Below are 144,179 nucleotides of genomic sequence, written 5' to 3' on the forward strand. Positions count from 1 at the left end.
TGTGTAGTAGCCTACAGCTTTGAGCATGCTAGTCACACACTCTACCACTGAACTACATACCTAATCTCTGGACTGAAATATTTACCTCCCAGAATAAAGATTTTTGTTCTAGTTTCTTTCTTTCCTTCTTTCTTCCTCTCTCTCTTTCTTCCTTCCTTCTTCTTTTAACTATAAAGAAACATTTTCAATTAGAAAATACAAGAAAATATAAGATTCTTGCTGCTATTTGGTTCTCTGTCATGCCTAAAGCAGATACCCCTCAGTCAAAAGGTTAACCGTCTTTTAATGACAAAACATACATGGATCAATAAACACAAATGATTTCCTCTTTAAAAATATAAGGACATTGCTAATAAAATAAGAACCGAGCAAATGTATCATGAACATAGGCTTAAAACTAAAATACTAACAGGACTTCTTCAACTAAACCAGTTGATCCCAGGGTGAACTACAGAAAGGCTTGAGAAGCAATGAAACCAAATGTCCTATAAATCTAGATGACTACTGACTGCGTGATGTTAGCAGTGTTAAGTGTAGATGGAGTCAGAATACATGCACATAGTAAATGGTCAGAAAGAGCAAGAGAATCAAAGTGCCCAGAGGGTGAGACTGTAGTGCCGAAGCTCACGTACCCATCACCTCAGTACTTGGGGTGGGTGAGCTGGAAGTCAGCATGAAGTACATGGTTACACCCTGTCTTTAAAAACAAAACGACAATTAAAATCATAGGTGGAGGCAGGGTTTTGAATGTGAGACCAGTTTGGAGAAGAATAATAGCACAGCCGGGCAAGGTATCTTCAGTACAATCCAGAGGACCTGAGTTTTTACCCACAGCATCCAAGTGAAAAACCAAGTGGGGTGGCACATACACCTGCATACTCCCCAGCACTGGAGAGACAGAGACACAAACATCCGGAGATCTTGGTGGCCAGCTAACTCAGTCAAACCAGTAAGAGACTGTCTCAAAAAGAAAGTTGGGGGCAACTGAGGATACCTGCTGTCAACCTCTGGCCCCTTATGCAAGCACATATATGTCCAACCACATGCACATGTACACTGACACATATACACCTATATATGCACAAATGCTTGGTGTTTTAAGAGTAAGAAAAAAGAGACAGATATAAAGCAGGTGGGAGAGAAGATGAAGGATGAAAGGAAGGTAGAAGGAATCACATTAAAAATTAAAAAGCCAGGTGCGGCAGTGCACACCTTTAACCCCAGCACTTGGGAGGTAGAGACAGGAGGATCTCTGAGTTTGAGGCCAGCCTGGTCTACAGAGTGAGTTCCAGGACAGTCATGGCTACACAGAGAAAACCTGTCTCAAAAAAAAAAAATCAAAAACAAACAAACAGACAAAAATAATTTAAAAGCAGGTGATACAAACATCAAGGAAACAGTAAGATAATAGATAAAACCAAACACATTAGTAATTATAGTAAGTGTAAGTATATCCAACACCCCGTTAATGAATACCTCCTTGTGTAGATACCTTACCTATATTCCACAGGTGAAGACTCCCAGGCACAGAGAAGTTGAGTAACTCGTCCACACTGTCCAACCATCAACTCACAGTAGCAGGGCTCAAACCCAGCAGCAAGCCTCCTCTGCGCAGGTCCTCCCCACCCCCATCATTCTAGGTCACCCCTCCTGCAGCCTGCACCCAGCAAGCTCCTCTCACCTCTCAGGTGCCACATTGTTGTCATGGTGACTATGAAATGGCTTAAATTGGATCTCATCTCTTCCCCGAAATTAAACTCTTCCTAATTGTCATTTACTTGAGAACAAAGGCAGCAGGTCATATGAGGTTCCTGTAGAATGATTACATCTCCCTTGTTCCACTGCTTCTCGCCCTGGAAGCCCTCCAGGGTTAGCCAGGGTTAGACATAGTCCTCTGTCACTATGGTTACAATGACAGCTACTGCTCACTGGACATTTTCTCTATGCCCAGTACAGTGGGGCAACCTTAAAAAAGCATTATTCCCCTTTAACCTTCATGATTCCACCCCACAGACAGGATGATTGACTCAGACAAGTCAGTCAGCCAGTAGTTCAAGAAGTCACCACCATGTGCTGTCCTTTAAGAGGAAGAAGAGTTACCCATCTCCCTCAAACATGCACGGCACCAGCTGATTGAGTGACATGCAGAACACAAGATAGGGAGGAGGTAGCCTGTAACGTGGACTGCAAAATTTCAGAGGGTGATCCAGGAGGATTCTGAAGCAAGGTGGTGTTTGGGAGATGATGTGAGGGTGAAGAAATGGACCATTTCGGTGTCTCAGAGCTGGCAGGCAGAATGCTCTGAGGAACAGTGTGAAGGGTAGTAATATCACATTAGCTACTTCGACCCTGTGACTCGACAGACCCTATTGCTGGGTCACAGAAGATAGTGCTACAAGGGACCTGGCTCTGCCTTGGAATGATAGAAAACTGTCATCTTCCCCCACGAGACATTGTATGCCTCAGAGGCTGATGAGGCCCATCCATATTCTACACAGCACAATCTCTAGAGAGATCTCCTATTCTAGGAGACAGACCAAGTCCTTGGAATTGGATCTGAGTCTCTATTTTTTTTTCCCCCCTTAAACACAGGGAAGGCCTAGGAAATATGACCTGTCTGATCTTAACTAAATATTGAAATCTTGTATAACCTTCAACTCAGGAATAAAATGGGGGAGTTGGAGAATTGACTCAAAGGTTAAGAGCACTTGTTGCTCTTGTAGAGAACCAAGTTCAACTCCTAGCCCCTACATGGTGGCTCACAACCACCTGCAACGCCAGTTCCAGGGGGATCTCCATATCTCAGTGGGCACCAGGCACGTACATGAAGCACTAACACTGTAGGCCAAACACTCATAAATAAATAATTTTAAAAAGAATGGATCTGTTTAATCCAAAAGAGCATGTCAAATTACTGACACAGCCTCGGAAACTATAAAGAACAGGGTGATGGTCATTGGGCTAAATATGCAAAATTTGTCTCCAAGAGAGGAGATCCCTTATTCTTCAGGTATAGTGAATGTTGACAGGGAGAGAAAAACGTGATGGCGAGCCACCATCTAGTGAAGACAGAATCTCAAAAGGGCTCCGCAGGAGATAGACCCTAACCACCAGATCAGTGAAAGTCCTGGACAACCCACACAGAGATGCCTAGAAAAGGGGAGAGCCACAGGCAAAACCAGACAGACATCTGCTCGAGTCTGGAGCCTACTTGAGGAGGGCATTGACTTGGGGTGTCAGGTTTTCAACCTCTCTTTATGGGCTTAGGCTTCAAATCTCTCATGGGGGGTTTAACACAAAGCACAAGTTGACCAGGTCAAGGGGCTTTGCCATGCCTTTGCTTTCTTCAGGAAGATTTAAGAGGCCAAAGCATTTATTGTTCATATATGTATGTATATATGTATACATGTATAATATGTATATACAAATACTGATAAATAAAGTGTTTTGGAAAAAAAAAGAGGCCAAAGCATGTTGTGGAGACACTAAGCAGTCAAGTATTGGAAAAAAATCCTCCAAATTAGTGGAGACAAAGTGGTTCTTAAATATTTCCACAAATATTAGATCTATATATTATATATGAACATGTATACTCATGATGAAACCTCTTTAGTGTGCTGTGGTTAAGCTAAAGGAAAAATTTTACCACTCCAAACTAGAGGGGGAGGCAAGTGCTGTTTTGGATGACTGGGCATGTGGTCTACCCCAACCCTGCCAGGATGCTGTGCTTCGGAGTGGAAAAATACCTGCTTCCATGGTTCTTGCCAGGAGCAATGGCTGGCTGGAGTAATTACCAGATGAGGAATCCCTACTCAGAGATGATAATCTCAATTCACCTCAGGCATCTCTACCCTCAGAAGAGAAGTTTAAAATCGGTAAACTGGACTTAAAAATACATCGGAGAATGCCGAGCTCTACTGCCCCCAAGTGGTCAAAAGTGATATGACAGCCCCACTAGAGTTTTTCTGTTGGCAAGACAGCTAGAGGAAAACAAAAAACAAACAAAAGCACCTCAGAAGTCAGTTACTGGGGTGCTGGAGAAATGGTTCAGTGGTTAAGAACACTGGCTACTCTTTCAGAGGGCCTTGGTACAGCTCCTAGCACCCACATAGTGGAACACAGCCATCATTAATTCCAGTTACAGGGGAATCAGAGTTACTTCTAGCCTCCCCCTAGACCCTACCCACCAGCACATAAGTGGTGCACTTACATACAGGCAAGCAAAACATTCATACACATAAAAAATAATAAAGCAGGTACTGTGTATAAGGGGTGAGAGAAGGCTGATGAAAGAATATTTTTATGCTACAGTTTCCTCTTAGGACCAAAGAAGAGCGTCTTTGAGAATCAGCTGGAAACGGGGTAGAATGTGAGCTTTCATGCCCAGCTCTGTAGCCCAGGACAAACAGTCTCTTATCTCTCATATAATTTCGGACTGGGAACATTGAACAAGTATGGATGTGATTTTTTTACACAGTAATTGCATGGGGAGTTGGCCAAACTGCAATGGTAGCATCTCGTAACTTATGTTTCACCTGAAACACTGCAATCTTAAAGTACTTTGTTAAAGAGACCTACGCAGTACGAACACTAGTCAACATTTGAAAACTGGTCTGGCAAGGGGGAGGAAAGAGGAATATGTCTTGAAGAAGGCATCATGTAATAAATTTATTATGTTTTGTTACATTTTCCAGTTTTCTCTTAATTCCAACTGTATACTATACAACCAACTGCTGTCTCAGAAATAAAACGTTTTCAACATAAAAATATAAATTCTGCTTCTTAAAAGTGCGTACACCTCTAATAATAAAATATACAAATAAATAACAGAAGGCAGTGACACACCTCATGCACTTGGCCTAACATAATTTAAAATGTAGGATACACTTTCTTCCAGCCTGCAGGAAGGATGTTCTGCCGTCCTTTTACTGCAAAATTAAATTTATACAGAGCTCACTGATGATGGCTCATGAACAACACCAAAGCATTTTGTGTACAGTGACATGACATGCAGCTTTTAAAACAACTGGAGAAATACACATTGGTGCAAAAACACAAGAGAACCAAACCAAAACAAACAAACACATTTTGGTAACGGGGCCTGAACTCAATTTTAACCAGTGGTGAGAGGCACAGTTGGTGAGCAGACCTACACACAACACAAATGCCTACAGGAAAAACCAACAGAACCGCAAGCACAGAAACACAGTCCCCCAGTCTGGAATAGCACCTAGCAAAGTTCACGCTGCAGAGTTCATAGCAGCAGAGAGCTTGACTATGGGAGGCTGTGCCAAAGCTGTCCCAGCTCTGATGTTTTCCTGATAGCCTTAAAATATGGACCATTTCAGATAAACTTTTTGTAGGCAGCCTGAGGCTCAATGGGATGAGGACACAGCACAGTGATTATTCCAAAGATAGCGCACCTGGTCACCACAGATTAAAACCAAATTTCATGTGCCTCTGTAGGTAACATATACTACCAAATTTCTGGTATTACATGATTTTTTTTTTTAATTACATGAAAAAAAACATCAACAAGGGCTCTAAAATAATTGAATAAAATGTTTCACATTTGTTTTCAACTAAAAAGGATTCTGGAAACTATGTTCTGAGTGGGAAAGACCTAGAGGGGAGTGAACCTGAGCGGGAGGCCCAGTGCTGCCTGTGGTTCACATCCATGCTGTCAGAAGCAGGGCAGGGTTTACAAGGCTAGGCAGGAAACTTTCTACTGTCTTCTACCACATTCTTTAACCTGGAGTGACTTCCCTCTCCTGCATGGGTCGGTCTCAGCCCCACAGCAGAATCTGGAGAGAGGCTCTGGGAATTGATTCAGACCCCTCAGGGCACTCTGTCTGCCACCAGCAAATAAGAACAATCCCTAAACACATCAGGCATAAAACACTTCACACTTCCAAATCGGGCCTTGAGTTCAGAAAGCCCCCCAGCATACACACACACACACACACACACACACACACACACACACACACACACCGATTCCAAGCCAAGGATTGACACCTTTTAATTTTCTTGTCCAGAACAACTGGAATTCTTCCCGAGTACCCTGCATGGCAGTGATGATTCTCACCATAAACTGTTGGCAAAAAGATGGTGTAGCACATCCTTCAATTCTGACTGCAAACAAGAGGAGAAAGTCACAGAACCAGGCAGTGCTAATTGGCATCCAAAGCCTGGGAGCCACCCAGGCATTCCAAGTCCCTTGGTGATACTAGTGACCTCAGGTGAATCCTCCAGAATAGGCCTGCCGAGAGTCTAGGTATGAGACCTGGAGACACCTCTTACACGTGCTATGAAGCTCCTATCCCTGTCCCTGCCTCATGGGAAACAATGGTTTTAGACAAATGTGAGCTGGGTCTGTACCCGGATCCACTGTACAACACTATCGTACATTCCACATGCTTTATCTTACTGACACCAGTAGGTGGGAAGCTCCAAAATCTTCCTTAGCAGCTCCAAGTCTCTACAAAAGCACTTAAAAATAGCACTGTGTAAAGCCACACCTCTCCATGTGATGATGAAAGAATACTAGAGGATATAAAAAATTAAAATCTATAGAAAATGGCAGGTTATTTCTTAGAACAAAATACTTTAGGAAAGTCTTCAGGCTAAATACAGTATATACACCAGTGTATGTTCAACATGTCCAATCCACTCCTGCTTGCAAATACTATTTTATACACAATCTCACCAATGACTAAGGAGATTGGCAAAGAAACAGATGCAAAGCAACCTAAATTTCACATTCATGTTCACCCACACTGATGATTAAGCCACATTTTAAAAATTACAAGTTCAAAAATAGAACTCCAGAATCTAAGAGTTGTCCCTTTTCTAAGACTCAATGTTGAGTGTAGTTTCTCTGTATGCTTTTAAATCAGTTGCTTGCATAGGTAGTATGAGCATGCTTTTTGAGTTGGATGGTGGGCATGCACAATTGTTTTCTTTACTCAGGGGTAAAAACGATTGGTCATGCTCAAAGGCAGCTGCAGAAACAGCTTGGGGTCTGATCAAAAGGCAGCATGGGACACCAAGCAGTCACTGAAATAAAAGCATCATGTCCCACCTGAAAGGTATAGTCAGGTTAAACAAAAATGAACCCTTTATAAAACTAAAGCAAAAGCAGCCTGCACACTAGCAGCTAAATTGTTTTTATAGTAGGCACTGGTTTGTCAGTACATTTTGCCTTTCTCAACTCCAAAATATGTTATCAATGCACCTCCAAAAATGTGTTTTAAAAAAACTGTGCTTATGGTTTTCAATCTAGCTCAAAATCCAACCCAGAACACTAATTATCTTTGTATTCAATGACAATCTACAGAGGAAACTGTAACTCCAGTTATTTAGTAATCTGTCAAAATGAAATGTGATGTCACATGTCCATCTACTTACTCAAAGAGGATATGTGAAATGAGCTTTGTTCATAACTCTTTAATCCATATTCCCTTAAGCTGCCACTACTGCTCCCTTCACATATCAACCCTATTAGTTTTATTATGGTTAATTTAGAGGGATTGACAATTCCTCTCATTGATGCAAAGTGACCACGTTCTGCATTTAACCACTGCACAGTACAGACAGTTCAGTCTGAACCAGTAATGAACAAGGACGCTTTAGATTTCCAGACTTTAGTTGGCCAGAATTTACCAGCTTGTTTCTGTTGACTATCACTCCTTGACACTGATTCGGTGTCTTCCAGGACTCAGCTACAGCAGACTGCTGAAGCTTTCTGCTTGCCTCTGTATGCAAAGCAGGCCCAAATGAATGAATGATTAAAGGAGGCTTCCACGTGTTCCAGGCCACCAGATGGCTATCCTATACTCCTCTATAGGTCTGGCACAGCACTACTTACTCTCAAGCTGCTTTCACTCCAGCAAGAGAAAACACAAATGAGGCTGGCCAGAGTCTTAAGTGACAAAAACATATGAGCTTCACACTTCCACATCACCTGAGGAGTTGTGAAGGCAAGGTGGAAGGGTGATTAAGGAATGGTGAAGCCTCATGCACACAATGTTTACAGGAAAAGAGAGCAATAATAAAAAAGATTTTATTTAACAGCAAAACAACATTACCAATGCATCACACTGTTGGTTGGTGCTGTGCGCCTCCTGGGAATGACTACCCTACCAGGCTAAACGGAAACTCAGGCCTACCATCTGAGTTTGACCCCAAAGTACACATGTTCCTCCAAATCACTGGGAGATAGATTTTAATAACCAAGTCCCTACCCCTGCCACAGAACTGAATGAACTAAGTAATAATATTCTCATAAAAATTTCACTGCAGGCAGCACCTTCAAAGTAGTATTTTCTGTGTCTTAAATATATCCCAGAATTAGATTTTACCATTTACCAACCTCACAAGTATAACAGCTTCACATCCTAGACAATGCCATGACACTTCCTGATTTTTTTCTATTGAACTAAATATGAAATAAGCACTAAACTCCATATGCATGTAGCTTTAAGATTTTATTATATTATAGAAAATGTATTTCTAGCTCCCATGGAAAAGTAAAGACCAATAGAGAATTTTTCTGTTTTGTTTTGTTTTTAAAAACATGATATGCAAGGAAGGGAGGATCCATTCCTACTGCATTCAAGAATAAAACGATGTAGTACTATGAAAATTAAAATAGTTTCTATTCATCATAATTATGGTAAAACAGCTTGTTATTAAAATCCTTTGTCTTATCACACTATAATTCTAAGACTGTTTCAGAGGCTCAAATCATATAAATGCTCAATTCCTGATAATGATGGTCTCAACATCTGGTGCTTTTTCAGAAAATACAAATAAAACAAGATTGGTGGCTAAACACTGATGGGGCTCACCTTGTGCCACTGAATAAATGATGACAAGCAAGGCAGCTGTCACCTCAGTCACACCAAGGCAGGACAGAGAACTTCAATGCTTTGGGAAGCCACAACAGAGAATGGGGGGTTGGGGGTTAGAAATAAAAGCAGCGAGTACAGGACTAAGTGCTGCGGGTACTGGCTCCCACACACTGGACTGGGTATCAGCGAGTGCAGGACTGAGTGCTGTGGGTACTGGCTCCCACACACTGGACTGGGTATCAGCGAGTACAGGACTGAGTGCTGTGGGTACTGGCTCCCACACACTGGACTGGGTATCAGCGAGTACAGGACTGAGTGCTGTGGGTACTGGCTCCCACACACTGGACTGGGTATCAGCGAGTACAGGACTGAGTGCTGTGGGTACTGGCTCCCACACACTGGACTGGGTATCAGCGAGTACAGGACTGAGTGCTGTGGGTACTGGCTCCCACACACTGGACTGGGTATCAGCGAGTACAGGACTGAGTACTGTGGGTACTGGCTCCCACATACTGGACTGAGTGGAGAGCAATGGTGATGCGCAAAGGCTGAACAAATACAAGAGCTGAAAACTCCAGCCACCCTCACCTGCAGGCTACCAGCTAAGTTCCACATTAGCAGCAAAATCAACTTAAGCAAAATCAACTTAACCTACTGGAAATATTTCCCAAGAGGTATTCATAAAAAAAGAAGAACAAAAAGACAATGTAGAAATCAAAACTGCATGCACATATGCACTGCAGTTACTTCACAAAAATACTGAAGAGGAGGCCTGGGAACCAGGAGCCTTAGAATTTAATAACTACAAACTCTACATGCTATGTCTAATGACAAAATGGCAAATGCTATTCTGAGAATCACGACCATGATTCCCTTGATATTAAAAAATAAATAAAGAGGATACTAAAAACTGAGCCGCAAAGTATTTCCAAGAGACTTCCACAAGCCTTGGAAAACTGTGTTTTCTTTATCTTTGAGAATTCAGTGAGGTTCCCCTTTTCATACAGAAGAATGCAATTTGCAACTAACTACATGCCAGGGGGACATATGCCAGACTCTGCTTCTGAATTCTGGGTCAGAGATGGCCTCTTCAGAACAGACTAGACATAAATAAGCTACTGAAAGCAATGAAAACAAAGACTGACACCAGGACCCACAGTGCACGTACAGCGCTCGGCCTCACCTCACATCAACATGCCAGCAATGGTTGGTTCCTGGCAAAAGGAAACTTCTTTCTTTTCCAAGCAACAAGACAAGGCAGTGAGCATGCACACAGGGGCAGTATGAGATCCTCAATTTCTAACAGAAACAAGCAGCATCAGGGGGAAAAATGGTATCAACTCAGGCTTCAGGCTGGAATACATTTTTTTTTTCCCCTCTGGGAATCTTTCAAAGGCATTAACTATTCTGCTATAGTTAAAAATTCCAATGGCCTTAGCTAGCAAATTGAGAATGAAAAAAATTAGTGACTGGCTTTCTGACTATTCAAAATTTGTCAGATCTTAGAACATATACAAGGAGTCAAGACAGGCTATCACTTCAGGTAAGAAAGTAGCAAAGATTTTATGCCTACTTGTAAAACTTCTACCTGTGGCAGTAGGACACAGTCACCACCCCAGGTCACCTTCCTCTTGAATCCACTTATTAGTAATGTGCATCCATCCTAGACTAGCTGAGTATATATACCTGAGAAACATTAGTGTTAAGATATTGCCCTTACAAAGACTGGTAGATGGGGCCAAAGTGCAGAAAGCAAGTTTTCCCTCAGTTTATTTTATTGTTAGCATCAGGTTTTGTTTGTTTATTTTTTAAGCTCCTGATGCCACTCGACAATCCACATGAAGATAAATTCTGCTCAGATGAAACCTAAGTCTGACAGTTCATCTGTCTATACACTGATAGCTTAATTGGTTCACAGGTCTCCAAACCCTAGTGTCCCAACAAAGTCATTAAGAGTTCTCTAGAAAGAAATAGGTAGGATTGCTAAAGGGACTATCCAAATTATTTTCTATAATTATTCCAGTTAGCTTGGTATCAATGCTTTGTCTATGGCTGTTATTTGGTTCAACGGCAGAATAAGGCGACGCTTTTAACAATTTGAATTCCACACACACTCACACTCTCACACAAGTCAGGCACATGACCCCAAAAAAAATACAAAATAAAAGCATAGAGGGCTTTGGTGTGGAAGGGGAAGGATTCTAAATAAATAAACATCTGTACAGATAAAACACCCGATTGCAGAAGATCACTGAGGTTTTTGAGAAGGCCGTGCAGAGGTTTGCATGCTAGAAGACAGCTTTTTGGAGCCTTTCTCAGTGGTCGACCTGCTACCGGGAGACAAGGGAGCTCCGGAATCTAGCTGGGAAGACTTGGATCTGCGAGCAGATAGCAAGGAATGTTTAGCAGAAGCAGGGTCCTTAGAGACAAGCTGTTCCTTTCCAACTGCATTTGTGTTTGGCTGCTGTGAGCCCGGGGGCTGATGGCCTTTCTCTGCCTTGTCATCTGCAGTGTTCTTACTGACTGACTTGACAGAGCTTCCACTAGCCTTTTTGGATAGCAAGGTTGTCTTGCCAAGATCAGTTGACCGGCGGGTTTCTTTCTGTCTCAAGGCTGACTTAAAGAAGGACAGTCCCTTATCCTCAGACTTGCTGTCCCTCTTCAACCCAGAGCGCACACTTGTGCTAGGTGAACGCAAGCTGGCCATGGATGAGCTCCGAACATGTTTGCCATCAACTCTGCTGTCCCCTGCTCTGGCCTGATTCACCCGAGGGGAGTTGGGTTTGGATGTGGAGGTGGAGGTGGAGGTGACACTGGCTCTGTCAGAGCCTAAGCTTTGTCTAGAACCCTCTCTACTCAAGCTCCGGTCAGAAGTCCTGCTCTTCCCAGAAGGAAAGGGGCCCCTGGTGGCAGGGCCTGGGGCTTTTTTGGCAGATATGGACGAGGAGGAATAAGTAAAGGCAGAAGCCGACTTTTGCTTCTGCGGTGAAGGAGATGACATGGATTCCTGGGATCTGGGGGATGATTCTTTTTTGGGTTGGGTAGAGGCAGAGGATGAATGCCTTCCACTTGTCCTGGAAGAATCTGCTTTGCTCCGACAGCGGGCAGGTTTCATAGAAACCTTCACAGGAACAGGAGAAGAAGGGGATGGACTTGAAAGAGAAGATTCCTGGCTAGCCAAGGTTGGCCTCCCCTTCCGCATGCTCTTCTCAGGCTCAGAAGTGCCTTTGGAACTAGGGGATCTCTTACTTGTGCTCTCTGGCTTCTTCGTGAGGGAATCTGAGTGGCTTGGAGGTTTTACCTCTTTGACTGGAGAGCTGTCAACAGAATCACTCTGGTCCACATAAGCAATCTGGTTATTATTATCAAAAGGATCAGAGATGGGGGCCAAGTGATCCCCTTGTGCTCGGTTTTTGCTTGGTGTGTCTACAACACTGGAGTTCAATTTTCCAGAGTCTGAGTCATCTTTGAACACACCTTCCATGACAGCCAGTGGGGCCCGGCCCACAGCCTTGTGCTCTCGTCTATTGTGACTGTCACTTGGCTCCTGGTGGCTACCAGAAAGGTTCCGCAGACTACCAAAGCAAGAGATGGAGACTTTGTCATCACCTGCCTCTCCAATCCTTTCCAGGGTGGAGGCAGATCCGTGGACTGGAGAGTCCCCTGAGAAGCGGGAGGGAGAGCTGGAGCGCATCTGCAGCTTGGCAGACAGGGACCAGGAAGGCCGCATGCAATTCTCATTGACAGCTAAGGGGCTGGTGACAGAAGATCTGGATGACAAGCTCTGACGCTGTACACTTCTCACAAATGGTCGAGTAGAAAAGCCTCCTGCATGGCAGAGAAAATTCTGTGAGACTAAACCAACAAAAACATTTAGTAAGACACTGGAGACAAAGCGAAGGCAAGCCTGGTATAATGAGAGGACCATGACCTTCAAAGCCAGCCTATGTGCTAGAGTCAAGAACAGCTGAGTGCTTTCAATCTTTTGAAGATCAGTTCCCTTATCCACAAAACTAACTTCATCTAACTCTGAAGTCAGCAAAATGTTTTCCATCTATGCCATCCTACATTAGAGTCAGCAAACTTTGTCAGAATGTTAGGCAATGCTCAGCTCTGCCATCTTAACATGAAAGCAGACACAGGTGGCACACAACCAAGCATGAATGGTTATGTTCTAAAAACTTTGGGAAACCCAGCTGTCCACATATGGCCTGCAGACTGCTGGTCTAATTAGAGAGTTGAATAAAATCTTAGAAGTTTGTGTCCAACAAAGATCCTGGCACTCCCAGGTGTTCAGTAAACATGGGCTGCTAATCCAGCTTCTTTATCTTCCTGAAAGACACCTGGGCTCACAAAATAAACTTGAACAAAATGACATAAGAACCCATGACCCCCATTCACTCCCTATGGAAGTAAGTCTGCAATAGGTAACAGTCAAAGGATATCAATGGAAGGAGCTGGAGCCTAGGATATAATATGTGCTGCCTTGAGTGACTGGCAAGTAGTATTTCCAATGACTTAAACCTCCCCAAGACAATTCCAAGCTGAATTCTGTATGTACTTGTTACTGTAGCTATGGTCTTTGTGACTCCTAAGAGTCAGGTTCTGTTCTATGTGACCACTGAGCATGAACAGATGATGATGATGATGATGATGATGATGATGATGATGATGATGATGATGATGCTTACGAAGATATTGATTTTACCAACTAGAGTGTTTAAAAATAGATTAAGGCAAACCTGCTGGGGGCCAGTCCCAGCGTGGGTGAAGGGGGAGAAGCAGCTTCTTCTTTCTTCTCCTCCTGTGGGTTCTTCTTGAGGCAGCCCTATGCTACTGTAGCTGACCTACAGTCAGTGATCCTGTGGCCAGAAACTGGCACTTGCATCCCAGCCCTAAGCTGGAGTTAAGTAAATAGCCTTGTACTACCCTAAAAACTTCTTCTGAGGGTAAGAGACTGCAGGCTAGGGTGATCAACACTGGTAGCCTAACAGCAGAGGATTAGGCAATGTGGCCTTTGTTCTATCTCAGCAGGAACTGCTGGGCTCTAACTTATGCTGGGTGGCTGGGTCCCAGGAAGAAAAAACACTTTAAAAAGTTGCTGTAGATTTATTTAAGTGTAAAAGGTATCCTATGCAGCTATCTGAGGGGAAAGGTGAAAAGTCCTGAGTGGGGAAGAAGAAAAGATTCTAACAAAGTAAAAATTCTAAGGTAGAAAAATTCTAGGCAGGGGGAAAAGAAGAAAAGGACGAAGGGCTCCTAACTAACTCACTAACTAACTAATTAACTCACTCACTCATTCACTCTTTGTCTTTAGTACTTATGCATCTTTCAGAGTATATGGTCACATGTTACAAAGTTCATCACAAGTTCATACCAAAATTCAAATCATAAATTGAAATAGAAGTTTACAACACAGAATGTTTACATGAATACCCATTAGGAGTAATTATCTAACTAGACATTCATCACCTGTCTAGCTCCACAGGTTCAATGAAAGTCTGAAACTATAACTTAAGAAATCAGTGAAGTTTTGTATAGATAAACCCAGGCAATATTTTTTCTTCTGTCCTGGTACCTATAATAAATTGTGGATTCCCTCTTAGTGACCTTGGTTAATTGTTTTACAACTTCTTGGAATGTGCTCTGAGCAGGAGAAGGTCTAGTTACTATCTCTCTAGGGGCAATTAACTGATAACACTCAGGAGACTGGCAGAGTTCTCATTACAGTTTCGACTATGCCTGAGGGACTTAATAGCAGTCAAGTTATAAAAGAGCTTAGTAATCATTGATGTAATTTTAGGAATTCTTATAGGATCATCATTAAGACTTAAGAAGTCATCTATTTGTCTATATAGTATCACTACAAGACAGTACATCTTTATGGATCTGCAGAGATCTGCTCCAAAAGGGGTGTGCTATTGCTTAGAGATTGTTGTATATGAATAATAATAATAATAATAATAATAATAATAAATAATTAATAATAATAGTAAAAGCATATTAATAGCAGGAATCTTTCCTAAAATCACATCTCCACAGCCTTGCTGGATGGAGCACACTCGTCGCAGATTATATAATAATCCGAGGTAAGCATTACATCTGCTAATTATCAGCTTGTCCCATTATGGCTCCTGACACAAACCATTTCTGGGTTTACTGTTAAAACAACAAAGTCCAAGCTTACAAAGCCGTGATGAAAACAGCGTCCCTCTGAACAGGCATGGGCTCACTAGTCAGCTTTTCATAAAGACTAGGAGGAGAAAGGGCTTAGCACCAACAGTCCAATTACCTTCTTGCTTCACAAGAAAAAGAAGTAAAATCTCAAAGCAGATAGAGGCAGAGCCATGCCACAGTTCTCCTAGTTTGGCTTAGTTTTGGCTCCATTTCATTTTTTCAGAATTATCCATCGCCCCTAGAAGCAGACTAAAGCAACTGAAAAATTGGCAGGAGAGTGAGCCTCACTGTAAGGTGAGTCACTGTCTTCAATAGAGAGTCTGAGCTCACCCTCTCCCCCTTCCAGCTCTTAGTACTTTGGCTACACAATCCATCCCATGCCACCTGGGGTTCCTTAGAGTACTAAGGGCTATCCTGTCAATACTCAAGCAGTAAGTGAAAGGTACCAAGAAAAAAAACAAAAACAAAACCCACTTCAATATTTAATCATATTTTGTCCAGAATTGGTAATGTGACTATGTTTAGAGTAGAGGTCAAGCTGAGCCAATGGTGTCCTCATTAAACAGAGAACAGCAACTCTATATGAGGCAGTCCCAGGCACGGGAGAACATCTGAGTCCTTACAACCAAGTTTAACAAAAAGTATATATTACTAACAGTCAAAGCTCTAATCTGTAAGCCAGAAATAATAAACTGGAAGAAAAAAGCCTTGAGTCACAGGGAAGCCACAACTCAGTTCTGTACCCCAACTCCTTTGAGCTCTCCAATCTCCATGGGAAGACTGTTTTCTGCCTTTAGACCTGTGCTTTATCTGTACATTACCACTTTGGATATCAGACACCAAGACCCACACCCACCATCGTCTTCACTCCTCTCCCCTGTCATCTCCACAGACTCAGACAGTGAAGCCAAGGATGTGCGTCTGGAGGAGGCTGCAGAAGTCACACTGGCTTGCTTGCTTCCTGGGAGCCGGCTCACCCAGTGCTCACATAGAGAAGAACTTGTGGAACCTACAGAAGAGGAGACAGTCCTGAGGTTAGCTAGGGTCCTGCACTGCACACATTCTATCAAGGTGCTGCCAGTCCAGACAGAGACTTATCTCCTCACTCCAGAGTTAAGACAAACCCCTAGAGCTGAGTATCCCTAGTAAAGAAGAAGAAACTTCAGGCAATTCCTACATAGAGAAAGGTCGTGGAAACAAAATACAAAACTAGAATAAATGTTTCCAAGAGCAACACCTAGTCCTGGCAAGAAAATAATAGAACAGGGACATACATCCACTTACTCTACAAGGACTCACCATGTACACAGCTCTGAACACTGGCAGTACTACTGAACCACCCAAAGGAAGAGTGATAATACAGACATTATTTTTCTTAGCTTTGATGTCCTTTAGACATTTTTAAGCTATTATTATACTAATAGCGCACGCATGCGCGCGCATGCACAAACACACACACACACACACACACACACACACACACACACACAGTGGCATGGTGGGAATATAAATGTGCTGAATGTCAGTATGTCCTGTCAATTCCAGGAGTAGCCTTATATTGGAACAATAGATAGTGCCTCTTGAAATTGACTATATGAAGCAGGCTGTCTCAAACAGACCTCATGAGACTGCTATTTCTGAGTACATCTGAGATACTGGAAAGGCCCAAGAGTATCAGAGTTCCTTCATCCAGTTAAGTGAGCAGCCTACCCACTGGGTAGAGCTTGTCTACTGCAGGGGTGACTCTGCTAGAGTGAAGCTTCTGTCAGCTGCTTTGGGCATACCCCTGTAGAGCCTTGGAAAGGGCCATAGCTCACCACTTCCTGTCTTCCCGATTGATATATTAGCACATTCCAGGCTACCCTATTTTTTTCCATACTCTGCAGTAGGAAGTAGGAAGCATGCATAGATGCTGTGTGGGATTCATTTCTACATTTATTAACATACTAAATTCCATCTCATCAGGAAAACTAAATCCTCAATCAGTTAACAGCCATCAATGTGTACCCTAACAGAAGAGATTACTATTACTGTAGAGAAATAACTCTTTTTTTCTGATGGTCCTTTACTGTTTACAGAATGCTTTCACAAATCTTCACAATGTTAAAACAAACAGCAGCCCCACTGAGTGGGTGCTATGACCACATCCACATCAGAGATGATCATGTGGCTCAGATGGGACATGTTCCAAGATAAACTAAACAGATGTCAGCACAGCACCTCAGGCTGCTGCTGATACTTCCTCCGGGCACTTGCCCAACACATAAACACTGTGAATGGTTTGGCTGGGCTCTGCCCCACCTCTATGTGAACTCTGAACTGCTGCTGGTCCACGGCAGTTCAGAGTCCACCCTAACTTCCTTGACTGAAATTATATAAGAGCCAAGATAAAGTGGAATTGTAAAAATTAATCTCATTAAGCTTTTAATAATGAAGCTTTCTGAGGCATCTTCTGGACCATGAATTATAACCTCCTGCTCTGTGAAAAAACATCCAAGAACTAAGTTACCTGCCACCGAGCTATTGGCTGACCATGATGGGATAGCTGTCCGCCTCTGGTAGAAAAGGATGTAAGCTGTCTGCGTGCACACCTCATCTTCTGACAGCTGCTGCACATCGCTGTCATCGAAGCAATACCACAGACCATCCACGGAGTTCTTACAGTATGCTGCCAAAAAGAGCCCACTGTCAGCACCAGCAAGGCTGCACCAGCTACTCTATCCACAGATACCATCCTTTATATTTTATTTATATAATTAATTAAACAGCATTTTAAATTGCCCACGGTAACAGAAAGATATTAAGAAAAAACAAATCCAAATTTCAATTTATACCCAGGCAGAATGTTTTAAGAAATTCCTAATTCCAGTTTCATAACAGTTTCATCTCAAGAAACTCATTATCACCAGGAACATTTTTTTTTCTGCTAGAGACATTTAACAATGAATGAAAACACTTTGATTGTCACAAATGGGTGGGGTGGGGCCAAAAGCATCTGGTAGGTAGAGACCAGGTATGTTCACAATGCATAAAAAGCGTTATACAACACAGAATTATCCAGTCTCATTGCCAAAAGGCAGGGTAAAGAACTTTGATTTTTGTTGTTGTATTACTTTAACGTTTATTAGGGATATAAAATAATATGAAAGGCCTACCAGTTGATATCTAAGACCTATCATAATCTAAACATCTCATTTAATCCTGAGATTTATCATTACTACAAATTATTCCACAGTAATCTGTACATTATTATATAGGCTCAGAAAGACTATTTATGGGGCTGGAGACATAGCTCAGCTGGTAAAAGATCAGATAAAGAGGAAGCCCTGAGTTTGATCCCTAGTACCCAACCTAGTCAAATTAGCAAAACAGAAACAAAAAAACCAGAGTGGATGCACCCAAGAAGAACCCCTGGCCTCCACACATAAACTCCACAAATACATCCATATTATCCTGCATACAAACACTGCCTAGCACATGGTCTTGCAACTGATAAAGGATGAATATATGGCATTTTGTATATGGCATATGAGTATATGGCATCTAATCCTTTGGCTTGTATTAAAGCCCTACCACACCCCACTGTTTTCCTTCAGGGAAAGCCTAAACAATCTATGTGAGTTCCCTGGCAAACTTGAGAACACAGAAATTAAGAATACATACATGGAGTCTTCTCTATAGTTGCAACTCTAAGTCTTAGATAAAAATAAAGACAATTCAAATACCACCAAGAAAAACAAAAAGAACCCTCAAAGCCAATAAAACGTAAAAGTCTGGGGCTGAGAGTACAGCTCAGTAACAGAATGTGTGCTGCTTATTTAGCATGTCCAAGAACCTGGGTTCAATCACAAACACCACACCCACCCTAAAACCAGCAGGTCATGAAGCCAAGTCAGACTATTAGGCTAAATCAAGGGAGCTTATGACGCTTGATCTGGAGAAGCACGTTAGTATCGCATTTCTAAAAACATCCACTGACTGAACAGATGAGGGCTGGAATACTCAGTACATGCTCACAAACTAAGGACGGCCTTCAAGGACAGGGCACATACAGTTCTAAGAGACACGATGAGTGACACCCTCGTTAGGCCACTTTACTTTCACAAGTATGGAACCACAAAGATGAAAGGGACCCAGGTGAGGAATTGCTGCTAGCTAGACAGGTCCCAAAAGAGAAGCAAAGGCTCCAAATACAGAAGGGAGATCATGCTCAGCTACCGGAAACAGAGAGACTGAAGTGGAGACATCATAGCAACAGCACTGGCTGGGCCAATGGTGCCAGGCCAGGCTGATATACAAATGGCCCATCTGGGAGAAGGCTGCTATTCTGGAGAGGTGAGTGGGAGCAGAACTGCACAGCAGACACACCCACCAGGAGAGAGAGAAACCTTGCTCTAGTTCAGTCTGCCTCCTTTCAGGATAATCTGTTCTTGATTGTGGCCTGGAAAAGCCACACAGTAACTAACTAATACGCAAACTATTTATTTTATAATTATAACTGCTTTTCTACCTAACACTGCCTTCCAAAGTGTTTTCGAGGCCAGAGCTACTCAAGTTATGGCTCAGACACTGGTATTTGTTCATAAAAGGAGGCAACAAAACAAGGATACATATTCAAAAACATCTAGCAATATGATACAGCAATAACATTTGTGTTATATTTTTACAAAATTGGCTGATGAAGGACTGAAATGCTAAAATAGAAAATAGCAAGGCCTTTATCTAGAAAAACTGAAAGGCTCTGATCTAAAATCCTTGCACAAGTTAGCCATACGTATGTCATGCAATTACAGCAAGAATGCATCAAAGACATTCTAGTAAAGACTTAAAAAACAGTACCTTCAGCTAAAAAATGCTATGAGGTGGCTCAGGAGGTAAAGGTAATTATAAGCCTATTGGATCTCTGAGCCCTACATGATGAAAAAAGAACCAGCTCCTCACACAAGCTGTCTTCTGACAGCCACATGAATTGCCATCCCTGAACACAAACAAATAAATTTAACTTAAAAAAAAAAAGTAATCCCAAGGATTGATTTCTCTAAACTTGAACTGTAAACATTTAGAGATGACACAAGCAATGGTTTACTTTAAGAACAAAAAAAAAAAAAAAAAAAAAAAAAGGAGGGGCTTGGGGAGACCACTCCATGTAGCACTTGGTGGTACCCCATTGCTGAGAAAGCAGAGTCAGACAGATACCTGAGGCTTAATGGCCATCCTAGCCTAACAGGTAAGCTTCAGGTCAGTGATAGACTGTCTCAAAACAAGGCAGACAAAGCCGGAGGAAGAACACCCAAGGTTTTCCTCTAGCCTTCAAACACACACCCAAATACACACATAGGACAGGAAAAAAGAAATAATATAGTCCAGCAGTTCTCAACCACTGGGTCATGACCCCTTTGAAGGTCGAACAACCCTTTCATGGGGGTCACCTAAAACCTTTGAAAAACACAGATATTTACATTATAATTCATATCAGTAGCAAAATTACAGTCATGAAGTAGCAACAAAAATAATTGTGGGTAGGGGTCACTACCATGTGAGGAACTGCATTAAAGGGTAGCAGCATTAGGACAGTTGAGAGCCACTGATACAGACTATATGAGTACCTCTTACATAAGGGGCAATGAGCAGATACACTCTCTAATGTGCTTCACAGGCCCTAGTTAAGTTATTTAGCCATGTTCTCAGAGCTAAGAAGAGAGGTCTATAATCTCACCCAAGCGCCTTTCACTAAGTTACACTGCTTCCAAGGGTTTCACGACATTTCCATAATCTGTTCTAAATAAAGAACAACACAATACTCTGAAATCTTGCACTGCCCTATTTTCCCCTAGCAATTTTTTGCCTATACAGTATGTAGTAATAAGGACCTATTTTGCAAAATGACTTCTTTACCAAAGCTGAAACAGAATAACTATTAACCAGGAATGCTGGCAAAGGTGTTAATACAGCAAGAAAATAGTAAATTTCAATGACTTCTAAGTCCTTCCATTTTAATAGTAAAGAATACATAACCCCATGACTATTCCATGTCTATGTATCTAAGAACATAGATATCACTAGCATTGTCAGAGAATCAAATATCCAACTAGAAATACAATCATCACACATAAAATACTATAAAAATAGATAAAAAACAAACATTGCATTGCTATCTAAATAGTGTTTAAACAAAAGTACAAAGTTAAACATATTTAAGCTATTAATGTCTTCTGTGATGCGAAAGCACTGTGGGAGACTCTTTTTTCCTTGCAACTGCTTCCTAGACAAGCAGAAGCCAAACTGTTTTGTCAAGAACACACGCAGAGGCTGTGTTGCTCCTCTCAAAAATAACTACTGCCAGCAGAGTTAAGCTAAAAGGGTTTTAGGAATGAGCGATTACAGCTCATCATCTCCCTGCCCTCCTGCCCTCCTGCCCTCCTGCCCTCCTGCCCTCCTGCCCTCCTGCCCTCCTGCCCTCCTGCCCTCCTGCAGTGGTAGGTTGGGAGTAGGCTGAGAGAGCATGCAAGGCTGGGAAGGCCAACAATCCCTACTACCTTGCCAATACACAAGGGAGCCGGTAACTAACTGCTAGGAGAAGAATCTCAAGGATTTTAAAATACCATCTGGCAGATACCCCAACCCCACTTCATCTCCATTCACCACTGTAAGTCAATGGCCAGTATTAGAGTGTCAGGGTCTTGTTATGATAAATTAAGCTCGTAAGAGGCATGTTCATTAAATATATTGAAAATAAAGGACACAGCAATATGAGTCTAGAGATCTATACAGATAACTAATTAATGGTATTTCCTTTGCATCAATCCTTATGTAAACAGATGTCTAAGTACGAAACCCTAAAATCTGTCTTTACATGGTTCATACATTCCCACAGTTCATATATGTCCTTAATTCAAGACTCAATCTCAAAGAAATAAAGAATTAAAATTCAGAAAAAAAGTAAGTACGTACAAGGAAGAGTCATCAATATTAGATTAAGAGTTTAAAAACAGAAGCAATATATGTTTAGCAATGGCAATGATTACTAGTCGTGTCACTTAAGAGACATACGTTCTGAGAAATGCCATGTTAGATAATTTGTCATTAGAACATCAGTGTAACTAACCACACCAGCTAAGATGTTACCATGTCACTGAGCACCATCATCTTCGCTGGACCACCATAAAGGTGTGCTCTCACTCTGAGAGCACAAACGGGTTTCCAATCTCAGGTAGCTCTTCCTGCCATGCCCCTCACCCCACCCAGACTTACTTCCAATTTCTACACACACTGTACTGCCCTTAAATTTTATTTGTATCTACATCTCTGCCTACTTGTTTCTACTCCTAGAAGACACACGGTGGGATCAGTCACCTCTGACGTGAGTCCACTGCAAGCTAACTACCAAGTGTTTAATATTTATAAGTAAAATATACCAGTATAGTCACATCAGTGTAAAAATAGCAAAAAACTATGAAAAACACTAAACATATATTTCATGTACCAAAGCATTACTATGGCTGAACTTCAAAGACACTATGCTCAATAGAATACTGCAGTTACAAAGAATAATACTGTGTGGTCCACATTCAAGAGGCACTTAGAGTAAAAAGTTCACTGAGACAGATTGTAATGGCTGTCAAAGGCTGGAAGAAGGGAGCATGGAAATTACTATTTAATAAGTTTCTGTTTGAGAAGATGAAAAAGTTATGGGAATGGATAGTGATGGCCAACAACGTGGTCTCAATGCCACTAAACTGGACACTTAACACTGACTAAAATGCTTAATCATGTGTATTTTAACCATGATTTTTTAAATGTTAGTAACTTTTATCTTGATATGCCTGATAAGCCTATTTCACAATGGCATTCTTTCCATCTTTTTCCATATTTCACATGCTGAACAGAGTTGCTTTTATAATACAAAGTAAATTTACCCCTAAAAGAACAGATGCCATGAAAGTGGCTCATGATCATTCTAAGTTAGGGAGATGCTAGAACCTCAAAAGCATTGCACAGCTCTAACGGGGAGGGAGGCAGCCGAGTAAACAAGAGTAGCTCCTCAGCTGTCTTCTACATTCTCCCATCACGTCTGCTTACTACTAGATGAATGGACTCAGAAAAAAGAAGGAGGCTCATGCATTTGATCTTGGATAGAGATCTGGAGGATGAAGCTGTTTTCAGAGCTGGCAAAAGGCACACTGGAAGAGAAAAGGAGGTTGGAAGTTCAAAAGCTACAAGCAAAGAGCTTGAAAGAAGCGTAGGTACAGACACGCAGCCTCTCGCACTGCAGACCTGTATAATGCCCCCCTTGCATGGTGCCATGATGATTGCACACAGCATACAGGTCATAGATGTAGTCCTCAGGGTCCCTCCCGAGTCCATAGGGCCGTCTCCATGGGGACCAATGAGATGGCAAGCTCCAGCTGCTCTGGCTTCTCTTAACCACATGAGGTGTCATGTCCAGGCCAGTCAAGGGGAACTTGACCATGTTCTGAAGTTTCATACGCCTGTCTCCTTCCTGTTGCAAGAAGAAAAACAAGTTCTGATGACATTTTAATGCAAGCAGATGAAAGATCAGTTTAGCATGAAATGTGGGCCCTGTCAGTTAAATCACTTTGAATCACCTATCTGATATTTCTCAAGACACATACTAGAGAAACAGATTAATAGTGTGACTACAGGACAAGCTTTAGTACAACTTAAGTAGAACCAATGAGGGCCAACCTGAGGGGAAGGGACCTCTAGATTTTCATTTCTTTATCTGTCAAGGCTTTCTTTTTTTGAGGGGTGGGGGTCGGGGGGCAACTTAGAAGCAAAGTGACAATTTCAGGTGGTTATTCTTACACCCCTGTCAGATGTCTGAAGATTAATAAAGTTTAACTATGTAAAGGGCAAACCCCAATACCTAGCATAGGAGAGGCATTCAATAAACAGTGACCCTTTCCTCTCTTCTTTTCCAACATGCACATTTACTTGGCTGAAGTTAGCTATTTAGCCAACGATCTGAATAATCTGAATTTTCCACTAAACCCTGTGGAATAGCCTTGAAACATAGAAATCTGTGGAATGTTATTATTCCTGTTTTCTATGTCCAGGAGAAGATTTTAAAAGTAATCAGGCATGGATGTGGCAATCCTAAGGATTTATGGATCTATTAAAGGAAAATGCACATTCATAGGAGAAATGCTTCTGAATAAGGGCCAGGCTGAAGAACAGGGACTTTATTTTATAGTATAGAGAGAAGCACTGAGGTTTGTAGGGAAAAAGTGATGTCACCAGAATTGTGAGTGAAGAACTGTGAGCAGTGTGTAAAACACATAGGAAGGACAGAGTTATAGAGACTCAGAAATCAAAAGACTGCAACTGCATAAATCTGAACAATAAGAGAAAAACATTTAGTGGCAAGGTGACAGCAAGCAGGAGAAACACACAAGAAATCCATGGAAAATCCAAGTCAACTTGACCAAGTGGCTACCTAGATTAGAGTGACAAAAAGGAATGCCCAAGATGACACTGAAGTTTTGAGTCTGGGATTCTAGAAGGAAAAGGGGAAGGAAATCAGTTAGCATTAGGAGAAAACAGAGAAGGCTGGACTGGAAACCTCAGTCGATTTCCACCTACAGAGCCCAAGCAGGATGCCCAAGGCAAATGCCATGTTTCATTACCACAGAGGCCCAACTCTGAATCTAGAACGGTTTGGTAATTTGGGATAGTCCCTAAGTTCCACCTTTGGTGCTTAGGAAAACCCAAGACTAGGTATATATCGCCCTTGCCACCCCTGCTCCATCTTAGGTCTTCACGCCTCTCCATCCCCATTGCTATAATTCTGTCCTAAGCCAGTAGTAGCCTCTATGATGCCCACAAACTTGCAACTTTTCATCTGCTAACCACCCAGCAGCTGAAATGTTCACTTCTGAACATGTATTTGGCAACTGCAACTTCTATTCAAAGCTCTTCACTAAAACCTGACTCTGCCCACAAGGGTTTGCTTGAACAGCTGTTCTCTACCCACCTCAGCTCCCACCACTAGAGTGTTATCCCACTGCCCTGCTTCAGCCTCTTCAGGTCCCAGGCTCAGCATAACTGCTTCCTCTGTCACATGAAGTCACAGTCCTGCTTCTCCTCATCTAGCAAACATCTGCTCATTTTTCAGGCACAAACTCTCTTAAATCCAGGCCACAAAGACTCACTAAGGCTCAGCTCTCATTAATCTCTCTCACAATGGGGCTGTACAAGACATTCTTTACCTCAAGTAATAGATAGACTTTTTGGGAAAGTGACTCATAAAGCAGTGTAACAAAAACACATGTTTGCTTCTACGTATGACTGACTCATCTCCCCAACTATATAACAACTCCTTGTAGCAGGACAACACTGCTTATAACATTAAGTAGAAATACAATTCTACCTCTTTCACAAAGGATCACTTTACAATCCTAAAGTAAGCATACTAAAATGTAAGCAAAACATTTACAAGTCTAAAGCAAACCCTCAAGAACGAAGTGAAGCATGTGCATAAAATACAGTGTTCAAGACTTAAAGGATCACAGGATACCCAAAGTTTCCTTTAGAAAACATGACCATGGATAGGGTCAGTCAAACATGTATGGACCTATTCAGACAGCATAAGTGGGTGAATCCAAAAGAGCCAACCAAGAACCCACACAAGCCACCAAGAGGAGTCAAGAGAAACAAGGTCTCGCTAGCTTTTTCCAGTGACAGGATTTTCTCACCTGGCGGAATCTCTTGAGGTGTATAATAAGCACATCAGGCAGAGTCCACAGGCTTAATGTGATGCTCCCCTGCTGCAGCTGCTTGCAGTGTGGGCACCGCCAGGCATCATCTGGAGCAAGCTGGAAACAAGGAACAGGACTTCCATTAGGCCTCACATAATGAAAGCCTTTGTCATGGCATTCAGCTGGACTACTTTCTTGCCAGGGCCTGGTATCACCTCAGCATCTCTCTGAAAACTGCACAGAAGGGCAGCCAATTGGATAACACAATCACAAGTAGCACCTGGCTGGTGTGGACACTGGATGAGTGCTAAACAAACCTCTCTCAAAGAAGAATGACTAAATGCCCTTTTACAGATGCACCCCAAGCCCAGCATTGCCCCAAACTATAACTTATCACCTTTGCATCAATATGGACTTTCTTGGTCTAGGCCATCTTACTTACTATCATACTATTGCCCACCAAGGTGGAACACAGGGGACTATCCCAGGACCCAGATCCCTCCCATCTTCTTCTTCCTTTCACCCCACCTCCCTCCATTTCTGAGCCTGTCTCTTCTCCACATTAACCTCGCTGCACTCCAAGGTCTTACTCACTCTTAGCCACACTTCCTGTGTCCTAACCCTTCTCTCCTCTAGCAGCACTGAACTGCTCCATGCAGTCTTCCCCCATATGCTCTTAATAAGCATTTCCAAACATCAGTCCAATAAATACTCTATAGCCAAATATAGCATCTCTAAATGGGAAAGTTGGAGAACATGTCAACTTAGAGGTGTCAAATGCATGAAAAGCCCAGTCTAGAAAGACAACATCCAACCTGGGATCACACATGGGATGAATGAAGTAAGGAAAGCCTGGAAATAGTAGACAATTCCCACCAGAATGAAAGAGAAAATGTCAAAGTCAGAATCGTTCGGAAAATGTCTATTTTAAGAGAAATACCCAACCGTAGAAGCCACCAGGTTCTAAAGATGCAGCTATAAAACTAGAAACCAGAAACATTCCCTTTAGGTAAAGCAAGAAAAAGTGATGAGAAATATAGTCATTAGTGCCATGCACCATAAGATGCTCAAATGGAGCCTGAGCAGAGGCCACTGAGAACCTCAGAGACCAGCATCCACACTTCAAACCAGATAAACAAGGAAAGCCTTTGGGGGACAAAAAGGCTACCAACAGCAAATTTGGGTCAAATAAAGGAGAAAGACCATGTTGGTAACTTAAAATGGGAAGCACAATTAATGAGATCTGCTTTCATGATGATGCAACTCAATCATGCTCACAGAAAAGATTGGGAGACAAAAGGGCAGATACTTAGGTAAATAGGAGTAATCAGAAAGTCAGATGAGGGCTGGAGAGATGGCTCAGTGGTTAAGAGCACTGACTGCTGTTCCAGAGGTCCTGAGTTCAATTCCCAGCAACCGCATGGTGGCTCACAACCATCTGTAATGGGATCTGATGCCCTCTTCTGCTGTGTTTTTGAAGAAAGCGACAGTGTACTCATAAATAAAATAAATAAATCATAAATAAATATATAATATTGCAGAGCTATAAGCTTACATTAAGGTGAAATAAATATTAAAAAAAAAAAAGAAAGTCAGATGAAAGGGACCCAAACTATCACCTAGTAAGCCCACCTATCATGTGGCATATCAATACTCCCCTTATGTAGCTATACTGTCTCACACTTGTATCAAAAGGTTTCTGTCCATTTAATCCTAATATATTATGTGAATATAATATATTCATGAAATGTAGTATTAATGTCATAATATCTAATCACTGATAGTTTCTAAGACATTTCTCTGGTTTCTGTACTGACTATAAACTGCTGGAAAGTTTCTAGGCCTTGTGTGATTGCACTCTGAGAATTCTTGGCCTATGAAGTCTTCCTGGCAATGAAGGCACTTGCACTACAGGAATACAGACTTCCAGTCAGTCTTCTACAAAGGTCTTCCTCATGGCAAGACAAGATCACTCTCTTTGGCATTTCCAACCTTTAGATTATGTTCCTTGTATTTGTCAGTGTTCTCTAGAGTCATAGAACTTATGGAATGTCTCTCTATATTGAGGGAATTTATTGTGATGACTTACAGTCTGTAGTCCAACTAACCCAAGAATGGGCAGCTGTGAATGGGAAGTCCAAGAATCTAGTAGTTGCTCAGTCCCATGAGAATAGTTGTTTCAGCTGGTCTTCTGTAGAAGTGGGTTCCAACACATGTACTGGCTAGTAAGTGCAAACAGGCAAAGAGAAGTGATTCTTACTTCTTCCAAAGTCCTTATGTAGGCCTCCAGCAGAAGGTGTGGCCCAGGTTAAAGGTGAATACCACCATGCCTGGATCTGGAATTTGCTTTGTCCCAGGCTGACCTTAAACTCACAGATCTCCTTGACTCCTGAGATTAAAGGCATATACTACCTTGCCAGGGCCCAAGCTTTTCAGGGCCACTAGGCCTCAAGATCTCCATGCCAAGATCCAGGTCAGAAACTTGTGTCTTCCAGCTGAAAGAGCTGGATCACAGGTGAACCCTCCAATTCTGGATTGTAGTTCATTCCAGATGTAGTCAAGTTGACAACCAGGAATAGCCATTACATTCCTTACATAAAATTAACCAACACCTCATTCACAGGACAATCCAAGTGTCCCCAGTTAACTATCAGATCCCCATCCCCTCAATGCCTCCTTTATCAAAATCTTGGTGCCTCATGACTTCAGATGTACCATCCCCATCCTCTCTGTCTCACCTGTGTCCTATGTGTTGTCCTCTCATTAACAGTACACATCTGAGGTGATGGAGAGAGCAGCACCAGCACCATCACAGTTCTAGCAATGTTTCTAAAGCCTCCACGGACAGAACAGTGGCTCACACCCACATGATGCTGTTCATCTGTACTGAGCCTGAAGACAGCTGGACCCCAAACAACTGTCACACAACCGTTAAGTTCCACCTCCTCCTCTATATCTCTACTGTTATTTTTGGTCCCACACTGAACTTCCCAAGTACTACATACACACTCTAGTACATATTTATTGAGCACATCCTATGGGCCAAGCACCTCTCTCAGATAGAAGGATATTTAGTGAGAGATAGATGAGTCACAGCTCTAACTGGGTCTCAAACTATCCTAACTCTCTCCCTTAGCTCTTGTGCTCCTGCCACACTGGTTACACTTGTTTCAACCATGCCAAGCTTCTTCCTATCCTAGAACCTTGTACACTTGTTTTCTTGCTCTCTGGTGCCAACAACCTGAAAGCAGAACCACTATTTTGATCCCTAAGTTGTCAGACTGCCTTGTGCAGGACCCAACACACTATAGGTACTTGACAAACCTTTAAGAGAATGAGCCTCTAGAGCAACCTCTCTTGCCATCACAAACTCCTCAATCCAGGGCAGCGAGTTGTTTTGCAGATCCAATGCTGCCATTGGCATCTGCTAACCCCTAAGCTGTGTATTGGTTCCAAACATCTCTCAAGTCAATTTTTAAACACAAATAATGAAAAAGACAGGATGAACCAAAAGTTTTCAATCAACTAGTTCCAAAGCCAACTGGCTGCTTTATAATTAAGCTAAAAATCGATAAACATAAGTCTTTTGATAAACTATTTTTGAAGGAACTTGCTACAAACAGGTTAGGGGAGAGAACTCAGTGAATCTAAAAATTATTTCCCAATATTTGAAGAAAATTACTATTTGTTGTAGTGTGAACAGAGGCCCTATTCCAGGCTAATTTCAGTTCCTATCAGACCTGAATGAGTGCCAGGACTTATGTAGGTAAAGTCCTCATAACAGAAGGCACTCTGGCAGCTGGAACAATCATTCATTTTAAATCAAGTAGAAGAATAGAAAAAAGAAGTTTTAAAGTCTTTCTAATCCTAAGGTACCTAATTCCGTGTGTACAAGAGCAAAGGGTGAACTAATGGTCAAAATTAAGATCCTGCTATGGCTTGATATAAGTGCTCCCCAAAGGCTTAGGCACTCAATATTTGGTCCCTATCTGGTAACACTGTTTTTGTAGGTACTGAAAACCTTGGGAAGGATCTGGCTGGAGGGAGTAGGTCACCCACCATAGAACTTCGGGGGTATCTTTTTCCTGGCCCCTTCCTATCTTTTGTTGTTGTTGTTGTTGTTGTTTCTCTACAACCCTGAGGCAAGTAGCCTTCTCCTCTACATACTCCCCATCTCCAGGATATTCTATCTCCTGGCAGACCCAGAATCAACAGAACAAAGGACTATGGCCTGAAACCAGGAACTAAAATAGATCTTTCCCTCTTAAGTTGTTTATCTTGAGTATATCAAGTGTTCTGTCACAGCTATAGAAAGTCAAACTAACACAGATCATGAACAGCAACAGAAGACTGGATGAACTCTACAAATACGGTCAAGACCTCTCATAGGCCTAGGCCCCACAGAGATTTATCTATCCATCTACCTGTCCATTCAACATTTAAATATTTACTGAATCCCTACTCTATGTAAACCACTGTGCCAAATGGTCCAGCACACTATTCTATGTGTGCTGTTCTGTACTGGAACCACAGTCAGTAAAGCATTTGAGATGGAGTTTACACAACTAAGAAACTTAATTTTTCATTTTATCTTAATTACTCAATTTAAATTTGATTTAGAAACTAACACCTGTGATTATGGTACATGTGTCCTAAGTTAAGAAAAGCTGGGTTGTGTTAGCAGCCATGCCTGTAATCCCAGCACCCAGGAGGGAGAGGGAGAGGACTGCCTTGAGCTTGAGACCATGCTGGTTTACACAGCAAGTTTTAAAGCAGCTAGGACTACATGATGAGACCCTATCTCAAAAACATAAAACAAAACAAAACAAACAAACAAAAAAAAAAACTGAGAAAAGTTTTCATTACTAAGGAAAAATTATTTAAGAATTTCAAATTGAAATGAACAAAAACCATGTCATTAAAAAGAAAACAAATAATTACAAAGGTTTATTTCTAGAGCACTCTGATAGTTTGTATATGCTTGGGCCAAGGAGTGGCACTATTAGGAGGTGTGGCCTTGTTGGAGTAGGTGTGTCACTGTGGGTATGAACTTTAATACCCTAGTCTTAGCTGCCTGGAGGAGAGAATTCTGCTACCAGCCTTCAGATGAAAATGGAGTACTCTCAGCTCCTCCTGCACCATGCCTGCCTGGATGTTGCCATGTTCCTGCCTTGATGATAATGGACTGAACCTCTGAACCTATAAGCCAGCCCCAATTAAATGTTGTCCTTATAAGAGTTGCCTTGGTCATGGTATCTGTTCACAGCAGTAAAACCCTAACTAAGACACACTTCAAATACTCAAAAATTTAAGTCACTCCTTGTAATAGTTCTAAAAGAACTAACACTAAAAATGTCCACTTAACTGTGTGGAACCTGTAGAAATGCAAATCCCTGGGGCAGAATGAGTCACCTCACTGTCATCCTGCAGGCCCTGCATCTTACCCGTTCCTCTTTGGTGTAGAGTTGGAAACACTGTGATAAAGTGCAGGTTTGTGGTTGATGATGCTGCTCCTTCTGCAGACGGACACTCTCTGCATCAGGGATATACTCATCTTCTGTGTTTACAAACAAGCTGCAATTCAGGGGAAAGCAGCTTTCAGAGGATGTCTTATAAAAACATCCACAGACACAACAATGGCTTTTTAAAGTAGCTATAAATTCATAACCCAATAGATCAATTCAAAGAATATGGTCATTCAACTCTTCTACATTCCAAAATGTTCTTGGAAATGTCTCCATCTGCAAAGTTATTTCAAAAGTTGACTCTGGAGTTAGCTTTTTTCAACTGTCCATATTATGCTCATAGTTTTAAATTATTATATGTACATGTATCCATGTGGGTATGCACATGTGAGTATAAGTCCCCAAGGGGGTCAGGTGTCAGATCTCCTGAAGGTGGAGTTACAGGCTGTTAGCCACTTGACACAGGTGCTAGAAATTGAACTTGGTTCCTCTGCAAGAGTAGTATGTGCTCTTAACTAGAACTACCTCTCAGTCAGTGATGCCTAAATCATTCATTCTTATCCATGGTATCTAAGGACATGTATTTGATGCAGGCTTACCAGTTTACAGCCATACAATCCTGAACACACCTGATCCTCTCTGATATAAGTCTACAAGAGCTGATGATCCTATAACAAAAAATTCAAAGTAGACTAACCTACATGATAGTTAATGAACATATGACTTTCCCCTCAGCAGCAATAAGTTTTCTAAAGTTTTGAGCCTTGGACAGAAGAAGTGGTGAAAGAATAATAAATTGCTTCAATAAAGTATTAAAGCACACTTAAGATATTCAGTTAATGGTAAGACTTGTATGCTCCAGTTAAATAGAAATATCTACATGCTGTTAAAATGGCAATAAAGTTGGAAGGAGGGAGGGAGGGAGGGAGGGAGAGAAAGAGAGCACAGTAACTTACAAATCTTTTGTCTCCTTGTCCCACTCTACTACCAGTTTCACATGAGCCGTGCCGCCTGGGCCACAGGACTTTAATGCTCTAAAGAATGAGAGTGGAGCCACATATTATTTCTAAACAAAAGAATTTACTTAAATATGATTATATTCTATCTAGAATCTTGTATTTATAGGAAATCTTTATAGTTTCCCATCAGAAAGTCTTTAATGAGACCAATGTAGCCTGATTTCCTAACTAGTTTACAAGCAGAATGAAAAATCATAAAACATGCAATACAGAAATAAGAGTAGAAGAAATTTAGTATCACCGTACAGGTTTGCTTGTACACTCTCAGATTTTATGTATTATCTTTCCAACTTCTGTCCAGTGTCTGACCACACAGTAGATGCAGTTTCTTATGAACAGTCTACTGTCCCACTTGCTCAACCCCACCCCAATATGCCAAACTTATGCCCATGTCAATTCCCCTGTGCCTTCCTTCTCCATAAATGCACACTAGCCAACTCATTGGTTATCATCATTTTAAGACACTCATCATTAATGGTTAATATAATTCATCTTTTATCTTTTGCATATGGTGTAAAAGTTTAGATTATTTATTTCACCTACTTTCATGCCTAAAACCAAACAAAAGTATGTTGTTTAAAAAAAATGAGGGGGTGGGGTAAGACAGGATCTCATACACCACAGGTCTCACTCAAATCACTATATTGCCAAGAACAGCCTTCAAATTCTGACCCTCCTGTTCTGGAATTATAGGCATGTATCATCACGTGGAGCTATGTGCTTTTCAACAGTATGTGTTGAAAAGAATCATCACAATAAAAACAGTACAATTTTTTCCTATTTATGTAGTTACATATGGATAGTCTATAGACATATATCTGCTAGTACGATAGACAGTATAAAGGTAATAGAATAATAATATGTGTAAAAGCACAGGAGTAGCAAAGTAAAACAATTAATTCCATCAGAGGAGTAGGAGCAATAAAGGTTTTCTTAATAAAGAAATTATGGACAACAGAAAAGATCCATGCAAAGTACATAAAAGACAATGTTAAGTGTTCAAGCACTCATCAGTACAATGAAGACAAAGACAGGTTTGCTGTAATAGAGAAAGGACTAGCAGCGTTACCTTCTAGACCACAAGTTACCAGGTAAAAGTAATGACTATGATTATGAAATGCCCAGAACATTAGCCTGAAACACTTCAATCTTGGTGAATTAAGAGTGTAATTTCTTTATTTATATTTATGTATACATGCATATGTATATATATATATATATATATATATATATATATATATATACACATACATATCTCTATATATGTATATATACATATATTTATACACACACCACACATATGTAAATGTATATGTGTATATGTACATGTGTGTATGTATATATACCCCCCACCTCCGTTCCTAACATGAGCTACTCTAATTTCAAGGAAGAGCAGAAAATACTTCTGTGCTGGCTAGTTTTATGTCAACTTGACATAAACTAGAGTCACTGGAAAGAAGGGAGCCTCAGTTGAGAAAATGCCTCTATAAGACTGGGCTGTAAGCAAGCTTGTAGAGCCTTTTCTTAAATTAGTGATTGATGTGGGAGAGCTGAGGCCACTGTGGGTGGGACCACCCTGGACAGGTGGTCCTGAGTTGTGTAAGAAAGCAGGCTGACAAAGCCATGAAGAGCAAGCCAGTAAGCAGCAGTCCTCATGGCCTATGCATCAGCTCCTGCCTCCAGGTTCCTGGCCTATTAGTTCCTGTCCTGACTTCCTTAAATGATGAACATAATTTGGAAGTATAAGACCTCCCAACTTATTTCTGGTCATGGTGTTTCATCACAATAATAGTAACCCTGACTAGGACAACTTTGTACCTACTATGAATCAAAAGTAAAACAAGTTCTTAATTTCTATGTGAGCTTAAAGAGCTTGAGACACTTATATGGAAATCATAGCAGACATTACTTTAAGTGGCACATGTAAGGTTCTTGAAAGTGGTTTTGTGTTTGTCTATTACCTTTCTACTGTTGGGTGGCACAAGGGCTGTTCTTCCTGAGGCAGCAAGTAAGTTATTCCCACAACACTGACCACACGCAAACTGAATGGGCACACCTGTATCAAATGTCAAATGAGAGTTAGGCTAGACTTAGTCAAGGGCATGTTTCCAAGTAGCATTTTCAAAACAGATCATAGGAGCAGCAAACAGCTCACCTTGCAAAAAACTTTTCCACTTTGAATACATGGTGCTCAAAAGCAACTTATTTATCTAGTATATAAGCATGCTGCTTTCACCGGACACTGATTTAATGGTTTGCTATGAATACCTTAACACAGCAATAGTAATTTTTTTAAATTACAGAAGTTCTATAGTGTCTTCAAGCGGATCATATGGACTAGATTGGCCCCATAAGGGAACACAGAGCAATTCAAGGGAAACTTCTGCAGTGGCAACTCCTTTCAGAAACTGGAGATAACTTCTCAGTTTTAAAAATCCCAACAAAAGCAATTTTACTGCACTAACTGCTGCTTCTGAATAAAAATCCTGCTCTACTGGGATATCAAAGTGCTTACAAACCTGGATGTTGACAGTAGGCCTCAAGAAATACTTCATCTTCTCCAGGATCTCTTTCTGTAGAAGGTCCCATGCTACTGTCTTCTCTAGGTGCAGGACAAAGGGCAGTCCAAATCTACAACACAAATAACAGGGTCACCTTAAAATACACCAATTCCCTTAGAGTTGCAATCTCCCAGTCTTGGTCTTTTTGGATTAGATCACAATCTAACTGGTTTTAGCACAGTTCTCAAACAGAAAAAAAAAAAAAAAACCTAACAATGGTAACTCTCAGAAAGAGACAATAAGGTCAAAAGAACTGCCTAGATCTCTCAGGTGAACAAATGGTTTCTGTGGAGCAACAAGGAGGCAGAGACAGTGAACAAGAGGCATCAAAGTGGACAGGAGTGTGAGCAACTGTGCACATCAAGACAGAAAATGTCAGGAACAGGTAAGGCTAGAGGGTCCAAGAAGCAGGCAGCCACACTCTGGTACTGACAAGAGAGGCATTGGCAAGCAAGTTAAACTTGAAGACAACTCCTAACTAGGGTAGAAGCCAGCAGGGCTCTGCCAGATTCCTATACCACATAAAACCAGACACAGTTCTGTAGTTCTCAGCCTCAGCTACATATGAAACCATCAAAGAAACATCAAAAATGACTGTTGCCCAGGCCAGCTCCAGAGATTCTGGTCAAGTCTGCAATGTGATCTAGCACTGAGGCTTTTCTGAGGAGGCCCCAGGTAGTTCTAATACACAGTTAAAAGTTAAAGACTGTTCTGGCTTCAACTTTACTCATGCCCTAGTTGTTCAAACCTATGCACTGATACCTGAATGTCTCCTCTACACATCCAGATCAGTTGCAGACCGCACTCCCTCAGCATGGAATTCCCTCTCCACCTTTCTGTACTCTCTCCTGCTCATCTACATGATACCCTCATTTCCCACAAACCACAGCACTAGCCACTGGTTATAAACACTGCCTGACTTTCCATTTGCTTCCATGTGTTGGCTAGGTTTATGTCAACTTGATACAAGCTAGAGTCATTTTGGAAGAAGGAAATTCAATTGAGAAAATGTCCCCATCACATTGGCCTGAGGAACATTTTCTTGATTAATGAGTGATGTGGGAAGGTCCAGCTCATTATGGTCCTGAGCTGGTGGTCCTAGATAGGTGCCATAAGAAAGCAGGTTCAGCAAGCCATGGTGAGCAAGTCAGTAAGCAGCATGCCTCCATGGCTTCTACTCCAGACCCTGACTCTAGGTTCTTGCCCTGGCTTCCCTCAGTGACAAAATATAACGAGAGTTGTGTGATGAAATAAACCCTTCAGTCCCCAAGTTGCTCATGGTCATGGTGGTTTACCACAGCAATAGAAACCCTAAGACAGCAACAGACTGATGGAGAGAAAGAAATTTACTTACCCTCGTGGCCTAAACACCCAATAAGTAGAAAACAGAAGCTGCTGAATCAGTCAATCAATGCAATAATGAGAAATCTAGCTAAAAGATGAACTCTGATGAAGACTCAGACTGATGCAGAGTTGTAAAAAAATACGAAAAAAAAATCATTCCTAATGACCATCTAGTGGTTTACTCACCGAACACTGAAGCCATTTGCCTGAAAGCCCCCATGGATCAAATAGTTTCCTATCCCAAGGTAATGACTCTGTTCTTAAGAGCCTGGTGCCACAAAAGGGTTTTCATAGCTATCAATGCAATGAAAATATCATGAGCTCCCTTCCACTTTGTACCTTAACCACATCATACTTTTAATCTGCACTGGGGCCTCCTCTATACAAGGCCTCTCCTCAGAGGCTACCACAGCTTACTCCTTCTCCTTGGGGCACCGTCCTGTTCGGGTTCACATGCAGACTCAGAGCCTTTACTCATTCACACCCTACCATTTTAGTCAGTATCATGTCTTCAACATGGTGACTACTACTTGAGGTTAAATATATTTACTTGTTTGGGGTTAGCCTGTCCTAACTAGGATACCAGCTTTGTGAAAACAGGGAACCTGTCTATATCCTCAGGGACTGTAAGCATCAGCATTTTTGTTGATACCATTAGTACAGGTGGCATCTTTTATGTTTATATTACCACCCAAGGAACTTATCTCAAAGTGAAATTAATGGCTAGTTGACTAGTTTAAAACACACACACACACAAACACCAAAACCCAAGTCCTTCTCCTGAAACACATTCATCTGTTATCAGGTGACACTTCTGTGATGAAGCTACTCTGAAAGATATTCTATAGTTCCCATAAATTCTTAAAGAGGGCAGCAGAGAAATTTGAGAGAAATTTTTGACTCCCAACTTTCTGACTTACAATGCTGAATGAATGATGGTACCACTTGCCAAGACAGGAAATACTGAAGAGAAAGATAATGAGTTCAGTTTGGGACATAAGTCTGAGGAGCATGTACCATCCAAACAGACACAGTAAGATATAAAGTTTTAAGATACAGGTTCAGAATTCTAAGAATAGCCTTACACAGAATATAAGCTCTCAAAAGCTACCTAAGTCTTAAAACATGTGTCTCTTATTCAGAATCTAACAGATTTTGTAGTCTTTCCCTTCCCAATCCAACAAACTCAATCCACTTATACAAAGATTCCTTCTGAATATCAGAACCAAAAACTAACATGCCTGTACTTCCAGCATTTGGGAACTGAGGTTGGTGAATCGGGAGTTCATGGGTAGCCTGTAATACACAGGGAGTCCCTACCTCTAAACAACAAAATTCCCATTAAAAGCAGATTTTTCATCCCTGCTTTCAAAAAAGACTTTAAAGCATTTAGCTCAAAAATGTCAGTACTTATTGGGAAATAACTGGTTCTTACCTTTTCCCTTGCTGCCCAGTGCAGGCCCGGTTACAGACAAGCAGAACAATCTTGTCGCTTGCCACTCTGGTGGGCAAGTCTACTCGCCCTTGTTTTGCTGCTGTTGGTGCTGGAGAAGACAGTCTATGATGATCCAAACCAAATTTCAAGTGGTTTAGATTGTTATTTAAGTGAATGCCTGGAACAAAATAAGAACAGCTCGACTTAGCTCCTCAAGATTCTTCTCATTCATTCAGTACAAAGAATAAAAATATAATTTTAAAAAAACTGTCATTTATAATTTAAACTACAATTTACAATAGGGACACTCTCTAAGATCACTCATCGACAGACTAGGTATCAGCATTCACTATTTCCTTTAAAGTAGGCTTCCCTATCTTTTAAAACTGGAAATCAGAACTCTCTAAGTCAGACATGGTTTTGAAGAACCAGTTTACTAGAATGACCCACAAATACAATCTAAAGTTAGATCCAGTAAACTAGTAATCAAATGCATTCCAGAAGCAATACAAGGTTTCACTAGTTCACAGGTTGTCCCTGATTATTATAAACAAGAGATAAAACTATATTTACTAATCAAGAACTGTTGTGAGAACATAGCTAGAACAGATCAACCCATATTAGCAAGAACAAAAATGCCTAACAGACAGCACAAATCTTCAGTGTCTTACAGCAGAACTTCCTGTTATTTAGGGCCATCCAGCTCTCCAATGCTATCACAAGGCTCTGTAGCTAATCAATGGCAATATCTGTTAATTCCTTTCAAAAGTATGTCACCTAATGAAATTCACCCCTCATAGGGAGAAAAGGTTTTTCTGCCAATAACACTAATAACAGTAACACTAGAAGAAAAACATAGAACAGCTTACAGACAAGCATTCACAGCAGAGTTCTGGCAATACCTAAGCAGCCAGCATTATAAGGCTTGCTGTTAAGATGCAGTAGCATTATAACAATTTGAGTGACAAATACATAGCTAATATCAAAATAAATTTCAGATAGTTATAACCGTTTTAAACTGTGATGTGAAAAAATAAAAGATAACAGAAATCAAATCTGAAACAACAAATTACCTCATTCCTGAGGTTCTTGGCAAAGTAAGTGTGGGAAGTGAACACAATTCCTAGTGAGATAATGGGATCTGTTCAACAGCAGTGGACAAAGGTCCACTCTTCAAATCACAGCCCTGTGTCCCTAGCCAATGAGAGCTGGGGACAGAGAGCTATCCTCTCTAATTCACAGCTGTCATTCACAGGGTCTTTAGATCTTAGACTAACACATATTTGCAAATGATGTACCTTCCAACAGAGACATGCTCTAGACAGAGTATGACGTTAGGACATGAAGTTCATTAATGCATAGGAACTCAGTGTATAAAATAATCCTTAAACAATCATGGAGCAGAGACAGAACTGAGGAAATTTTCAGTTGAAAAATCACTAACTAGACTCTTGCTGCACATTAGAAATGACTAGGTATAAAAAGATGGAAGCATAAGCAGCAGTGCACACTCAAGGAACTAAGGCTTCACTAGAGGAAACAGTCACTGGGAACATGCTGCTACTCACTTACTTGTCTGTCTATCTTTGTTGGTATCTGATTCTGTCCAAATGTATTTTTTATTTAGTTACAAAAGAAGTTAGAACTATTCTTTCAGTTATGTATTTTTTATTTTTAATAATTATTTTGAGATTTCTCTGTCTTTGTCTGAAATTTATTTATATTTTTATTTATTATTGCGCACAGGAGTAAAAATTCCTGTGGCAGTAAGATGGACACAGAAAAACAACAAAAAGAGAATAAAGTATGGAGCTGATTTATTAGAGATGATGATATAAAAAGAAAAAAATCTACTTGGCTGAATGGGAAGAAGGTCATCTAAGGATGCAAGTGCAGATTCATGCCCAAATTAGAAGAACTCAAATAAAAAGGTTGTTATTAACACTTAAAAAAAGAAATTAGCCTTGTTCTCTGAGTAATGTGAGGAAGGACATCTTTACAATGTGTTCAGTAGTTTCCAAGAAATTAGGAAAAGGAACAGAACAGAGATATTAAAACCCAAACACACACACACACACACACACACACACACAACTAGAGAATTGAAGTGGGTTAAAGTAAACTTGTAAAAATAGGGAGAAAAGCTGGTGAGATGGACCTCTACATAATGTGAAGGCACATAAGAAACTGTGTATAACAGGCAGGTGAAGAGTCAAATGCTCAATACATAGAAATCAGATTTGGTGTTCAGAAGGATCACTAGGAGCAATAAAATAGATTTTATTGAAAACAAAGTAAAGATAATAAAATCTAAAAATCACAGCAGTATGTGCACTTAATCATAATTTTTTAAATTGTATACTATCGTATAACACATCGATGCCCACAGTGGTCAAATCTGTAAACTCAGGTGTATTATAGAACATGACCATTTACCTCTTTGACTGAGAATTCCTTCAGGCCTAAATATTTCTGGAGTCTCAAAGGCAAAAATGCAATCACTTTCATGAACTGTCTCCAGGTCATCTGTGTCACTAAAGGAACGATGGAACCCATCATAGTACATTTCCGTTAACACGATCTAAAAAATGAGGAAAATGTGAATAGTTGTGTCACTGGAAATTAATATAAAATGATCTTCTACTCCTATGCTGACCTTCAGAAACCATCATGTTGAAAATGTTCAGTGAGGGCTATTAGATAGCTTCTAGGACCATTTTATTTGCTGGTAATGAAAGACTCTTAGAAGCATATTAACCTCTGCAACTGTCTAACAATACACTCTTCTAAATCTAGACCACTTATGGCACTAAATCCAGGGTTCCTCCGAGTTTGGGGATATGTGATAACAGAATCACTCATTCTTCTGTTTCTCAGGAAGAAGAAGGCAACAGAGACCGGTCTAAGGTTCCACACGATCCATATAATCTCAGCCTAGGAGAGGACAAGCTACATCTGAATCTAAGACATTCTTTCATATCATTTCTCTTTTCAGATTAAAAATAAAAAGTCAAATCACCATGGCTATCTATATTGGAACACATAAAATCAACTCAAATGCCCAATGTTAGAAACTAGTTAAATGCAGCCCTACTGGCTCAGAAAGCTACTAGAAAGGATGACCTGCATATTATCTGCATTATGAAGTCAAACCCTATGTAAACAAAAAGTAAAGCTAAGAAAGATATGTGCAAATAATTCTACTTTTAGAAAAGATTGTAGGATACTCAGGGGGAAAAATCTAAATACTATATAACACAGCACTAACATTAGTGACTTTCTTGCTTGCATTGATGCTTAAGATACTTTCAATTTCTAAGTTATATTTTTATGATGAAACAGAAAAACAAAAGGCAGGGAAGAAAACCACTGCTACATTTAGAGCTTCTGCTACAAGTTTAGCAGTGCAGTCCAGGGCAAAAGTACTAGACTGGGAAGAGAAGGTTCCAGGTACCACCATTAAACAAGTCCATGAGGTAGAAAGGCCTGTGGTCTGTTTCACAAATGGCCCTGGGCAGGGGGAGCTCCTCCCAAATTTCTTTCTAAGGACTTAATGCTTATGCTGTTTTTCTCCTGGTGAGCATGGAAGTATAATTCACCTCTCCAGAAAGCCGAGAGAGCTAAAGCAAACTAGTAATTATATCACCAATTTATACCACATGTGAAAAGAGGGAGACAGCGCTGAGGCTTTAAAGACACAGCTGCGTCTGCCTTGGATGCCAAGACCTCTCCTCTCTCTGCCCTCCCCTCATCCTTGATAGAAAAATAATCACGCAGCAATTTAAAGAAAGTATCAATATTTTATCATTGTGCCAGAACTCAGCCTATGAAAATAGAAGAAATCTGCTACATTAAAGCAACACTGCTTTAAGTGTAATTGCCCAAATGGGGCCAAATGAGGCCAAAGAACAAAATACCTTTATCAGTCAAGTGATTAATTACATAGAAGTTTCCAAAAGCTATCCAGGGAAAAACTATTTCACTGGTAAATCATCCTTCCTTATAAATCCTAGGAAATGTTTCCCGTGATGTTTTTCCAGTAAAAACTGTGTGTAAAATATGTTAAGTCACCACAAGTCAAAAGTATTTTCTGGTCAATTTAAACATAACTACTTACCAATGTGTGTCCCTTTCCCCTCTCCGAAAAGGGGAAACCCAACTTTCCCCTATTATGTTACTTAAAGACTCTGGTCTTTAAGTAAAAAAACAAAACAGGCTGGCAGATGTACCCCAGGTACAGTGCGCTTGTTTGCAGGAGTAAAGCCCTAGGTCCAAACCCCACAACAGGGGCCAGAGAAGAAGCACAGCAAGCATATACTATATACAAAACAAAGACACCATACTAGAAAGATGCCCATTCTCACCACCAAAACAGGCAGGAGGGATTCCTAAGCCTCTCTGTTAAATGCTACAAGAGTAGTGTGAAAGGCTAAGTAATTACACTTTACAAACAAAGCCACAAAGTCTTATATAAAGCAGTTTTTCCTTTTATATATACAATTAATTGAAGCAGGAAAGTTTTCTATACATTGTATTCTTTGAGTCTGGATTCCCTCCATCTATCTGCCCCTCAACACTAAATGCAACTGGTTTTAAATTTCAAACATGTTTAGCAGAAATGGGGGCAAAAAAAAAATCATATAAGCAGAATGCAACACTTTAATGACTCATGTGTAGTTTGGTCTTCGAAAGTTTTTACCTGATCAGTGGGGATCTTTGTCTCCATAGACACGGCTTCCCGAAGTCTGGCAACAGTCCCAGACAGAGGCACAGCCACACCGATCCTCATGCAGTGGGAACATTTCCCTTGATACACTACAGTGACATAGAGAGGCCTGTACAGATCAAAGTCAGATCTTCCCATTAGTTACTTATTTTAGCTCAAATATACAAGAAGTGAAACAAACCTGACCTGAAATCAACACAAAAACTAAAGGAGGCCCAGGACATAGCTCAGTTCCCTTAGCATGCACAGCCCTGCCTTCCCCAATGTGACATAACCAGAACAGTGGCATATCCTGGCCACTGCAGCACCTGGTACCTAAAGGCAGGAGAGTGAGAGTTCAAGGTCACTCTCAACTACACAAGTTTGAGGCCAGCCTGTGATACACAGGACTCTATCTAAAAAGGAGGGGCGGACTCTCCCTTTATCTGGAAGTCAAATGGGAATAGTTCATTTAGACCTAACTAAAAACTACTAACAAGTTTAAAGAACATTGAAAAAGCTATCATCATAAAAATATTTTTCATAATTGGTTCTGTCTTTTCCTTCAAAACTGCCTAGCTTCTGAAAACTCTTTAAAGTCTGAAATAAGTACAAGCAGGGTTTCCAGAGAATCTAGAACAACCAGTTTTTAAAAAGACTATGGCATGGTCTTGCCTCTATCATGTACCTGCTCAGCTTGCACACTCCAACAGAGACTTAGCTTCAAGAATTTAACAGGGCTTGTGTTCATTACTATTACACCTATTACTTAACTAAATAAGTGAAAAGCCTTAACTGGAGGCTACAGAGGAAGAAGTACCCTATCAAAGCAGACTGTTAATTTTACACATACATTCTTACCTTGTATGGGGTAGAGGAATTGGCAAAGAAATGCACAGAAAAGGATCAAAAGTGTTGCTCTGTTTCTGACAATGAGGACATGTCAAAGAAGATCTTTGAAAACAAAAATGTAAAACATTCACATTAAGATCACATAGAACTACATCAGGCAGACAAAACAAGAGTGAACATGTCATTTGCTCCTACCTGTACTGGGCTTGAAAAAGTTCTTGTACAAAAGTGCTACACACAGGAAAAGATGGTCCCTCAGGCATCATATCTGTCTCTGATGGTGGCTTAAAAAAAAAAAAAAAAAAAAAACAGTACAATTCACAGGCCGAAAGTACCAATTCTTGAATGAAGTTGAGCCTAAAAGGTCACAAACACCCAAAGTCCTTTATAAGCTGTATATGGAACCCAGATGCTCTGTAACATACTGTGCTAAAGTAAATGAAACACAGTTCACATGGACTCATTCCCTCAAACAGTCTACTGCACACCATGTTTATCACTCTCTAGCCTGTTGAGAGACTGGGCAGCTCTTCTCTAGGCTGTTTCAATCTTTATCTTGATGATCCACAGTTTGCTTCATATTTTATTCAACTTCTTTATGTCCCTAAGTACTAAACATCTGCTACCACATGTAGAAAACACTGTACAGGATGTTAGGATACAAGAACTAGTAACACAGTGCCAGGTCTTTAGGCTCTTCCCATATAGTAAGTCAGCCATATCTACAGTTATATGACAGGATAGTATTCAGGAACAAAAGGACCTTAAATCAGAATAATCCACCAAGTTTCTAAAACTAGAAATTTTGAAATACAGAAGAGACTTGTCACAAACTTCAAAAGCTCCCTGGGGAAGTAATCTTCCCATGATATGAACCACTTTATCCATCATATTAGGGATACACATAGAGAAGTTGAGTAAGAAATACCGTTTCTCAATAGGACCATGCTGGACTCAGTTCCTATGCTCAAATCCAAGTCTAACAGTAGAGGTATTAATACATTTCTACTCTGGCTATGTTATTTGTCCTACTGATTACACTGTATGTGTCTTACTGGAATAGAAAGCAACCGATCCCCCCACTCTACCTCCACCCCCCATTAGACTGTAATGTCTTTAGGAACAGTTGTCTTTACCTTACATTGCCAGCACAATAAACAGGTAAAATACCCCATAAAGTGCCCATTTAAGTTTTATACACACCGAGAGCTAGTCACTAGTTAATGCAACAAGCCCAGTGGATGTTTATGAGAAGACTTCCTTCTCTCTTTACCCTCTTCCCTGCTCCCTGACTGCCCCAGGGACTACATGTACTCACCTTCAGAGGAGGCTGGCCACTCTGCTTTACAGCATGATTGAGGTCTTCATGAACTCGATCCAAAAGCCATAGCAGGAACTCCTGGGCATCATGTTGGGAATTTCCTCGATACTGCAACGCATTCTTTGACACAATACTCTGCAAGTAAATAATCAGCACAAACAGCTGTGAGTTCCTGCCTCTAAAGACTATCATAATTTTGAAAAGGGATATAAAATCTTAAGGGTGTCCCAAAAAAAATTCCAGAAAAACAAAATCAGAGGAATATCCTGATAAATTAAATCCAATCAACAGCAAGGTACTAATGCTCACTTCTTAGCTGTGATACTGGTATAAGATACTAATGACAAAGAAACCAACACAGACTTTTAAAGGACTCTTACTTTTGTTGACTGTTCTGTAAATCTAAAATTATTCTAAGAATTAAAAGTTTAGAAATACATTTTAAAAATTAATATAGTGGTTGTACAGAGAAGGTGTTGTGGAAGTAGAACACAAGCTAGAGAATAATGACAAAGAGTTGGAGGACAATGATCTCTCAAGACATATCACTTAAGCCTTAAAGGATAGAGGCAGGAATGGGGTGTGGGGCAAAGTAGTAAGAAAGTATGACACCCTTATAAAAGACCAAGAAGTAAAAGAGACCTGAAAATGCAGGTCTGCAAGGAAGAGCAAGAGAAGTGAGTAAAGACAAGACTAGCTCAGGACTAGCAAATCAAAGCTGATACAGGAAGCTAGGAAATGATTTTAAGTGAACTGGCTAAGACCATGTGCTCTGAGAAGAGAAGATGGACTATTCTGAAGTAAAAGGAAGTGATTTGTGGGGCTGGAGAGATGGCTCAGTGGTTAAGAGCACTGACTGCTCTTCCAGAGGTCCTGAGTTCAATTCCCAGCAACCACATGGTGGTTCACAACCATCTGTAATGGGATCGGGGTTCCCTCTCCTGGTGTGTCTGAAGACAGCAACAGTGTACTCATACATAAAATAAATAAATAAACCTAAAAAATAAAAAAGGAAGTGACTTGTGGGGATTGTTATGGAATAATGCATGCAGAACATTTTACATATAAATGAACAAATAGCACTCCAACCTTAGCTATGAGTGTTTAATTTGGAGTAGGGGTTGGTACACAGTGGTAAAGCAGTTGGGAAACAAAATGAGGAAAGAAAACATGAGTCTAAGACAACACTGTGAAGACAAACATGAAAAGGCAAATTTGGGATTTAGAAATATGTCATCATCAACAGAATCTGAGGCCAATTACAGACTTAGGAAGTAGGCCTCCATGCCACCCATGTCTGCTCAGACAGAAGTTTTTACATACATCAAGATAGAAGGGAAAGAGGCCGATTTTAAGTTCTCTTTCAAATCCACTATGCCTGAAGTTCTGTGGTTCCTCTAAGAGTAGGAGAGGGCAGACAACTAAGAAAGTACCTCATGTGGGCTCAGTGCAAAAGTCTACACTAAAAACAAAAATACAAAAGTCAACAGATGAGTGACTGCAATCACAAATACCACTGAGATTGCCCAGTGATATCAGGAGACATCAAGCCAGGAGAAAACTCAGAAGACGCATATATTCAGGTATGAAAGGGCATCAAAGGAGACTGAGAAAAAAAAAGTCATGAGAGCTGTGGCCAAGAAAATCAAGAGTACAACATCTAAAGAGCCAAATGAAGAGATTCATGGGGGGGACTGACATGCCAGGGTTTTTAAAGGTAAAGAATGACAAAGCAAACCAAGCAACTAAAAACTGGATCCAGAGAGATGGCTCGGCAGGCACTTTGTTTGCGTGAGTTTGATTCCCAAAACCCATGGAGAGGTTGGTGGAGAGAACAAAACCAACTCCACAGAGCTATACTCTAACCTCCACACAGTTGTCATAGGGTATGCACATCCCCACACACATCACACACACAGAGAGAGAGAGAGAGAATCACAAACTGCTTGCTTTACTTCTAATTAAGAAAGATAATAAAGACAAAAAAAAAAAGAAGAAGAAGAAACAGGTTGTAATTTAATTGTGAAGAATTGTCACAGCTTGATGACAATCACATGTAAGTAACAACAACAACAAAAAAAGGTTAATTATAAACTATTTTGAGATTCAGTTTGAGAGGAAGAGTCAAAGAGATATGAGAAATAATACATGTGACACCAACAAAACTCACCAGCAAACAAGAGAGGGAAACCAGGCATGGTTGTTCACATCAAATATCTCATCAGTTGGGAGTCTGGGACAAGAGGATTGCTGAGTATTCACGGCCAGCCTGAACTACAGAGACTGACTCTGTCTCAAGAAAAAAATAGTGGAAGAAGGACTTGATAACAAACAGAGCTAGAAGAATACAACATGGATGTCATCCAGAAACAACATGCAGGGGACAGATACAGGACTGCCTTCACTAGACTACCCAACTTCTCCCAGAAGAGGTCAGACTTCTTTCTTGGTCTATTTCTACTTATTTATCTATCTCCATTGATAAATTGGTCTCTTCCCTGGTGGTCTAATGATTAGGATTCAACCCTTCTGATTCCTGCCTCTTCAGAGCATCTGGAACATTTACACTCTTGATATCTTCACCACTATAAAATATGTTGGCTTGTGGCCTTCTGTTCCTTCACCTAGGAGCATCAAAACAAAGCCACTGGTATGTACAGTAGAAGAATAGAGATGAATAGGTAGTTGGTGATACTAGGTCAGTGGAGCTAAAGAGAATACCAGGAATGTCATTAAGGCTTTTTATTTCTGACTTGGGTAATAATCAGGAATAGACCAGAAAATAAGAGACCACAGAGTTCTGAACAATCTGAGTTTGAGACACCTATATATCACCCCAAATACGGCTACACATGGCTCAGGAAAGAGATCTGGGGGAGTGATTTAAATCAGAAAGGTATATGACTATCAAATGAGCAAAGAGAACTGCTCAAGCAGTATCTAGTGAGAAGAGCAGCCACCAGGCCAGAATCTTGACAACATGAGCCTAATAAAAAGAAATGAGACTGGTCAAGGGACTTCACACAAACTGAACCTCAAGCAGATGAAAGCTACAATGCAAAATACCACAGAAAAGTCAAGTAACACAAGCACTGGGGTGGTCATCCTCTGGTCTCACTTGTCCATTCGATCTCAGAGAAGCAAATATCTATCATAAAGTAAAGCAGAAGACAAGTAAGGAAACTGAACAGCTTCCACTGACCATTCTCCATATCCCAGAAGCTGAACTGTGCAAGCAAGAATCTGTGACTACCTAGAGAGAGGCAGCTAATGGAAAGGAGGGATCTGAAAAACATTCTTCAGCTCAAAGACGGGAGATTCAAAAGAGTAGAGGAATTCTCCTTAAACAGGTTAGAGGCTCAGGCAACAGAAGCAAGCAAAGACAGTCCTACACAGATGAACTACAGACAAGAGTAGATACCGGTTCCACCAGTTTGCATAGTTTGCTTTACAGAGGAAACAGAACAACTAAGAGGTCTTATGTATCATGGGAGAGATAACAAATCTTACCGCATGTAGCTAGGTCATGGCAACTGTCAGAAGCACAGCAACCCTCTGTTCAAAACACACTCCTATTTCTTCCGCCTGTGTATCCCAGAAACAAACTAACCAAAATCACAATCTTCATTATGAAACTTTACACACACACAGCAGCCTCTACAATTTCAGGACCAGGTCAACATTTAATTTATCATGACTGCATTAAGTTTGTTTATGGTTCTTACCACTAACACTTCAATTCATCTGGACTCACCACCAATCGCTATGTACCAAGATAATGTAAAAGATTGTTTAGCAAGACAGTTGTCAAGCAAGAATGAACAGGCAACTGAACTAAATCAAACCTAACTAGGACAAAATCTATTCTGGATCAATCCTATCCTCAATCACCATATCAGAAACTGAAGGAACTGAAGGAAAATAAAATACCACTGCACAAACACAAAAGCTCTTCTTTCTGCCACTTTTAGCCCCTCAACATGGTGACATCTCACCAAAAATATAAGGAACTATTTATCTTAGCTCTTCCCTAAACAAAACAAAATAGAGAAAAATAGTTAATTATTTAGTGTGTGCCTCAGAAAAAAAGCAAATCACCTAAGTGCCATCAGCTACCAGATATGTCTGATTCATTGAATAAGCAAGGAGGAGAGAACCTGGTGGTCAAAATCTTAACTGTCTCAACTCCTACAGCTCTGGCAAGAGATTTCATCTAGTTCTAAGTCATATCTAATCCTACCTTGATTTGCCTTTTAAGATTCCTTTTTTCACTATTAAGTCTCAATTTATTTAATGTCCTAAATTTAGTCACTGTATTTTTTAAGTTCTTTTTTTTAAAGATTTATTTATTTCATATATGTGAGTACACTGTTGCTGTTTTCAGACACACCAGAAGAGGGCATCAGATCCCATTACAGATGTTTGTGAGCCACTATGTGGTTGCTGGTAATTAAACTCAGGACCTCTGGAAAAGCAGTCAGTGCTCTTAACCACTGAGCCATCTATCCAGCCCTTGAAGTTTTTAATAGCATATTATCATTAGCATCTGCTGAACAACAGCATATATTGAAGCATTAAAATTATGCAATACATTGTTTCTGTGAAAAGTAAAACATGGACCTTCCTAAACTTAACTTCATATACTCTATATGTCTGTTTTATAGAACCTGGGTATTTCTGCTTAAAAAATATTAAACAGAGTCTTAGGCTTAAAACCTATATTTCCTACTATAATTAGGCCAATTGTCTCCTAAGTTGATGATCCTTACAGACACCAAATAAAAATCAAAACATGTGCAAGACTCTTAAGTTTCATAATATCTTTTAACTAAGTAACATTGTTTTCCCCTCAGAACAAAAAGAATGAATTAGGAACATGGCTCAAAACAAAGTCCACACAGTTGGAACTATAAACCTCCAGACATGAGGTTCTATGAGGAGAAATCATCATAGAGCCCCATGAACAGTCAGTAACATCTCATGCCCTAGGGAAAACACTGACTGGTCACAAACATTCATTACCTGACCCCAAGACAAAAACAACACAGTAATGATGTTGATTTCATTTCGTGGGAAACAGATATCACAATATTGATCTGACATGACTGACTGATCAGGAGTTGGGCTATTCTTCTGGGGACAAAGTGTCGTGTAAGATTCATCAAATCATTCATTATCTACTTTCTTTGCCAGAAAAGAGAATGGAATTTATTTCCTAAGGGTGTGGGGAGCTGACCCAGTAAGATGGTTCAGCAGGTAAAGGCACTTGCCACCAAGCCTGATAAATCTGAGTTTGATTCCTGGGATCCACATGATAGGAGAGAACTGACTCTCACTGGATGTCCTCTGACACCCATATACACACAAAATTAGTGAATAGAATGTTGAAAACAGACACAGAATTCAGAAGGACAACTATATAGGTCGAGGATTCCTAGGCCAAAATGTTCCAAAGTACAGATTTGTGTGTGTGTGTGTGTGTGTGTGTGTGTGTGTGTGTGTGCGCGCACACACACACATGGTAGTATGTAGTATAGTATATATGCATAAATGTGCAGTGTGCACGCCTGTGCAGGTGCAGAGGCAACAGGATGTCAAAGGCCCTGCTATGCACCTGTCCCTTGCCCCTACTCCCTCTCTTTCTCAAAACAAGGCCTCAGAGATCAGTTTCTGCTTCTGAGTTCTGGGACTAAAGGCATTTACCACCATCCTTCTAGTATCCTCCTTATTCTTTTGAGATAGGGTTTCTCACTGAACCTAGAATTAGGCTAGGAGCCAGCAAGCCCCAGAGATCCTTATGTGTCTACCCCATATAGCATACAATCCCAAGATAGATAGATAGATAGATAGATAGATAGATAGATAGATAGATCTATATATATTCCTAAAAACAAAACCAAATCTGAAGCCCCAAACATTTCTCATTCTAGGTATTTCAGATAAAGGATATTCAACTTATATCTACAATTTTAGAGAAAGAAATATATGAATTATGAACATCTAAATTCACAGATAGTACCTAAAGTGAAATCTGTTTTCTAAACTAATGCTAAAAATAAATAAGCATTTGTCTTGAAAACCGTTCATCTTTTGAATCTGACTTTTGGGATACCTACTAAGTTAATGAATAACTAAGCCTTATCAAACAGTACTGTGTCCTTCATCTACTCCCTCACTTTCCCCTTCTCTATGGAGGCCCTCTGGCCTATCAATACAAATCTGGCAACAGACCCTGGAAGACAAACCCTAAGGTCTTGACCTTCTGACATACTAAAAAGCTTCTAACTCAACCTCTGACCATATAGGGACTCTGAATATATAGGGACTCTGGTGAGGGCAGAGAAAAATTATGCAGATTCTATTATGTGCATGTCCAAAACCATGAAGAATAGATTTATCCTGTGGTGTTACACAACCCTAAAAACAAAGAAAGGGAAGATATCTAAAACACAGCTTACCAACCCTGGCTACACATCACAGTCATCTGGGAAACAGCCAAATCAAACCAGACAAACAAAGCGTATATCCTGACAACAGTAGAGATGCAACATTATTAGTCTACGGCACAACCTGAGCACTCCAAGTTTTTGTCAAGTGTAATTTTTTTTTTTTTTTTTTTTTTTGTGACTCTACATCTAAAGAGAAAGGAGACTGAGACCAAATAGGACCAGGCTGGAAAAGCTCTCATTTCACTTTCTAAATCACGAAATCATATGAGCTCAAGAGGCTCCTTCATAACTATATTATATCACTTAAGACAATATTAACTGTTAAGATTTAATGAGCGCATATACTGCATTGGGCTCAGAGTAATTATAGGTGTTATTTCCTACAAAGTCCATCCTGAGGAAAATTCCATGCTACGGTATAAGTAGTCACAAATGGTGTGGTGGTTCACACCTTTAATCCCAGCACTCAGGTGGCAGAGGTAAGATCTCTGTGAGTTTAAGGCCAACCTGATCTACATGGTGATTTTCAGGTCAGCTAGGGCTATGTAAAGATGCGGTCTCAAAACAAAAAATCAACAGCAAAAATAAAATTTGAGAGAACTATGAAGTAACTTGTCCAAAGCAAACAACACTCAGCCTTAAGACATTTCTGTCAATGACTTTTCATTGATAAATAAAGCATGTTGCAACAGTTGTAACCCAATGTTTCAACTGAGGCTCACACAGAGTTTAAATTTTCTCACACTGAATGTCAATTGTCTATGCAGACAAAATGTGTTTAGAGACTGAACAACAGCTATACTCACCTGAAGGCTTATGGAAGTTTACTTGTTAATTTTAAATAAACCTTGTTCATCTGCTTCCATTTTATTCTCAAGCGCATTCTTCCTATAATAAATGTAGCTTAGAGGGCCAGTGAGAAGGCTCAGCAGGTAAAGACAACTGCTATACAAGACTGATAATCTGAGTTCAATCCCTAGAACCCAAAAAGGTGGAAGAAATGAACTTACCAAAAAATTGGCACTTTTTTTAGGCACAAGGGAACACAAACAAACACAAACAAGCATGCATACACACACACACACACACACACACACACATACACACACTAATAAACAACAAGTGAAATATAACCCAAAACAAACAAAATATAACCTGAAACAAAAATGTAGTTTATCTAATGGGGATATTTAAAAAGTAAGGAGGCCTTCAGAATATTTAGGAGAACCAAATGGTAACATGTGACTACTCTGCCCAAGCATCCTAGGATTCTAGAGAGCAGCCAGAGATCTCCTTCTTCTCTCATCAGGCCTAGTAAAGGCAGGTGCTCTGCACCTCGCACTGTTCAAGCTGCTCTGCCTGAACAGATTCATGTTTGCTGCCCTCTGCATACAGAGAAAGCCGACTCCAGGCCTAGTCCACTCAGCTCACCACAATATGTTTATATATCCAATTAAGTAATAAGTAATTCAAAAGTGTCTTCTTTTCTCCTCTTTGATATTTCCCAATACACTGTACAATTCTTCCCAACTATAGCAAAACAAGGCCTTTTTTCTTTTATTTAAAGGAAGGTGAGAAATTTTGGCTTGGAATTTAGAAGCAAACACCTAAACCTAGCACAACAAAAAGATCATCATAAGGGAATTATAACCATCATAAACAGTTAAGCATCAAAGAAGAAAACTGGAAAAGTCATCTAAATATATAAAGAACTAGTATATATCGCTACCACAAAACATAAAAATGTTTCATTTTAAAAGCATTAAAATGTACAATTTAAGTTTACACAATTTAAAAGAACTGGTACCTTACTTAATAAAGCATTTAGTAAAAGGGACAAAAAAAAAAAAAAAAAAAAAAAAAAAAAAAGACTTACAAAGCCTAAAACTAAAATTGTCTTGGGCAAAGTGACAGCTGCCAGTATAAATCAACTGAGGAGGGAAAGAGAAAGAGAACTCCATCTACTCACTGGCTTCCAGAGGGTAGGAATAGAGCTAAGTGTCCTAGGAAGAGAAAAGGCACAGCAGCATCAGCTTCCCAATCAGATAGAAGGAAGCCAGAGAGAAGCATAACCCTGTCAATGCTTCTTGAGGCAGAAGCAACCTATTCCACTTAGGAGGTTGAAAAATGGGAAGGCAAAGAGTGGGAGAGAAAATAGGCAAGGCTAACCTTGCTTAACTACCCATAGACGAAAACATGCACATATAATTATCCCTCTGGAGACTGGTTCCACAGCATCTGTAGATATTTAAACTACAGATGTTCAAGTACCTTATAAAATAAATAGCCTAGTACTTTAGCCTATGGACATCCCAATATAAATTAATCTTTAGATTACCATGAGATATAATGCAATGTAAATCACTGGTATACTATTATATTGTCTAGAGAACAATTGGGGGTAGGGGGTTTTTACACATTGGATACAGATGTATTTTTCTCCTTTCTGGAAAACACATAGACTACCAGAAAAATGGACTATATTTCACACAAGAGAAAAGACAGACAGACAGACAGACAGACAGACAACAGACAGTTGCACACACACAGCATGTACCCTCCTGATTTTTGGAGACACTGACATTTGATACCTGACCTATGTTTCTGACTAAGCTTTTTAAACAAGGAATCCAAACTATTGTAAAAAGATTCTTGCTTTGAATCCTTTTGCTTCTACTGCATTTTTACAGCTGAAACATCTATTAGGAATAACCGAGAGATGTTATTCCTAAGCAAATCTATAAACTTTCACTATACATCATACATTTATAATGCCATAAACCCAGGGTAAACCCAATAAATCTTAAATGGCTTTTATATCACATCTCTCTCCACACCCCACACTGCATGCTGGACAGTCAAACCAGGCCAACTTCCTCAGGCTCAGGGAGACAAAGTCTCTCTGCTTGTTGAACCTTACAATGTGATCTCATTAAAACCAGCCCATAAGGTTTTTTTTTTTTTTCTATCAAAAGACAATTTAGAATATTCCCACAGCCTAAGTCAGGTCTGGCCCGATCATGACCAATTTTATTTTGATTAAGTCTTGGTCATCTCCCTAAAGTATGAAGATACTAAATGGAAATCTGTGGACACTCAGCAAAGGGCAACTGGTAGAGTCAGAATAGAGTAATACCTAAAGGCAAAACATTAGTATCACACAGATACACTTCCACTCTCTAGACTTGGTGGGTGGCAGGACACCTGTCTCCTATTGTGATATTCTGACCCTGATCCCCAGATCTGCATTAAACCTGGAAAATGGTTTCCACTTAGCAACATAAAAGATTCCTTTTTAAATTTCAACAGAGCATTCTTTCCAACTGCTAGTAGACAGTCATGACTTAAGGTAACTTCTGACAGGAATGTCACCATTACTAACCAGCCTGAAGAAATGAGTAAAAATGTATGTAAAAAAGTTCACCACAACTAGAAGTCATTTAAATGTCCCCAAATAGATATTACATGTTGATGAAATGAGCTAAAGAATGTTTATGACAAAACCACTCAAAATACAATATGAAACAAAATTTGCATAATGGAAAATTATACATACAAACATAAATACATGAATGAATTATATCAATTATAATGTAGATATGTTGGGAAGGAGTTTGACACTCCTTGGCCAGTTATGCAGTTACCATACAACCCAGCAATTCTACTCCTAGTATATATCCAGAAGAAATAAAAATACACATTCACTCAAAAACCTGTATAGAACATTCCTAGTAGCACTATGTATACAGTCTTTGTCTTTCAAAGGACCAAAAAGAAAAACAACATAAATACAGGTGAGGAGGGAAAGTGCATACCTGAAATACCAGCATTTGAGAGGCTGAGATAGAAAAGGCAAGTTCTGAGCCAGGCTGCCTAATGAGTTCCAGGCCAGACTAGGTTACATAAACTATTCCAAGAAGCCAAACCAAACAAACAAACAAAATGGACCATTCATATATAATTATTTTTGTTGTTCAATGAAATAAAGTAAGATATATGCTACAAAGCTGTGAGCTTTTAAAGCAACATGCTAAATGAAGTGATATGTGGCCAGAAAACAAAGGCCACATATCACAAGTTTATATGAAATATCCAGAACAAGTATGGCTATGGGGACAGAAAGCAGACAAGCAGGGGTAAGTAGAGTGACCACTAGTTTTAAAGGTCTTAAGGGAATGTAAGTTTCTGGAACTGTGGTGGTTATAAAACCCCTGAAACTCTCAAAACCTGTTTATGTCTTTATACAATAAAATTGATTTTTAAACCAATATGTACTTAGTATCTAATTTGAAATAAATGTGAAGAAGAGACAAAACTAGTAAAGGAGAGATGCTGCCTTTGTGAAGGATAAAGCCACCAAGGGGAGAGCAGAAGCCTCTAGAGTGCTGGCAACTTATTTATGTACCTGGGTGACAATTCATTACTTTAGGACAGTCTGTCACGCTGTACACTAATAACCTGTGCATTTTTTGCATGTATGCAATACTCTATAAAAGCTTTAATGTTACCTTCAAAAGAGAAACACACACTAAAATGTCTCATTTCAGCTCTACGCTCTTGGGCTCTAGCTCTATGTACCTCCTACTCACCCAGATACTTAACTAGAAGCAGATCAGAAACTGTCAAATACAGATGTGAAGCAGCAAGTGACAGACTCCCAGGGAGAGGACAGAAAAAGAGAATATGAACCATGAAAGGCACTGGTGCAGAGCAATGGAAGCAAGCACCGCAAAACAACGAGCTAGAACACTTCACCTGTATGGCCCCAAAGGAACACTCCATGTCAAAGAGGGGCCTCAGCAACTAATGTTCCTATCAAAGAACTCGAATCAAGAACAGCACAAAGTGTCTAGGAAAATATGCACAGCATGTGATCCAGCCATTTAAAATCCTCAGGACAGTTGGTATTTAAACAATTATCTGAAGGAGTCTTTTTTAAGTCATATATTGACAATTCAATGGCACAGAATACATCACACTGAGAACTGCCCACAGTAAACCATCCAATATCCACAATCTATGAGTCTAATTACATATATATAGTAAAGAAAGAAAAGCTAAGAAAACTGGGACTCAATGGCCTGCCAAGATGTCAGCTGCTCCAGCATTCTGATGAGTCAAATGCATAGGTTCACAGTGTTTTCCAAAGGAAAGGAGTATCCTTCAACTGTGGCCTTCCTTCCCCTCAACCCAGCATAGTCTCTGATGATGGCCACATAAACAAGGAGTATCCAGGAAGAAGTCACAGCTACAACACCGAAATCACTCTCCTAACTTCACAGCTGTGACAGGGCAGCTGACTCACATGAGGATAAAGAGCACCCAACGCTCAGTTTTCTATCAACCAGAAAATGAAGCCTCTTTCCACTCCTTCCTGCACTATTAAAATTCCCAAATTATCTAATCACAGGTATTTCCCATGATTAGTACTTGTCTTTAAAGAAATTTGTCTTTTAACTACTGAGGTTTAGTACAACTTCCAGTAATTAAAGACTAACACAGATAAATTTACCAAATTGTAACTGAATTTTTAAAAGGGGACTCTTACTTTAGGGCAGATTGATGGGTAGTCCAACTTAATGTGTCTTTATAACTACTAAGAACAAATATACACAGGAAATATGGTCTTGCCATTACCATTTTCCTGCTACAGTGATGGCCCTCAGGAAAGGATGAATGTCCTTCCCTATAGTTTAAAAAAGGATCTTTCTCTGTCCCAGTGACACTCAGAGCAAAGAGCAGGACTAGTTACTATGTGGCAGCAGAGTCATGGAATGACAAGTCTGTACAGAAAATGCTCTTTACATAATCTATAAAGCAAATAATGCTGTGCAATTCTGCCTTACAATATTGTAAGGAATATAAAATAATCCCCTGGGCAGAGTATACTGTAGGCACTTATGTGCTCCTTACATAAGAAAACAAGGATAAACACACAGACCACACACACATGCAACTACTACATACCCAAGCCAAAGAGAGATCAATGCAAACCACACACATACATCTACTTGTATTTGAACAGTGGATGAATAAATCATAAAATTTAGAGAGAAAGGACAGGACCTAAGGATCAGATAAAAAGCTAAACTTTTAAATAGATCTACTTTAAGAGTAGACTAAAGAGTAAAGAGTTGACTTTAAGTCATAAATTATACTTTTCACATAATAATGCAAAAGTAAACTTTAGACAGTAATCCCTCAAACTCAAATGCAAAACAAAACAAGATTTTAACTTTGTAGCCAGTTGACAACAAAACTACAACAGGGAATTATTCCAAGTGACTTTCAATCACAGTAAGGGACCCAGAACTCGAAGATCTATGCTGTAGACATCAGAAATCGATAACTGGGCTAAATTTAATACTGTTTTAATGGAACTCTTCTATTAAGATGGAAGCATTTAAAATTTTACAATTGTTTATTTAGTTTATGTGTACACACATGTGATACAGAGTCAATTATCTCTATCATGTAGTTTTCAGGAATAAAATTTAGACTGACAGCTAGTGCCTTTACCCACTGAGCTATCTCACCAGCCCATAATGTCTTACAAGCTATTTTAGATTCGTTTTTCTAGTACTTCATATGTACTACATTATACATCAGCTCAAAACAATTTGAAGTTTTATTTCATCGTGTGTGTGTGTGTGTGTGTGTGTGTGTGTGTTTGTGTGTAAGTTTAAGGACAACTTTTAAGTCAGTTTCTTACTAATACAGTGGGTTCTAGAGGTTAAACTTAGGTTATCAGGCTGCACTGCAAGTAATTTTACCCACTAAGCCATCTTGCCAGACCCAATTTGAAATTTTTAAAACTTTGTCCTCAAACACAAATAATCTGAAAAGTACTGATAGATAACATGAACAGTTCACACAACAAATAAATTACAAGAAGTAAAAATTAAATGACTTAATCCACTAACAGTTTAGGACCTTATTCAATCCTAATATATATATAAACTGTAAAAAAAAATTATGTGTGTGGATGGATGTGTGAAAACACACACTCACATAGTATAGAATGATGATGTTACAAAATCCATGTTAATTTTCTTAGGTGGATGATGGAAACAGTGATTTTTAAAACACAGTACAGATACTGAACTAGTAATGGAGCAAACACACTTGGAATTCACTTCAAAAGCCAGCCAAAAAAGGCAATGGTTGTTAAATAAGAAGAGTCACCAAGTGGTAACTAGCAAAGCTGAGAATCAGGCACATGCGGGCTCAATATACTCACCTCACAAGCTAGATCTGTTATTTAAATATAGCTAAGAGAACATAAGCGCCATAAGAGTTCCACGAAAATGCTACCTGCTTTCAGTGAAGGAGCTACTACTATCAACCACAGGGGTGGGGGACACTTTAATAGAGGACTGGGTTTTAAAGTGGGCCTTGAGGAATTATGTTCCCTGAACCCACAAATACAAAGTAGGGCAGGCCAGTGGGGGCAAGAGGCTGAGAACAATGCTACCAGATCTCTTATCAGGCACTGTATTAAGCACTTTACAGATACTTCTCATTTATTCATGGTATTGAGTCTATGAAGAAAGCTTTTTTTTTTTTTTTTTCCCTCCTTTGAGGCAGGATCTAACTATATCCCAGGCTGATCTGAATGGATAGCTCTCTGTTGCCCAGGCTGGCCTCAAGTTTAGTGATCCTCCTATCACAACCTCTCAAAGCATGGAATTATAGGAGTAAGCCACCATGCCAAGCAAGAAAGTATTACTATTATACCAGTATCATAAAATAAAACTCAACTAAGAGGGGAAAAGTCCCTTGCCACAGACCTCAGGATCTGAATCAAAGTCTTAGTCTTTATTCAGCCCTTCGGCTAAAGGGGACTACATTATGAAGAAGCTTAAATGTTAAGAATACATACTGCATTCTGTATGTAACAGGAAAGGCAATAGTGATTTTTGAGATGTAATTGAAAAAAAAAAGTCTAATCTGGCAGCATTATAAACTTGAAATTGGAAGTGGCAGAGTTTACAAATGAGGAAGATAGGATGATTATAGCAATTATATAACTAAGACATAAGGTGGCCAGAACTAGGAGCTGGAATTATGTGCAGAAGATCTACCAAATGCCTTCCCTCAAAATAACTCCTTTACCTTACTGGAAGTCACTCCTCCTAGGCCACATCTCTTTTCTCTCCTTCTTCAACAACTGCAGAAATGGCAGTTTCTCTGTCAAGATTACACAGTGTCCTAGCCACAATAAGACACTAACACTTAGGTATGGTCTGCTTCGAATAGAGGCATTACCTCTCCATATTATGATACTCATTTGACAGCAGAACACTGTACACCTAGCTGGCAGTTGGATCAGCCTAGGCTTCATGCCAAGAACACACAATAAATCAGGGCCCTTCACATATGAACCATGGGCAGCTTGCTAAAAACCCAAATACAAAAGACAGCATTCTATTCCATTTCTTTTGTAGCTTTAAAGATAGTTATACCTTATGTAACTTGAAGGAATATGTTTCAGAATTTTACAAATTTGAGCAGTATCCCTGCAGAAACCTTATCTGATCCACCAACATAAACATTGGGACTAGGATGACACCTGGAAACCTACAAGGTCACTTGAGAACCTGAATCTGGAAGAGCAGCTCAGTTATCAAGTACAGTAGTGAAGGGCAGCACATGTGATGCCCAAGAACCCTCAAACCACACAGGGTATGAGGAATGGCTCCAACAGCCTGTTTGATCTCTGAACTCTGGGTGTTTGGGTTTAAGGAAGGTACTCAAATGGCTTTAGTTGACAGCAAGGACCTGTGTTATCCCAGCCATCATTTCTAGGACACATACAGGGTACTAATTTGTACACCTATGGTTCTCAACCTTCCTAATGCTGCAACCCTTTAGTACACTTTCTGTACTAAATTGTACTAAACTCAATAAGTACTTTCTATGCTGTGGTGACCTCCAACCAGAAAATTATTTTCATTGCTACTTCATAAGTATAATTTTGCTACTGTTATTAATCATAATGTAAATATTTTGAAGATAGAGGTTTTGCCAAAGGAACTACAAACCACAGGTTGAGAACCACGTTCTTCACTAAACCTTCCTTATACTTTCTCCTTTAATTATAAAAAAAAAAAAAAAAAAAAAAAAAACAAAAAAAAAACATGTAGAACTGCAATACAGCTCTGCTGCTCACTAGCATAGAACCCCAATATCCAAAACAAAATTTAAAACAAAAGTAACAATAAACCCTCTTTTTCAGAGTTGCTGTAAAAAATTTAAATCGAGCATGAAATCACTTTGTAAATAATCTGGCTTAGCACAGACACATAGACACAGACAGACACACATATACACACACACTATTCTCATGATTCTGTTTCTGTTTTTAATTTGTACTTATGTGTACAGGTGTCTTCCCCATATGTAAACATGTGGTCCTGATGTCCACAGAGCCAGAAGGGGTCATCAGATCCCCTGGGATTGGAGTTGCAAACAGTAGGTGTCATCGTGTAGGTGCAAGAAATTAAACCAGGGTTTTGTTTTGTTTTTTTAAGAAGATCAGTTAGTGCTCTTAGGCCCTGAGCCATCATCTCTCCAGTCCCATGATTATATTTCTTAATGCTTCCCAAACCAGGTATCTATGCCTTGTTCTTAAAGATTAGAAGAATGTCAAGAGTTAAAATGTACTGATCTGATGATAAGCATCAACATTCTTTTAGTGGGAGCAGATACCAACAAAGTCATTGTCTGAACAGCCCCATGGAATCTTCTAAACATGAATTATTTGTTTGTGGATGGACTGTTTGCTCCATCTGAGCTTGACAACTGGAGGGAAGAAGCAACAGATGTTCAGTGACTGGCCAGTTCCTCTAGGCACTGCCTCAGTGCAGGCACAGAACAATGGCTTCTACACAGACAAGGAACAATCATACCACAACAAAAGACTCAAGATAACGCCATGTGCTTCCTGAAAAAATGTTTGTTATACAGAAAAGAAAAAAAATCATTTGAAGAACAAAGAATGAACAATTAATAACAGAGCAAATAATTTTTGAAAGCAGAGGCAACAAATGACAGGTTTTACTCAAGTTTTTAATAACTTCTCTCCCATTACTATTTTAAAAAGCGGGGGGGGGGGGGGGCTTGGATTTTTTTGTTTTGTTTTGAGTATGTGGAAACTATGAGGTCATTGTGTTCCAGAGTTTTTACTATAGGAAACAGCTGTGGGGAACTATACAAACAGAAAACACTGCCCCATTTAGTTGCCCCTCATTGTGACAAGGGTATAAAGAGACAGGAAAAATCCATCAAACCACATGTATCAAAACAGAAGTGGCCAAGTCAAAGCAAAAGCCTGAAGCACACAAAGGAAGATGTAAAACAATTCATTGGGAACCAGCATCTATATGTCATGTCAACTATGTTTTGGGTTAAGGTATTTGTTCTATGGGCAGACCAGACAGGCCAGTTCTCGGCCTGCCTAACTCTGCAGCCCTTTATTACAATTCCTCATGTTGTGGTGACCCCAACCATAAAATTATTTTTGTTGCTACTTCATAACTGTAATTTTGCTACTGTTATGAGTCATGTTTTCTGATGGTCCTTGGCAACACCTGTTGAAAGAGTCATTTGACACCCCCTCAAAGGGGGTCTCAATTCACAGGTTGAGAACTGCTGACTTAAATGATTCACTTTGTACAGCTCCTGAAAATGCAGCAATCAACAAAGACAACATTAAAAATGTTTTTTGCCTAGGTTTCTAAAGTTCAAATACAAATTCATCCCTCACCTCCAAAACCACTTCCCACTCTACCAGTCTTGAAAAGTGCCACCCCAAAATAACCTGTCTCAAGAACCCTCCATATTATTTTCAACTCTTCCTACCTCATTCTTTCCCTTTATAGCTGCCAAATACTGTCAACTCACCTTGCAGTGCACATTCTTCACACATTTAAGTAAGGAAAGAAGCAAGAGACAGGACAGGACAGGACAGGACAGGACAGGACAGGTCAGGACATATTGCCCCTTATCACCAGACTGCTTAAGGGAGCCTAGTGTCAGGAAGTGCACCTTTATGCACAGTAACTTGTTCTCTGGCTTTATTTGCTCATAAAGTCCTGAGTACTGAAGCCCGCCACTCTATCTTCTGATTCTTCCCTGCTCTCTGAAAGTTTAAAGCCTCAAGTGAGGTCTACCCCAGATCTACAACAACCCTGGCTGTCATCAGCATATCCACACTGCTAATAGGCTAGTCTGCAAGCTGTCTTTAGCTGTGGCTTCTTCAGTTCAGATTAACCAGTAGTGTGCACATTCCACAAACCAGGAGCAGGAACTTGATACCGAGTAAGACGTAATCGTTACCCACTGCATACAGGGAACTGGGTGAAAAAACAATGGGTTCAGAAATCTGAATCCCCTTGTCTCTGGATAAGTTCTCTGTTTTTCAACAGTTCATACAATGTAGGGATTATCTGGTCCTAGGAAGAATGTACAAGTAAGTGCACCCAGTCCTGTTATTCTTTGAGGAACAGGTGGTTCTTTACTATCTCAATTTCTTCTCAGTGATTAGCTGACACAGGCTTTCTCACTATATCGTAATTATTTGACATTTTGTTGAAGGCTACTGATTTTTGTCAATGGCATATAAGTATTCAGTAAGGATAGTTCTCTGTCCCAAATTAATATAGATATTTAATGTTAGCATTCACACAGAATAATTGTTTTTCTTAACTTGACTAAATGAGAAACTCTAAAGAAGAGCATGAAAGAGAATAAGCAATATTTGATATCAATAGAACTGATGAAACAGAATGCAAAACTCATAAATACATCATCAAATGCTAAAGAAGCCTTCTGAACAGAAGCAGGGTGATCATAAGGTTGGATGAGAACAGCATCCATTAGTACTCGCTGAGCACTGTGTGCAGGCCCTCTGCCAGGTTCTTCTCTCATTTATTCCAAAACAGGCTTAGGAAGTAGATATACTGCCATCTCCTCTGCAGATTAGGAAGTGAAGCCCAGAGATGTAAGCCTCAAGGTCTCACGGTAAGTAGAGCAATGGGACTAGAGGAAAGGCCACTACCTTACAGCTTACCAAATTACACAAAAGCTTCAATGTACATCTACATCACACAAGCAGTCAACTCCAAATTACTAAAGAGAGAAATATTTTGGAACGTAACAGAAAAGGGAAAAGTATCAAAATAGAGTAGATAGCATAACCAAGTGGAATTTATTCCTGCTGTGAAATAAAGTTTCAACATACTAAACATCAAGCAATGTAAAATACCATACATCAACAAAATGCGGGGTGGTGGCAGGAATATCTCAAACTGATACAGAAGAGAAACATTTAATAAAACCAATACTCTTTCAATGAATTAAGAGCGGTGGGGGAAATCAACAAACCAGGAAGAAAAGGATACTGCATGCCGGGTGGTGGTGGTGCACGCCTTTAATCCTAGCACTTGGGAGGCAGAGGCAGGTGGATTTCTGAGTTTGAGGCCAGCCTGGTCTACAGAGTGAGTTCCAGGACAGCCAGGGCTATACAGAGAAACCCTGTCTAGAAAAAAAAAAAAGAAAAAAGAAAAAAGAAAAAAGAAAAGGATACTGCCTCAGGACAGAGGCAAGCACTCTCAATGGTGGAAGCCTGAAAGTATCACCTCTAAGACCAAGAAATGAGACAAGGATACCCATTTTGCAATAAAAATCGGAAAAAAAAAAACTAAAAATATCAAAATTTGAAAGAAGCCTATCTCTCCCTATTCACAAATGATATCATCTTTTATATAGAAAACTATAGATAGGAGGAAAATCTGCTAAAATAAATTAAGTAGCCAAGTTGCAAAATACAGAATCAACATGACAAAAGTATATCAATTACATACTTTTATACACTATTAATAAACAATCAAAAAAAAAAAAAAAAAAGAAATAGCAAGTCTATTTATACAGCTGAGAGTGTAGCTCTCAATTCAGCAGCAGAAAACCTGTTTGACATGTGCAGGCCCTGGATCCCATTCCCAAACCAAAAAGAGCCATTCTTTTTTACAATAGCATCATTGAGAATAAAATATCAGTTTTAATCAAGGCAGAAAAAATTGTACTAAAAATGGAAAACACAGCTGAAAGAAATAAGAAATGTCATAAGTGGAGCTGTCCCATTTTTATGAACTGCAAAATTCAGTATCATTATGATACCGCTACCAAAAGAAGTCTACGGGATGAATATAATCCCTATCAAAATTTTAACAGTATTTTTTTCCAGAAATAAAAGTCCTTAAGTTCATACAGAATATCAAGAGACTCTGAAGATAAAAGGATCTTGAAAAGGATAAAGGTGAAGGTATCACACCAGATTTTCTAACTTACTACACAATCATAGTAATCAAAACAGTGTGGCACTGACATTAAGACAAACATATAGAACATACATTGCACAAATACATAAATAGTCCAATTGATGGCAATGATGAGGAAAAGATAGTCTACTTCTACATGTGTCTCAAATTTATCTCCTCCCTCCAGTGTTCTCACCAGGTCCATTATTAAAAGCCTACTGCCTGGTCTCCAAGCTTGTTTTCTGCTCACTATTCAACACCAGAATGAAAATGAAATGTTTGAACATAATCGTGCCAGAACAGTGCTTGAAACCAGTAACAACTAGCCTTTGCTCAGAATGAAACCTTAAATATTTCACCTTGGCCTCTAAGGCCCCATGAGACCTATCCCTTTCCAGCCTCATCTGTCCCACTCTTGTGCCTCCTTGCACTGCAAACAAGGTCTGTCAGATTGCTCAATACACCTCCAGCTCTTCCCAACAATACAGCGTTTTTGAGCCCATTTTGCTCATATGCCTTATCTTTTTCTTAGCTCTTAGAATTTAAAATTTCTTACATGTCAGTGTTGACTGACTAATATCTGCCTCCTCTGTGACAAGTTCTGAGAAGGGACCATGTTGCCTACTGCCTTCTTTATTTTACCATTGCTGTTTCATTTTATTTAAACACTATATACCCAAAGACTAGCTAGCACAGTGTTAGGAACTCCAATTTGTAGAAGTGTTAACTCCTGACAGTGAATTAAAAGATGAATCAGTCTTCTGCTTATATTTCAGCTTACAATCTGGTCCTTTCAGAACTCCTACTGAACCTACAATTAATAGTTCAAAATTGCTTCCTTGTAACAGATAGGTCCTCTGACGGCAAGAACTTTGCTCCATAATCTTCACACTAAATCCTCTATTCCCAACCTCTCACCTAAACTAGCTCCTTTAAACACAATAATTGACAATAATTGGTGTGCTTCAAGTCAGATGCCATGCTTTATACATGACTCCCAAAGCTCCTGTTCTTGAAATGTAATCCCCAATACAAACACTGAGACCTTTAAAAAGCAATTAGGCATAAGATCCTGCCCTCAAGAATGGATAAATGTCATTATCACAGGAGTAGGTTCCTGAAAAAGAACAAGTTTACACTCCATTATACCCTCCTTCTTCACCCCCTGTAAACTCACAAGCTCTCAGTCTCTTGACCAATCATCTTCTGCCATAGGATGATGGAGGAAGAATCCTCTTTGATAGATGTGGGCCCCTCAACATTGGGATTCCCCATCTTCAGAATTTTAAGAAATACATTTCTTTAGAAGTCACCCAGTCTATGTATTATACTAGGAAAAAGAACCAGAACATCAGCAAACACTGAATTCTATAATTGTCTGTGTATTTTATTCCCCAAGTAGCCTTCTTAGGCAATTTCGTCCCTGCCTCCTGTGCCTGATAAGAAGTGATAAACATCAGCTCACGCATTTGAAGAGTTCGAAAGGGTTGTTTTTAAGCATGATTTCTGAAAGAACCTGATCCTCAGGAGCTATGGCATACATTCAAAGCCGGCTGCAGATGACCTTATTTTCACTACAATCACCACAGTCTCAGAGGGAAAACATGCTGCTCGTCTCAGCATGTCCGCTAGGCCTGCTCAAGCACTCCATGAGCCCTGCCATGTCAGTGGCTGTGCTGATAAGGCCACTCCAGGCCAAGTGTTTTTGATTACTGCAAACTTGAAGGAGTCTCCAGATTACTTCTATCAGTAGATCACTCTGCTGCAGTTGCTCTTTGAGACCACGATTTGAAAACTGAGCCTATAAAACTTACCTATCTTGGATGAAAGTGGCTTTTTTTTTTTTTTTAACACTTGTTAAAAGAGGACTGAGCACTAACCAAAAGGCATTCCTAGGAACCTGAACACTGAAGCTCCTAGTAAAATTAAAGCAATACGTTGATTCCCCCTTAAAATATAAGAATGAGCATTCAGACTTCAAAATCATTTATTTACCTTACTATTTTATAAAGAAAGTGGCTCACACAAGGATTGCATCCAAGTTCATGCTTGTGCACACGTGTGTACACACACATGTACCATATCTACAAGGTAAACAAGCTAGAGGCTGGGAAAGTTAGAGAAGTCTGTGCTGAAGACAGACAAAATGCTTCTCCATCTTGGCACTCCTGATACCTCGGGCTGAAGGATGTGGGGAGGAGAGTTTGCATGGTAGCCTACAGATTCCCTGAAATATACCCACTAGCTACAATAGCACTCTCATCCCAGGTGGAAGAGCCAAGTATATCTTCAAAGACAGACAATGTCCCAGGGAGTGAGAGGTAAGTGGCACAGGAAAAGGTAAAAATGCTCTCATCAGAAACCAGTACATGAACAGCATCAGAGCATTAAAAAATACATTAAAAAAAAAAAAAAAAGATACAAGCTGCAACTAGAGAACTTTCTTGAAGCATATCAAAGTAGGGCCAACTTGTCATTCTAGCCAATAAAACTCAACTTTTGCAACCACAGTGCAACCAGAAGCAAAAAATAAAATAATAAAACTAAAAAAGAAGAAAACAAAACAAAAACCACATTTACCTGGCAAATTCCTTAAGCTCAAAACAGTGTGGTTAGAAGGAAGAATTCTAACTAAAAACTTACACAGAGAAACATGAGTAACCTGGAAGGCTTACCACGATAAGATCACACTCAAATCCAGTGAGTGCTCTTCTAGACTTTAAGGCAAAACCAAGAAGGCCAATTGGTTCTATCTCCTCTGCCAACTCCAGTCAGGTGATGGCTGCCTGGAGCCAAGAACTGAGAAGGACTCTGAGATTCAATGAGCTACTTGAATACGGAAAATACACAAATAAGTATCCATGATGTCCACAAACAAACAGGGGATCAGGGACAGACAAGCCTCACATCCATCGCCAACCAATCCTCCACAGAGAGCAAGAGACAAAAAGAGAGGGAAAAAGGGACAGGCAAAAGGAGGGAGAGGGAAGAAGACAGAAAGACAGAAATCCTGCACTCTCCTACTTTATCAACTCAGGCTCCCAACTCCCCAGGAGAAAGTCCAAAGCAGCCCACAAAGCCCTTCACAATTTCTTCACAACATGATTCCCCAAAGGGAGTCTACACTACTATGGCTGGTTATGGTGCAACCAACTACCTAATGTCTCAGTGTTTCCTCAAAGCATATGCAATTTCAAACTCCCCCTTATCACTTCCTGGCCCAGGAAACTTTTGTGCCTCCTGTTCAGTAATGTCCTATCATCTGCTCCTTGGAGATGATATGGCTCAAAGTATAATCCTTAGATAGGCAGTAGCAGTATCACCTGGGAACTTGTTAGAAAAGCAGTCTGTGAGGCCCCACTCAGCTAATCAGAATTTACTTTATAACAAGATCCTCAGGTGAACTATAAATGTGACTCATGTGCAAGTCCAAGTGCAAGATGAGCTCTCAGGGAACCTAAGTCCCACTGGAATACTCCTCATAGCAAGTGCCTGGCCCATTGTAGATGAGGTCATTTGGGTGGGCTACCTAAGAGACAAAACCCTACTCATCTGCTATATATATAAGCAGGATACCAAAACACCTGCTTCTAGCCCTCCTGGCAGACAACTGACAGGTATGTCACTTGTGATGTCAGCAGAAGCCTGCTGGGAGCTCCTAGGAGAACATTTATTTCTCTCATGACTTCCTATGTTCCTACTGGAATATAGGGTGCCTGAGGTACCTCTGTCAGACAACCATGAGGTAACAAACACAGACAAAAATCCAAATAACAACTAAGGACAAGAGTGGGAACAGAATGGTCTGCATTAGCAGTGGGTCCATGAACTCTCCGGGACACCAGAGAACCAACAGACTACTGTGCCAGCCTGTTCAACATTTCTACTTCACAACTCTTTCATTAAGGAACCTTCCTCCTGATGCTGAATGCATTCCTATCTGAGTAAACCGTTACTAAAAGGGAGGTGAATTAATGAATACACACTGAACTGTACTGACATATCAGAAGATTACAGTATTTCAAACATAAGGACTCCCAAGCTCAACATTGCCAAATATGCCTCCAAAGTCTCTATTCTTCTAAAAGTATTGACCCATTTCTGTTGGTAGCTTAATGGATGTAAAAGTGAGCACAACCTCATAAAAAGCAATGGAAATGACATCGAAGAATGCATTCAACTTTGCCAAGTATGCCTATCAATCATCCTGCACACCTAGAATTACTAACCTATTTCTGCTCACTCTCAGTGTGTATAGATGCAGAAGGGAACAGCAGCCCCTAAAATCAACTGCCATGCTCACATACTAGAAGATGACATACCAAGAAACTGCAAGCTTCACACTAGATCCTGCCTTGAAAACTTCCCCTCGGTTGTGGCTACCTGTGGGTAACTATAAGCAAAGGAGAGGGATCCTACAAAGAAATGCCCGTTCTCCTAGTTTCTTACTCTGAGAATTCTAACATAAATTCTTACTATATTTCCATTCAAAATTTCAAGATCAAACGCTAACACGTTTTCTTTTTAAGCAATATAAATACATTATAAGCAACAACAACTAAAAGGGTGGTGGTAGGCAGTGGCGTGCTGCTCCTCAGCCAGCAGGCAGGACCTAACCAAAGCAGATTTCTCAGCTGCACCATCATCCAGTCCTGCCATCCAATCAGTACTTAGAGAAATGCATTCTCCAGAGAAACTTGATAGCACAATGGAAAACCAGTACCACTTGCCATAAATAGAAGACAAATGAAAAAAATTCAATAAAAGCATAATAACCTTATTAAATTTAGCTTCTGTTGGGCAGACAAGATGGCCCATCAGGTAAACATGACAACCTGAGTTCAATCCCCAGAACCCACATAAATGTAGAAGAATACTGACTCCACAAACTGTCCTCTGACCTCTACACAAGCGCCCCCCACACACACACACACCACACACATGTAAATATTCTTTAATGTTGTCTACCAAAGTCTCTAAACTTGAAACTTGTTTTCTTACTTTAAAAGAGGAGTGGAGAGGGTTAGGTTGATCTCAGCACACAGGAGGCTATCAGGAAGATCTCAAGTTGAAAGTCAGCCTTGCGCTACATAGTGGGACCCTGTCTCAAAAAATAAAGAAGGCTGACAGAAAATCAAGGTGAGACAGCTGCCCAAAATAAATGGGGATAACTATCAAACTGAGGAGTTCTAAGCATGAGGAAATGTGGGAAGGAATGGAAAGACTTATTTTTCACTGTCCAAGTTCATTCTTGCTAATATCATACCCATATCCTACCTTAAAGTATCCCTTATACAATCTCCAATCACCTCCCTGCTCAGCTTACAGTAAGAACCCTTACTTAGAACAGCCTAAATAACCCTCGTCATCTGGACCCAGCAAACATTTTTGCCCCCCAGTCTCATCCTCTCAGTACATGGGCAACTTCACCAGCAGTTGCAAGCCAAGGGCCAGGACCACCTCCTCCATCTATTACATCATCAGGCTCTGCCTTCGTCAAAGTACTATCTGATAGCACCTAGTTCATTTTACATGAGAATAAAAAAAGAGTACTATGCATGTACATACACTACTAGACATAGCTGAAGCACTTTATGTATCTCACTGAAGCCCCTAAAAGTGCCCAAACTGGGTAATCTCGCTGTCCAACGTAACCTGTCAACTTGCTATGAGTAAGTACCAGGTAAAAGGGAGCATAAAGAGGCTCAGTTTTGCTACTTAAGAAGCAGAAGCCGGATTCGAACCCAAATGGATACTCTCCCACCAATACCCCTCCAAAGACTGAAGTTCCATGAAGGCAGGGTCTTGCTCCTGGCAACATCCATCCCCAGGGCGGATCACAGGACCTGGCGCCTATGTTCTGGCGCTCGGAAGCCAAGCTGGATGCATGGCTGGTGGGAGGAATGCGTTCCTTTGTCATCTGGGTTATCTTCCAGAACTCTCTGAGCATCCAGCGCAAAAATCCTCCCAGCCCGAAGAGGAGGGGCCCAAGAAGAGCCCGAGCTCCAAGAGCCCCCCGGGCTCACCTTGAAGTCTCGGCTGTGCTGCGGGGTGTACTCCAGCGTCCAGAGCGCCCGCACCAGGTGCGCTAGCTGCTCGGTGACCTCGCCCTGGCCGTGCGGGCCGCGGCCCGCCGGCTGCTCTGGCTCCGGCTCCGGCCGGCCCGCCCGGTACTGGCCCAGTGCCAGGTACTCGGCGAAGAGCTCGGTGTTACTGAGGCATTGCAGCGTGGCGTTCATGAAGCACGTGTTGCCGTGGTTGCGGAGCCCCGCCACGCCGGGCACCGGCTCCGAGGCGCAGGCGGGAGGCGCGGGCGAGGCGGGCGGCGGCGGGCACGGCGGCGGCGTGGGCGCGGAGGCCGGCCCGGGCGGGAAGCAGCTGCGGAGGCCGCCGCGGTCCGGGGCGGCGCCCTCGGAGCTGAGGTGCGAGAGCGTGGACAGCGTCTTGAGGACGCGGCTCATGAAGCTGCCCACCGAGCGCGCCGACGACGGCGACGAGGGCGCGGCCGGCCCGGGGCCCCCAGCGCCGCCGCCGCCCCCCGCGCGGCCGCTCCGGAACAGCCGCTTGCTGAACGAGCGCTTCTCCTTCCCGCCTGCCGCCACCGGCGGCCCGGGCCCGGGGGCCGTTACCTTGGACATGGCGGCGGCTACCGACGCTCATCACCGCGCCAGTCCGCCCGGACCGCGACTCCGCCACGGCCGCCGCCGCATCCCGCCGCCTGCGCCTCACCCGGCCCGGGGGGCTTCGCGCCCTACACTACCTCAGAGCGCTGCGGAGAGAGCAAGCAAGAGAGCGACGACCTAGGGGCGCGCGTGCGTCGCGCGGCCGCCCAAGTGGGCAGCTCACGTGACTCGCTGGACTCGCAGCCCCGCCCCACACTGAAGCCGTGAAGCCGCCATATTGACTGTGGGAATAGTGCTGTCCCTAAACCCTGACACTAGGACTCCCAGCTCAGGGCGTGGTTCTGCGTGATAAAGCTCAAGCCTGGCCATGTTTAGTATGGGCATGGTCCTGCACGCTAGGGCAGGCTCCGGATGGTGGGTTTTAGGGGTGGGTCTCCGTCTTTGCTTGTCAAATGGAAAGGATCTAGAGAAAGTATGGAAATCAAGCTGCCACGTACCAGGTGGCAGAGGAGCTGATAAATGCAGCCTTGTCTTATCCCGGGCGACTTAACTCAGCCTGGCTCCCGAGGTCTACCGCGTACCACCCAAACGTGGTCACGGTGCTGCCACATTCTAGTGGGCTTTTCTTTAAGGATGTACCTTGGGGTCCCAACAAACTAGTATTATTAGAATTGCCTTACTGAAAAGTTTTGTGAAATAAAGCCTTTAAATCCATTGAGCTCTCCTTTTAACCACTCAACACACTGAGCATTTACTCAATCATTCATTCATTCATTCATTCATTCATTCGATAAATAGCGGCTGAACATTAGCTGTTTGCCAAATACTGTACTAAACTCTAAGGATACTACAAGAATGAAACTAACTGGGTTTCCGCTAGCCTTCCTACAATTTATACTCTCAGTAGGTACTCATCCATGATAACCTCTGTATTCCACATGCTATGCCACACATGGAATACCTTCCTTAGTCTTCAGTGCCTTTGATAACTCATTTAAACCCAAGTTTGGCTCAAAGACTTAACTTTTAAATCAAGGGTCACAGATGCAGTACTATCACAGATGCTAAATAGGTCATAAGAATGAACAAAGAATCCTGGTGAAGGGTCAGTCATCTGCTGATCAGGTCATACTTCACACGTCTTGGAGATACAAGAATTGTTGTGGACAGTGTCAACCTGCTAATTAACATTCTTCTAAAGAGATGGCTCTCGCTCACCTCCAGTCAGTCGTTCCCGTGTGAGAATAGTGTTGCCGGATCATCTGATTTTTAGAGAGAAGGTGGAAATTCTATTTTTAAATTTTGGTTCAATTTTTTTTTTTAAGAAAATAGAAACATAGTGCATGGGAGAACAGTATGCATTAAGGCTGCCTTCTACTCAAAACCCACTGGTTTCTGACCTTCTCTTTTTATGTTCTCTTTGCTGAGAGATGAACCTGACTCCTGCTTTCTGCAAAACAAAGATATTGGGAAAGAAAGCCCACCCTATACCCATCTCAAAGTAAATAGTTTTGGCCTCTAGATTTCTACTCAATAGTAAATATGGTATCCTGTAATTTTGTTCTCTGACTAGGCTCAAACCACTTCCACTTCTACCTCCTAATCAAAACATGTATCCTAGCTGTACCTCGGGCTCCTTGCAGCATCAGAAAGAATGCCACTTGATCACAATAGAAGCTGAAGCCTGTGGCCCTCCACCTTTGCACACATGCTTGTTGCTCCTAGTGATTTGATCCCCGTTGAGAACCTTTACCCAAACTGATCCATCTGCTCCAGGTATCTTGAACCTCCTCATTTAGTTCACCTCTCTTCATCTCTAAAATCTTGCCTTCATTAATTGCATCATTTCTGCAGACCCTCTTAGTACCTTTTGGCCATACCATTAACTCGACCCTGTTGGAATTCAACATACAATGAGCCACTGTCTTAGTTGTTTTCTATTGCTGTGAAGTTACTATGACTAAGGCAACTAAGAGAAAGTACTTAGTTAGGGGCTTGCTTACGGTTTCAGAGTTAGTTCACCATCATTGTCGATAGCAAGTGAGCAGAGATGATGCTGAAGCTGTAGCTGAGAGTTTACATCTCATCCAAAGGTTGGAGGCAGAGAGAATGAGAGCAAGAACAAGAGAGTGTGTGTGCATGCAAATCAGACAGACAGACAGACAGACAGACAGACAGAGACAAAGACAGAGATAGAAACAAAGAAAGCCAGCAACAGGCTGGGCTTAGTGTTTGCTTTCAAAAACTCAAAGCTCACCCTCAGTGACACACCTACCCCAATAAGGCAACACCTCCTAGTTCTTTTCAAAACCCAAAATGGTTCCACTAATTCAGGACCAAGCATTCAAATATATGAGCTTACGGGGGTCACCTTCATTCAAGCCACCACAGTCATTTTTATTAAACCCTAGGCTCAATCCACAAAAAAAAAAAAAAAAAAAAATCCTCACCCATTTTACTCATTCAGGATACTCAGTTAAGATGGCTTATTCTACAGGAAAACATCTGAACTACATCTGAATTTCTGGAGGAATATCTGAGAACTGCCTTTCCAAACTCCTTCTACTAGTTTAGGCTTATTGGACTCTAGGAACACCAAAACCATCCAATCCAATCCTGGCTTACCCAGCACAGGCTTTGAAGAGTCCCTTGTTGGAGCACTAATATGTTGTTGTTGTTGTTGTTGTTGTTGTTGTTGTTGTTGTTGTTGTTGTTGTTGTTCTTCTTCTTCTTCTTCTTCTTCTTCTTCTTCTTCTTCTTCTTCTTCCTCTTCCTCTTCCTCTTCCTCTTTCTCTTCCTCTTCTTCCTTCTCTTCTTCATCTTCTCCTCCTCTCCTTCTACTACTACTACTGCTGCTATGATTTTATTTATTCTTATGTATATAAATATGTTTTCCCTGAATGTATGTCTGTGCATCACATATGTGCAGTGTACTGGAAATCTTAATAAACACTGGGCCATTAAGAGGACCTGAGTTCAATTCCCAGCACCCACAGGGCAGCCAATACCTACTATTACTCCAGTCTTAGCCCAATATGTTCATTCTTAAGACTTATCTGAAATAACATTCCATAATAAATATTGCACTGCCCCTCCCTTGAACTTACCAAGGAAAACACAGATGAGAAATAAGAGCACAGTAAGGAGCATCCTTGACTATGCTTTAGTTATCCTTGAAACTATCATTGGGCCAAAACTTGGGACAAGGAGTTTGTGGATTTTACATACTGTCATGTCTATCTCGAGGCAGGCTTATCTGGCAAACAATGAATGGAGAACACAGTTCCCACCGAGGAGATGGTGCTGACTGGAAGGAAGGAAGGAAGGAAGGAAGGAAGGAAGGAAGGAAGAAAGAAAGAAAGAAAGAAAGAAAGAAAGAAAGAAAGAAAGAAAGAAAGAACCAGATGGCATCACCATTCTTAGGAGTCACAAGGCCAGATTTAGGGAAACTCTGTTCTTTTGAGAATCAGTGTTCCGCCTCTGGAAAGGCTTGTTGATGCCTAGCTTCACATTTGGGTAGATAGTCACATATTTGTTAGTGTATTAAAGTGCCTCATACTCTACTGAGTAGCCAGGTAGATAGAAACATATTTTAACAAACATGAAAAGAAGTGTGGTGATTTTAGCTGGCATATTACTGTGCTTTAAGATGAATAAGCTTGAATACAAGCTGGGCTTTTAGGTCTTCAACATTTAAACCAACTTCCAGCTTGGAAGAGATACAAATTAGGGAAGAGATCTTAAGCTTCCACTGTGGGAAAAAAAAAAAAAAAAAAAAAAAAAACAGAGCAGGGATTGGGGAGAATGTGTTCTTCTTCCCACCCCTGTTAGCTTGAACCCAGGAAAGTGACCGAATAAAGACCAACCAGCTGTGCCTCCCCAGTCAGACTTAGAATCTGTAGAAACCAGGTGAGTTGGAGGTAATGCTTTAGACCACGAAACCCCATAGGTATGTGTTCAGCAGTGTAGCATCAGTGAGGGATAATGCCAAGAATGGCTGCCGCAAGTGTCCTGCTGGCCACATTACTGACAAGTTCTTACTGGTGTCTGCCTCCCTGAGTTTCTGCCCAAGCCTGTTCCTCCAGCTCTGCTTTCATTGTGAGCTAACCTGATAGGCTTCCTATAAATTCCTTTATTGCTGAAACTAACTGGTGTCGGTTTCTTTTGTCTGTAATCAAGAAAACAACTACCAGTGCCTTTTAATTAGCAATTTTCAAATTTATACTGGTGTGAGTTACCTACAGGCATTTGCATTTTATTCCTTTTATACACGCTGGTTGACAATAGTAGTTTGCATATGAACTGTGGTTATTGATATTTCAGTTTTTGAGGGTAGCCTGGTCTTCATGGTGATCCTCCTGCCTCAACTACCTGCATACTGAAATTGTAGACATATGTCACCACCTGCTTTGTCTATATTGAATCATGTAGTTACCTTACAACCATGTTTCAGTGTTTCCATATCACATATAATATTTTATGTATTTAAATTGATCCATCTCTTCTATAAAGACAATTATTTATCATGCTTAGACAACAGCTTTCCCTGCCCTGAGATCACAAGAATAGTAAATTGTTTTTCTTTCATGTTCTTATAAGGGGTTTCCCCTTCACTTTAATGTCAGAATTTCTGGAATTTCCATGTGTGTATGTGTGTGTGTGTGTGTGTGTGTGTGTGTGTGTGTGTTGTGAAAAAAATGAGGTAGGGATCTACCATGGTTCAAATTTACTTTTGACTTCCCAGAACTTGAGTTGAAGTTTGGTATTAGCATGTCTGTATTGGGAAGACAGTGGGAAGGGTGTGAATCGTAAGCATGGAGCCTACACAGGGATTGAGGATGTTCTCAGTTGAGCTTCTGCTTGTTCTTATAAGACTGACTTATAAGTTACCATGAGATCAGGCCACCCTGAAACAAACTTGGACTCTCCAGCTTCCTTGACCCACAACCCACTCATCTTTCTACTTTTTGTACCAAGTTGAAGCAACATGGAAGCCCCATCAGAGACTGACAACGTATCCAGGCCCCAGGAGAGCCCTGGGGATGCAGCTCAGTTTATATAGTGCATACCCAGCATCCATGAAGCCCTGGACTCCATCTTAATGCCTCATAAACCAGGGACATGAAGCAGTACACACCTGTAATCCCAGAACTGGGGAGGTAGAGGCAGGAGAGTCAAAAGTTCAAGCTCATCCTCCACTACATAGCAAGTTCAAAGGCAGACTAAGATTGTCCCTGTTTCAAAACAAACTAAATAAATCTCTCTCTCTCTCTCTCTCTCTCTCTCTCTCTCTCTCTCTCTCTCTCTCTCTCTTTTTGGTAATTTTCCCAGACTTGAATATTCTGTTATAACAAGAGAAAAATCCTAACACAGAATCTTACCTTTACTCTATTCCACATGGCTCAGCATCATTTAAAAACAAAACAAAACAAAATAAAACACAGTTCTCTCTACTGCTTTAAAACTCCACTTTCATCTCACTTAAACTCTGTTTATTTTTGTTGTCTTGGGAAAAATGTTATATGCTATCAATATGTCTCTTTATTTCAGAGTAATATTGACTTAGAATATATTGAAATATTTGCTAGGACATCCTCCCTTAGTTATCAGTCTACTCAGCCTCTCAGATCAATTTAATCATTTGGGGCCTACGTTATATAGATTAATTTATGAAGAAATCACATCATCACAGTTTCTAGCCTATCCAAGGAAGAAGTATGTCTTTTTAAAACCACAGAGGAAGGAGGGGAAGATGTGGCTCAGTAGTAGAGCATTGCCCAGCATCATATGTATGTGCATACATGTTTGCATAAATGTGGACAATGTGTGTGTAATTGCACATGCTCAGGCATGTGGAGGCTGATGTTGGGTATTCTCTTCACTCTGCATCCTGTTCATGGAGATAGCATCTCTAAATTGAACCAGAGCTCATGATATGACTAGTCTACCTAGCTAGCTTGCCTTTGAGATTCCTCATCTCCACCTTCCTTGAATTGAAACTAGAAGCAGGCTGCTGTGTCCACTCAGCATTTATGTGGGTTCTGGACCTCTTAGTTATGATCTTCAAATGTGCACAGCAGTGCTTTGCCTTCTGAACTATCTTCTCAGACCAGCCCTGAGTCTCAGCTCCAGCACCGACAAAACAATTAGTAAAATAAAAAAATAAATAAAGAAAATAAAAAAGAAAACCATTGTAGGGACTTTTCTCCTAGAAACTGCAGTATCTTTATAGGTTCCACACAATGTGATGGCTGTTTGCCGCTATCATAAACTGGGCATTTTTGAGATGTTTTATCATCATTTAAACAGCCACCTTTAGTGATCCTGACTTCTTTTTCATAATTTTCAGTTGACTCGTGAGTTTTTCAGGAATTTGTATGAACGCATGAGCTAATAATCTTGCCTCTTCTTAAAGCCCATTCGTCCCTTTCTCTTGCCTAATTGTTCTTCCAGGGTTTTGTTTGTAACAGTTAAAAAAAAAAAAAAAAAAAAAAAGAGCCTGCATTAATGGCCATGCTCCCAGGACTTCACCATTAAGGCTCCTGCTGGGTTGGGTCTGATATATATATTATTTATTGCCTTAAAGTGGTATCCATTTATTTCTGTTCAGGGTCATTATCAGAAATGATCTTAAAATTTATCAAACGCCTTCTGTGTGCCCATAAAAAACAAGCTTGCACTCCCTTTTCTTTTGACCTTATGTACCCATCAGAGGTACAAACAGCAGGTATGATTAGCATGAAAGGTCTCCCATAGGCTCACAAGTGTGTTTGAATACCTGGTCCCCAGCTGGTGACATTGTTTTCAGAAGTTACAGAACCTTGTGGACAGGGGGCCTAGCTAGTGCTGTAGGGCTCTGGAGCCCCAGCTTGACAGTTATAGCTTAGCCCCACTTCTAATCCAGATTTTCACTTCTTCATTTGCCAGAATGAGAAGAAACCAAGCCACAAGCTCCAGATGCAACAGTTGGAACCACAGCTCAGGCACCATCCCTCTTCTGCTGTGACACACTATCTCACAAACCTAAACAGATCCTTCCTTCTTTAAGTTTCTTCTGTCAGGTGTTGAGTCCCAGCAATAAAATGAGTAACTAACCCAGAAGCCTATTAAGTTGCTTTTACTAATTTGGGTCTGGGACTTCAGTGGAAGAATGCATAGAACTGTTAGAAAAGCTTGAGAATCAGACTTGCACATCCAAAGAAGAAAACACAGGCAGGACCCAGCTACAGAAAATGCTGTTTAAGATGACATTGTTGGACCATAAAGGAAATTGATGCCACCAAGATGCACTGTTATAGAGTGTAGTCACACTGTGGATTCTACAGTCTCTATGAATATCCTTGAATAATCTGTCATTGTCTCTGAACTCTTGCAACCTCTTCAGGATAGCCCAAAGAGGAAGCATCACTTTGGACAGGAGATCTTAGGTCTGGTCCCTAGCAGCTGGGACTTGGAGAAGGGAGCATCACATCCCTCCAGCCATCACAATAGAGAAAAAAGTCCCTCCACTTCCAGTAAGGCCCCACCCAAAGGCAGATTACTCATTGCTGGAAAACCAAGCTTGGCAAATTTTGTGTAGGTTGCCTTATTGGTAACATTAAATGTATTATTTTATCTTTTTAATCATAATTTTATGTCCATGTAAAAAAGCCAGCTTAGGCTGGGAATATCTCTCCAGATCAGTTGGTAAGCCATGCACACATGGACACACACACGGTGGAGGAGGGAAGCCTATTTCATGTCTCTGTGTGTCTATGGCAGGGTGTCTGCCTTTCAGTCTACTATCCTTGGCAAGTTTCATTCAGTTTTGCTAGTTCTTTAAAACCCCACTGTGAAGCATTCCTATTTTCTTTGGCTGCGAATCATTGAAATAGTATCTTTAAAGATTCTGAGAACTCACCCAACTTATTTGCTCAATCTGGCAGTTCTCTGAAATGTTTTCTAAATTTTAAGGCATCAATACTACCATATCTAAATTTCTGCCTTCTCCTTTTAGGTTAATTTTAGTCCTTCCAATTTTTTTTTTTCTAGAAAATGTCCCAGATTTTCCAATTTCATTAGTGAAATCGTGCAAAGAATGATTATTATTATTCTGTCAACTCTTTTGGCTCAAAGCCACAGAACTGAGTTAATCACATTCCTCAATTGGAACTCTCAGTGGTGTCCCCAATTCATATACTTTTCTTTGCAAGTCATGTCCTGCACCTCACATTGCAGCCGGTGTGACAGCTGTGCCCATCTTCCTCTGAGAGCCTTCTCACTTTCCCTCATATCCATCCTCCAGCTCCTGCATACTTACTTTGCTTCCTTTTGATTGCCAAACATGTCCCTCTCTTCTGAGTGCTGCCTGTAGGCTACTGGCAAGCTAAGGAAGGGGCACACAGGGAGCCAAGGGGATGATTGTCTCCCGGGGGTTCCCAGCCACTGGCTATTGGATTTGGGAGTGTGGAAGCCATCTTCATTTTCTCCAGTTGAGACAAGTTCAGATAGGTGGCTCATATTCCAGAGCTCTCTGCATGACTAGGATGCAGGAACTCTTTCCAGGACTGTGCTCTAATCCCCTTGTCTGAGGAGTCTTATTGGCTGTGAATAGACACCATCACCACTGCAACTCTTATAAAGGAAAACATTGTATTAGGACTGACTTATAATTTCAGAGGTTTAGTTTGTTATCATCATGGTGGGAAGCATGGCAGCATCCAGGCAGACATGGTGCTGGAGAAGGAGCTGAGAATGTTACATCTTAATCTGAAGGCAGCAGAAGGAAGCTGTATTCCATACTGGGTGGAGTTTGAGCATAGCATAGGAGACCTCAAAGTCCACCCCAATAGTGACACACTTCCTCCAACAAGGCCACACCTACTCCAACAAGGCCACACCTCCTATTAGTGCAACTCTCCACAAGCCAAGCATTCAAACACATGAGTCTATGGGGAACATGCCTATTCAAAACACCACAGGTATCTATGTAACTATTGTTAGTTTTCATTTTATTTTGCCTACAAGTATCTCTGTGAACCATGTCCATTCAGTACCCTTGGAAGCCAGTAGAGGGTATTGGATTCCCTGGAACTAGAGTTATAAGCCACTGTGTGGCTGCTGGGAATGGAACCCAAGTCTTCCAGAAGGGCGCCAGTGCTCTTAACCACTTAAGCCATCTCTCCAGCCCACAGTGGTGTTCTTAACTACTGAGCCATGTCTCCAATTCTTTGTTGCTGCTTTGCTCTGCTATGGATTGAACCCAGGGCCTTATGTATGCCAGGCAGCTGTTGTTAGAGATTTTAATTGCATTATTTTGTGTTCCTCTATCCATTTCCACATTTGTCCTCTATTTATAGTAATACCAGTTTTCTGCTTGCTGTCGTCTTGGGAAGTTTTCTCTTAAAATATATTTATTCCTGAGATGTGGGCTAGAGTTGATGACTCACTACCAAAGAACTAACAGTGAAAAGGGAGACAGAATAGCTTGACAATAGAGCCCTGGCAGATCTTGCCTGGGCCAAGAGAGCAAGGTCCACATGAATAGTCAAAGGGACCATGATATCAAGGGTCCCCTGTAGGAAATGATAGAGGTGCTGTTTCACCTCGTTGATGTTCTCTTCCCCAATATAAGCCAAGTCTGACAGGGGAAAATTTATATCTGGGGACAGTCTTTAAAACACCTACTGAGGTTAGGAAAATCAAAAAAAGCTTGAAAACCATCACAGGGCTGAGAAGACCATGAAACAGAAGAACTCAATGCACCATACTTTCCAGAATTATATTCCAGAACAGAAAAGGGATATTAATGAAAACAGAATGGAATATAAATAAAATCTAGAATGTAGCTATTTGTGTTGTGACAGTTGGAGTCTGATTTAGCCCTTAAAAAAAAAAAACTTGGTTCCCAGTGTGGCAGTGTTGAACAGGTAGAGCCCTTAGGAGGAGGAGCCTTATGGAGGTCATTGGAGGTCACCTGGGCTTAATGAATTAATGCCAATCTAGAGAGGCTGGGTTGCAGCTTGTGTGACTGGACTAGTTCTCACAAGAGCAGGTTCCACACATGGCATGCTTCTTCTTGCTTCCCTGCTGTGTTGTGACACTCTGCCACCAGCCACTGTGCTGCTAGAACTTTCCAGCTGCCAGAACTGTGGGCTAACTAAACCCCTTTTCTATATGCATAATCATTATCCAGCATCATGTGTTCTCTTATGGCAACACAAGACAGACTATGTTAGACTAGTGTGAATTTTGTACTTTAACAAGTGGACCGTGGTACAATGGTATTTTAGTCACATTCCTGAAGCTGCAATGAAATGCTCTCACCAAAAGCAACTTACGGAAGTGTGGTAGCCATTCTTGGTTATCAGCCTGACTACATTTGGAATTAACTAAAGCCCGAGTGGCTGGGCCACCAGTGAGAGATTTCAAATTAAATCATTTGAAGTGGGAAGACCCACTTCTCCAGATCTTTTGAGATAAGAAGATCCACGTTTAATCTAGATGGCACATTCTGCTGGCAGCCTCTATAAAGAAGTCAGAAGAAGGTCTCTCTCTCTCTCTCTCTCTCTCTCTCTCTCTCTCTCTCTCTTCCTCTCTCTCTTTCTCTCTCTCTCCCTGCCTGCATGCTCTGGCCCCTCGATAGCAAGTTTATTTCTTCACTGGCATTAGAGCCTACTTCTTCAGGATCCCAGTGTGTACCAAAGACCAGCTGAGACATCCAACCTTGTGGACTGAACAGCTATTGCATTCTTGAAACTTCTGTTTGTAGACAGTCATTGTTTAACTAGCTGGGCCACAACCTGTAAACCACTCAGATAAATCCCTGTCCTGTATATGTATATATTTATTCTATAATTTCTATTCCTCTAGAGAACCCTGACTAATATAGGGAGAAAAGAGGTTTGTTTCAGTCTATCATTGAGAGAAGTCAGGAACAGAACTCAAACAGGACCTTAAAGCAGAAACCATAGAGAAACCGTCTTCTCGGCTGGCTCATAGGCTAATGTTTACCTGGCTTCCACATGGAGACCAGGCCTACCTGCCAAGGAAATGGTGCCACCCACAGTGGGCTGAGACCTCATTCAGTAATCATCAATCAAGACAGTTCCTCACAGACATGTCCACAGACCAGTCTGATCTAGGAAATTCCCCACTGAAGCTTTTCTCAAGTGATTTCCACGCGTTCAAGTTGACAGTTAAAGACACTAGGACATATAGTAATATGAGATTAATATTAGGAGAAGATGAACTAAGAAGACAAGATTTTACTGTGTTCTTTTTTGCAAATATAAAATGATTGCAACATAAAAAGTCCATTATGATGCACTTAAGTTGGCCTACTGTTGCCTGCCTGTAGTCTCAAATACTCAGGAGGCTGAGGTAAGAGGATCACAAATTCAAGGCCAGCCTCTGCTGCAGATCGAGTTGAAGCCAGCCTGGGTATCTTATTGATACTCTGACTCAAAAGTAAAAGTAAAAAGAGGGTCAAGGATGCAACTTAGTGGCAGAATGTTTGCCTAGAAAAGAGATACATTTGGTTGCCCGGCATAGAAGCACTACTTCTTCAACCCAGTACTTGAATGTTAGAGACAGGAGCATCAGAGGTTCCAGCCTAGCAAATTAAACACAATGAAGCCACGCACTCAAAATGAAAAAGAATACCATTTCTAGCTGGGTGTGGTGGTGCAGGCCTTTAATCCCAGCACTCAGGAGGCAGAGACAGGCAGATCTCTGAGTTCAAGGCCAGCCTGGCCTTTTAGAGTGACTTCCAGGACAGCCAGGGCTACACAGAGAAACTGTCTCAAAAAAAAAAAAAAAAAAAAAAAAAAAAAAAAAAAACAACAACAACAAAAAAAAAAAACAAAACATAAAACAAAAACAAAACAAAAAACAAACAAAAAACTGTTTCCAAGCTAGAATTGGATTTCCAAGCTAGCAACTAAGCATAAGGCTGAAATAAAGTCATTTGCATGTGATTACAAAAAAACAAAACAAAACAAAACAAAACAAAACAAAAATGTAGTTCCTGGGCTGCCCAGATGATCCAATGGAGAAAGTGCTTGTGTGGAGACACGAGCTTGGGTTCCTAGGGACCACATAAAAGTTATGTGTCACTGCACACGTTTGAAACTCAAGTTCTGGGGAGCAAGGACAGATGGATCCTGGGATCTAGTCTCACCAAAGCCACGAGCTCTAGATTCAATGAGAGACTGTTCCAGAGAGTGAAGTATAGAGATACTTGATGCTTATCTCTGACCCCCCACAAATCCATACACACAAGTGTACTACATGCATACAACACACATGTTTTTATATGACCTCAATCATAAAACACACAAGTTTTTATATGACCTCTTAATAGAAACTCTATTGAAAAACAGAGTTAACTGAATGGCAAGGTTTAGTTTTAAAGACTAACCAGAAAGCCAGGATGCAGAAAATCCAACAGAGTGGCTAAAGAAAAGTACAGAATACTTAAGGAATCGCCAGAGTAGACTTACGAGTCCAGAAGACTCTAAGACGGATGGTTCAAGGAGGGAAGGAGGGAAACTGTGTCTGGTTACATGAAAGAGAAGTTAGCAGAATTTTTAAATACTGTTGAACAGATTGGAGAGAATTGAATACAGTGACAGAAAAGTTATGTAACCATAAAAGCAATCCACTATAGCCCTAAGAAAAATACAGGACTTGAACAAGAAACAACAACAACAACAACAAAAAAGCGTGATTACAGCACAGGATGTGGCAAGCATGGTAGACTGTTTACATTGTTAGTTACATTGGACATCACCTCAAATGGCTCTGTGAAAGAGACGCACCACTTCCTACACCAGCCTGCTGTTACCCAGCCCTCCTTGGTGCCATTTTCTCTTCATGGCTTGCCAGGAGCGTATTGATTGTGCTTGAAAGAGCAATGTACCCAGCAGAAAAGGTTTTTTTCCGTATTCCTCACTTACAGGAATAGCCGGACCCAGTACTGGTGATTGACATGGAATGCAAGTGCACAAAAAAATTCTAGGGTTCTAAGTAAAAAAGCATTTTTTGAGACACAGTATGTCTATGTAGCCCTGGCTGTCTTGAAACTCTCTATATAAATGAGGCTGGCCTCAGACTCACAGAGATACACCTGCCCCTGCCTCCCAAGTACTGGGATTGAAGGTGTGCAACACTTCATCCAGCTGGGAGCTTTCTTTTTCTGATTTTGGTGCATGCCCTCTACTACCTTTTCTCTGCCCTCTTTCCTCTTCTCATCCTTCTCCTCTTCCTCTTCCTCTTCCTTTTCCTCCTCCCCTCCTTATTCCTTCTCTTCCTCATCCTCCTTCTTTTCATCTTCATCCTCATTCTCTTTCTCCTCCTCCTCTTCTTCCTCTTCCTCTTTTTCTTCTTCATCTTCCTTTCCTTTTTGAGGCCTGGCAATACAATAGCCATCTTGTGATCCTGAGGATGATGACCACATGCTAAGAATGGCAGAGTCAATGAAAACTGGAGATGGGTTCTCTGTAACACTTTTGGACAACCGCACTGACTTCTAGGCAGTAGTATAAAACAAAAATGAAACACTTTAAAATACTCTCAGAGAGTGGTTGGTCACTACCACAACATTTGTGCCACTCTTGCACTAGGGGCCATATTTTCCCAGGCCAATCATTATCCCAGATCTGTCAAATAACTAGAAATAGATATGAAAAGGTACATATAAGGTCTGCACTGAAAACTAGGAACATTGCAGAGCGAGATTAAGGAAACCTAAGTAAGTAGAAAGATATCCCATGTTCATGGTTATTCATACGCTATTATAAAACTAGCACATAGAGCTTCCTGGGCTTTCTCTAAGCTTCCATCCACAGCAACACCTCATACAATTAAAGCAAAATATCTAAACCAGGAAATTCGTGTTGGCCAATACTGTTGTCCAAACTCAGGTCTTATTTGAGTACAACAAATTTTTTTAAAGAATTATTTTAGTTGTAAATGTGGTGTGTGTGTGTGTGTGTGTGTGTGTGTGTGTGTGTGTGTGTGCACGCGTGTGTGCACACATTAGTGCAGGTACCCTTTTAGGCCAAAAGTGTCAGATCCTCTGGAGCTGGAATTACAAGCAGTTGTGTGCTACCTGGTGTGGGTACTGGAAACCAAACTTGAGTCCTCTGCATGAACAATAGGTGCCCTTAACCACTGAGCCATCTTTTCATCCCTGGTTTTCACCAGTGTTAGTATGCACACTTTGTAGATATGTAGAGATTTCTGCAATCATTCCACAACCAAGACACAAAATAGGCTTGTCTCTACAAAGAAGTTCTCTCCGATCTCACCCATTCCTTTCTGGACTCCATTCCTGGACCTTATAACCATAAATCTGTTCTTCATCTCCATGGGTGGAGATGGAGTCCAAATGGAGTCTTTTGTCAGAGGTTTGACCAGAATTGGGATCTCCAGCACCTACATAAGTGCCAGGTGGGCAGGTATGGTGGCTGCCTGAAGTCCCAGAACCCAGGAGGCAGAGATGGGCAATCCTTACATCATAGGGTCTGGCTAAAATAGCTTACTTGGAGAGTTCTGGGTTCAAGTGAGACACTGCCTCAGTATATAAGATGGAGTTCAATTGAGCAAGATGCCTGAGATGAACCTCTGTCTTCCATGTAAGTACATGGGCATGTGAACTCCCGTTTGCCCACATACATGTGAACATGAGCACAGATACACACACCACATATATACACACCCAAAATAAATGTTATGTAAATAAACATATGATTAGAGAACATTTGGAGTTGTATCCCACCCTCACTAAGCACATATTCTTGAAGTCTATCCAAGTCATTACATGCTTTACTTCCATATTACATACTCTTTGTTGTTGACTAGTATCCCACTATCGTACTGAAGTTTAATTAATTATTTACTTACCTGTTGAAAGATACCTGAAACATCCACGGTTTACTGCTATTAAAGATGTTGTTAACATTGACATTCAGAAATTTGCCTGAATGTAAGTGTACATTTTTCTGCCCAGGGATGTGAATACTGCATTTTCTGTTAAGCATATGTGTAGTTTCATAAGAAAATGTCAAACTCTTTTCCAGGGTGGTTGTATCATGTTGTATTGCAATCAACAATGTGTAGAAGGTAGTCTCTCTGTATCTTTGCCTAGAAATAGTCTTTTAAAATATGTTCATCAGTGCTATAAATTTCCACTACACATAGCCTTAGTGGCATCTCCCAGGTCTATTTTTGATTTAGCCACAACTAACCAGAGACAAATAGAGTCTTTTGTTGTTGTTTTGTTTTGTTTTCCCAGGCTGGCCTCTAACTCCAGATCCTCCTGCCTCTACCTCCTTCAGCAAATCCTACTGGCCTGCACCACCAGAACTGGCTTGTTTTGTTTTTCAAGAAGGGGTTTCTCTATGTATCCCTGGCTGTCCTGGAACTAGCTTTGCAAACCAGGCTGGCCTTGAGCCCAGATATCTGCCTGCCTCTGTCTTTCAAGTGCCACATGAGGCTTAAATGTGGTCTTAATTGTATCCTGTGCAACATGGAGGGGGTACCAATAGATAGCATCGTGGTCTAGAATCTTAAGAGAAAACACAAGAGCCCCTACTAACTATCTGAATTTAGTTAGAGGGGGAAAGAACCTAACAAGGTTGGTCTGATGGAAATCTGGAAAGTTTCACTTTAACAAAATCATTTCATTTGTATCATGTTTTCATGGGAAATTACTAGCTGAGTGGGAACAGGAAAGTATCTGTAGATAAAGAAGAGTTGTGCGTTTCCCTAGGAAGGGCTATTTCTCCCACTCAGCTTTCTTTTGTTGGCTGTAGCTCTTTCTCTGGGATTGAGGCCTTGTTTAGTTTTATTTTATATGCATTGGTGTTTTGCCTTCATATATGTCTGTGTATCAGACCCCTAGGTGTCAGGGTTGTCGGATCCCCTGGAATTGGAGTTACAACCAGGTGTGAGCTGCTGTGTGGGTGCTGGGTCCTCTGGAAGGACAGCCAGTACTCTTAACTACTGAGCCATCTCTCCAGTCCTGAGCTTCCCTCCTTCCACGTTAGCATGTCCATCGATGGCACACTTGTCCAGTCCATGTTTAGGCAGCCATGCTGGTGGGACTTCAAGGTAGCATCTCTGACATTTCCAGGAGACATAATCCCCAAAACAATTTTTCAAGACAGGGTTTCTCTGTGTAGCCCTGACTTTTCTGGAACTCACTCAATAAAGCAGGCTGAACTCAGAGATCCATCTGCTTCTGTCTCCCAAGTGCTGGTATTAAAGATGTGCACCACACCCAGCTAAAAAAAATTCATAAAGAAAGAAAATTGAAAATGTTACATAATTGTTAAAAAAGAGCAGGACATTTATAACCCCCGCCCTGCAGAGTAGAGAAGAGAGAGATGGGTCCCTGGGACTCAATGATCTGGATCAGTAAGAGACCTTGCCTCAAACCTAAGGCAGGGGTTGTTGGGAGCTGACTTTTAGCAGAAAGCGGCTAGATTATCTTTGCAGCCATCTGGAACCATATACCCTGATAAGAGATTTGGTTTTCAACAGCCTACAACAGCTGAAGCACATTCTGATATCCCACATATTTTGTTTTGCTGTTTACTGCCCCCAGCTGCAAGGCGCAAGTGGTAGCCAAGCCTGCAAGGCATGCAGTTCACGTGCTGTCCACGTGCTATCCAGGCCATATATGCCTGTAAGGCACACGTGGTATCTAAGCCTGCAAGGCGCACGGTGCACGTGCTATCCACGTTATAGACGCCTGTAAGGCTTACGTCATATCATCACCTGCAAGGCACGTGGCAAAAACGTATAAATACCTCAGAATTCCCTTCAATAAAGGAGACTTGAGACTTGAGACTTGGTATGAGACTTGAGACTTGATCACACCCTGTCTTGTCTCCATTCTTTGCATCTCCTGCCCCTGCAGCCCCACTCTCTCTCTTGACCAGAGCACTTAGCCCCAAAGCGTTGAGGCAGAGAAAAGGATCGCAACAAGGGGTAACTGAGGAAGACGTCTGAAATTGACTTCTGGTAGTCACATACATGTGCACACATATTCATGCACATGTGCTCACACATACAGACATATGCCACACACACATAAATAAAGTACATCTTTATAGACATCCATAGAAAGACAATATAGTTTGTACATGAATTAAAAAAATAAAATTTCAGAAAAATATGAGCTTGCTTAGGTAATCAAAATGTTATTTATATAACAACTTTTGAGTCTGAAATAATAGATAAACTTGTTAGTAATAAGTTAATTTGTATTGGGGCACATACTAATTAAGCAATACTTTGATTTTGTCTGAACTGTTTAGCATTTTATGATTAATATTAAAAAACTCAAGTACAGGGGATAGACAGATGGCTTAAAGTCAATAATATCTGCTGTTCTTGCAGAGGACCTAGGTTTGATTCCTAGCACCCACATGACAGTACAACCACCTGTAACTCCAGTTCCTGGAGCTCTGACGCCCTCTTCTGGCCTCTGTGGATACTGCATGCATGAGGCATACAGCCACACACATAAGCAGAACAACCACGTGCATAAAACATAAATAAATGAATGTCTGTAAAAAAGTAGATTTGGGAAGTAGATTTTTAAAATTCAAGTGTGTTTCTTTCTTTTTTTTTTTTTTTTTACAGGATGGAAGTCAGCAATATGGTTTAGCGGTTAAAAATGTCTTCTGCAAGGGCCTGGTAGCCTGAGGTCCTTGGTCTCTAGAACCCACGTAAAGGTAGAAAGAAAGAATTGACTCCACAAAGTTGACATCTACACATATCCTGTGCTGTGTGCCCCTCCACACAAATTAAAATGAAAAACTGAAGCCTAAAAAAGAGATGGTTGATAAAAAAAAAAAACACTGATACTGATTAGAATAGCAAAACTCTCTTTTGATAATCTGGATTGATATCTCTCTAAGAGATTACTTCAGGACATGGTAACACTCAGTGACTTGTGAAGTAAACTGTTGGTCAAACCATTGAGTTCATTCAGCTTCATCAGGAGGCAAATCACAAGCCAGGGGTTGCATATATGTCATTTATGTTCCGCATGCACACGCTATGTCTACTGACATGGCATATATATGGCCAACCAGTCAGTGCTCCCCTCCCCCCCAGAGCCAACCAACCAAATCATTTACAATTAAATGAGTGTTCACTGACATTGCTTTTCCTCCAGGGCTAGAACTTTCTAGGCTACATTTTCACTCTGACCATTCCTTGTTAAGAAGTCCTGAGCCCAGTAGCCTCTGTTAGTGCTTTTTAGAGCATTAGCCACTTTTCTTTCCAGTAAAATGAACCTCCCAGTCCCAGCTTCCTGTATGTCTGCATCTCCCCACACCCTCCATCCTCCCACCACCCCGCAACCACAATCTTTTCCTTACCACCATCTTCTCCAGCCTCCTGTCCCTCTTCCTTGTCCTCCCATTCTGCTGACCCTACTTGCCTTCTGCTTCATCCTCCTTCCCACTGCACCCAAATTTTCTTTACCCTTGTGCTTTTTCTCTCTAAACTGTAACTACAGTCTAATGCACTACAGTATGACCTCAAATTTACTACATAGCCAGACCAAGTCGTTGACACTCAGGTCTTTGTTGGCACTGACCCAAACCACAGGAGTACTTCTCTAATCACAAGGGAATGAAAGCGGAAATTCAAAGAAGGAAATTAGGGAATGGCACAAACATAGAATAAAGAAGCTCTTCCCAAACAATCTAAATCAAAAGGGAAACCACATGGGAAATGAGAAAATTCCTTGAGATGGGTGAAAATGAATACACAGAGCATCAGGTGTAATGAGATGTCGCTCAGTTATTAGAAGGACTTACCGCTATGAGCACCTAAAGAAAAGAAAGACTGCAAATGAATAATGTAAGTGTCTACCCTAAGACACAAGAAGAAAGGAAGGCCCAACAAGACATGTAGAGCCATGTGGGTCATTGTAAGGAGTGCAGCTTTTGTAAAACCCAACTATCTTCTCTCTTCTTACACAAGAGGAAAAAGTCTAAGAGAAGAGGAGCAGGTCCAGCTGGTTTAAGGCAGTGGTTCTCATCCTGTGGGTCTCTACCCCTATGGAGGGTTTCAACGACCCTTTCACAGGGGTCCCGTATCAGATATCCTGCATATCGGATATTTACGTGATGATTTGTAACAGTAGCAAAATTACAGTTGTGAAGTAACATCGAACTAGTTCATGGTTGAGAATCACCACGAGGAACCATATTGAAGAACCACAGCATTAGGAAAGTTGAGAACCCCTGGTTTAAAGGAAACTAAACAAGAAGCAGAAAACTGGCTCAGAAGGTGACAGCACTGCCACCAAGTCGGAGGAACTGAGTTTTATCCCTGGAACCCACATGGTGGAAAAAGAGAACCTACCCCTGAAAGCCGCTCTCTGACCTCCATGGCTGCACCACACCACATATGACCACCACACTGGTATGAACACACTAGCACAAACACAGACACAAAATAAATAAGCATTTTTGAAAGGGACTAGATGATAAAATCAATACTCATTATCCACAACGTCCATATTTGCAAATTCTTTTAATCACTGAAATGTAACTCTAAACTCAGTCCTGAGGTATTCGTGGGGAGTTGCACAGAGCAGCATGCATTCTCCCGACAGAGGCAGAGTTATGCTCCTGCTAGTTTTGAGTTCAATGTAAGCAAATCAACTGTACATAATCAGGTATGGATTAGTTGATGAGAATATTGCACCAGAGGCTTTCAACAACAAAGTTCTACATTTTGCCTTAGGAGGATCATTCAGTGTTGGCTAATCTATGTGTGGCAACTCTGTAGTTCATTAAATAGCATGGAGTTAAGAACTGATGGCACAGCTAGGTGGTGGTGCACACCTTCAACCCTAGCATTTGGGAGGCAGAGGCAGACAGATCTCTGAGTTTGAGGACAGCCTGGTCTATGGTGTTGGTTTCAGGACTTTGAGGGCTACACAGAGAAACCCTGTCTCAAAACAATCAGACAGACAGACAGACAGGCAAACAAACCAAGCGAAAGAACTGATTGCACATTTCTAGTTATAAAGGCAGCTTAACTGTGGTTGACTTTATCTATATTGACTGTTAGGCTGCCTGGAGGATGTCAGCTCAGCCCCTTCATCCTTCTCATCGAATCCATGTTCCGATTGTGAATGTTTTTTTGTGGTGACCAGCAACCTTTTGGAGACCTCCTGCATAAAAGTACTGAGAATCTGGGAAGCGCCCTGGTTGCTGTCCATGGTGCTGATTGCCCACAGCCTGCTTGCTGCCGGTGAAGCAGCATCCACCACACAAGTGAATCTAAAGGCCCCAGTGGAGAGCTGGTGGGATGCTCAGTATGTAAAGGCACCTACGGCCAAATCTAATAACCTGAGTTTGATCCCTAGGGTCCACATGGCAGAAAGAGAGAATCGATTCTGAAAATTGTAATCTGACTTCCACACACATACCATATAACATGTAAGTGTCCCCACACACAAAATAAATAAGGGCTAGAGAGATATCTCAGTGGCTAAGAGAACTTGTTCTTCCAGAGGACCTGGATTTGAGTCCCAGTACTCACAGGGTGGCTTACAACTGTCTGTAGCTTTAGTTGTAGGGGATCTGATGCCCTCTTCATCTGACTTCTATAGTACCAGCTACACACGTGGTTAGAGACATACATGCAGGCAATACATTCATATACATACAATAGAATAAAGAATAAATGAAACCACATTTCAAAAATTAAAACCTTGATCCCAACTCCCCAGTAATCAGTTCCTAAAAGAGACTTAGTCAAAGAACAAGATTGGACAGATAAACTTGCTCTCATCTTACGAGCACAAGATGATGTCCACAAGAACCAAAGGCCATTGTTCTAGAGCAAGGAAGAAGTCAGCTTTGGGGAAAGCTTCTTTATCTGACAGAGTTCCCACACTTACGTCTAAGCCCTTGTCTTCTAAACTACCTTACACACCTTTAAGTTGCCTCTGATTCTCCAGAAGCTTTAGACCTCCTGATGGCTCTCGTAATCTCTTAAGACCCTGAACTCCTACATTTACCTCAAACCTCTATAACTATTGTAGAAAAAAGTTTCAGGTGGTATTGATTTTAGGGAAGGGGACCCATGAGATCAGAGAAGCCAGAGGAATGGAGGATCTCAGTAAGACTGTTGATGTTTGTGAGTACCCAAGAAAACTGGGCTCATCAACTAAGGGTATTTACTGCCAAACCTGATCATCTGAGTTCAATTCCCAGGATCCACATGGTGGAAGGAGAAAACCTATTTCTGAAAGCTATCCTCTGACTCGCACTTGTGCACTGTGGCTAGCACATCCCTGCCTGCCAGTATGTGCATGTGCATAGGCTTATATGTTTTTGAATACTTGGTCCCCAGAATTTGGAAAAGATTAGGAGGTGTGGCCTTGGTAGTAGAGGTATGTTAACAGGGTAAGCTTTGAGATTTCAAAGGCCTATGCCATTCCCAGGTTGCTATCTCTGCCTCCTGGTGGTGGTTGTCTCAAGATGTGTGTTCTCAGCTACTGCTTCAGCACCATGCTTCCCTGCCTGGGTCGGCACTCCCCACTATGATGGTCGTGGACTTGCCTCTGAAAGTGTAAGCCCCAGTAAACTACTTTTTCCCCCATAAGTTGCCTTGGCCAGGGTGCTTTCACCCAGCAATAAGAAAGTAGCTCAGACATCCTTTCATTGTAGCCTTTAATTTTTAAAAGTAATGTATTTCTTTGTTGTGTTTCTGGCCTGGAGCTTGCTCTATAGTTCTGGGTGGCCTTAGACTTATGCTGATTCTCTTGCCTTAGCCTCCCAACCACTGGATTACAGGAGTGGCCCGCTCTGCCTTGCTAACACATATCCTTTAACAAAACAAAATACCAAAGATGAATAAAACACTCGCAAACCTATATTGAGAAATAACCTCTTTTGAACACATGTGATCTTTACTACATACTTATATGACAGTCATACATGATCTACTATTATTATGATGTATATACTATTTTATACCTCTACCTTTTAACTGTACCTTTTGTTATGTGAACTACACTGAGTACATTAACATGGGAAAAATTCCATTAGCAGGAATTTATTCTGAGGACCTAGAGATATGCACACGGTTTTATACAAGAATAACTTATACTAGTAAATACTTAGAGACAATACACATAGCAATAAGCTGAGCAAGTAAAGAACTCAATGGGCTTAAGTACAATAGTGTCTGGGAAAGCTGCCCACCATACTTCAGGAGATGTAAACATGGCTCTGCTGTAATGTGAAAACAGACCATGTAACATCATTTTATAAAAAAAAATCTCAATAAATGTATATTTAAAACTTTAAGACTAGAGAGATGGCTCAGTATTTAAGGCCATGCACTGCTCACATAGAAGACCCAAGTTTGAGTCCCAGCACCCACACCCACATCAAGTAGTTTTCAACTACTTATAACTCCCAGAGATTCAATGCCTTTTCTGGCTTCTGCAGGTACCTGAGCTCAAGTGAATATTCTCTCTCTCTCTCTCTCTGTCTCTCTCTCTCTGTCTCTCTCTCTCTCTCTCTCTCTCTCTCTCTCTCTCTCTCTCTCTCTGTCTCTCTCTCTCTCCCCCCCCCCTCTCTCTCTCTCTCACACACACACACACACAAACTCACACACACAATTAAAAAATAAATCTAAATTAAAAAATAAAACCCTCATCATATGCAATATATAACTGATATTAAAGTTCCTCTCCACTGAAACCTCTTGAGCCAGTAGGTCTACACAGTTCAAATTGCTCTCAGCACCATTGTCTTCCATGTTCCTACTAGGTTGGCCCATTAAGCCCCACTTAAAGCATTCCATGACTTCCAAATCCAAAGTCCTAAAATCCACATTCTTCCAAACAAAAGCATGGCCAGGCCTATCACAGCAACACCCCAGTCCCTGGTACCAATTTATATCTTAGTTACAGTTTTACTGCTGTGAGCAGACACCATGACCAAGGCAAGTCTTATAAAGGACAACATTTAGTTGGGGCTGACTTACAGATTCAGAGGTTCTGTCCATTATCATCAAGGTGGGAACAGGGCAGAATCCAGGCAGGCATGGTACAGGAGGAGCTAAGAGTTCTACATCTTCATCTGAAGGCTGCTAGCAGAATACTGGCTTCCAGGTAGCTAAAAGTAGGGTCTTAGAGCCCACACCCACAGTGACACACCTACTCCAACAAGGCCACACAACTCCAATTAGTGTCACTCCCTGGACCAAGCACATACAAACCATCACGCATGTGTATGTATATATGTATATATTCCAAATTATAATTGTCTTAGGGTTTCTAATAGGATAAAACACCATGACCAAAAGCAACTTGGAGAGGAGAGGGTTTATTTAAGTTTACACCACCAGATAATAGTTCATCACTAAGGGATATCACGGCAGGAACTCAAGCAAGGAAGGAACGTGAAGCCAAGAACTGAAGCAGAGGCCACGGAGGAGTGCTTTTTATTGGCTTACTCCTCATGGCTTGCTCCCTTGCTTTCTTATTGCACCCAGAACCACCAATCCAGGGGTGGCCCCACCTACAGTGAGCTGGACCCTCCCCCATCAATCATCAACCAAGAAAATACACCACAGGCTTGCCCACAGGCAAATCTTATGGAGGCGTTTCTGAAACTCTTCCCAAATGAGTTAACATGTTAACAACAAACTAGCCAGTATGATGATTCTACTAGTGCTTGTTTAGGGAGGGATGTGGATTGTTATGTTAATTCTTCACCGTGAGCATTTATTGCAAAGGGGATTTTTCTTTACATTGTCCTTCAATAATTCTGGACATGTTTCTACTCACCAAAAATTTGATCTTTGGTCAGGCAAAAGAGGCATATCCTGGGAAGCCAGAGGCCCAGACTTCTGAGACCTTCATGCCACCCTATTGAATCAGAGCACAGGCTGGACTCACGTTCACTATGTAGCTGAGGATGGCCTTAAGCTTCTGAGCCTCGTGCCTCATCTAAACTCCAGATGTAGCACTGTAAGCATGCACCAGTACATTCAGTTTATAAGATAGTGGGGATCAACCCCAGGGCTTCGTTATGTTAAACAAGCACTCTACCGACTGGGCTACATCCTCAACTCAGGAACTTGCGTTTTAAAAAGGGTTGTAAGTGGATATGAACACATTTATGTCTAAAATGTTTTAATACTCAGGAACTCCCTGTCTTTTGTGGGGCCATGTTTCTTCCCAGCTCAAAGAGATTGTAACTTGGATTCCTGTCTTGGATCCCTCACAGTTTCAGCGTTCATAAACTTGTTTCTAATAGTCAATTTGTGTGAGTCCCTATAGAAAGACAGCTGACAGGCCCAAAGGATGAATGAATGGTCCTGTTGCCCACAGCGGAACTCTAAAAGATGCTGAAGCAGCTGTACGCTGCATGTCCTGACCAGATCGCAAGGGTGAGGGGTAAGAGGCTGCGTGGAATATCTGCTGGAAGTGGGGTAAGAGAGCTCCTGTGATCTGGGCCAGAGTGAGGTGACTTTGCAAAGTACCTTGGGGCTGTGACCCAGAGGGAATGCAGGTTGTAGAGTGGCCTCTGGGAGGCAGCAAGCACGCACGGTGCCACCGCAAGACTAAGCGCAGCCCTGGTTGAGGTGCGGAGCTGACTCTGGACAGCAGGTGGCACTGCGGGGTCGCGGCTTATTCGAGGCTGAGAGAAGTCGGGGGTGGCCTGGGGAAAACACCTGGGCAGGTGTGGGCGGAGTCTGAGTGGGGAGGAAACTCTAGGGGCGGGGCCTGATCTTGATCCACGGGCGCTCCTGGCCGTGCCACTTGGAGATGCTTGGCTTTATGAGGCCAGAAGAAGAGGAGCGTCTCCAGACTGTACACACTCCAGCCGTGACCCTTTGGATCAGAGAGGTAAGCCCAGCTGCGTCGGGTCAGTTCTATCACGGGGTTCCAGGTACTTGAGCAGCCACGGGGCGTGGTTCTGGGGCTTTCAAGAAAAAGATTATTCTGTCCACGGGTGGCGGGATGCTGAGACATTTCCCAGAGCTTGGCTCGCGATAGAGAGCGGAGCGACAGGCGTTTCTAAGCCAGTGTGCGTGGGAGGAGCGCATCTCGGATCTTCTCTGCCCAGCTCACCCCGCTTCCCAGCCTAGAAGAGCATGCATTTGACCGCGACTGTTCTTTCGGCCGCGGGAAAGCTTTTCTTTAGAGGTGCCTACTGCAGAAAGAATCAAGCACTTGAAGCGGCGCCCGAGACTGCAGCGGCGCGATAGCTGGCACGAAGCAGATGGCTTTTGCCGCAAAACTGCGCCAGGTGACTGCAGCGAGTCAGTGAGGTAGCTCGTCCCAGGGCCTTGAGTCCTGGGTTCTGAGGCTCAAGCTATTTCCGATTAGCACTATGGTATGGCGGGAATCAAAACATTGCCTGATCCCAGGTGTTCGTGCCCAAGTTCTAAGAGTAACAGAGCCTCGTCAACGTGTCACCCCTCGCCAAGCTTCAGCTTCCTGACAGGGACAGAGGCAAGGTTTGGAGGCTGGTGAGGGAAAAGAGCAGGTGTCAGGAAGAAACCCGGGACCTGGAATTTCAAAGAATTCTTTCTTCTTTCATATTGTGTGGCCTTGGGCAGATTATCTATCCTCTTTACACCTCCGTTTGCATCTCTGTAGGATGGGGATCGTAATAACACCTCATTTAGTCTGTAGTGAGAATTAAATTAGGTGAAAATGTTAGAATAGGACCCCCTGGGCACGGGTGTATCTGTAACTGACATCTGCCATTATTGCTTGCTGCAGCTGTCATCTGTGACCACTATCATTATTTAAGCAATAACATAACTAGTATATGTTCTTGGGTTCAAATCCTAGCCTGGACACTTTCTATTATGACCCTGGGCAAGCTACTTAGTCTATCTGTGTGTCTCCATTTCATTTGTGTAATAGGCAAATTATGATATCTACTTGAGAAGATTGTTGAGGGTATTCTGTGAGCTAACCCTTGAGATGAGTTCTGAGTGTATCAGCCTTAAAGTCCTCTGACAAAGCACCAGGTTGAATCAAGTCCCACAATCTAGTCAAGCTACGATCTTGCTTTGCCTTAGAGTTGAAATATTTATGTGAACATTCTGAAGTCCCCTCACATGACTGGCTGATCTTCAGAAGAGGTGAATAGGAACCTCAAGAATCCAGAATCCAGCGTTGGCAAACATCTTTCTTTCTCTCCTTTTCTTTCTTTCTTTCTTTCTTTCTTTCTTTCTTTCTTTCTTTCTCTCTTTCTTTCTCTCTTTCTCTCTTTCTCTCTTTCTCTCTTTCTCTTTTTGACAGAGTCTTATTACATAGCCCTGGATGGCCTAGAACTTCATAACTTGATATATAGACCAAGGTGACTTAAACTCAGAGAGCTCCTCTTTGAGTGCTGGCATTTGAGGTGTGTGCCACCATGCTCCACAGCAGTTTGGTTTTTTTGTTTGTTTGTTTGTGTTTTTTGGATGACAACAATTAAAACAGAGTAAATCACACTGCTTGTCAAGGGGCTAATAATTTTGTCAGTAAGAGAGAGTTTTTCTCAACCTAGAAGAATCACGTAAGTCTGTGGGTGGGGCAGGTTATTGGGGGCAGTCCCGCTGCCCTGACCATCTCACCCCAGCCTCCATTCTCTTGTACTATAGTTCTTGTACTTCACTTTTGTACTATAATCCTTAAGCCCACAAGCGTTGTAAACTTGTGAGCCTTGTCCCCCAACTTTCCCCTGATCTTGGACCACATTCCATTGATTCAGGATGGAAGAAAACCACATCTGGCGGCCCAGAATCCTGTCTAGAGAACATCACTAGGCTAAGCAAACTAAGCCATTCTCAAAAAAAGATGTTTTCTCTCATATGTAGGACCTAGAGTTAAGTGAGAGAGCCAGAGGAATTAAAAGGGGGACTGTGAGCAAGTAGGCAGAGATTGTAGGGGGGGGGGGCGAGTAACAGAATACATGTGGCATGAAAGCAGAAGGGGGAGTTATTTGGAAGGAGGAGGGGGCCCAGCAGGTGCAGTGAGAGAGAGGACAAATTGGAACAAAGTATAATGAGACATATGAATGAAAATGACATTTTTAAAGCCCCATTATTTTATTCAACATCTTGAAAAAAGAAAAAGGAAAAGAAATTGATGGGGCCACCGAAGTCCTTGACTTGGTTGCAGACCTCACGTAGACATAGGAGTCATGCTGTGTATCTTGAGCAAGTCACTCCACCTCTCTGATACGGAGATAACAGCAGTATATCTACCTCATATATTGAAATATATAAACTACTGCATATTTATATTCAGAGATTGCATAATTATGAGGCTGGTGATTTTATCCACAGTACAGTGATCTAATATGCAATGTACTGTGCATTGCTAAAATGAACTCTTGGCATGCTGTTTCTGCAGCTGAGATGCAACCTACACATGTGAATGTGTTCATTTATTTTCCAATACTCACCCCAAAGGCTGCCATTGAATCAAGGTGCCTTCTCTAAATTAGATAAAATCGGGTCAAATGGCGTGGTGCCTGTAAGTACAGAGAGGCCAGCAGTCATGGGGCTGATATGACACCAGGTGCTATTGTCCGCAGTATGGAGAAGAAATGAAACAGAAATCATTTCACTTATAAGAGAGCAGCATGGGAGAGGGACAGGGAAACCGTGGTCAGAATAAGATCTATAACAGCTGCTGGAAAGTTGTGGGAGATTTCATCAGCCTTTACCTTGCCTGACATGTGCTCTGTGCAGGAGGGACATTACACTAGGCACCAGGAGACATCGTAAAACAGAAGGGTTGCTCTCAAGAAGTGGCCAGTGGAAGCGATAAGGCACGGGTTATAGTGCCTCTGCCTGATAAGAGAAGTCTGGCTGGGTTGCTGTGAGGGCGCCTGCCCCAGGAACTCCACGGAAAGGTCCTTCAGCCAGTCCAGCCAGTATGTGCAGGTTACACATTGCCCTGCCCCCACAAGGCTAGGCCTGGGGGCCCTAAGAGGAGGAGGCAGTTGTGGTGACCCAAAGCAAATATCCTGGAGAAGGGGCCAAGGGCTCAGAATGCAGTCTGTCCAGCCCACAGAAGAAAAAGGCCTCTAAGAACACGTGGGCTTGGTGTTTCCCAGTGGCAGACTCCAAAGATGGGCTGACAGGTCTGTGCTTGCAAGCTCACTTACTCGGCTCCTCTGTCCCTTCTGAACACTGCAGGCTGCAAAGTCCCGTCCTTACCATGGCGCCTGGAGAGAAGATCAAAGCCAAAATCAAAAAGAATCTGCCTGTTCGAGGCCCCCAGGCACCGACTATTAAGGACCTGATGCATTGGTACTGCCTGAACACCAACACCCACGGCTGCCGCCGCATCGTGGTGTCCCGAGGCCGCCTTCGGCGCCTGCTGTGGATCGCGTTCACGCTGACCGCTGTGGCCCTCATAATCTGGCAGTGTGCCCTTCTCGTCTTCTCTTTCTACACCGTCTCTGTCTCCATCAAAGTCCACTTCCAGAAACTGGATTTCCCTGCCGTCACTATCTGCAATATCAATCCCTACAAGTAAGAGACTGCCCTGGCATCTGGGAGAGGGAAGTCTGGCCTCTCATGGATGCCAAAGCCCCTCCCCCAGTGTGGCAGTACAAGCACACTAACCTGCTGACACAGGCTTTAGAAATTTGATTTGATCGCCGAAATCGGTTTCAGACCTGCATGTTTTCAGTTCAGTGGCTATTAGCACCTGCCTCCTCCAGACACACTGTAGCCTAGCTGAACCTTCCCAAGTTCACTCCCTTACTCTCCCTCAAAGTCAGGCTGACTCAGAAGTGACACCCAGGTGACTTCCGGAAGCATCCTTGCTGCCCTGACCCCTCATCTCAGTGAGCCCAGCCCAGTAATTGAGCTCCTTTGGCTCTGGACAGGATCAACCCTTGGTGCTGCCCAGTTGTCAGCGGCAGGACCTGTTCTAAATGGGTCATCAGAGTCCTTGGAATTATGGGAAACTGATCTAAGAGACCAGTAGATGCAGCAGACTTCGTCAGAGCTGGGTGCAGAGAGTAGGGTACAGAGTGGGAAGAGCAGAAGGGGCTAGACTGGCCAGAAAGTGGATTTGTTCAGAGGCACGTATTGAAGGCAAAGGTCACAGCCAAAATCAGGCCTTAGACTCATTCTCTACCTCCAAAGTCTCCTCACAGTCTCCCTTCATTCCTCTCTCCAGTCCCAGCTTTCCCTTCTTTCTCCACCAATATTCAAACCATAATCATTTACTCTGCCCTTGCAAATTGTCAGACATTTTTCTAGTTTCTGGGGCACAGCATAGAATAATCCTAACACATTCTTTGCCCTAGTGGAGCTTATACTACGAGGGAGTAAAGTGTTAACAAATATATTTATGTGACTACAAATAATAATAACAGCCCTTTAATTACCTGTGTGCACAGATATTTCTTTGAAATTTTTAACATTATTTGTATATTTAGAGATGGTCAGGCTATGTAGCTCAGATTGGCCTTGAACTTTGATCTCCCTGCTTCAGCCTCCCAAGTGTTGGGCATTGTTAACTATATTTCTTATAATAAACAAGTCGAGCTCCCCCCCCCTTTTTTTTTTTTTACAAATTTCAAAAAACTTCATCTTATAAATTAGCAGGCTGGGAAACTGAGACACAGAAAAGCTGAGAAACTTGTCTAGGGTCACACAGTCTGGATTAGGAGGGAGAGCTTGAAGAAGGCAGGAAGTTTGACTCTGAAATTGATATTCATAGCTTCTGTGCTATGCCATGACCTCTACAGAAAGCAAGGATGGAGGGAAGAGAGGGTTATGAGAGAGGCTGGGACCATTTGGTATAATGATGAATTTTTTAAAAAACAAATCATTATGCTTCATGTACTTAGCTCTTGTTCTTTTGTGAGCCTGAGTGTTGTCAAGGTGACAGTCCAGTCTTTTGCATCCTGGCACTGGTTAGAGGATGTCCAGTAGGCAGAGGCAGAATGTGATGGGTGGACATGGAGCCTGCCCCTGTATGGTTAGCAATTATTAATGTATCCTCACTTTTGCTACTTTATGGGAGGTACCTGAGAGTCAACACTCCGGAGATCCTGATTGAAGGCATCAACCAAGAATGAGTAGGTAGAGATGGCAAAGGCGGGGATCGTTTTGAATGGGGCAAATGGTGAAAGCCCTCATCCCCTTGGCCAAGAGACTGGTCAGGAGACATAGGGCTGACACACCAAGATGGAAGACACCATGAAGAAGCTATAGCGCTGTGCTAGGGGTCTTTCTTCTCTGTGACATTTTCTTTCCACTTTGGTAGGTACAGTGCTGTTAGTGACCTTCTGACTGACTTGGACAGTGAGACAAAACAGGCCTTGCTATCCTTGTATGGGGTCAAAGATTTATCAGAATCTCGGAAACGCCGGGAAGCAGGATCCATGCCATCCAACTGGGAAGGCACACCACCTAGATTCCTCAACCTGATCCCACTGCTGGTCTTCAACGAGAACGAGAAGGGAAAGGCCAGGGACTTCTTCACTGGCCGGAAGCGGAAGATCAGTGGGAAAATCATTCACAAGGCTTCTAATGTCATGCACGTTCATGAGTCGAAGAAACTGGTGGGATTTCAATTGGTAAGACTCACTTCCTCACAGTTCATGGGTGTGGGGGAGATCGGGGAGCTGATAAACTTACAGTCTCTTCTTGATCATTACAATCAATAGGCCAACTGTAAGATTTATACTTTGTTAGGGTGAGTTGGTGGCAAGCAACTGAAACCAGCTCAAGCAGGCTTCAGTATGAAAAAAGTCTTAGGAGAGCTAGTGACTCATTAGAGCTTTTTAAAGGATGGAAACTTAGGGAGACCTAATGATCAGGGGAGCAAGAAATGCTGAGATTCGTTCAGATACTGATGCTGAATTGCAGAGGCCATTTTTTAACTCTTTCTGATAACGCCTAAGATGCAGATTCTACTTAGCCAGGCTTGGGGGATACCTGATCACTCTCTGATAGATTGGGGGGTGCAGAGCCCCAAAGCAAATGCTGCACAGACATCAGTAAAGGGAAAATAGACTATAGCAAGTGCACCAGGGTTCCCAGCAGTACTTACCTCTGTGAGGTGCCACAGCCAGGCTTCTAATCTGCCCCTTGGCCCCCCATTCAAGCAATGACAGGAAGCAGCTATTCACTGAATGTGAATTCCATTACCCTCCTGGGCAAAGCCTATCATCACTGTGCCTCTCCATGCCACCAGTAGAGCAGTGACAGAGACTCTTCTTCAACTTAATAGCCTTGGTAATGAGACTTTTGAATCTAGCAATGTTTTCTACCAATCTAAACAAATCTCCAACAAACAAAAAGTGGCTCACCAAAATTACCGGGACCTTGACATCTTCCTAGTTCCATTCAAAGGATAATTTACATGATTCTCTTGATACCAAATTCTGTGACATTTGAACTTTCAGAAGACTTTCCAAGCCCAGGGTGATGAAAATGCCTGGAATGTTCCGTGGCTTCTCTCTAGAGCCCTCATAATTAAGTATTGCAGGCATGAGCCCTTCCAGCTGCTTGCTATGTGTGGCTGGGTAGGTTGGTATTCCAGCTAACAGTCTGTCAGAGACATACTCCATATGTTAGAGCCTTGTCTGAGATCCTGCAAAGAAGTAACATCAGAGTCTGGGCTGGAACCCAGATTTCTAGACTGTGTCTATGATAAGAAATGGTGGCATTTAATAGGGAGGCAGTGACATTAATCAGACAATCATAAATATAGGGGAACCCTAAAACCTGATTTTGCTTCTTGTCCAATGCAGACAGTAGTAGGAAGCCATAGGAACTGACCTCAATGTCCTGTTTTGTTCTCTCTTTTATCTTTGAGGCTTGAAATTAACCTCTTCAAGCTCCCAGAAGTGAGAGGAAACCAAGCTTATTCCCAAGGACCTACTCTGGCATCTGTCACTCACGTCAGCCCTTCTGATTGCGCTAGGACTGACCGGCTGGTGTTTCCTCTTCTTCACAGTGCTCAAATGACACCTCTGACTGTGCCACCTACACCTTCAGCTCAGGAATCAATGCCATCCAGGAGTGGTACAAGCTTCACTATATGAATATCATGGCACAGGTGCCTCTAGAGAAGAAAATCAACATGAGCTATTCTGCTGAAGAACTGCTGGTGACCTGCTTCTTCGATGGGATGTCCTGTGATGCCAGGTCAGGAGGGGACACTCTCTGAGGACCAGAGGCGCTACGTTCAGGTCCTTTCCATGCATCTGGAGCTCACCTGTAGGCCTTGAGGACACTGACTCTGCCCTCTGGAAAATCACTTACAAGGGAACCAGGTTTCAGGATCACTTGGAAAATGTACCTGACATGGGATCACAATATCTTTAAACCCATTAAATCTCGTGTCACGACACAGGGTCAGTCAATAGCATGCATGTAACTTTGTATAGTACTGTGATATATACCTATGTCTGAGAGCCACCACTCTGATACAGAAGAAGGAAGAAGAAGGAAGGGAAGAAGGGAGGGAGGGAGGGATCAGAGAGATGGTGTGAGAGAAAGAGAGAGGGAGGCAGGCAGGCAGATAGCCAAGTGTTCATATTTTGATCATTCTGCTTTGAATATAATAATCAGATACCTGGTGGTGACTATGAAGTCAATGGGACATTACAAGGTGACCCCTCCAGCCTGAAGGGTTTAACTACCTTCTTTTTTTGTATTCTAAACCTTGCTGGCCCTTTTATATGTTGATATGCGTATTATTCCATGCAAATATTAAATGATTAGGATAATCTCGCCCTAGGAGTAAAGGTCCTGAAATTACACGATGGTCATGGGATTGGACTTCTTCTCTGAAGATCATTTTCATAGAGCTGAGAGTTTGAAAAGCTCCAAGTGTTGGCTGAGAAATTCAAGGGTAGAAGGATTTGAGTACGAGCATGTGACATGAAGAATATCGTCTCAGGGCTGAAGATGATCAGTTGATTCAGAGTTTGGTTAGCACGCACAAAGCCCTGAGTTCCACCCCTGGGTATGGTGGTACATACCTCTACTCCTAGCTCTCAGGATATGGAAGCAGGAGTATCAGATGTTCAGTGTTATTCCTGGCTACATGAGGAATCTGAGTGAGCTTGAGACACATGAGACCCTATTTCAGAGACAAAATAATTTCAAATCAAAATAGCAACAGTGGGGAGAGGATTAAGAGGGAGAACAAATGCATAGTTTAATTCTAAATTATAGTTTGATTCTACGCATCATTAATTCTACATAATTTAATTCCCTTCCTCCTTCCGTATCAGAGTGGTGGCTCTCAGACATAGGTATACATCACAGTACCATACAAAGCTACATGCATGCTATTGACTACCCTGTATCGTGACAGGTGATTTAATGGGCTTGCCAACTCTACAGAGGGCCTGTTCATTTCATCTGAGGGAAAATGAGACAAGGGAGTCACGTGCTCATCCATTATCCCAAAGGAACGCTTTCCCCATCAACACAATGCTTCCTGACTTCAACTGAGATACAAAAGGGCAAGCCCCAGGCCAGCTCTCTCTGAACCTTTCCTTTCCTCCATAGGAACTTCACGCTTTTCCACCATCCAATGTATGGGAACTGCTACACATTCAACAACAGAGAGAATGCCACCATCCTCAGCACCTCCATGGGAGGCAGTGAGTATGGTAAGGAGGCCTGCAAGGAGGGATCCATGGGACAGGAGTGGCTATCTTGATGGCAGCAGTACACATGGGGACACTTGTGCCTCCCAGTCTCCCACCCTCTCCACCTAGCCCTAAAGCAAAGGCATTCTTTCCCTCCCTCAGTGCACACACGAGCATCCGTGTTCATTTCTTCATAGTGGGTGTTTTCTTTTCTGACTTCTTTATCTTTGGGAGGGATACAGGGACACTGCTGGGCTTCCTTCAGCTGACAAACCACTCTTTCTGGGGTGACTAATCCTGAGCAGGTGGCGTCTAAACAGGGCTAAACCCAGATGGGCTGAGTAGGAGATTAGGCGGGCAGACACACCTTTAGCTTAGTTAAGATGACAGATTCTGGAGCCAAACCCCAGCTCTGCCTCTCACTGTGTGACCTTGGTTATTGTCCTTCAACTATAAACTGAGAAGAATAACAGTAGCTCCCATGCACTTCCATTCAGAGCTCTTAGCATAAGATCTGGGACACACTCAAGCTACCATAAGGAAAAGCTATAGTTTGGGCGGCATCAACAATAGATATTAATTTCTTGTAATGCTGAAGGTTGGACATTCAAGGTCAAGGTACTAGCACTTGTGGATTCAGGTAAGACTTCTTTCTCTTCTTGGTCACAGATGGCTGTCTTCTGCATGTATCCTCACATGGCCCTTCCTTTGTCTCAAGAGGGTGCTGTGATGTCTCTCCTTTTTATAAGGACACCAGCCCTATCAGATTAGAGCCAGGACCTTAAGACCTCATTATCTTTAATTAATGCCCTATCTCCAAATGCCTTCACATGGGAGGTTGGCACTTTGCCCTATGAATCTGGTCTAGGGAGGGTATACATGCCAGCTACACACACCACACATACAATTATCACAATCCTTTATGACACTGTTTCTGCTAACTTCTGCTTGGTAAGGAAGGTAAGACTGTGGCAGATTGGCTTGGTTTCCTCACAAAAAGATATCCTTCATACCTTTTCTGTGCTGCTGAGAATCCAACCAAGGGCCTTGCATGGTGGGGAAAGCACTCTGCTGCCAAGCTATGCTCCCAGCCCCTGTTTATTTTGAGGTAGAGTCTCACTAGATAGGCCAGAATGGCCTGAAACTTGTGGGCTTACTACCTTGGCCTCCTGAATACTGACAGTTCAGGCATGCATGCAGCACCATGTCAGGCCAATGGGAATTCTTGAAAAGTTCAATGCAAATAGAACTCTATTTGTTACACAGATATGCTTTCGTTAGGAATAGCTAGGCTCTGTTATAGGGGAAACCTGCACTCAGAATCCTGACTATCATAACTGTGAAGCCTGATCCCTTTCCAAGACCATAGAAGCTGTGAACCAGAGAGCACATTGCAGTGGCAAGAGGCAGGCTGGGAACTGAGTAAAGAGGGACAGAATCTTGGCTCTGCTGTGTGACCTTCAGTACACCACATCCCTCTCTGGGCTCAGTTCCCTTATTTACAAGTAGAAGCAGTTAGAATAGCTCTGAGGTTTGTCTTTCAATTCACACAGACCACTCATTCATTGGTTCACTTACGAAACATTTGTCTGCTATATGCTGGCCCCAGTTTGAGGAGCTAGGGATACCGTGGGGAACAAGACAGTTGTCATTCTTGCTTTCAGGGAGCTTGGGTTTCTATGGAAAGAGACACTTGGGGGAATGAATAAGCAGGCAGGGATGTGATCTAATTATAATACCAATCAGAGGTAGGAGGGGGAGGAAGCAGCAAAGGCAGAGAGTGGCTGGGCTCAGGAAAGGGGTGTGAGCTGGAAAAGGGGGGCTCAGAAATACTCACAGGAGCAGTCTGGGACCTAAAGAAGAAAATGAATCCAAGGTGTTCCAGAAAGATATGTAAGGTGTATCAGCTACTTTTCTGCTGCTGTGATAAAACAACTTGACCAAGATGACTTATGAAAGAAAGCATTTAATTGGGCTTAGAGTTCCAGTAGGCTGGAGTCCATGGTATTAGAGCAAAGGCATGGTGGAGATAACTCGGAAGCTCCTATCTTGAACTGTAAGTAGGAGGCAGAAAGCTCACTAGAGATGGCAGGAGATGTTTGAAAGCGTATCCTCGTGGCCATAAATCCTAATCCTTCCCAAACAGTTCCACCAACTGAGGCAACAAATTCAAACATAAAAGCCTTTGAGGAACATTCTCATGCAAACTACCACATAAGAGCAATGTTCTTTGTCGATGATCCAGAAATGGAGAGAGAGGGAGGAGTTGAGGGTAGAGGCTTGAATTGGGCTACATCTTCATAGCCTTGATGGTGACAGGCAGGGCAATCAATGGCATTCCCCTATATCTAGAGAGATGCAGCCGAAGGGCTTCAAGCAGTGATTTGACCTGATCTCCAATTTCTAAAGTTTCATCTGGCAGCTAGGGACAGAATAAGACTTACATAGAAAGCAAGAGCAGAAGAAGAGAGGTTAAACTAGCAACCAGATGCACCACCACATCTTAGCTCTTCCCCAGCTCTGCTCTGTAAGCGGCCACAGCACTGCAGGTACCTTTGGACGCTCAGCAGAACTTCCTTTGTCAACAACCACATGCTTACGTGTCTCAGCCAGTTCCTTTACATTGAACAGGAACTCACTCTTAGCCAGCACTGTGACTGTAATGTGTGTTTGAACCACTACTGGAGCTTGCAATAAACAGGTTAAACACAAGTCCTACTGTCCTAGAGATTCCAGCCTGGTACTCACCTACCTAGTACATTCTGGAAGTCCCTGGGTCTTGGATTGGAGGCCACCCAAACCCCTGGGGACTGTTTTTTTCTAGCCTTTGGCCACAACTAGCTACTCTGTTTCCTAGGACTACAAGTCATCTTATACATAAATGAAGATGAATACAACCCCTTCCTGGTGTCCTCCACTGGAGCCAAGGTGCTTATCCATCAGCAGAATGAATATCCCTTCATCGAAGATGTGGGGACCGAGATCGAGACAGCAATGTCCACTTCCATAGGAATGCACCTGGTAAGAGGATACTCACTAGCTTGTGTTTAGAGAGGAGGACCACTTCTTATTTTGAATGATGGCTAGGGCGATACAGCTGAAGGAAAAGGATACTGTCTTCCACAAGAGCAGGACTTTCCAATGGCTACCCTGCTGGTTATTTCAGGAGTCATGTTCAAGTTTCTGTTTGCATCTTTTATGCGGGTTAGCGAGCACAGGATGGCACCTAGGGAAAGAACCTAGGGAGATTCTCTTGTTAAAAATACAACAAAGCACCAGCATTTATGGGACCAAAGCATCAGACACTCACTATGTTTGTCAGTCATGTAAAGAGAGGAGATCACATTCTTCTAGGATATAGAAAGAAACATGCTGGGAACGGCAGCAACCACTTACAGGCCAATATGAAGTCATGGGGTTTTCAAATATCTAAAGCCCATCACACTTCCAGCAAATTTGCTTCATCTACCAAGAACATTTTTTACCCTTAAGTCTTTGATCTTCCGTAACCTGGATCCAGGCATGCTCCAGAACCCGTATGCCAAGCATACGTGGACCCCAGACACCAAAAACATAGCTTACTAATCTTTGACATTCTGACAAGAGAACATTATATCCACTGTAGTTTTTCTTACCTTTTTTCTTAGTAGAGATTTCTTTAAACCTGTATGTGGTTGGAAAACTAGATAAGGTCTTTATGGACTATTTGTGTCTTTGTTTGTATCTATGCTTAATGGTTCACTGTAACCTCCCAGCCATTGTGCCTCGTAAAATTAGTCTCCAGAGCAGTGGTTTCCAAATCCAGTTGGCCATCAGGGCCAGACTTTCTAAACTAGAAAGATGTACAGAGGATCAAAGTCTTGTGATGATCGTGAGTAGGTGCTATCAGGAAATGTGGCTTAAAAATGTACATGCTTCTCAGCAGGAGGTTAGGAGGTGATGTAGTAGCCATTCGAGGTTTGATTGACACCCATCATTGATTCATTCGACAGTCATTTTCTGAGTACTTCACAAGTGCTACACACCAGGGAATCCAGAGGACAGACTCAATGAGAATTACCCAAATGACAAAGTATGATCACCATGCACTATGAAAGAAGAAGGAGGATAGGCGCAGTGGTCTGTGTCTACAATCCTAGTACTTTAGAAGCCAAGCCTTTAGAAGAGCATATCATGAGCGTCTTAGTCAGTTTTCTGTTCAAATTCCTAAAACTGGATTGTTTCTAATTAGAGACTTTTGTCTGGCTTGTAATTTGGAGCTGGGAAGTCTAGCATGGCAGTAACCATTGGTAAAGAGTCTTCGTGCCCGTAACAAGACAGGGCCCTCACAGAGTGAGCCCTCTAGCTCAGGTTGCTCTCCCTTTTCTTATAAAGCTACTAATGCCATCACAGGGACTCGCCTTCATGCCCTTATGTCCTAATGATCTCCAAAGATCCCAGCCCCAAAGAATAACACATGGGTTTGGGTATCACATTTCTAATACATGGATTTTAAAGACATATATTGGAACCATAGGATTGGGATACTGACTCAGGGAAGGTGAGGTTCAGGGTATGCTATGATGAGGAAATGTGATTTAAGATTCACCAGTAGAGATGCGGAAGTAAGATGGGGGGGCAGTGCACAAGACATTTATTTGTTGCTTCAGTGTGATGATGATAAAGAATCCATTATGAGAGCATTCTAATGATATAGATACTCTCAGATGCATATTGCTCAGGACCTTGGTTCCAATGTAAGAGACAGGTAGTGTGTACAGCTCGGGTATATGAATGCTGGTTTCCCAAAGAGACAAAAATGTCTTGAGTCTTCAGCATGCTCAAGTGAAGAATTGGAAAACACAGTGCACCACTAATTTGTTTACTGATGAGCCAAAAGCTCCCAGAAGACAACAGTGACCATTCCCACCCAACCTTCCCCATGCTGTTTTTCTGTACACCCGGAAGAGAGATTTGGACTTTTCAACTCCATCTTCACTTGTTCTTTCATCTGCTCTCTGCCTCCTGCCTCTCTCTCATAGTGTCTTCAAATGGTTGAGTGAAGCTAGCTTGCATGAGTTCAAAAAGCAAATGGATTTCACACACCCTCTGGGTCTCTGTTTTGAGCTTGGAAACACCCACCATATTGTTAAGCAAACATTCTATACTGATGGTAGATAAACAAGGATCCGGTTGAGTTTTGGGCTACACCTACAAAAAACCAAAGCCACACAGCAGGGTCAGTCAGCCGGAGGTATGACTGATGACTGCAGAACAACAACAACAAAAAGACAAGGATTATGGAAAGGTCATCGGGGAGTCACTAAGAATAAATCCAAACAAACTAGACTTGCTTTTCACGTTTATTTGTTTGTTTACTTATTATTTATTATTACTGGGTGTGCTAAGCTGATAGACTTAGGGAATCTGTTTCTTGTTTTTTAAAGGCCTATAGGATTTAACATGTCCAAGACTCTGAATATCAAAAGATGATAGGAAGACAGGAAGACAAAAATCAACACACCTGGGCTTGGAGGCAGCTTGCTGGTGGAGCATTTGCCTAGTGTGCACGATGTTCTGGGTTCTAGCAACACACAGGTCGGGGGAGGGAGGGAAAAAGAGAGAGAGAGAGAGAGAATTGATTCATCAACGTATATAACATACATCTGTAACATAGTGCTTATGTCTGGGGAAAGCTGGATCCTGTCTGTCTCATACCCAGTCTCAGATCTTAGAACATAAAACATATCTACAGTAATTTCTGAGCAGATGAGTGGATGAAAGGATGGATGGGTGGATGGATGGATGGGTTGATGGGTGGGTAGACAACAGGACAAGTGGATAGCCAGACAAAGACTATTGAAAAGCTTCCTAAACAATGAATTTTTGAAGAATAAGTTCCTGGCAAATGATGTCAGAAAGGGCTAGTCCAAACAGAGTGCAGGACAATTACAACAGGGTCACGGGTAGGATGTTAAGCCACACAGTAAAGTTTTCTTAACCTTGAAATCTGGACCCAGCAGCACATGCCTGTAATTCTAGCATTCAGGAGGCTGTAACAGAAAGAGCAGGAGTTCAAGGCCAGCCTGGCCTACATAGTGAGACTTTGTTTTTAAAGTGATCACTTTGGTTAAAGTCCAATCAATATGCTGGAGGCAGCACATTCACAACAATCCCAGAGAGAAAACCCTAAGAACCTTTATTCAATAGGACCATCTCTGTGAAGGTGAGCCTGGGTGAGGTGTAGAGACACTGTTAAAGCAGCACTGTTGGACAACTGAAAAGCTGGGGGGAGACTATGTGGATATTTGGGTCCTGGATGGGTTGTAGGGGGGGTCAATGTCAGATTCAGAATTAAGGAACAAAATAGGAAGTGTGGACAAGATTCCAACTTGCCCAGCTTGCTGTGTCTCGAAGGCAAAAACAGATGAAATTAAAATGCCCAGTAAGGAGGCTGGAGAGAAGGCTCAGAAGGCACCAGTTACTCTTCCAGAGGACTCAGGTTTAATTCCCAGCAACCACATGGCAGCTTACAACTGTCTGTAACAGTTCCAGGGTGTCCATCACCCTCGAATCCACATACATGCAGGCAAAATATCAATGCACATAAGAAAAAAAATAAATAAGATATTTAAAAAATATCCAGTAAGTAGATGCTTTGAACCTGGAGTGCAGAAGAAAATTTGGGAGATGATTTTAGACATAAATAAAATGCCATCATCCAAGACCTGAAACAGAACCCTGAACATGAACTGTTTAGGAGCTGAACAGAAAAAGAACAGAGAGAAATAGAGAGGCAGGGAAGCAGAAGCCAGGAAGAATCTGTCAGGTAAATAGGAGGGAGCGTCAGGAAGGTCTGCCAAGTGCATCTGAGAGGTCAAGCAAGATGAAAGATGAGAGGCATTCTCTGAATTTGGAGACCAAGAGGGCACTGGCGCTCTTTGCCAGGGCAGCCTTCCGTGGAAGAAGCGGAACAGAAACTGGAGTACAATAGGCTGGATGGTGAATGGGTATTGAGGAAGTGAGCAAGGGTGGAGTATTCACACCATGAAGGTGTAGGGTTGAATCATGGAGCAGAAAGGTAACTTCACAGTATTGCAAACCCAACAATATTTTCAACTTTATTTTCAAGTTGCCCATAAATTCTTTTCACAAAGCTATGTGTCTGAAGGATTTAGGATTCATGGGGTCTGACTTTAGTTATCTAATCTCTGCACCTCAGTGACCTCGCCTGTATAATGGGATGGTGAGAAAACTGCTGCTTTGGGGCTGGTGAGAGTTCAGTGAGTTAGTGTCTGCTAGGCACTTGTGTTACATACACTACATGCCTGGTATGCAACATATGCTCGGAAAAGCACATTAGCATTACTGTGCATGCTTTAAGAAAACAATGTGGCCAGGCATGGTAATCAATGCTTGCAATCCCAGCTCTCAAGAGGTGGAAGCAGTAACAGATTTGGTGCCAGCCTGGGTTACATATGGAGACTTGTTTGAGGAGTGACAGAGATGTAAGGGAAGGCTTATCTTTTCTCTTTAATAACCCCTTCTTTTATGAGATACATACACACAGATGATATATGTCTATATTACTATATAACAGTATACTATTGTATCATATATGAATACTAATTTTATACACACATACACATATACATATATATAATATACAAATTACTTATATGTGTTGAAAACATCTTTCCTAGTTTGTGCTTTCCTTTGAGTTTTTTACAGTGTTTTTCAATGAGAAGCACTGAGTATTGCACAGGTACAACCTTTGTTTCCCCTCCTTTGTCAGTGTGTGTACTGAGGATTTCCCTTCTTTGATATCAGATACTGAAGTGAATTTTCTTCCGGTTACTTTACCACTTCACTTAATACTTTATCCAGTTTGGGTTTTTTTTTTCCTGCAGGATGTAAAGTAGGAACCAAGTACATTTCTTTCTCTAAAACCTTTTTAATGTCTTAGCATCATATTTTGAACAATTTGTTTCCACCCTTAATTGGGAGTACAAATTGTTTTGCAACACAAAGGAACATTTATAACTTACCACAAAATAGAAAAGAAAAAAGTTTCCTTTCTTCAATTTGTTTCAGTTACTTTTCTCATTGTGACAAAAAAAAAAAAAAAAAAAAACACAACATAAAGACAAAAGCAATACAAAGAAGGAAGGATTTGACTGGGTCACACAATTTGAGGATACAGTCCATGATGCAAAGGAGGGGACATCAGCAGGAGCAGGAGGTGTCTGGTCAGTGGGCCCAGAGCCAGGAAGCAGAGAGATGAATTCGGGTGCTCAGCTAGCTTTTATCTGTCTCCTTTATTCAGTTTGGGACCCCAGCATATGAGATGGTGCTGCCCACATTCAAAGTGGGTTTTCCCACTTCAGCTAAACCTCTTTATACACATTTTCAAAGACATCCACAGAAGTGTGTCTTCTAGGTGAACCCAAATGCATTAAAGTTGATACTCAAAATTAACCACCTTGCCACCCGTAGTTGCAAGTACAATGGAAAGCCTTGAAATTACCTTTTCTAATTTTTAAATTTGTTGATTTTTTAAATATTAAAATGAAACTTTTTTTCTGAGTATACTCTCATGTAACCTGCTTTTATTTTCCCTAAATTCATAATATATCACCAGCATCTTCCATGGCACTAGATAGTCCTCCAGTTTTAATGGCAACATTAAATTTTGTTGTATAAATGTTGACATCATGGTATTCTAAAGTTTCTATGTTATACAGTTGTCCTGTGGCATTGGAAGGAAATTGTTTCTAAGACTCTTCACTGATACCAAAATTCATGACGCCATATTTGTATACATTTCCCTAAATGCTTTACATCATGTCTAGGTTACTTACAATATTCAATATCTTATAAACACTATGTAAATCATTGAAAAATCAATAGATGTTCATTATAAATGCATAGTCTTAGCTGGGGTTTCTACTGCTGTAATAATTAACAGCATGACCAAAGGTAATTTGGGGGAAAGGCTTTATTGCATCTTTTAGCTTGTTGTCAGTCCATCATCCAGGAAGTCGGGACAGGAAGTGGAAGGTAAGAGCTAACACAGAGGCCATGGAGGAGTGCTACTTCCTTTTTTTTTCTCATGGCTTACTCAGCCTGCTTTCTTAAGCATCTAGGACCACCTGCCCATGGGGGCAACACACACAAAGGGCTGGGCCCTCCCACATCAATCACCAATCAATAAAATGTAGCACAGACTTGCCTTTAGGCTAATCTTATGGGGCACATTCTCATTGAAAATTCCCTCTTCTCAGATATGTTTCTGGCTGTGTCAGTTAATATAAAATCAGCCAGCAAAGGATTTCGCTAAATGTTTCCTATTCATAATTGGCTGAATCAATCTGGTCCCTGTATAGAATGAGGTCACATTTACATACAGCCTACATACCCTCTAAATATAAATAATATGTAAATATTATGTACATAGTTATGCTGTATTATTTAAAGAATAATGACAAAGAAAGAATCAGCATATGCAATAAAGATACAGTTTTATTTATTTTTAAAGATTTGTTTGCGTGTGTGTGTGTGTGTGTGTGTGTGTGTGTGTGTGTACAGGTCTATGGAGGCCAGAAAGTGTTAGATCCCTTGGAGCTCATGTTACAGGCATTTATAAGCTGCCCAGTGTACGTGCTTGGATGTGAACTAAGATCCAAAACAGTATTAGCTCTTAATAACTGAGCCATCTCTCCAGCCCCAAGATAAAGTTTGAAAACACATTTTCAACCCAATGTTAGTATTTTATTCTATCTATCTATCTATCTATCTATCTATCTATCTATCTACTGTATTGGTGTTGTACTCAGAACCTTGAGTATACTAGACAAGTTCTCAACCAGTAAGCTACATCCCCATGCCTTTATTACTACCATCATCATAATATTTTGAGGCAAGGTCTCAAAGGTGCATGTATTCTCAATGCCTGCAGTCTCTGTAATAGAAGGCCCTCTGCTGTTGCAGTAAGGCCTGTCTGTTGGACTGAAGTGAATCAAGAGGGAGGGAGAATTTGAAAGGTGAGCTGAGGCCAGTGAAGGAATGCTTGAGTCACCAGGCAGTGAGGACACCGATGGGACAAGATCTGTAATTTAGACCGGTGAGTACAGGGTGGTGAAGGAGGAGATACAGAGGAAGAGAAAGTGGGGCCAGGAAAACAAATGGGTGACTCTCAATACTCCCAATGGGGGACGACATCAGGTCAGACAGGGAATAAGAATGAGGACTCAGCTGATTTGAAGATGCCTCTCTGTACCTCCTGATGACAGAAAGCAATGAAGAAGTTTCTGGAATGAAACTTAGGCTTCTAGCTTGAGCAGCTAGATAGACTAGAATGCCATTAACTAAGATGAGGTGGTTTTAGGAGGTGGGGAGGTTCCAAGCTCAGATTTGGACAGCATCACTTAACTTTTGCTCCTTATGGACCATCGTCAGAACCAGTGGCTTCAAACAACCACCAAGTATTAGGTCAGTCTGTGGGTGGACAGTGCACTGGGTTCATCTGGGAAGTTTCTCTGATCCAGAACAGACTCTGTTGACCTCAACCAGTGCTGTTCATGGCATGTAGGGTCAAGTGCTAGGTCTGCTGGTCCACCTTGTGCCTCCTCCCTGTGGCCTCTCCTCACCAGATGACTGGCTTGGACATGTTCACATGGGTGGCACAGTCTCCAAGGTCAGCAAGAGAAGGCTAATTCTGATGTGCATGCACTTTTCAAGTATCTGCTTGTATCAGGCTTGTTCATAACCATCGGCCAAAGTGTGAGTCATGTGACCTACCCAGATTCAACCAGTGCAAAGCAAACTTTATCTCTTTATGAGATGGCAAAACTTAGCTAAAATTTTTTGCAAACTCCCACAGACACGGTATGTTTAAGATATTGGGGGTGGGGGAGCTGTGATTCAGTTGTAAAGTGAATGAATGAATAAATAAATAAATAAATAAATAAATAAATAAATAAATAAAATAAGGGGGAAACCTATAAAAAGATTTTGCTAGCATATATAAGCTGTGAGAAAACCTAAAGTTGTTACAGCTTGCTCGTTGGGGAAAAAACGGTATTTGTGGACCACCGAGGCAAAGATTACCAGGGGCCAATTAGGTCTCAGCAGACGATATATCTGGCGAAGGTAACTTAAGGACAAAAGAGTTTATTTTGGCTGGAGGTCAGCTTTGGGGACACCAGTCTCTTGTGCTGATGTTCTGGGAGAGGATGAGTCATGAATGGACCGCACACACACTCTGATAATTAAAACTGACCTTTGTGGGGGAGGGGGAAGCTCCATGCTATGCACTTTCTTAGCACTAGGTTTGTACTAGAGTACTCACACCAGTAAGCAGAGGCAGAGAACAAACAAAGAGGAGGGACTCTGGGCTGGAACCAGGGCCCTCTCTTCACAGCCTTATGTGAAGCTCTCTGTGACTGCGATATTGAGTGTTTCCCTGTCAAAAACTCAAGGGTTCCATTTTTAAAGGAGGAAAAAAAAAATCTCAGATCAAATACATTTCCCATTATAGAACAGGGCTTGGCGCCAGTACCAAAAGCCTTCTTCAGACTAAAATTAAGTAAAGAAACAATTCGGTTTACAGAAAGTTCTGAGAGCTAGGAAAGCTACACCCTGAATGGTCAGGTAGGGGGATACACATCTGCAAGGGGCCAGAGTAGGATTGCAGGTTTTAGGAATTCTGGGGGTGCATAGTGAGACTTTGTCTCCAAACTAAAAAGAAAGGAAAGAGTGGGTAGGGGACAACAAGGCAGGAGTTCCCTATTCACAATCCCCATCTGGCTAGTTAAGAATTCGAAACCCACAGTGATGTCATGTTCTACCACACTAGGGCAGGCTGTTCTCCCTCTCCAGCAGCCTGTGCAACACACTATGAGGAAGGTGCTCTCTTCAACCTTAGAGAAGAGAGGACTGAGCAATATCTTACCGTATCTTGTTTTATTACAAAGTCAATTTTATTAGATGTTCAATGAGCTGACATGGTGACATCTTCTGTGACAAAATACCGACACAGTCTCTTGGGGAGTTTGACTGGCACACAAGGGCCAGTGCTTGAGGGTGGGAAAGCACAGTCTAAGATGTGGGAAAGCTGGAGCTCCTTGGGGTTCCCCAGGCCTGTGACAAGGCCGGAGCCATGGGGTTCTCAGACTGTTGAATATCCAGATACTGCTGGGAGTCATGGGAGAGCAGAGAACGGAGCCAGGCCAATGGCTGGGGATGGCATCTAGCTTGGTACTGTGTGAGATGGGGACACTGCTTGTCCCAGCAGTGATTGTCCTTTGCTTGTTGGAGGCAGGCTTGGTGGCAGTTGTGGCTGGGAGCACAGAGAGGCCTTCTACAGGAGAATTAAGCTGCAGCTCTGTAGGCAAATGTCTTCTTCGTGTCTCCTCATGATGGATCTTGATGAAAGTGACAGTCTATGGTTCTAAACAGTTTATTGGTTGTCCATGGTAGAAAATGGATGCATAATGTACCATTCCCATTTCTCAGCATAGCCCTGAGATTAAATACCTTTTGCAGGGAGGAATGCCTGGGAAGGGAAGCTTATTGGCTAAGCCCTCTGGACTTCTAGGTATCTCATTAACATGAAGAACTCTGTTTTGGGCCTATGTGACCATAGGACACATTTCTTTTATGTGAGGGAGCATGGCACGTGTTCCAGGTCAGGGATCTGGCTCTGGGTCTCAACCTGCTCCACCTTACCAAGTTTCCTGGCATGGTTTAACATCCCACAACCAACGAAGGCAGCATAAGGATAAAGTGGTTTATTTTGGCTCCCAGTTTGAAGATATAGCCCATTATGGAGGCAGGAATGATGGCAGGAGTGGCTGACCACATTTTGTCCTCTGTCAGGAGACACAGAGATGAACATAGTGAATGGTGTGGCTATATTCAGATGGTCTTTCCTCCTCAGTTAAACATTTCTGGAAATATTCTCACAGATGTACCCAGAGATATGCTTTCTAGATGATTCTAAATACTGTCAGGCTGACCATTAAAATTAACTATGTAGCACAGGTAAGAGACTACTGTAAGCATATTGTAAATTGTTCTCAGAAAGAAAAAAAAAAAAAACCCTGAAGCCTAGAGAAACCAAATAATTCAGTCTGCGGTAGCATGGTTGGGATCTGAATTCAGATTTATTCCAACCCCATGGCCCCCTATTTCTGACTGTATAGCTAATAAGCCTGTTACTACAGCTTGTTTAGGGGTGATTGACCATAGATCATGATGTCATTGCTGTAGAAGGGGTCCCCTAGGAAGGCTCAGAATCCTACCACCTTGGTGTATGGTCAGATAAGATGGTCAGAGGCAGGGTTGGGTCTTGGATTCTACTTCTATAAACAGTCCAGGGCACAATTTCAGACATATCCTCTTGGGACTAGATGGAATAAGGACATTCCTTCTGTAAAAGAGAAAATCTTTTGTCCCCAAGAAGTCTCACTCTAAAATGTACACAGTAGAAACAAATTGTAGTCTTGCTCTGGGTGGACTGGGAGATCAGTTTGCTTACTGCTCAACCTTCTTAGGGCCCCAAGATAGATTTAGGTATTGCACACTTTTGAGACACACATCAGGAGACACAGCTCCACCTTGTGCAGCCTGGGTTCTTTTCACAGACCTTTACCTGGGCGAAGCCAGGAGCTTGACCTTCAACACAGAGTAGGATCTCAGGCCCAGTCAGTATGAATCATCTTTGGAGGTGTTGTGGAGCATGCCTGGCAGTTCTTCCAGCTGAGGCTCTGCAGGAAAGACCTCCACCTATTAGAAATGAGTGAGGAGAAAGCCCTGAACCACCCAAGGCTCCAGTGGGAATAAGTAGCATTGCAAATAAAGACCACTGGGTCCTGAGACAGGAATTTGGATTCTATGACTTCTATGCTTTCTGAGGACTAATGGATCGCCAGAGTCCCAGTCACCTTTGCTGACCTCACTCACTAAGCACACAGACCCCCTTACCCGTATGCTAGATGGTGTTCTTGCTGTAGCACGCAAGTAGAGCCTGTGGCAGACTGGCTCTGGACACTGGCTCAGCAAGATCTTGGCCTCCAAGATTCTAAGGAGCTTGCAGCTCAGAACACCTTGCAAGGAGACAAGGAATAAAGGTGTCCTTGGATGGAGCTACTGTTTGGATTCTCTGTATCTTATTTCCCAGCCCAGCCGTGGCAAACACTAGAATCTCTAAATGGATTTGCCATTTGCCCATTCAGCTTTAAGTCCATTGATTCTGCACTGACTGGAAACAAACTCATTTGTTATTAGTATATTAGTGAAAAGAACAGGTTGCAAAAACAGTTATGTCTGTCTGTCTGTCTGTCTGTCCATCACGGTGAGGAAGCCACTTTCACCTTTGTTTGCTTCTGTTGTTCCAAAGTTTCAAAGTGAGCATGCTCAATTGCCCTTCAGGAACTCGCAGTTAATTGAGGGAGACTAATGGGTCAGCAGATGAATTACAAAACAACCACAGAGGAAGAGTAACCTGTGGCCGCACCTCTGGTCTGTGCGGGTGCCCTCCGTTCTTTGTTTCACCCAGTTATCATTCTTTCCTTTAGAAACGAGCCATCCTGTGCCTCTTTAATGCTGATACACAACAACAATGTGCATGGGTGTGTGGGTACACACATGCTTTCTCACATATGAGCAGACTGCAGACCCTCGCTCTAGGCTGGCAACAATTTCTCTTTAGTTTTTGCTCCCCTTCAGAGATGTTCTCTCTCCCCAGCCTTATGATTTTGTCCATTTGGTTTTCTGGGTTTTTTCCCTTTTTTTGTTGTTGTGTCTAGGTTGTTTATTTGCCTTAATTATTTGCAATTAAGCTGAAGGCAAACGGTGAACAGCTGCATGGATGGATAAGGGCTTTGACCTTTGAGTGACAATGCTGCCCCTCCCCTTACAATCAGGCTATTATTCTATTTTCCTTAATTCTTCTAAGAAAGAACCAGAAAGCATGGAAATGGGCCCTGTCACAGGGACAGGAACCTCAGGCATTTCACACCCCCCATACTTCTGCCTAACCTCCCAATCTGCCTTCCAGCAGATAAACAGATGGCTCACTCCCATTCAGAAAGCTGACTCCAGGTTTCTCAACAGGGTAGTAGGTTTTCCTTAACTTCTCTGATTTGTTGCCAGAGATCTCTATCCCTGACCCCTGTGCTGGGAATTGAACTCACACAGGCTAGACAAGAGTTTTATCTCTGAGCTACACTCCCAGCCTCAGAGATGTCTCTCTTTGGCCAGGTTCCAGGTGCCATGGCCCTTCCTACCTCAGTCTTTGCTGCTCCCTGTGCCTGGCACTCAGCCCCAGTTCTGCACAAGGCCAGCTCCCTTCTGCCATTTTATATTGAGTCAACATAACAAAGGTGCCTTGGGAAGCCGTGTGGGGAAAGCTGGCAACATGGTCCGGGTTCCAGTTTTATTCTGTTGCTTCGAAAACAAACTCACCCTGAGCAGAGACAGTTGGTGGGAGGAAAGGCTTATTTGGCTCCAAGCTATAGTCTATTATTTCAAAGAAATGAAGGAAACTGAGCGCAAGTCACATCACATCCAGTCAAGAGCATTGAAAAGCGAACACACCCTGCTGCCTGCTTGCTGCTCAGCTCTCCCTCTCCACTCTTCTGCTGTCCCAGGGCCCCAAGCAGGAATGGTAGCACATGCACTCAGGATAAGTTTTCCTACCTCAAGCAGTGATCAAGACTCCGCCTCCCCACACTCATAGCCACAGACCTGCTGGATAAAGATAATTCTCCGTTGAGATTCTCTTCCCTGGTGTGTTAAGTTGTGGCAAGTTGATATTTAAAACTTACCATCGTAGGCCATAAAAGAGTTTACCAGGGCATAAAAGCAGAGAAAGAGAACGTACTGAAATACTTTGTAAAAGTACAGGGAGTGAGGTCCCAGAGAGGGTCCACACCACTCAGAAGGGGTAACAAACTAGCAGTCAAGTAAGACTCTTCTTGTGCAGGCCCATATCTGAGGGGACAGACAGACCTTTCCTTATCTTACTGAGTAGTAAATTTTACAGTTTTTTTTTTTTTTTTTTGTAGCAGATAAGGTATGTGGGATAGTAGAGGTTAGGCGCTTTCTGTTTACTATTTAAAGTATGTGAATTTTGCTCTTAGTTTTGGTCTTTATCTCTACCAAAGAGCTCTTTCCCAGACCAGTCTGAAAGGCTGATTGTTCCATCCTCCTAAGTCTCTCTACCCAGTGTCCTTGAGCATTGTCCAAAATTATCTCATTTTAAAAGTCTGTGTTTGTATGAGTCTCTCTCTCTCTCTCTCTCTCTCTCTCTCTCTCTCTCTCTCTCTCTCTCTGTCTCTCTCTGTGTGTGTGTGTGTGTGTGTGCGCGCTTGCGCGTGTGTGTGCATGCGCGCATGCGTGCATATGCACACTGATGTACATAGCACATATAGAAGTCAAAGACAACCTCAGAGATTTGTCATATCCCAGGCTAGATGAACCACAAGTTTCTAAACTCAGGTCTTCACGCATTGGAGCCAAACACTTTATCCACTAAGCCTCATCTCTCCAGCCCCATTCATTGATGAGTAAGCTAGAAAGACAAAGTGTCTCACTGGCCATCTGGATGTCTACCCTTCCTGCGTATATGCTCAGTGAGAGTAGGGTACTTGTCAGATTTTCTCACTGTGGATTTCTCAGTGTCTACAATTGCACCAGACCAGACACCTACTGGGTAATCGATAAACTTAGGTGAGTAACTAAATGATTCCTTAGCTTCAGGGGAAATCCTCCTATCTGGGTACCTAGACAACATAAATGATTATGTGCTATTACCATTGCAGACAGAATCCTTCAAGCTGAGTGAACCTTACAGCCAGTGCACAGAGGACGGCAGTGACGTGCCCGTCACAAACATCTACAATGCTGCCTACTCCCTCCAGGTATGGCACAACGGGGCCCTCATCTCTGACTTGTGGCCTAGATCCAAAAGATGAAGTTATATCTAGTCTGAGGTGTGCCTGGGACCAGGAACTAGGGTGAAGATATCTGGGGTTGGTCCAAAAACCTCAGGTACAAACGATGCCAGCTGATTCCAGTCTTCTTCGGTCCTCTGTAACCAGAGCTTAATTGATTCACTGATGTTTGTGTGGAACACAATGTACAAGGCAGACAAGTCTAATGCTAAATGGGCTTTGGCAAAGGATAGACGGAAGGGAACCCTCCAACAGGAGACACTGGCTGAGGGGTCAAAAGTTTGGCTTCCAGGTACATTTGTGCCCCATGACTTGGGGAAGTTATACCCCCTTGACAGTCATGCTGGGATCAGCGTGAGCTGATTGACAGCTCCTGAACCCCTCCAGTTGCACATTGATTACTCAAGTCAGAATGACATTTAAAAAATAGGAAATGCCATAAGAAAAAATCCATATTTCTAGCTTCCCTCGAACAAAAAAGGAGGATGAGGAGAAAGAAGAGGAGGAAGAAGAGGACAAAGAGGAGGAGGAGGAGGAGGAGGAAGAGGAGGGGGAGGAAGAAGAAGAGGAGGAGGAAGATGAGGAGGATAAGGAAGAAGATTAGGATGAGGAGGAAGAGGAGGAAGAGGAGAAGGAAGAGGAGGAGGATAGGAGGAAGATAAGGATGAGGAGGAGGAGGAGGAGGAAGAGGAGGAGGAGGAGTTTTTGTTTGTTTTTCCTGAGACGAGGTTTTATTTTATAGTTCAGGCTGGCCAACCAAGTTGCTATGCTCCTGCCTCTGTTTTCTGAGTGCTAGAATACCTGGTCCAAATGTCAGTTTATATCTGCATTCTGTGTGACCTCAGGCAAATTACTCAAATCTCTGCTGTGTCTTTTTTCCCTCTTTTGGATAAGTACAATATTACTCCACAATATTACTCCATGCATGAAATACATGAGCATATTAAAATATGTGTCCTTATCGCTAAACTTTACCCAGGGCATCTTTCTTACAAACTCACTTTGAGGGGACAGGGTAAAGTCCATTTGATTATAGCAGGGATTCTTGTCAGCAGGCCCTCTCACACTAACAGTCCCTCTTGTGAGCATTACCTCTTGGCTCAGTTCTGATGGAGGCTAGAAGGTTCCATGCTGGGCATCCTGAAAAAAAAAAGTGGTCTTTAAAATTGTTTTTAGCCTCTTCTTTAATTTTATATGTATGTGTTGTGGACAGTGTGGTCAGAAAGGGCTTTGGAATGAGAGATAAGAGAGTTCCTGGCCTCTACCTGCAAGGAAGTTAAAAAACATTCCTCGGTATTCTCTTTCAGATCTGCCTTTATTCATGCTTCCAGACGAAGATGGTAGAAAAATGTGGCTGTGCCCAATACAGCCAGCCTCTGCCCCCAGCAGCCAATTACTGCAACTACCAGCAACACCCCAACTGGAGTGAGTGATCTCACCCCCAACCTTGCACACCCCAGGATGGGAGTCAGCTTGGCCCAGCAATAGCCAATGACTTACCTTATGATGCTCTTGAACCCCTGTCTGTCTCTATTGCTCTTTGCCTGAAAAAGTGTTAAAGACTTTTTATCACCAAGCCTGGCTTGGACTGTACTTTCCAGTTCTGTACTGAGTGCTATGTCCCAGCATGTGCTAATAGCTTGCCCGCATAGTCACCTCTAAAAGGTATTGTTGACGGTACTCTTTCACAGAACAGAGAGCCAAGGTTCAGAAAGATTAAGTCACTTACCTGAGGACACACAAATCGGTAGTCACAGAACTGAATCCAAGGGCTGCCTAACTTCCCCTGCCCCCTCATGGTATTTCTTTGTGCAGTTGTTTGGTTTTGGTCTTGGTTTTGGTGTTTTGAGACAGGGTTTCTCTGTGTAGCCCTCACCATCCTGGAACTCAGTCTGTAGACCAGGCTGGCCTTGAACTCAGAGATCAGTCTGCCTCTGCTTCCTGAGTGCTGGGATCAAAGGCGTGCACCTCCACACCCAGCTCCCAACTCATATTTTAACTAGGAAATGATATCATTTCCTGACGTCACAAACCAGCACTGTCCCCTACCCCCCCACCCCAACCACCCAATCCCCGGCTCCTACTTGCCAAGAAACAAAAATAACCCTCAGCCTTTGTAAAAGATGTACATATAAAGTACCAGCATGAGATGGTGGAGGCTCCACAGGTGACCCTAGGAAGAGTGTTGTGTCCCCGAAATTCATACCACTTTCTACCCTGTCCCCCCAGTGTATTGCTACTACCAGCTGTACCAGGCCTTTGTCCGGGAAGAACTGGGCTGCCAATCTGTGTGCAAGCAATCCTGCAGGTGCGTAGACTTGGAGGGTTGGGGCAGGTAGGATTGTGCTGGGCCAGCAGCTTGTGTTCACTCTGTGCCTTTCTCCCTGCAGCTTTAAGGAATGGACACTGACCACCAGCTTGGCACAGTGGCCATCTGAGGCTTCTGAGGTAAGTTCTATCTCCACTTCCCACCATCCCCTGGAGCCCTTGGTATCCTCATCTATTCTACAAGGGGGGGGGGGGGCATAGTTCCTGGGTGGATATACCTACACAGCCAAGACCAGAGACAGGATGTGTGCGGCTGAAGGAGAGAGCAGTGGGTAGCTGTATGCCTACTCTTTCTTTCTCCATCACAGAAATGGTTGCTGAATGTTCTCACCTGGGATCAAAGCCAGCAAATAAACAAAAAGCTCAACAAGTAAGTTTACCTCCACCCAGTTCCCTCTGCCTCTGTCCACCATTCTGGGCCCTAAGCTTGCTTCCTCATTGCCAAGCCCTCCCATTTTCGTTCATTCAATCATTTAATCGACAAATATTTACTAAGCTCCTATCACGAACCAGGCCCTGCTCTGACTTTTGTTTGACCACGATCCACCATACGAAATACATTTTGCATTGTAGCCCATTGAGTCTGTAACTGGAATAAAACATGCAACAGTATTTCCTTGTGATGTACAAAGCACTTGGGCTGATTTTCAGAAGACACACAATGCTCTGGCCAAACCCATTGTTTACAGTTGTCTTTCCATACCCTCCGGGGATCTGTTCCCCAACTCCCCATGAATACAAAATCCCTGAATGCCCAAGTCCTGTACGTGAAATGGTACATGTTTGCATATGACCCACCACATCCCCTCATCTGCTTAAGTCATCTCTAGAGTGCCTGTGATGTCCAATGTGATGTAAATACTATGGAAATAGCTATCATATTAGATTGTTAAGGGAACCTGTCAAGAAACAGGTCGGTGCCTGTTCCATCAAGGTATAATTATTTCTCCTCTCAAAAATTCCCCTCCATGGTTGGTTGAACATATAGAGTGGGAGGGTGGGTTTCCATCCTAATCGATCACCATACACCAATCTGATTGGTTAGTGCCCATATCATCTTAACTGGCAAACATTTTGGATATGTCTTCCAATATATTCTGCTATTTCTTTCTTTCTTTTTTTTTTTTTTTCTTTACCGTTTTGGTTTGTTTTTTTTGTTTGTTTGTTTGTTTTTTTTTTTTTTTCTTGACAAGATCTTGTGTAGCCCAAGTTGGTTTCAGTGAATGACCTTGAACTCCTAATCCTCCTGTCTCTACCTACCAAGTACTGGGACTGCAGACATGAACCGCCATGCCCAGCTTTTCCCAGTCTATTCAGTGATGTAGCAGATACTGCTGTCGCCCATTAAGACTTACTTTGTGATTTGCTGGTGTATCCCGCCTTACATAAATAGTCCCTTTACCATTATATCTTCTAATCCTACTAGGACCTTTTTCACAAAGAAATTCATTTCTCAGATACTTTTAGCAAAAATTTATCTAGGCCAGAGATCAGGAATCTCAGCAAATGGAGACAAAGATGGGAGAGATTGCATTCACATCTGCCACTCAAGCCATGTAAAGCCCTGCTCTGGCCATTACCGTGTCCCAGCTTAGGGTCTTACCCAGTAAAAGTTAATCTGAGCCTCCCATTAAGGGCCAGGTGGTGTGTGAGTTGTTGGGGGAAACATGTGGACATTCAGGTGACCAAGCAGGGTAAAGGTAAAGATAGAATTAGCCCATCAATAATCCCAAAACTTTGGAGCCAAGGCAGGAGGGTTGAGAGTTCAGGGCAAGCTTAGGCTACTCCTTGAGAAGCTGTCTCAATAAACATAACTAATGAAACAACAACATAGAACGAGACTGAGCATTTGCAGCCAATTGTTGCAGATGAGTGACCCCTAGCCAAATCTGCTCCATAAAAGTGGTCCTTTATTTTCAGCTTTCCCCGAGAGATGGGATGTGCTATGAGCATGTGTCCATCCTCTCATCACATCAGACGGCTGCGTAAGAGGAAGCGCTGAGAAAGGGCATGAACCTTCCAGTTCACCACTGCCCTGTCGGGAGAGTTTAGAATGGTAGTGTAGGGTATGGCCTTGAAGCCAAATGGGTCTGGCTCTGAACCTGTTCATTTAACAGTTAGGCGGTGAATGAACCCAATCAGAGTCTCTTTTTTTCCACATTGGTATAGCAGAGGGATGATTAAAGCATGGCTCTCTACCTCAGAGAGACGTTATGAGAACTGAGTTCATTCACTCAAGGGTCTTCCACTGAAGACCCTTTTGGCAACACTGAAAATGCCTCTAATAGATGTTAGATGCTATTACACTTATCACAATTACCTTAATCTATTTATTTCTCTCACTTGCACCACTTACTAGTCTCCTATATGAGTCTGCAATTGTAATCACACAATTACCAGTGTCAAAATCTGATGCAAGGGTGGCCGGGTGAACTGGCTTCCTCTAGGGGTTGAGAAACAGTTTTTTTGTCTCATTTTGTTGTTTTGTTTTTTAGTGAATAGGTGCCCTGAGATCCAGGTCTGTCTTAGTGTTTCTATTGCTGCAACAAAACACCATGACTCAAAAGCAAGTTGGGGAGGAAAGGGTTTATTTGGCTTACACTTCCACGCTGCTGTTCATCGCTGAAGGAAGTCAGGACAGGAACTTCAACAGGGCAAGAACCTGGGCAGGAGCTTACGCAGAGGCCATGGAGGGTTGCTACTTGCTGGCTTGCTCAGCCTGCTTTCTTATTCAATCCAGGACTATCAATCCAGGGATGACACCACCCACCATGGGCTGGGTCCTCTCCCCTTAATCAATAATTGAAAAAATACCTTACAGCTGGACCTCATGGAAACATTTCCTCAGTGGAGGCTCCTCCTTCTCTGATGACTCCAGCTTGTGTCAAGTTGACACACAAAACCAGCCAGTACAAGGCTCAAGTAGGAAATGCACCCTGTGGCATAGAAAGAGACCCTGAGACCAGGTTTTAATAGTCTGAGGAAGTTCAGAGCACAGGTCATGGTAGAGGCTTGTGCAAGAGGGAAATGACAGCCATGCTGAGGAACTAGCCACCTGGCAGGAAGCCAAGCCTTCCCACACACCTGAGCCCCATCTGTTGGAATTTCTGCAGGACAGACCTGGCCAAGCTCTTGATATTCTACAAAGACCTGAATCAAAGATCCATCATGGAGAGCCCCGCCAACAGTGTGAGTAGTCTGTTTATCCAGCAAGTCCCAGGACCATAAAGATGCCTGTCTACCTGGTCTAAGGGAGCAGTCAATTTGTAGGGATCTGACCTGATATAGTTTTGCTGCCAGGGGCCAATCAGGCCTCAGAGAAGAAGCCCCAAGTGAAAGGAGACAGGCCTGTAGCTGAGACTAATTGGGAAAAAAAAAACCCACCCTTTACCCTCCCCCCCCAGACAGGGTCTCACTAGGTAGCCCAGACTGGCCTTGAACTGGCACTCAGCCTTCTGCCCCTTGCTCCCTGAGTGCGGGATTGCCAGCATGTGCCACCACCCTCAGCCTGGACAAGTCTATCTTGAGGTTATAACATGGTCTCCCTTGCAGATTGAGATGCTTCTGTCCAACTTCGGTGGACAGCTCGGCCTGTGGATGAGCTGTTCGGTCGTCTGTGTCATCGAAATCATCGAAGTCTTCTTCATTGACTTCTTCTCTATTATCGCCCGCCGTCAGTGGCAGAAAGCCAAGGATTGGTGGGCCCGTAGGCGGACACCGCCCTCCACTGAGACGCCCTCCAACCAGCAGGGCCAGGATAATCCAGCTCTGGATACGGACGACGAACTGCCCACTTTTACCTCTGCTATGCGCCTGCCTCCAGCCCCGGAGGCCACAGTGCCTGGCACACCACCCCCCAGATACAATACCCTGCGCTTGGACAGAGCCTTTTCCTCCCAGCTCACAGACACACAGTTGACCAATGAGTTCTAAGACAGGATTGGAAAACAATCATGGTTTGAGGAGACTCTGTTCCTGACACAGATGGCCCTCCTTCCTATCCTTGCTCTGGCTTTTGATGCGTGACTAGCAGGCCTGCTGTGAACAGGATAGGGTATGGAAATGCACAGAAGGACCTGATGGGCCCTGCCCCAACAGTCATAACTTCCAGAATGAGCTATATTCTGCAACCTGGACTCAGCACTTATAAGCTAAAGAGCCAAAGGTAATGGCCTGGGTCAACCGTGAGCTCTTCACAGGATCCTGAGAGAGAATCATGCTTCTGAGTCCCAAGCATGGGAGCTTACCCACAATAACCCTGACATTGCTTGTAGCTCAAGCACATGATCTTGGGTAGCAAGGCTGCCCAGCTATTGCCTAACGTGTGTGACAGAAGACATTAGCACCATCCTTAGATCCCAGCGGTTGGTTGCTGACCTCAGTCATTGACACTGGGACAAGATGTCCTCTGTGCCCTCAGACAGACAGTTGGCCTAGAGCCCGGGGATCATGTTTGGAGAGGGCACAGCAGAGAGAAGCCAAGGGGTGTGGTAGGATGTCCCTACTCTGAAATCAGGGTGGAGCAGTAGAGAAGGGCCATTTAAAGGGCATAGCGGGACACTCCTGCCAAATGGTGTTCCCATAATCTCAGCTCGAGTGGTATGCTGTGAGCTGTACCAAGCACTTACATAAGTTACTTTAGGGCATGGCAAACACCAGTCTACAGGCCCAATTCTTTATTTTGTCTTTGAACCAAGAGTATGCATATGTGTGAGAATGTATGTATGAATGTGTACATAGGTATGTGTTTATAATTTTTATATAGCTAATATATACATGCATATATATCAAAAAGATAATATTTTATGACTTGTGAAAATTATATGAGATTCAAATGTTAGTGTTTATAAATAAAGTTTTATTGATAGACAATCACTCCAGTTTATTTATATTTTGTTTGTGGCTGCTATGAAAGCTGAATTAGCATAGTTGAGTAATTAAAACATTGGCCTTTTCCAGAAATAATTTTCCAGCTCCTAGGTTAGTCCAATAAGGGTGGATAGAAACTAGGGCAGGCTATTTGTTCAAGATGACTTAGCTAGGAAGTTGCAGATATGAGATTTGAACCCAAGAAACCTGCCTTGCTGGCATGAGCACCCTCATTCCCCTATCCTGAATGCAATCCCTGCATGTATTATGTATGAAGCTGATGTCACTTGGGGGGAAAGAGGAGGAGGCTTAGTACCCAGGATCTAGACCAGATCATGCACATATCAGAAAGACCTGCACTCAGAGACTCAGTGACACACAGAGACAGAGGCTGGTAAATTCCTGGATCCTCATAAAAGAGAGGCTGTGGGGAACCTACAAGACATGGGTTCTACCCCTCTCCATGCCTGTGCCTGTAGTCACCACCTCTACCACTGGTTCTCAGGGGGTCAGCTCAGGAGGGAGGTCATGATGAGTCTAGGTGACATGGCACTGCCCTGGGGGAGTGGGCTGATGCAGCCAAGCATCCAGGGCATAAGCTTGGCTAGGCTCCTGGTGGCTACAACTGGTGCTGACAGGGAACATGCAGCAGATGCTCACTTGGGCACCACTCAAAAGAGAGCTGGGGACTGTGTCCTTAGATTCATGGAACTGGCCAACTCTGGCATGATGTCATCAGCAGGAACATTTCCAGCAAGGCTGGAGTTGCTGCTGGGTGTGTCAACGGTGAGGCCAACAGCATCTGGCTTAATTGTCTTCTAGCAGATGGGCGAGCACACTTCTTGGCTTCAGCCATCTCCACGCCTGCTTGACTCCCACAGTGTCGCCTTTTCTCCTTTTCCATTCACCCTTCCAGGACAGGTGCAAATGTCACCATCTCTGCCAAGCTTTCCCTTGTCCTGAGAAGTTGAAGCTTTTAGCATTGCACACCATTCACCCACTGGTATAAGTTTTCATCCACTCACGTCTGTCAGTAGATCATGAACTCTACGGAGACAGGAATAATGTCTTACCCTTTCATACTCAGATTGAGATAGGACTGAACACAGTGTTGACATTTAATTGTATGAAGCTTATAAGAAAAATAATAATTGGGCTGGCAAGGTGGCTCAGCGTTGGTAAGGGAACTTGCTGCCAAGCTAAATGACCTGAGCTTAACCTCTGGAATGCACATGTGGAAGGAGAGAGGGGACTCGCTCAAGCTTCCTCTGACCTCCACACATTCACGTCTGCATGTGTGCCCATATAGGACAAACAAATAAATGTAATTTAAAAAACAATAAGAATGACATGGCCTTTCAGCTCCTATTTGCTAGAGACTCTGCACAGTGCCTCACACACATCAACCTCTGTAATGCTGGCCCCCTCGGATTTGCTTGCAAATAAACTGATGCACAGAGATTTCTCTTCCAACCACACAGCTAGTAATTTATGAGCCCCACCCAATAGCGCCAGAGGCTTAGCCACCAACCACTCTGCAAACTGTGTGGCACTCAGAAGCTGCCCATGAAGAAATCACCACTGGTCTCTGGCTTTATGTCCAGGGGCCTTCTTATAGCAGGCCAGCGGGGAGGACAAGCCCATGACCCATAGAGCATCTCCTAATGATTCAGAGACTCCCTGGGAACTTGCACCCCAAAGGTTGACATTAAATAAAAACTTAAGTTTTTCCAGACTGGAATTATAACTCCAATTAAGTTGGTAGACCACTTGCCTAGCACGTAAGAGTCCCTGGGTTCAAACACCACTTAAGCCAGGCATGGCAGCACATACTTATAGCCCCAGCCACACACAGCTATGTAGCAAGTTCAAGGCCAGCCTGGGGTATATGAGACCTTGTCTCAAAGAAAAAAAATTTAAGACCCAGGCTTGTCTGAGATAGAAACTCAGAAGAGAGGTTGGAGTTGGACGTGGATGAAGCTTGACTGATGTGAGAGTTAAGGATATAGACTGAGTCACCATGGTGGAAAATGGTCACTTCCTCGGTCAGAAGATGAAGAAAAGCAACAGCTGCAGCATGAGAAGTTTCCAGAACAAACAGCAAGGCAGCATAGGGCTCCCTACCCACCAGCTCTCTCCTTTTCATTCCTATTCCAGGACATTGCAGGAAGATGTCTCCAAGAGACAAATGGGGCGCATGGTACTCCCCACTTAGATATTTCCCCACCACCTTGGCCAGGTTTCTGAATTGCGTCTAGGACAAGGATGTTAAGTGGCAGGAGGCTTCACTGCCATACCTGCCACTCATTGTTCTCCATTCATCCATCCATCCGTCAAGACTAGGTACAGATGCTGCCAAGATCCATTTTTGAGAAAGGCTCCACAAAGGATAAATGGCTAATGGGAATGTGGTATAATACATACAGTGGGACTTTACTCAGCCACAAGGAGAAATGAAATCTGTAGGAAAACGGATGGAACTGAAAGATATCAGATCGAGTGTGGAAATTTGGACTTAGAAAGACAGACACAGTATGTTCATCTCATGTAGGGATCTCACCTCTAACTGTTAGATCAGCATCTTTAGGAGGGTAGGTGGACAAATGCTTTTGGGGACTGGAGAGAAAGGGGCTAAAAGGGGGAGTCGGGGAAGACAAACCAACAAAATAAAAGGGGGATACCAGAGGTGAAGAGTGCAGAGAGATCACATGGAAACCTGTGACTTCACAAGCTCATTATGGATGAAGCAGCTCCCAGAAGTAAGAGCCCACTTTGGTTCATGATCGGGGCACCTGTGTCATCAGGAGGTGGTGGTGAATGCCTGTAATCCCAGGGCTGGAGATGGAGAGCTGCCTACCCAGACCCTCTGCCTCAAAGCAAGGAAAACAGAGAAGTCATCAAGGTAAGGAACAGTCAGCCGCAGGGCAGTGAGTCGAGCCAGTGCTGTGGGAAGAGAGACAACCCCCCCTCCCCCAGTGCTTCAGGTGGGGAGGAGCAGGCCCAGGTGTTGCCACTACTGGGAGGTGCCTTCTAAGAAAAGCAGTTTATTGGAGGAAAGATAAATTTTCCCTTGTAATTTCAAAGGGCTCCTTCCAAGGTTGTGTGGGTCCATTGCTTCGGGCCTGAGGTGAGACAGAACACAGTATCCTGCAAGACAGACAAGAAACGGAGAGGAGGAGGGACTTAGGACAAGAGACCTTTCAAAGCTTACCCCTATGACCTACTTTTGCCAATCAGGCCCCACCTCCTAGAATTTTCACCTTTTACCCACGTCCTTTCACCAGCTGGATTCCAAGCTCTCACTCAACACGTGAGCCTACGGAGGACATTTTATCTTCAAAGTAGAGCAGCTAAGGAATCGTTCATGCAGATAGTTTACCCTGGAGAAGAATGTTCTGGACAGAAGGAAATGCCAGCACTGGCAAAATTACTTCCTTTTATAATAGAATGTCATCTAGTCACTAAAAAGGAATGAAGTGGGTCAGCAGGTGAAAAACGATTGACAACAAGCCTAAAGACCCATGTTCAATCCCCAGCACCCCAGGAAGGAGGGCACTATTTTCAGCAAGTCGTCCTCTGACTTCCATACATGCCCAAGCTGATTGCCCTTCCTCACATAAATGTCATCTGTAAGGAAGTGCTAACATATGGATGAATTTCAAAACTATCATCCCAACTGAAAAAGCCAGCATACATAACTGCTTGTACCCACTTATAACAGAGACAAATTCAGGAGAGTAGAACAGATGGGCAGCTACCCAGAGGAAATGGGTGCTTATGGCTTAATGGACTTGGGGTTCCCACTAGGGAATGTAAAAACATTTTGGAACTACACAGAGGCAGTGTTTGTAGAGCACTGTGGATGTGCAGGATGCCTCTGAACTCCACAAGGGTTGACTTTATAGAATGTGGATTTTACCCCAGCAAAATACTCAAAGGAAATTTAAGAAGGGGTATAAAGACACATCTATAATCTTAGCTCTTGGGAGGCAGGAGGATCACGTAGTTCGAGAGAAGTCTGGGCTATATAGTAAAGCTCTGCCTCGTATGTATGTATGTATGTATGTACATACATACATACATACATGTATGCATGTATACATATATGTAACTATGTATATTTTAAAAGTGAGCTGACTTAAAGAAAAACTACAAATGAGAGTGCAAACAGAAGCAATATGCCCTAATTACAGAAGCCAAGAGAGTAGAAACTTCTGGGTGGCTGAGGGGTGCTGAAGTGTTTAAAAATACAGAGGACATGTGGATACTGGCAGGTGAGTGGCTGTTTCTCATTCTGAATGGCATCACATGTAGGTGTGTACTTTCCTGTTAGATCCCACAGAAACCTTCTATGCATTCTGCTACAGATCATGAATTTGCACAACCTCAAAGGTCTCAGGGATATAGCTCAGTCTGTAGAGTGTGTGCTTCACAGCCGTGAGGACTCGAGTTTAACTCCCACGACCCATGTAAGAAAGCCAAGTATGGTGACACGTGCTTGTAACCCCAGCTCTGGGGAGGCAGAGATGACAGGCAGATCCCTGGGACTCAATGGCTGGTTAGGCTAATGGACTTGGTGAGCTCTAGGCTAGTGAGGCACCCGGTCTCAAAAAACAATGCAGATGGCTCTAACAGAGTGAGTGACACCTTAGGTTAATCCTCTGGCCTCAGGTGTGCATGAACATGTACACATGTGCATATATGCATATCAGTACACAACTGCACACACACACAGTGGGGGAGGGGGAGGGGGAGGGGGAGGGGGAGGGGGAGGGGGAGACAGAGATGGAGATTGCACAACCCACATACTCAACTCAGAAAAGAAAGAAAATTATCTGGACAGTAATGCAGGTATTATGTGGGTTCTAAAAGCATCCTAACACCCCTAAAAGCATCTGGCAGTCAATGAAGTACCCTACAGACAAACACCCCCTGCTTCGTCCTCTCCTCCTCCAGAGAAGCAGTCCTGAGAAATAGCTGCATATCCATCCTCTGGGCCCTGGGAACATCTTCTGCCTATCCAAGCTCTGGCTCACACAGCCTCCAGTATATCCCAGCAAACTGAGAAACTATTCCAGTCCCTTTTGTCCCAAGGCAGGGCCAGCCTAGGGTGGAGAGTGGCCTGGACTGGCAGGATTCCTGAGACACGTGCTGTAATTGCAGGCTACCAGCTAAAGGAGCCTCACTGTGTCCAGTGAATGGAGGAGCTGGAAGAGCAGATGAAACCGACCTGATTGTTACTTTGTTCCTTTTCCTTCTCCCTCCTTCTGGAAAATTCCCAGGGGATATTCCCAACCTCCTCTCTTCATATCTCCAGCCAAACCTGCTAAGCCTTTGTTTGGCAAACTCTGTTATCCTGCAGCTCTGCCTATTAACTGCCTGCCTGGATTCAGGGATGGACAGTTGTCTATTGTTCCTTTTTCCAGGATGGTTCTTTCCAGTTTTTAAAATATTATTATTAAGTTATTTATTTGCTTTACATCCTGATAGGCCTTCCATGGATATCAACCAGCCTTGCTATATCAAGTTCCAGTAAGATGAGGTGTATTTTCTTCTATGGGGGCTAGACAAGGCAGCCCAGTTAGGGAAAAGGGATGCAAAGGCTGGCAATGTAGTCAGAGACAGCCCTGCTCCCACCTTAGGAGTCCTACATGAAGACCCAGCTGCATAACTACTACATATATGTAGAGGGCCTATGTCCATCCCATGTGTACTCTCTAATTGACAATTCAGTCTCTATGAGCCCCTATGCCTGTTATTCTTTTTAATAACATTATTTAATTTTTTTACTTTTATCTACAGAAAAATAATAAATATTATAGTAGAGACCTGTTCTAAAAATAATTACAAAAACCTAATTCAGTTTGAATTAAGAAAACAATAAATGCTTTAATTTTTGCCTTTCATCGCTGAAAAGTCCAATGGTCTCTAGCATCAGGCACTGCTGGGTGCAGAGCCTCAAGCACGAGCTCAGAACTTCCACTTCCCTCTTCTCGCCTGTGCTTTCCTTTCTTCAGCTTAGCTCCAGCTCAGACATAGTCTCCCACATAGTGTGTCAAGACAATGTCATAGTACTAGCATGTGGCCACCTCTTAGCATCCCCAAAGAAAACCAGATTCTGTCCTTAAACAGTTTCAAAACCCAGACTTACTAAGTGGGCTGTACTCATGCATTTGGGCCATCAGCCCTTTCCCAAATCAAACAGTACAGCCTAGGGTGAGACCATGATGGGTCAGGCCTGGATTCTGCACTTATTCTGAACAGGGAGTGGGGAACACCCTGAGCTTTAAGGGCAACATGGAAAGAGGGGAGGGCAAGGAGTGATTTCCCAAGAACCTCCTGTGTTCAGCACAGATAACAGACACACGGGACAGATAGGGAATGGGAAAATGAACAAATCCAGAAGGAGAAAACACAGGCCACCGCTACTCCATGGTGACAGGTCCCCATAATAGGTCATGCTGGCCATCTTTTCATGCCACTCTAGCTTGGAGGAGCTCCCAAGCCAAGAACATGAGATCGATCGAGGTGCAAACCTGAAAAAGCAGAGCGAGGGCATACGGGTGAGAAAATGCCAGCCTTGTAAGACAATTAACCACTAGGTCTCCATCAAGCTCAGAGCAAACGTCTAAGGTTTTTTACCTGCCACTACTCATCTGTAATCAATACACCCATCATCCCTCCTCCTACCCATCTATCCATCAATGCATCCATCCACGTACCTATCTATCCACTTACCCATTCAACTATCCATCCACTCAATCATCTATGTATCCATCCACGCTTCCATTCATATATGTTATACACTTATCCAACTACCCACCTATCCAATAATTATCTTTTAAACCCTGAAGCTGTACTATCTGATTCAAATCCAAGTTGTAATGCTTATAACTATGTGACTTTGGGCAAACTATTTGGTAAGCACATGGTTCCAATTGTGCTATGTAAGATTGCTCTGAGCCAGGTCTAGTGGCTCAGGCCTCTAATGCTCACTGCACAGGAGGCTAAGTGGAGGATTGCAATTTCAGGAATTGCCTGGACTACAAGGTGAGTTTAAGGCCAATTTAGCTAACATCAAGGTACTTTGTTTAGAAAAAGAGAGGGAAGAAGGAAGGAAGAAAGGAAGGGAAGGAAGGAAGGAAAGAAGGAAGAAAGGAAGGGAAGGAAGGAAGGAAAGAAGGAAGAAAGGAGGAAAGAAGGAAGGGAAGAAGGAAGGAAGGGGGGGGAAGGAACAAGAGAGGGAGGGAGGGAATACAACGTAGTGATAGAGCACTTGCCCAGCAAGCATGAGACATGAGGTCCACTCGCAGCACCTCAAAAGCACAATAACAAATAAAGACACACACACATACACACAATAAAAGAAGTTCTTTGCTGAGGGCAGGGCTCATGAAAGATCACTGGTAGAGTTTTCTTAATGTGTATGGGAGATGTGTAGGTGTGGGCGTGTTTGCAGGTTGATGCATGCTCATGTAAAGGTACATGTGTGCACATGTCCATGGAGAAACCAGATGTCAACCTTGGATGTTGTTCCTCAGGTGTCAGCCACCCTATTTTTTTTTTTTGAGACAGTTGTGTCACACTGACCTGGGGCTCACTGAGTAGCCTAGGCTGGCTCCCCAGAGAGCCCTAGAGATCCACCTTCCTCTGCCTCCCCATTACTGGGATTATATGCCACCATGCTTGAAATTTTATTTTTATTTGTGTGTGTGTGTGTGTGTGTGTGTGTGTGTGTGTGCATGTATGTGTATATGTGTGTAGCATATGCATGTGTATGTGTACAATAGTGTTCAGGCTCACCTGTTTGTGCATGTGTATGAAAGCCAGACGTGAATATTAGATATTTTCCTCTATTACTCTCTACCTACTTTTTCAGAGAGGTTTTCTCAGTGACCCTTGATTCACCTATTGACAATCTTGTTGACCAGAGAGTTCCAGAATCTTCCTGCCTCAACCCTCCCCTCAAATCCCGGGTTACAGATCCATACCACCACAGCCGGCTCACTACATAGATGCTAGAGATCTGAACGTATGTCTGCCTGCTTGTGCAGCAAACACTGACACACAGTCGTCTCCCCAGCTCCGTGCCCGGGTGTTTGTATGGAGCTGCAGACTGAGCTCAGGTCCTCATGCTGAGTGGCAAGCACGTAACCAATTGAATCATCTCTCTAGCCCCTTGGCAGAACTTTATTTTTTTTCTTATTTTATTTATTTTTTATTGGATATTTTATTTACATTTCAGATGCCATCCCCTTTTCCCTCCCTAGAAAACCCCTATCCCATATTCCCTTCTCCTTTTTGCTTTTATACAATTTTTTAATGTTAACCAATGGCTTTATAAATTTGGTAATGCTCAATATCAATCAGAAGTGTAACCTAATACCCAACCTAGATATATCAACTATCTTTGACTGGCGGAGACATGTGAACATCTGCCTCCATGTCTGCACCCCCCATCACCTAGCTCCTCCTCTCCTTACTCCTCCTCTCTTTACTCCTCCCACCTTAGCTCCTCCTACATATCACCCTTCCTGTTAAAATAAAACTTTTCTCTCAAAATACAGTTAGAGCATAACTATACCAATTTATGTCCATAAGGTGCAAGATAGACCTAATACCCAGTCCATATTTTGTTGACTAAGCAGAACCTTTGTCATCTTTCCTAAATAAAAGACTTAGTTCTGAACCTGGCTTTTTTTTTCTTGGTTTTAGAATGAATGTCAGCTGAAAACAATCCTCTCAAATCTTTTCTCTCAAAGTAAATAGCAAGGATTGGCTATGAGACTATAAGTTTTCAACCCCATCAGAAATCCAGAATGACTGAGTTAACTGAAATTATGGGAAGCACAAAGCATAGCTTCTAAAACATAGCCAATTTATAGAGACCGCTGAACACCTGGACAGTCCCTATACTACAGAACATTGGAGCATCCAATCTTCAGCCTTCTGGCCCAGAATCATCTGACAGACCTAGTGATGCAGAATTATTAAGGGCTGATTACTCTGTCTTGGCAGATATAAATCAGTTAACTATTCTGCAAGTGTGTCCTTTTCTGGACAGTGATTTGTCTGTAGATGGAAAGAGGCAATTCTTGCCTAGTGACTGACTCACCACAATTGGAATAACTCCAAAGATGCTCAATTTCTTCTTAGAATCCAAGACAGGAAGCTGTCAGGAGCAGACAGGTCTCTAATCAAAATGAATATTAATAGAGAAATGTTTGTTAGGCCAATTCTGTGGATTTCTGATGTTTTGAAAACCAACTATTTATGTAAGGCAATCTGGACTGTTGTCTGTTAACTCCTCTCAGCTATTTCTAAATAAAATATAGAAACACCGTAACAATAAACTCAAAGCCATGAATTTGCTATAGGCCCTTAACTCACAGACTAACCATCTCAAATAAGTTAAAAAAGTTAAAAGTTAAAGAAGGACTGGGTCTAAGCCTTGTATTCCTAAATGTGTTATACAGGCACAATGCCTATGATAGTAACAATATTCATCTCACTTTTATATTAATAAGAAGCTCGTACCAATAAAAACCTTAAATTTGAAATCAAAGTAAATTTTGTACCATTTAAGAAATTATAACTTCATCTTAATAACAATTATACATATTTCTACCCATAGTTTATGACTATGCAATAAATCCTAGCTAATCCTCCCTGTTCCAACAAAACCACTACTTTTCCCTAGAAAGACAGCCCAACATTAACCACCTCAGTCCCCAAGCCCAGGGAATAGGGGCACTGACTCTTCATTAACTTCTTCAAGCTGATTATGGGTGTTGAGATATTAGAAGAGGGGTTGGGGGAAGAGTAAGTTGATAACCCTCTGACACTGTGTCTTCACTGCATCCAGCTGGAATTCCAGGACATCAGAGGTTCCAGCAGGTCTGCTCAGCTTGCCTGATGAGTAGATACACCAAGGCTATGTATTCTGTAATATACAATTTTTAAAACAAATTTTAGTATCAAGATAATTTTTTGTTTGAATTCTGGAGTCTAGTCTTCTGGCGGCCTGCCTCTGTCATGTCTAATCCCTATAATTCTGGGAGTTTCTATGAGGGTATGCTCCCACCATCCCCCCATTTTTGCCTTCCTGCTCTCAAATTTCCCAACATCAGAGAATCCAAACTTTTGGGCACCTAAGCCCTCCACTTCCACTTATGCCTAACCCCTTACCCCATTCCCCCCCTCCAATTACTATGAGGGTGTGCTCCCACCATCCTCTCATTCCCACCTCCATGCTCTTGCAATTCCCCAACATTAGGGAATCCAAACTTTCAGGTACCAAGGCTGTCCACTTCCACTGATTCCTGGCAAGGCCACCCTCAACTACCTATACAGGTAGAGCCATGAGTCCCGCCCCCCCCCCCTTTGTGTTCTCGGGCTGGAGATTTTAGAATGACTACTCCAGCTTGTTTCTTAGCACCATTCGCTTGAAAAATTGTTTTCCAGCTTTTTACTCTAAGGTCGAGTCTGTCTTTGCACTGAGGTGGGTTTCCTGTATGCAGCAAAATGCTGGGTCCCGTTTATGTATCCAGTCCATTATTGGCAGAACTTTATAGTGTTGAGTTTGTTGTTAGCAGACACCTTAACACCCACCAGATGTTGGTAAAGCAACTTACAGGTTGTTTTAGGCAGGCCACTATTCTCTTTCTGTATTGCTTCAGGCAAGTTTGGGGCACAAGAATTGTTGGGACCACAGTGTACTCTGAGACTTCCTGATTTGAGAGTTGGGGGAGGAGGGAGAGAAGAAAGAAGGACAGAAATATTTAACTATCTTTAACTTAAAACAAAATAATAAAGGCATTTCTGGTGGTGATCATGTCTTTCTGTTGTTGGCTTGATAGTTTTAGTATTGATTTGTTATTACCAAACTAGATCTCTGGGAATCTGCACACCACATTACTTAAAATCTAAGGAATGGGCAGAAAATGTCCTTCTTCCCTGATTCGGAGTTTGTGGAAACTGGTGATCTTACAGAGCTTCTTGGGGAGCAAAGACAGTGTCTGCATTACCTCCTTCCTCATGTGGAGAAACTGAGGACACGAGAGCATTTAATGGTTGGTTGATAGTTGATCTCCAGGTAGAAAATACAATTTGGCTTTCTGGACCATGGCCTGAAATCTTGTCTTTTAAGGGTGATGCCTATAGATTATCAGGGCAGGGAAAATAGCAGATACTCAGAAACAGCTTCAACATGACCCTAAGTCTGAAGGGAAGGACAGGATCAGAGATAGACCAGGGGCGTGAGTCCAGGATCATTCTGTGATGGAGGAGTGCCCAGCCCAGACAGTATCAGAGCTCAGCCCAGACCTCACTGGTGTCTGGGTGACTGGTTCTGCTGGCTTCAGATGAAGTTTCTCTACATGTAAGCCTTCATCCAGGTAGCTTTCACATTCTATCAGAACTTCTCTCTCACACACACCCCAAGTCTGCTATTTAAGCCTCTTGACCTTTGATGGGCCTTCCTTTGATTCTTGCTCACACCTCCTCTATCCACACCCATACCCATCTCCCATCAACCAGGACCCAGGTTCACTGAAGACTCTAGCCCTTACTGCCAAGATTTCCCTTTGTATTAAGCTTCTCAGGGACAATAGACCCCAGTTCATCCTAGCTTTAGTAAGTAAACACAGAGGAAGATGTGGCCCATTATTTTAAATGTGCAGACATTTAAGAGTCATGATGACCAGGTGTTTGGTGAGTTGTGGTATAGCATGGGATGATTTTCCCGTTTCTCTGATTTTGCCTTTCTGTTTCAGACCACATCTCTTCACAGGGTTGAAAAGCCTGGCCCACTCTCCAGCCCGTGTTGCTTTCATAATTCATACATGTCAAAGAAACTGTGATCCTTCCTCCCAGCACACATTTTTCAGACTCACCAAGAGATTCTAACTGGTCCAGCTTGGTCATGTGCCTCGCTTTGAACCAACCACAGTGGTCAGAGAATGGGATACTGTGATTGGCCATGTCCCTGTTATATTCCCAGTCTTGTTCTGGGTGAGTTTCACCCAAGTCACATGGATCCCCCAAAGAATAGTGGCTGAGCAAATAAGTACAAGTTCTCATCTTGAGTAAACTGTACTTGAACTTTCAATGACCCACTCAGTCAGGAGACCTCACAAGTCTTTGCATTCCTCAGCTTTCTCTGACTTTCACCCTCATTCCTCAGAAGATCTCTACCCCCGAGGCATTCCTTGGAATGTGAGACACCTCCCATCTCGTCTCCTTCTGCACTCTTTTCTCCGCTCAATCCTGGTGCTTGACCCACTCTGAATCTCTCAGCCTTCCCTGTTCATCAGCTCTCTTCCTTGGCCTCTTCCTACTCCAGACCCAGAATCTAAAGACTTCAGCTCTTCTCTCAATACTTCCTTGCCTTTCCTCACAACCCAGATCACTTTAAGCAAGACTTTACCTTCCTGATAATGTCCTCATCAGCTACTGGGGGCAATCATATAACGGTGCCAATCAACCAGGCACTCATTCTGGCAAGAGCAGTGACTTAGCATAAGGCTTTTCAAACTGTGATATGACTCAAACCTGAAATGCAGGTTCTAATATATTCGATGAGGAGAGAGATGTGTGGTTCTAGCCAGCTTCTGAGTGTGGTCTAGGCTGCTGTCCTCAGAGATGCTTGGAGCGATTGGGGCTTGGCATTTCTTCAGCTCAGTGCTCTTTGAGCAAGCCTCAGAGTACAACCCACCAGAGATGTGGCCTGCTACAGAGACTATCAGTGCTCTCCCATGGGCTTTCTTTTTCAGTAAGTGTATTGGATGCTAACAGAATAATGTAAAATTTTAACAAGTTTGAAGTGTTTCTTACCTTTTCAGATAGTTGGAAAATAATGCTTTCTCATGTCATTTGGTTTATGGGACTTACCAGCATCTAGAGTTTTCTGGTGCCCACAACTCCAACCTCTCCTTGTTTCTTTAACTCTCAGAAGGTAAGTTGACACCACCCTGCGGGGCAAACTCAAATCAGTTTTTGTGAAAGAGATAAGCCTGCCTATAACGTTACTGATAAGCCTTCTTGTCTTTGTTCATGTCTGTCCTATACTGGAGAAAGGGACTTCTTGTCTACCTGAACTCATCCTGTCTGCTTCTCTCAGTTCCCTTGCTCTGTGACGGCTCCATTTCTTTCAGTGTCTTCAGCTCTTCTATAACTGAGGATCTAAGTTCTAATTCCTAGCACCCATGTAAAAAGCCAGCCATCACTGCAAACACACACACACACACACACACACACACACACACACACACACACAGGCATTTCTGTTTTGAAATCATTTGAGATTTTGAATGAGTTGCAGAAACAGTCTAGGGGATTCCTATACACACTGTAGTCCATTTATACTAATGTTACTATCTCCCAAAACTATAGGATGTTTGTTTAAAATAAGACTTGAGCACTGATTTAAAAAAAAAAAAAAAAAAAACAACGCTGTAGACTGAACTATAGAAATGAATATTGATGGAATTCTATACAATGAACACTTTACTGTTTTCTCCACTAATGTCTTAAAGGAATATGTCTTTAATTCTACCATGATTGTATTCATTCATTCAATAATTAGATAGTGGAAATATAAAAAGAGATAAAAATCTTGAGAACCAAAGAACACTGCCTAAGGCTTCAAGATGAATTAGCTGATGAAGCTGTTTGCCAACAAGGTTGAGTTCTATCCTCAGGATCTCTATGATGGAAAGAGGGAATTGACTCTCCCAAGTTGTCCTCTGACTTCCACATACATACATGTCATGGGAGTGTGTGTGGATGGGGAGATGCGCACATGCGAGTGCACTCACATGTGTACACACATAAACAAACAAACAAACAAATAAATCCAATAAAATTTAAAAGAACATCAACATCTAACCGTTTGCTTCTCTTACCACATTGGGTAGACACACACACACAACAAAAATATATTCATTGTGCCCTACGATCTATTTTTCCACTAAATATTATACTACATTGTCATCCATGTTAGCAATTATAGCTCTAGATCAATACTTTTATTTTATCGACATTTAAACGTTTGTGGCTAGAGAGGTTAGGACTGCTTACTGAGAATCTGAGTTTGGTTTCCAACTTCCCTGGGATGCTCACAGACATCTCTAACTCCATATTTAGAGGTATTCCTGTAACCTCTGAGGACAAACACACACACTCACAAACACACACTCACAAACACACAGGCACACTAACACAGACACACATACACATGCCCACACATAAAAATAAATAAGTAAATCTTTTTTTTTTTAATGTAACCTTTGGACAGATAATAGAGTTAGTTTCAGAGTTCAATATTCAAAAGGTAGACAAGGGAACTTAGCAAAAATCTTTCTCTTATCTCTATCTCCTGCTCACTCAGTCCTCTCCTATACTATTACAAAGACTAGAAATTGTTAATGGTGGCACCCCTCTATAATCCCCAATACTAAGGAGGTGGAAACAGAAGGGTCCCAAATTCAAAGCCAGCCTAGGTATGTAGTAAAATAATACCTCACACAAACAACAAAACAAAATGTTAAAAGCAATTGGCAAATTTGGGAGTAAAGTACTAAAGGACTGCTCTGCCAGTCCTTGATTTCTGAACCCTTCAGCTGTTTAAACGGGTCTGGTTTAGCACACAGCATGCATCCTTTCTCGGCCTTTGCTGGTTATTTTCTTAGAGTATGTGCCTTGGAGTCTATCAGAGTGTAGACTTCCAGTGTTGAGGGCCTCTGCTTTCAAACTTGTCTCCATAGATACTGCACATTCCTTCCATGCACCCGGACCCACTCAGGTTATCAGATTTTAGCAGGCACATAAAACGTGGGATTATCATTTTAATCTGCATCGCTTAGGTAACCAGGGAGGTTGAGGTAAGTTTACTCCGTATGTCTTATAACCATTTTCTGTGGAAAATGACCATAGAGCCCTCCTCCTCTTTTTCGCCCCCACTGACTTTTCAACTCCCTACAGTGAGTCTTTACCCAGATGATCTCATACCAAGACCCCACAGCAAGAGCTGCTGCACAAGCACACAGGCAGCTGAGTTCTTGCCAGTCACACCCTGTTGAATTTCCTGCCTCTGAGCATCGTTAACCATGCTGTGGCTCTCTCCTGAGCACTGCAGACCAGGCCAGCCTATTTAAAGGATTTTTATGGCTGTAGATTGAGTCTGTTTTTGTTAAACCTAGCTCTGGTTTTAAAAATCAAACAAACAAACAACAACAACAAGACAAAACCCCAGGTTCTCACTATGTAGCCCTAGCTGGCCTGGAAATCACTACATAGACCAGGTTGGCTTCCAGTTCACAGAGATCCACCTACCTCTGCCTCCCAATTGTTGACATTAAAGGCATGTACTACCATGCTCAGCTCAAAATTTAAAACTTTTTATAAAACAAATGGAGTTATCTTTATTAGTCTTCTCCTTCTCTATCCACCCAATTTTGTGTCCTTTTTTTTTTTTTTTTTTTTTTTAATTCTTCAAAACAAGCTGCGCAAATATTCCTGGATGTTTGATCTACTTCTAGAAGGTGCTCAGCTGGCAAATGTGGTCATGGAGGAGAGGAA

At 42.3% G+C, this 144,179-nt stretch overlaps 2 protein-coding genes across 2 annotated transcripts; one reads left to right on the forward strand and one right to left on the reverse strand.

Moving 5' to 3' along the window:
- Positions 1-4,655: 4,655 nt before the first annotated feature.
- Positions 4,656-71,045, reverse strand: Usp31 (ubiquitin specific peptidase 31). Its single transcript, XM_034493301.2, has 16 exons — positions 70,247-71,045; positions 44,450-44,587; positions 43,327-43,415; positions 43,141-43,233; positions 42,274-42,409; positions 40,011-40,155; positions 37,575-37,752; positions 34,754-34,865; positions 34,196-34,290; positions 32,172-32,249; positions 31,195-31,324; positions 25,748-25,867; positions 23,307-23,532; positions 17,542-17,700; positions 15,889-16,041; positions 4,656-12,683 (listed from the first exon to the last, which is right to left on the reverse strand). The coding sequence occupies exons 1-16, from the start codon at positions 70,856-70,858 to the stop codon at positions 11,104-11,106; spliced, it is 4,044 nt and encodes a 1,347-aa protein (XP_034349192.1). The 5' UTR covers positions 70,859-71,045; the 3' UTR covers positions 4,656-11,103.
- A 24,546-nt stretch (positions 71,046-95,591) lies between these two features.
- On the forward strand, positions 95,592-128,606 carry Scnn1g (sodium channel epithelial 1 subunit gamma). The gene is made up of 13 exons (XM_034512697.2): positions 95,592-95,732; positions 99,032-99,370; positions 101,121-101,433; positions 102,819-103,009; positions 104,384-104,487; positions 107,324-107,487; positions 121,272-121,370; positions 122,711-122,828; positions 123,633-123,711; positions 123,794-123,851; positions 124,040-124,101; positions 126,845-126,920; positions 127,284-128,606. The coding sequence occupies exons 2-13, from the start codon at positions 99,054-99,056 to the stop codon at positions 127,662-127,664; spliced, it is 1,962 nt and encodes a 653-aa protein (XP_034368588.1). The 5' UTR covers positions 95,592-95,732; positions 99,032-99,053; the 3' UTR covers positions 127,665-128,606.
- Positions 128,607-144,179: the final 15,573 nt, after the last annotated feature.

Source organism: Arvicanthis niloticus, chromosome 1, assembly GCF_011762505.2.
Source record: "Arvicanthis niloticus isolate mArvNil1 chromosome 1, mArvNil1.pat.X, whole genome shotgun sequence".
Taxonomy (NCBI): domain Eukaryota; kingdom Metazoa; phylum Chordata; class Mammalia; order Rodentia; family Muridae; genus Arvicanthis; species Arvicanthis niloticus.

Coding starts and splice junctions, on each gene's coding strand:
- Scnn1g (XM_034512697.2), top strand. CDS start 99,054: ATGGCGCCTGGAGAGAAGATCAAAGCCAAAATCAAAAAGAATCTGCCT. Junction 121,371..122,710: donor ATGCTGCCTACTCCCTCCAG/GTATGGCACAAC, acceptor ATTCTCTTTCAG/ATCTGCCTTTATTCATGCTT. Junction 123,852..124,039: donor GGCCATCTGAGGCTTCTGAG/GTAAGTTCTATC, acceptor TCTCCATCACAG/AAATGGTTGCTGAATGTTCT.
- Usp31 (XM_034493301.2), bottom strand. CDS start 70,858: ATGTCCAAGGTAACGGCCCCCGGGCCCGGGCCGCCGGTGGCGGCAGGC. Junction 43,416..44,449: donor GTGGCCAGCCTCCTCTGAAG/GTGAGTACATGT, acceptor TTTTTTTTTAAG/CCACCATCAGAGACAGATAT. Junction 34,291..34,753: donor GGCCTACTGTCAACATCCAG/GTTTGTAAGCAC, acceptor CATTTGATACAG/GTGTGCCCATTCAGTTTGCG.